Below are 144,179 nucleotides of genomic sequence, written 5' to 3'. Positions count from 1 at the left end.
GCTAGACATAACATGTTATTATTGATTCAAAGGTAATAATTCATTAGATCACAACTGTAACAACAAAACTTCCAAAAATTAAACATAAAATAATTAAGCCTAATACTCACGGAGGGGAATGTATTTTCGAATCTTTATCTTTTAGCAAATGCAGAGCTTCTGCAGCAAAAAGCCTAAAGCAAAACCAACTCCATCAGATAAGGGGGCTGGCAACTGTAGCCCCCCAAAGGGCTACAGAGAGCAGCTCAGGCTGAAGGGTTTCACTGCTTCATTGCTTCATTGCTCTGAGGTCACACCGGGAGCACAGTTGAGTGGCTTTTCAGTAAACTCCATAGCTCTTGGTGGACATTATAGGTGACGAAAAGAGAGTTAGTCTAAAATATAGCTGAGGTGGCAAACAGGAATCAGGACTCTTATGGAAAATAAAGAGTGCTCCATTTCTGCTACCTGATACAGCAGGCAGATCTTAATAATTCCCACTTTCTGATGTTAACGCCTTTGTGAAATCTCTTCCTCTTGAGTGTAAGACCCATGACTTGCTCCTAACCTATTATATATAGCAAAGGTGATGGGCTGTCACTCCCATGATCATGTTGTATGATTCCATCTTAGCAAACAGAGAGATTCTCTTGCTGGCCTCAAAGAAGCAAGCAGCCACGTTGGAAACCAGCTATGAAGAAAGTCACGTGGCTGATAACTGCAGGTGGTCTCTAGAACCCAAGAGGGCCTCCAGGCAAGAGCCACTGAGAAGCAGGGGTCTTCAGTCATTCAGCCACACGACATGAATTCTACCAACAACTTGAATGAGTTTGGAGCAGATTCTTCCCAGTCAAGCCTCCAGCTGAGAGTACAGGCTGGCCAACACCCTGACTGCAGCCTCGTGAGGGCCTGAGCGGAGGGCCCAGCTAACCTGTGCACAGCTTCCTCACCCACAGTAACCGTGAGATAATACATGTGTGTTAGTTTAAGCCACTGAGTTTGTGGTAACTTGTTAGGCAGTGTAGAAAACTGATACACTGAGTCAACATGGAATCTTTCTACTTTGAATCAACCAAGTTGAGCTGACCTCCTTCCCTCATTTATTCGTAATGATCCCAACCCTCACTAAAGGGGGCCTGGTACTTAATCTCTGTGAGGTTTGCTTCAGAGAGGTCTCAAGTTTTAAGCGAACAACCACATATACTTCTTTTTTTTCTTTTTTTTTTGCCACTGAACTGTATACTTAACTTTTTTTTCTATTTTTACATTTTTCACTCAATATTTTTTCAATTTTTTATTACAGTATAATTGCTTTACAATGTTGTGTTAGTTTCTGCTGTACAGTGAAATGAATCAGCTCTCTGTATACATATATCCCCTCCCTCTTGGACCTCCCTCCCCCCAATCCCACCCATCTAGGTCATCACAGCATCCCAGGGCATCCCTGGGAGTGTGCTCAGTTCCCTGGGGTGTCCCAGCACACAGGTTAAGAACTGTGGTGTTAACACATACCTAAACCTCTTCCTTTCTCTTACATCAAGCTACTTCTAGCCTCTTCAATAGCTTCTCTGGCTTCCTTTCTAGAATTTCTCCTCCCCGATTTCTTTTCTGAGTAGCCCCAGATTGCCTCAATAAGGCATAAATATATATACAACTATGCATCCCATAGTAATACAATCATTCAGAGGCCTTTATTCTGGTGAATAACTCATTTCCTTTGTCCTCTAGGTTCTTTAAAGGACTTAACTCCTTTTGAATACTTTAAACACCAAACTGAACATAACATAATTAACAAATTAAAACGCATCTTCTCACAACACCTGTAAATGATGGGAAGCTCAAGGAATAGTCTCTGTTCCCACAAAAATAATTCTGTTTATTGTGGAAGCCAGTAATCTCTTCTGCTAGCATTTTGCTCTTAGTACCTTAAGGCTTAACTGTTCAATTGTTTTTAAAATCATATTAACAGTCTGAATCATCATAAACTGTTTTTTAAAGGGCAAGGTAACATTTTAGCCCATTATGGGAATTTCCAATGACTATGACAAAAACCAATACTTTTATTCTAATGAAAATTAGTCATTAGCTTTCAGAGAAGGAAAGACTAGAAAGCACATTCTCATTGTGAGAATCAATCGTGCACCTCAATTTCTCCAAATCTCCAGTCACCTTCTGACTGCTCACGTGACACAGAGTCAGCTAGCAGCAGGAGGGATGCTGTCATAGCCCATTACCAACACCACACACACAGTGAAACAGAGCCGGCTGCAGCCTGGCATTCCATCCCTCAAAGTGAGAATCAAATCAAATTGAATTTGCTTTATGCAGAGGTAAAATAATACAGTAGGTCTCTGGCCGCCCCCTCTCCTCCAAAATAAAAAGGTCAGGATTTCTTATCAATGACTTAAACTAAACCTCTGCTTATCTACATTCTTAGCTAATTACAAAATTAGAGATCCCACCCCTGCCACCACCAACCCTGGGGCCCGTCTTCTATGGTGACATAGCGCCATCTAGTGCTAATAACATCTTAGGGTTATTTAAAAGCACACGAATACGGGGCTCCTAAAAAGCAGTGGTAAAATAAAAATCAACAAATATTCACTGAGCAGTAACCTACTATGTAGGTATCATGTCCTGGTTTTTTCTTCACGACTCTGCAAAAGCTTTCAGAGGCTTGAGTCGCCCTAAGTTTTGTGGAAATGGTTTCTATTGTGGTAGGAGGGAAGAAAGATGCTCTGTTGGAAGTTTTGCAGAGGATTCAATCAACATTAACTGTAAGCGTGGAGGTGGCCATCAGGCTGCTCAGCTTGAGCAGATCCCTGATTACACTTGCTGCACCTCTTCCCAGAAAAATATGTGGCTACTTAGCATTTATATTGCACTTTCCATCTCCAAACCACTCTACAGAACCTCTCTGATTAATTCCCCCAGCGCCCTGGCAAAGTAGTTATTACTCTATACTATTAGCTTCTTTATGAAAGCTTTTGATGGCCATTTCCACTGTGTGTTAGTGAACTGCATTTGCCAAAGAGAATTTCTCCAAAGACTCATGTCCAGAATCAAAGAACAATTACCTTCTGAAACCTTAATGTTTCCCCTTTTTTTTTCAGGGGAAAAAAAAAACTTATAATTAAGGAGTGAACATATTGTCCCTTTCCCATTCAAGATAAGACTGTCAGAATAAAGGAAAGCATTATATCATCAATGTGAGACTTCTCCCTAATCTCCCATCACTGCTACCACGCCAGAGACCTCTCCTCTAAAACAATAACATCGTTGTGTCCTAAAATAAAGAAAACCCAGGAGACAACAGGAGGACTTTATAAATTTATAAATTTTTAAACTTTATAAATACTAATATAAATTAGTATTCTGTGATAAATTAAAAACCTGACCTTTTTTATCTAAATTCTAAGCATCTGTCACTCTTAATCACATTTCATAAACCGGCTATTCCTTACAACATTTCAATTAGTGGTATAATTTAGTGCAAAAAAAATGGTTAAGAAGTTGTCTTTTAATTAGTAAGTCCACTACCCAGAAGTTCAGGACCTGCAGGCCAAACTTGCCTTGGTTAATGTTCCCTAGCTGGTGACAGGGCCCTACAATTGGGATGGTGACCTTCGGGATTATAAGCTCAGTGCCAACTCTGACCTCTGACCTGGGCCCCAGAGTGGGTTGGAATGGCAGTGACCCCACAGTTCCGCCCACTGCTCGGCACCCAGTCTGCTTCGTATCCATAGGCAGTTGGAGACGCCCCTGTCTCTGACCTGCTCTGACACTCACCCGACCGCGCTGCTGCAATGAACTCAACCCGACCCCTGGTGCATTCATCGAGACCAGGTGCAGCTCCAGCAGCGCAAGGTCATAAAGGTGAGCATCACCTGCACACTCAGCCCTTATAGACTCCCTGGGGACAGAGGCCAACAGGTGGGTGACTCAGACAATCCTGGGCTGCCGCCAAGATGACGTGGACCCTGCAGCACTGACCATGGGCCAGGCCCGTGGGGCCTCCTCCCAGCTCCGTGGAGGGAGGGCTGCTGCCAGAGGTGCCCGTGTCCATATGCAGAGCCCGAGGAGGTCAGAGCTTGTCCACCTGGCACAGAGGAGGTAGAGGGATAGGAGGAGGAAGGGGAGAGGATACAGGAGGAGGAGGAGGAGGAAGTCAAGATGGTTGGCAGTAGAAGCAGAGGAGAGAGGGCTCCAGGAGGAGAGATGGACAGAGGAGGGTGGAGGGAGGAGGAGGAGGTCAAGAGGGAAGAGGAGGAGGAGAGGCAGGGGAAGAGGAGAGGCAGGAAGAGGAGAAAAGATGAAGGGAGTTGGAGGAGTGGGAGAGGCCAGAGCTGGGAGTAAGATGAGGAGCACATGATGGAGGAAGATGGGGAGATGGAGGAGGATGACCAGGGGATGGAGCAGGCGGGGCAGGTGGATGGAAGGAAGAGGTGGAGGGAGGTGGAGGAGGAGATGGAGGAGGGGGAAGGTTGCGGACCAGGGCATCCAGGCCAGCCCAGAGCAGCCGTATCGGCATCAGGTTGAGGGTCCATGGAAAGGCTGTATCCAAGTGAGCCTCTGGCTTGGCAATCAGACCCAGAGAACCTCTCAGAAGCTGGGTGAGGCCTGCCATGGGGAAATGGCTTCAAACTACCAAGGCTTCGGGTTGGCATAGGAAGCCTCCTGGCACTGCTAACAAGCAGGGGGAGGGGAGGTGGGAGGGCCGGTCAGGGTTTGGGGACCAGCTGGTCCTGAGGGTCCGGTGTCAGGGCCCGGCGCCTGCCAGGCTACACCTGCCTCTGGTCACCTTCCCCTGCCTGGTGACAGGACCCTCCCCTTGGGCACCTGACCTTCGGGGTTACGGGCTCAGTGCTGACCCTGACCTCTGACCCAGGCCCCGTTGTGGCTTGGAATGGCAGCGACCCCACAGTTCCCTCCACTGCTGGGCACCCACTCTGCCTCATATCTGTAAGTGTTTGGAGGCCCTCGTGGGCTCTGACCTGCTTTGACGTTCGCCTGCCCTGTTCCATCCCTCCTGCCCCATCCCTGGGTGCATTTCCGTCGAAGAGGCTCAGCTCCACCAGCGAGAGGTCGTATAGGTGAGCATCACCTCGTCTCTTTTGGCCACGTTTGGGACAGAGGCCACCAGGTGTTGACTCCATCCTTCCTGGGACACGGGAGAGGTGACACTGAGCTCCCAGTACTGAAGGAGAGCCAGGCCCGTGCAGCCCCCTCCTGGCTCCGTGGCGGAGAGGGCTGCTGCCAGAGGTGCCCGTGTCCATGTGAGGAGCCCAAGGTCAGAGCTTAGCTACCTGGCGCAGGGGAGCTGGAGGGAAGAGAAAGGATGCAGGAGGGGGAGGAGGGGATGGATGGAAGATGCAGGGAATAGATGGCTCCAGGAGGAAAGTGGACGCAGGAGGATGGAGGGAGGAGAAGGAGGTGAGACAGGGAAAGGACGAGGAGCAGGAAAGGTAAATGGCAGAGGAGGAGGTGGAGGACAGCATGAAGGAGGAGTGGGGGGAGAAGGAAGCGTGGTTGAGGTGGAAGGAGGAGTAGGTCTGGGAGCAGGGCAAACGTGGAGAATGGAGGAGTAGGAGGGTGGAGGCGAGGGGCTGGCCGAGGACAGTGTAGCAGCCGAGGGAGGAGGAGGTAGGATGGAGCAGTGATGGAAGATGACAGTAGAGGGGAGGACGCAGGGGATGAGGTGTGTGGATGGAGGAGGGAGAGCAGCAGAACAGAGGAGAGTGGGGGGAGGACGTCAGAGCGTCGGCAACACCAGAGCCCAGTGCTCACTCCAAGCCCTGTGCTTGTGTCCTGGATCCTAGAGGTGTCCTGTCCATCCGGCCCCAGATCAGAGAGGCTGGCCACATGCAGACATTTGGCCTGTGGGCTGAGGTGGGGACACAGGGCCTCACTCTGTGCAGCGCTTTGTCCCCAGTGCTCTCGATGAGTCACCAGCTCCACGCACACCACCTGTGTTCCCTATGGATTGGGCCTTCTGTGCCTGTCCAGGAACAAGTGCGTCCCTCTGTGTCAACGGGGGAAATGAGGCCCTTCCCCCTTTGCCTTGTTCAGAACTGTGGACCGAGAGATGGTCTCAGCAGCACAGAGGCTGCCTGACGTCAAATATGTCATCCTTTTCCCAAACCAACACATTCCTGATCAGCTGGTGTGTTGTCTGAGCTGATTCACCAGCCAGAATCAGCTGCGAGTTAAGTCGAATGGAGTAGGTATGAGCATCTTGTCCTAGAGGCCCCTGGTCCCCAATCCCTGCTCTGCCTCCCGAGTGGGGCCATTCTGGGTGGGTGCTTGGTCCTGGGAAGAGCCTAGTGGGCATGAGCCCGGCGCCACCCTTGGCCGGGAGCACCCCTGGCAGTATTTTAATCTATGTGCAGTTTCTCAGCGGCCACCTTCAGGGTCTCCTAGGGCTGAGACGGTGGAGAATCTGGCTTAGACAGCTCTTTTTCTTAAACTCACGCATCATCAAATTTAGCTGTTAAAGTATACCATTCAGTGGTTTTTAGAGTATTTACAGCATCGTGCAACCATCACCACTGTGTCCACATCTCACCACCTCGTAATAAAGTCTCTTATTCATCAGCAGATACCCACCGCCCCTTCCCCAGCCCTGGGGATCAATGATCCAGTTTCTGTCTTGGATCTGGCAATGCTGGACATTTCAGATCAATGGAATCATACAATATGCGGTCTCTTGTGTCCTGTTTCTTTCCCTGAGCATCATTTCCATCCGTGTCGTAGCCCAGATCATTATTTCCTGCCCGCGGTACAGGAGGGTTCCAAATCTCTCCGCATCCTCGTGTTATTGGTAATAGCCATTCCATGGGTGAGAAAGTGGTGTGTCCTGTGTTCTTGATCTGCATCTCCCTGATGGCTGGTGAGGTTGGGCAGCTTCTCCTACACCTGTTGGCCTTATTCTCTAAAGCTGGGTAGACTTTGGAGAAAGGCCTATTCATGTCCTCTGCCCATTTTCTAATTGGGCTGCTTCTTTTTATTGTTGAGTTAGGAGTTTTTATATATTCTGTATAGTAGGCCCCTTATCAGATAGGTGATTCACAAATATTTTTATTGTATGGGCTATCTTTTCATTTTCTTGATGGTGTCATTTGAAGCACAGAAGTTTTTCACTTTGATAGAGTCCAGTTTATCAATTTTTTTCTGTTGCTTGTACTTTTTTTTTTTTTGGCCACGCCACAGGACATTTGGGATCTTAGTTTCCCCACCAGGGGATTGAACCAGTGCCCCCCTGCCGTGGAAGTGCAGAGTCCTAACCACCAGAGCGCCAGGGAAGTCTCCTTTTGCTCAGACTTCTGATGCCTGAGCAAAATGTAATTTCCGGAAGCTGCAGGAGCCCTTCCCCAACCAGCAGCTGCCCTCTCCTTCCCTCAACGCCCGAGGCCAGGAGCACGCCCCGATGCGCTGCGGCTCAGCACTTCACTTGGGCCTCCTGGTCCCCTTCTTGTTCCTCGTCATCTCGTTGTGACAGGATTTCCCAGGCGGCTGGGAGAGGGGAGTCTGGAAGTGGAAGTCTTAGGAAGTGTGGGTGCAAACCATGACCAGCCAACTGGGATGCCACCTGCCTAGGTGGCACAGTTTTCTCCCCCTCTGATCAGACAGACCAGAGAGCTGCCAAAAGGGAGCCAACTTCAACTTGCTGGTTCCCTGAAGCTCTTTAGTGCACTGGGATATATGGACTTTTTTGTCTTGTAGCATTGGACATGGAGAAGCAGGAGATGCTGCTGGCCTTGGAACGAGCTGAAATAACATCAAAATACGAGCAGGTGAGGCCCCGGCAGAGATCATAGACACTGAGAGCAGGTGCAGCCCAGGAAAGTGAGGCCCGGCGGGGATCAGAGCCAGGTAGAACAGGTAAGGCCCAAGTGGGTATCGTCACCAGTCAGAGCAGGTACATCCCCCAAGCAGGACTCACAGCAGCCCAGCTGAGGATCGTGGCCCCCAGGAGCAGGTATATCCCAGGAGGAATCAGAGTCAAGGACGAGCAGGGGAGGTCCAGGCCGGGATCACAGTCATCAGGAGCAGGTGAGGCCCAGGTGGGGAATGACAGGCAGCACAGCCAGCAGCAGCAGGTATGTCCCTGGTGAGATCGTAGCCAAGCAGGAGCAGGTGAGGCCCAGGTGGGTCCCATCGCCAGGTATGTGTAGGTACAGCCCAGTGGGAAGCATAGGCAGCAGGAGCAGTTATGTTCCTGGCGGGGATCACAGCCAAGGCTGAGCAGGCAGAGCCTGGGAGGATGTCCTCACCAGGAGGAGCAGGTATGCCCAGGTCGGGGTCACAGCAAGCGGGACCATGTGGCCCAGGCAGGATCCTAGCCAGGTGCCAGCAGGGGAGGCCCAGGCAGCTCCCACTCAGGCAGGCGGGTCTGGTGCTGAGCCCCTGGGACACAGGGCAGGGGAGCCATCCCGCCCCTCCTTTCCCCACATCTCTGGCCCTGGTTGCGCCCTCATCATGGGCCCCTCTGGGTTTCAGGGACTCCAGGCAAGGGCTCCAGTGGATCCAGGGGAAGACGCTGACCTCTCACTGTACAAAGTCACCGACAGCCTAGGTTAGTCATCGGCATGCCCGTCCTTCCCACCTCGGGGCGGGTTTCCATTTGCAGAAAGACCTCTCTGGAGGTGGAACCCATCACTCCAGCTCAGAGCCTCCACCCCTGGTGGCCACAGCGGGTCAGGGTCTGCACGGGGCTGGAGCTGAGAGGACTCGGGGAGGTGGCAGGGGCAGGGCTGGGCGCCGGTCCAGGCCTGGGCCTCAGCCGTGAGGCCTCCACGCCCAGCCCTATCCTCTGCCTCCCGGGGTCAGAGGGAGGCCTCAGCCTGGTCAGCAGGCTCCGCAGAGCGTGGCCACAGCGTGAGGGGCGCCGGGGCCACAGGTCTCTGAGGATCCGGTGGGCCCAGCCAAGCGGCCACGTGGGGACGGTCCCGGAGGGTAGTGCGTGGTGTGGCCTCAGGCGTTGTAGGGATGGGCGGGGGCAGAGGGCAGGCAGGACCCGGCCTCAGAAGCTCACGGGAAGGTGACAGAGGCAGGAGAGTTTGCAGCAGAACACGACCTGACCCCTCAGCCTGGGAGGACACTCGGGGGAGAAGGCCAGGCCCGGCCACAGTGTGGGGAGAGAGGAGGAGACGCGCTGTACCTGGATGGAGCTGGCCCAGGGCGGGCTGAGGGTGCTGGGCTCCTGGAGGGCGGCGTCCTCTCTGCAGGAGGGCGGCCTCGAACAGGGCGAGGCCCTGGGCAGCAACTCACCGGAGACACCTGAGCCAGGGCCTCCACTCTCCGGCAGGGCAGGGCCTGGGAGGACACGGAGAAGAGTGGGCGACCAGCATCGGTAGGAGGAGGGGCACCTCCTGGGGGCTGCTGTGGGCACGCAGCCCACCCCTGAGAGCTGGCACCCTCCTGGGGTCAGCCCCCCCCCTCCGGAGTCTCCTGGGCTGAGACCTGGGGGTTGATGTGGGCAGGGGGGGGGGCCTTCCAGGCACCTGGCCCAGTGCAGGTCCTCACACTCTGCTTCTCTTGCCTTCCAGTCAGGAGGCGCTTCCTAGCCTCAGCACCCAGGGCCTCAGCGTCGGCGGCCTCAGCACCCACTCAGCGAGGGTAAGAGCCCATCCGTGCTGTACTGGCAGGAGGAGGTCATGGGCGCAGCTGCGGTTCCACACCCATCAGGGCCACCCTAGGAAGATGGCAGCAGGGCCAACACCACCATTTCCCATTTCCCAGCAGAAAAAGTCCAGGATGTTGGGCAAGCCGACAAGTGGGTGAAGATGGTGTGGAACTGGAGTAAATACCAGGGCAGTGAGAGGTAGAAGGCTGAGCATCCTGACCCTGAAAGGCGCTGGCCTGGGTGCCCCACAAGGCCTGGGGAGAATCCGATGCCAGGGCCGCAGCCAGCCCAGCCCAGGACCCGCAGGAAGGGAGCAGCTGGGGCCACGGTCCGCTCTTAGTTTGGAGAGACCAGGCCCAGGTCTAGGCAGACCCAGCTCCTCCCAAGCATCTTCCAGATGCTTCTCGCTGCGTCTCCTCCTCGGAGCCCTCCCCACCTGCCTCAGGGCTGGCTTCTCTCCCGTAGATGCAGTGGCGAGTCTACAAAGGAATCCCCCCACAGGTTCGAGGTCAGGTATGGTCTCTCCTGTTGGATGTGGAGAAGGTGAAAGCGAAGACAAAGGGAAATACCACGTACAGCCTGTCCACCTGCTCGGGGGCAGCAATGACAGGCCAGGCCATCAGAAGCTTGGGGGGAGGGCTGCACCTCGGGGGCCCCTTGCCCATCCCCAGTGCTTTCCTGGCACCTCCCAGGTTCACAGCCCCCAGGTCCGCCAGGCAGGAAGGCCCTGCACAACCCCCTTGCTGCCCATCCCGTCTGGCCCAGTGCAGACACTGGATCCAGAGATGGATAGATGCCACCTGGAATCAAAATAAGCCCTCCCAGACAGCTGAGGGGGAGAGGGGCAGAGTCACAGAGCAAGGGATAGAAACCAGGGGGGAAAGAGCAAGGAGACACCCACAGAAACCATGAAAGGAGAAGGCAAAACCAAACCAGATGAAGGACAGGACCTAGTTGAGTAGAAAGACTGAATCAGGACAAGAAACAGGTCTTTTCCCATCGCCCCAGAGAGGTCCCTGAACCCGGCCTGTTCCCCCCGCTCAGCCCCGCCTCTCCACCGAGGGTACCCCCAGGTCACACGGCCCAGGGAGGCTGCTCTGTGTGCCCAGACCGAGTAGGAGCAGCGGGGGAAATGCAGCAGGAGTGGGTGTGACGCTGCTGGTCACGCTTCTACAAGCAGCCCGAAGACACCAACCTAAGAGGCTAAGAATGTGAACACCCACTGATAATTGTGGGACCACACCCAGCATCACGCTCAGTCCCAAAGCTCTTAAAGGGACCCCGAAAACCAGGCAGATACATACAGAGATCAAGATAATATGCAGAGGTCAATAATGTCCCTCTATATGAACAAAAAAAGCTCTGAAACTGGAAACATGCTTGTCTGTTAGGCCTACGGGGAGCCCCAAGGATAATTTTCGCCTTCTTAACCAGGGGTCTGAGAGGGGGGTATCAGGGCCGTGGAGCTCTGCACTCCTCCTGGGCTGTTTCAGCGTCAGGGTGATGGGAGCCCGAGCCCCCCGTTCCCCGGGGCCCTGAGTCTGGCAGGTGCCAGATTCACGCTTGGGAACCGAGGAGCGGGTAACTATGAGAGGCGAAGGCAGGGAGCCCTCGCCCCGCCTCGCCTGTTCCCGCCTGTTCGCCGTGCCACTCCGGCGGGTGCCAGGGAACAGAGGCCCAGCCGCCCTCCCCGCCCCCCCCCGCACCCCCGCACCCCCGCACCTGGGAGCAGCTTGGGGGGCAAGCTCAGAGCCGGTGGACCCTGTCATCCTGGAAGGCCCCATGCTGGGGGCGGAGGAGGGGTCCAGCTGGCCTGGACGGTGCCTTCTTAACTGGCAGGGGTCTGGGCCTTGCACGTGGGCGTCACTCGTGACCCGCCCTGGCTTCAGAAACAAGCAAAATGAGCCTTCTACAGAAACAGCTCACGTTCCGCCGACCGCCCAGCGCCCGCTCTCTCACGGTACTTGTGGCTGTCGGTACGGGTTCTGCCTGACGCTGGCCCCGCCCACAGGGAATGAAGGCGCAGGCCCGGCTGTACGCCAAGGCTATAAGACAGACAGAGCCGGATGTGACACGCGCTTTCTGAAATCACATCATGTTCTGGGAGCGCTATGCCATCAAGTGGGTTCCCAGGGCCCCCCGGGGCGAGGGCAAGGCCGTGGACCTGGGGTGGCGGGATGCCCGACCCCTGGCCTGGCTGAGCCTTGAGGGGGCGCTAGTGGGCACGTGAGGAGCAATGGCAGAGGTGTGGGCACAGGGCAGGGGGCGGGAGGCTGAGGGGAGAGTGAGAGCTGGCCGGACAGGCTCAACGGGCCCTAGAGGGCCCCGTGGGAGAGAAGGGGCGCCAGGCAGCAGAGAGGCTGGACCGGAGCCCAGATGGACTGAATGCGAGTGGGAGGGGTCAAAATGACGCCCCATCTTGATGTTTTTAGTTATATATTTCTGCTCTTTTAGACCATTTCCATGATTTATAAAAATAAAGTGTGACGAACCCCCAAATTCCATCACCCAGTTCCAACACTAAGGACCCTGTCCTGTCCCATCTCCTGCGTTCACCACACACTTGACCAGCACAAATGTTTGGCAGGGAACCCAAGACGTCTGGCCTCACCCCGTCCCTAGGCTCTCAGTATGCATTTTAAAAACAGGGATTCTTGGGACTTCCCTGGTGGTCCAGTGGTTAGGACTCAGCACTGTCCCTGCCGAGGGCCCGGGGTTCAATCCCTGGTCGGGGAACTAAGATCCCGCAAGCCATGTGGTGTGGCAAAAAAACCCAAAAAACAGGGATTCTTTTCTTACACATGATCTGGGCCCCGTTGCTACACCTGAAGCATTTACTGTAATCCCCTAATACACAGCCAGGGAGTGGCTCTCCCAATCCCTCACTGCTTTCTGAACAACCTGTTCCAACCCAGGTAACTGGGTGTGGGGTGAAAAGCCTGACTGCCGAGGAGACCGTGTGGGCGGGCAGGAGAACAGGTTCTGCCAACAGATTCGGGGCACCCATGATTGGCCAGCAGGTCAAGCTCACTCTGGACCAAGAGATGCTCATCAGAGCCCCGACCCCAGAGAGAAGAGGGGTCTGGCCACGGCGGTGCTGAGATCAGCAAGGCCGACGTGGGCTGTGCTGCCCAAGTGGTCGCCCCGGACCCTTCACTCTCCTCTCACAATGAGGTGTCTCTACTAAGGGGGCTCCATGGGCCCCGAAGTGGGGTGGCCCCATGTCTGCCTTGGCCAGGAGAGTATGTCTGTGTCTCTGCTGACCTCCAAGGCCAGTCCCAGGGCAAGTCAGACGCCACTGGCCCTCGGCACATCCATCACCCCACGGCCACCAGTCTGCAGGCCTCACGGAGAGAGCAGCCCAGGGTGTGAGGGATGAGCCTGGTGGGCCCCGACGTGCCCGCCACCCCTGCCCATCTACAGACCTGGGGACAAAATCTGGGAGGTTTCGTGTAATGGGCCAGATGGTAAATATTTTACACTTTAGGCCCAGCCACTGTTGTCCAAGAACGCAGCCTACTGGATACACAAACGAGTGGATGTGGCCGTGTCCCAACTTGTGACTCTATCTTAAACCTCTGGCTTGCTTGAAGGCTGGGGGGACTTGCTTGTGGCATTAGAAAACCAGACGGTCAGGACGGGGGAAGGTCATGGACACTGGGGAAGAGGCCAGCCAGGTGAGAGAGAGGACACCTATGAGAGAAAGAACTGACAAGTACAACTGAATCTAAATGTAAAACTTTCATTCTGCAAAAGACACTGTTAAGAGAATGAAAAAGAACACTACAGAGTGGGAGAAAAGATTTGCCAATTGTATATCTACTAAAGGACTCACGTGGAATCAGACGCAAAGCGCTGGCGAGGACGTGGAGCATCAGGAACTCTCGTCCGGCACTGGTGGGGATGCATATGGTGCAGCCACTGTGGGAGACAGCTTGGCGGTTTCTTACAAAACTGCACATACTCGCACCGTGTGCTCAGCAGTCATGCTCCTTCGTATTTACCCAAAGGAGTTGAAAATTTGCATCCACATAAAACCTGCATGCAACCTTCACTGCTTTGTTCATGATCGTTAAAAACTGGAAGCAACCAAGATGATCTTCAGCGAGGGAATGGATAAACCGCGGAATTCCATGAAATGGACTACGATTCAGGGACACAAAGGAACAAGCTATTGCTTCACTCAAGAGCATGGATGAGTCTTAGACGCATTTTGCTAAGTGAAAGAATCCAGACCCATGTATGATTCCATTCATAGGACGTTCTGGAAAAGGCACAGCCCCAGGAGGATAAGGACCAGCAGCTGCCGGGGCTGATGGGCTGGGAGCTTGAGCTGGAGCGCAGATGCGGCGGCCCCTCCTGTGGGTGAAAACCCACGGGGCTGTACGTCCCAGAGATTGAACTGTAATGTGTGCGAACTGCAAAAAAAAAGAAAATAACTCGTCGAACTGTATACCTGGGATATTTGCATTTCGTTGCATGTAGACTTTACTCCTGAAAAATGTTTAACACTGAGGTGCCCTGAAGACTTCACTGCTTTTTTGGCTTATTTCTTAAACACACCTGTTTTGTCGTGAGGGTTTGTCAGACAACATGAAACTAAGATCCTCAGCATGAAACAAGCACCCCTGTGTCCCCTTCCCCAGGCAGCAAGCCCTGTTCCACGTGCTGGCGGCCTACTCCATGTACGACACTGTGAGTGTACCCATGCTCAGGCCCTGCCCCTTCCAGGGGATCTTCACGCTGGTCAGTAGGCAGGCGCACAGGGTCACAGAGATGATGCAGGGGGCTCCCCAGTCTCAGACTGAGACGGAAAGCCTGGGGTGCAGACCTCTGCTTTTCAGGACAGAAACGGCCCCTGACTCCTGGGTTGCGCGAGCCCTGCTCTTGGCAGGGCTGCCAGGTGCTGGCCTCAGAAGAAAGTTTTTGTAACAAGTTAGCTCGAGGCCTAATAAGCATCGCTGTGGTCATGAAACTTGAGTTTTGATCCTGAAGATGCCATATTATTAATCGGAAACTTAGCAGGGATGAACGTTCCCAGTAACCCAGACGCCTGTGGGCCCCCACGGAGGTAGCTCCCACCCCACCTGCTCTTTCCAGCACATTCCCTCCAGGAACACCAGCTGAGAGGACCCCATGGGCTGCCCACAGTGGGGTCTTGGGCCAGTCTCCTGGCCTTGTGCCCTCCGAGGCCCGCACGGGCCACAGTCAGGCCCCCTGCCTGCTCTCACGGCAGGACCTCCAGACCATGCTGGTCCCCATCGCCCTGCGTGCCTCGTCTGAGAAAAGGGACCTGAGGACGGCACCCAGAGCCTCAAGCACGGAGCTCTCCCAGCCCGGAGGGCATCTCAGGTGGCCCCCTCCAGGGCGGTGTGAGCTCGGCCGGGCGGGAGCCCGTCTAGGAGATGAGGTGGGAGTGTGGTGAGGGGGCAGAGGAGGCCTCCATGCGCGTCTGGCTCTTGCAGGAGGTGGGCACTGCCAGGGCATGAAGCAGGTTGTGGCTGTCCTGCTGATGTTCCTGAGCGAGGAGGACACCTTCTGGGCGCTGGTCCAGCTGATGACTGACAAGAAGCACGCCGCACATGGTAGGTGCCTGATGTGGACCGCTGGGCGTGCCTCAGGGCCAGGGGTCTCCCCGCAGAGTTCCCCTGGCAGCAGGACCGGCGGAGACCCCAGCCCAGTCCATCTCCCCATCAGCGAAGGGCCCTGGCTCCCCACACTGCCCTCTGGGTCCTGGAGCCACGGCCCTCAGTCCCGGCTACCTCTAGACAACTCTCCCTTCCCTGCTGGTCCTTCTGCCTCATGCCTGCCACCCCCCAGCGCTCTCCGAGCCCATGGCCAGGCAAAGCCCCGCAGCACCCCCTCCTGTGCCCCCAGCCTGGCTGCCAAGCCCAGGAGACGGCCAGGCACAGCCCAGTCACCCACCCCGTGGGCCGCACGCCCTGCCCCTTACTACCGTGACCCCCATCCCACACTGTGGCCGCTCTGGGGAGGGTGAGTGCCAGGACCGGATGGCCGCCCGGCCCTCAGCCCAGGGCGCCAGCTGAGCTGGGCCTCCGGGAGCGGGGCCTTTGCCCCGGCCGCCCCGGCCTCACAGGCTGTCCTGCCGGGAAGGGCATGTCCAGCCAGGGCTCGGGAGGGCCCCGCACGCTGGGGTCACTGCCGGGGACACCTGCAGTACTCGACCCACCCTGGGCACGGCTCTGACTTGTGGGCGTCCGGGGGCTCCTCAGGCTTCTTCATCCCGGGGTTCCCAAAACTGCTGAGATTCCAGGCCCATCACGAGCACGTTCTAGGCAGCGCCCTCCCCCAGCGGAAGCGACACCTGGTGAGTGGAAGTGTCGTCCCCCACCACAGAGGCGCTGTCCCACGGCCACTTCGGGGGCCTGGCCCCCCTGAAGGCTTCATTCTCCTTCTCCTGGGGGGCCAGGGGCGAGCTCGGGCCGAGCAGGCCCATGGGCAGCACGTCCCCCCGGCCCCTGGGGGCAGCTGCACAGGGCCCTGAAACAGGGAGGATGCCAGCCGAGCAGGAGTATCTTCGTCCAGGAGCCACAACCCCACCGGGATGAGCCCACCCAGAGGAGGAGCCGTAGGGCTTTGTCTGATGCAGCCTGGGAGGTTTGTAGGGACCAGAGGCAGATGCGGGGTGGGGGGGTTCTTAGCCTGTGCTGGGACCCCCACTGCGCCCTGCTCAAGCTGCCCCTCCTGTGCCTACTGTCCCCACGGACCCCCTTTTTGCTCACCCTGAAGCTCTGGGACGCCTACATCCTAGAGGGCGAGCGTGTGCTCACGGCCATGGCGTACACGGTCCTCAAGGTGCACAAAAGTAGGTGGGCCTGAGCGTGGAGCACGCAGGCTGCGGCGGAGGGAGGCCCAGCCGGCACGCAAGCTGGGCAGCGTGCCCTCTGGAGAGCGCCCTTTGCTATGGCCCTGCCCATGGCTCTCCCAGGCACAGCTGGACCCCCAGGTGTGGCACACAGCGGAACACAGCCGCAGCCCATGGGAGGCGCCCCAGGGTGCGGGGGGCTGAGCCTTCCCAGTGGGGCCCCCGCTGTCCTGACAGCATCTGCAGCCCTAGAACGCTTCCTGAAGCTGCCCCTGGAAGGCCTGCAGGAGTTCCTGCAGGACACGCTGTCCCGGGCCTGGGCCCTGGAGGATGACACAGTGCCCAGGCAGCTGCAGGCCTCAGTGGCTGAGCTATACAGGACACGGTGTGACCTGCTCCCCCGCAGGTGGGCTCAGCTGCGGTCTCCTCCCGAGTCACCCCCTGGGGCGGTGAGCAGTGGGGTGAGCCCCGGGCCTTCCTCCTCACCCCCATCCATCTGCTCTTCTGCTCTAACACTCGGCCGGCCAGGCCAGGGCTGGGCATCAGGCAGCCACCACACCAGAGGCAGCCATCTGACCTCGGGCAGATGCCAGAGGTCAACGGCCTGGACGGCTGCTCTCAGTGTTGGGCTGGGGCGGCCACGCAGGGCCCCACGGGCCCACCCTGCGCAGGCTGAACGGCCTGGTGGAGAAGCTGACCCAGTCTGTTCATTTCCAGCGAAACCTGAGGAGTTCCCCACGAGGCCCCTGGGCCTCTCCCTACCCCTCCCCGCATCACGATGCTCCCCGGAGAGGACGGACTGGCCCTCCCTGGCCCACCTGCCCAGCACAAGTAGCCCGGACCCTCACCCGGCCCGGCCGTCCAGAAGGCCAAGGAGAAGCAGCAGCATGAGGGGACCATGGGCACAAGCCTCCCTCTGGGGGCCTCGGAGCCTCCACGTCTGGCCTGCCCGCCCGCAGCCCAGGACAGCCCTCAGGATCGGCTGCGGCCACGGCGATGGAATTCCCTCCCAAACCTCCCAATGAACCATGAGGCCACAGGCAAGTGGCCCCCGGACATCAGCTTTGAGCCGGAAGGCTGGGTCCCTTCCCCTGCAGCACCTGGCTGGGCCACCCCCAGGGCCGCCCAACAGGCCTGGCCCTGCAACCCCACTGAGGCCCCTGCCACCGGCTCTGCCCAGCCTGTTGAAGACAGCGCCGCCGGGCCCAGGACGCTCCTCCTGCCCTGTGGCACCTGCAGCCAGCGCCCCTTCCAGGGCAGTGACCAGCACGGCCACGACGGAGTCAGGGCAGCGCCCCAAGAGCTGCCCCAAGGCCCCGCACGTCCCCACGACCCCCTGACCTCTACATCCACAGGGAAGCTGGACGCTCAGGGGCCTCCAGAAGACAAGGTGACTGTGAGCACAGTGACCCCGAGGCCCCGGGAAGCCAGCGACGCGCCCTGGTGCTTCATGCTGGCCTTCCTGGAGGACGGTGCGCCCCTCGCACAGCACAAGTCCCTGACCCGGAAGGGCCTGGCCTGGCCTGAATTTGGGCCCCGGGAGGGCGGGGCGCCGTGAGCCTCCCCCAAGCCAGGATGATGACTAAAGGGGCTGCCCTGGCCAGTCCAGAATTCTGGCCCAAGGCAAGGCGAGCCTTCTCGGAGCTGTATATGGCCAGCTGGGGCCTGGACGTGCCCCACAAGGCCACTGCGGTGACCTGAGGTGGCTCTGGGAGCAACAGGCCGCCTCCACCGAGGGGGTGGCAGGGGCAGGTGGGCCGACCGCACCCCCGTACACATAAGGAGGCAGGGCTGGCCAGATGCCGGAGCCCACGCAGCCACCTGGGCCCCGCGAGGCAGAGCAGAGGGCGCTGCTGGGCAGGCTGGACCCAACAGGCTGCATCCCTTCCTCTGCCAAAGTCAGTTACTGCCTTTCAGGGTCCCCAAAGCTCAGGAAATACAACCCCATCCGGAGGCCAAATGAGCTCCTCGCCTCCCAGCCATTCCTTACGAAGGCCTCCCTCCCAGGGGAAGGGACAGCCTTTGGTCTCAATTTCCCCCCTTTCTGGTTAAAGGTTAATAAAGTTTCATGTGTTAAGTGCTAGACTGGCGGGTTCTTGCAGCACACAGAGGTCTCCGCAGGACGCCCCCGGGGCCCCCAGAGGCAGAGGGGCCGCCGGCTGGACGAAGCTGAGGTTCCCGCATGCCTCCTGGGGGGCCACACACACCGCAGCCTCCCAGCCTCAGCCAAACACAGGGGTCAAGACCATCAGATAATTTACTGCGATTCAGCCTATGCCCAGCGGGCCAGGATGGGGCTGGAGGAGAGTGACAGCTGGGGGCCAGTGGCGTCAGTTCACGACAGTCTGTGCAAAGCGTCCCGGAAAGCCCGTGGTCACTGTGTCCACCAACCTGGGCTGGCTGGGCTCCAGTGGCCCTTCCTTCCTTCCCTGCCTCCTTCCCCCGAGTCCGCCTCCTCCCGCTTCACATCCCACATCCGGCACCTCCACGTCCCGCCTCGGTCAGGAGAGCAGGCACCTGCAGCTCAGGCAGCCCAGGCTACCCTCATCTGGCAGGCTCAGCTTGCATGCCTTGTGTTGCTGGATCTTGCACACCAGCATGTAGAAGGCATCCGCCACGCCCTAGAGACAGGGAGCCAGCTCGGGGGGACCACTGCCCCGGCCTCGAGCAGAACCCCAGTCCCTTCCCCACCCCGCCCTGCAAATGGGGATCTGGGCCCTGCTCGTCTCGGGCCCCAGGGCCACTCCGTTGGGAGACCTGTCCTCAGCAGCTCCCCCACGGCCCACTGACACCTGCGAGGTGCTCTGGGGGCACAGAGGCTGCAGCTCCAGGGTCACTGCTCCAGCCTGGCTCAGGGCAGCTCTCTCCTGGGACCTCCCCCTCCCCCAGGAGCTGTGTCGGCCCAGACCCAGGCCCTGGCCTCCCTCGCTGCTCTGCCATCTGGGAAGACTTACAGCACGAGGGGCTGCTAGGTCACGGAGGTCCCAGAGAGTCCCAGATAGTCCCGGAGCTGGAGCCAGAGCGTCTGCCCTGCATCGAGGGAGAGGGGGCAGTGAGCTCTCTGCTCACTCAGCACGGCCAGACCAGGCAGGGCACCCCCGCTGAGCCCCCTGGGCCAGCCTGCCCTCTGGGCCCAGATATCCAGGTATAGGGGTGGCAGGCAGAATGGTGGCCCAGCCGCTCACCTGTGGCACCTCCAGCCCAGAGGTGGGAGGGGGGTACTGCCTGCAGCTGCACTTATGACTGTGTGAGAGAAGCAGGGAGCCGGCCCCCCAGAGACAGGGCTGACAGCTGAGAGCATCTCCCAAGCACTCACCTGAATTAGAAGCAGCTGGGTAGGCAAAAAGGCTGAACTGGAGGTTCCGCAGGCTGAGGTTACTAGCACCCCCATGAGAAAAGGGGGTGCCACAGTGGCAGGCACAGGCCAGTGGCAGCCGACAACCGGGTCCAGGGCCCCCCGCCACCGGGCATGCTGGTGCACTTGACAAGTATTCACTGAGCACCTATTGCATGCCAGATGCTGCTGCAGGCACAGGGTGACAGGCAGACAGAAAGAACCCCTGCCCTGGCAGGCTCGGGCTATGCTTCAAGGAAAAAATCCACATAAAGGGAAAATAAAGAGAAACCCACGGGGCCCCAATACCAGAAGAACTTTGGAGAACATAAGGCAGGTGAGGAGGTGGGCAGGTGGGGGACCAAGGCTCCAGGAAGCAGAAGCTGATCATGGGAAAAGACCCAAAGGATGTGTGGGAACAAGGGGACAGGCGAGAAAGGAAAAGGGCCTGGGTGGGGTCAAGGACCCTAGCAGGGGTGTCCCCAATTTGTGATGCTTAAAGAAGGGGTTCCATTGCGGGGACAGTGGGCAGTGACTTCCTAAACCCCAGTGTCACCTAGTGTGTGTGATGGCCCCCAGGGGGCCCGAGCTCTTCGGAGGGGTCCTTGGAGGGTGGGAGACGCCGCCTAGCGCCATGGTCACGGGCGGGTCTCCGCTCCGGGGCACACAGCCTACTTGTGGGGCCCCGGAAGACAGGGCCCGGGACACGGAGCCGGAGGGGCTGACCTGGGCGAGGTAGAGCGGACCAGCCGCTGCCCACAGCCCCCGCCGCCGCGCCCCGCCTGCCGCTCCTGAGGACAAACTAGAGGCCAACTCCTGGACTGGCCTGGAAAGCTGAAGGGATTAAAGCTAATTAAGAATAAATCTTAACAACTGGAAAATGTTCCTTTACAACCAAGTGCCTTTTGGCTCTGAGAGACAAGCACAAGCACGCCCAGGCTCCAGGCTCTGTGGTCCTCCGTTTACTGAGCACTTCCAGCGGCGGCCCTGCGGGGCTGCAGCTGAGGTTGGGGAGCTGTGGTCCCTTCCAGGGCCGGCAGGCAGGGTGTGGATTCGGATCCGCGGTCCTCCCCACTCAGCCCCACTGCGCACCGCGAGGGCCTACTAGGTACCAGGTGCTTTCTGGTGCTTTCTGATTTTGCTAACAGCCCCGAGCAGATTGTGCTCCTATTTACAGAGAAAGAATCTGAGGTGTGGAGAAGGCACTTCACCTATTTCAGGTCAGTCCCAGAGCTACTGAGTGTGAAAGCTGAGATTCAAATGCTTCTTTATCATCAACTGTAGTCACCATGCTGTACATTACATTCCCCTAACTGCTTTTATAACAGGAAGTTTGTACCTTTTGGCCCACTTCACCCATTTTTACCCAACCTCCAACGCCTGGCCCCTGGCCACTAATCTGTTCTCTATACCTATGAGCTAGACTTTTTTCCTTTATTTTTTAAGATTCCACATATAAGTGAGATTGTATGCTATTTGTCTTTCTCTGACTTATTTCCTTAGCATAATACCCCCAAGGTCCACCCATGTTGTCGCAAATGGCAAGATTTCCTATTTTTTAAATGGCTGAATTATATTCCATTATATATATGTGTATATATATATATATGTATGTATATATATATATGTATGTGTGTATATATATATATGTACGTGTGTGTATGTATATATGGCACATCTTCTTTATCCATTCTTCTATCGATGAGCACTTAGTTTGCTTCCATATCTTGGCTCTTGTAAATAATGCTGCAATGAACATAGGGGTACATGTATCTTTTCAAATTAGTGTTTTCCTTTTCTTCATGTAAATACCCAGAAGTGAACTGGTAGTAGTAATCCACCCAGTAGTTTTAACTAGACCTTTTTGCAAAATTTTCAGTCTTTCAGACTTTGCTCCCTCACTTCCAACTTCCCTGAGATGGCCACTGTCTAGATAAAAGGGACTTACTATGCCCTCCTGGCAGCAGCAAGGAGGGGTCCCCAGACCACCATGGCATCCTCTGAATCCAGTGATCCTTGCTGCTGAGTGGCTGGATTGCCTGACCCCAAAGGCGCAACTGTAACCATCACAGACCAGTTCAAACTGGCCCTATCATATCAATAACAGAACGTCAAAGTTATCTTGCAGGGGCACTGAGTCTGAACTGTGAGTCATGTAACTGGAACATGTGCAGAAGAGGATATTTTGACCTGAAATAACACCCGGCACCGAAGTTTTTCCCCACCGTGGAATCAAAGGACTGGGACACGGCCAAAACTTGAAAGCCAGAACTTCTTCACAAGAAGGGTCCATTGTTCAGAAAGACCTGGTGTTAAAGCCCTTTTTCAGACCTTACCATAAATGGTCTTGTTTAAAGTCGTTCCGATCAAAATCTGTCCTGCCAGTGCTTCCTCATACCTACCCATCCTTCCCTAACTCGTAAAAGTCTGACCAAACCCCAGATCAGGGAGATGGATTTGCTCCTGCCTCCTGTCTCCTTGCTGGTGGACCTCACCATAAAGCTCTTTCTCTTCTCAAAAGCCAGTGCCATGGTATTGGCTTCTATGTGCATCAGGCAGCAAGTCCTTGCTTCCTAACACAACTGGCCATGTCTGGCTGTTTGGAGGTGATGTGAGAACACCCATCTCTAGGCCTGTGGTCCCAACTGTTTGTCCCCAGTCTAGATGGCCCCACAGATGGTAACCTCGATGTTCTTACTCCGGGCCTCCACCAGGTCCCATCACAGATGGCACCTCCATATCTCCTCCTTGGGGCAAAAAGGAATTCCTGCATCACTTGCTCATGACTCCAAGTCCATAGGAAACCAGAAGGGCTACTACAGGCCTGTTCATTTCCACCACTGCTGCTGGGACACCATCTGCACGTTCCATGTTAGTAGTGGCCAGCTGCAAGGTTGCTTTTAAACGTTGCAGTGTCCCATAGCATAACTGAGAAGGTTTATTAGTAGAACTAGTATCTTGGGCTCCCACATATCTGTCTGGATAGTTCTGTAATCCTTGATGTCTGACCTCCTTGGTTTCCCTTCTCCCCTAAGCCTTATAGAGGGAACAGAGGGACCTCAGACTTTCTTCCTCTTTATCAATACTTCTAGTCCTTTTTCACAACAAACATAAATGTTCAGAATATTTGTTCAGTACACTGGAGTAAACTGGAGGAGACTTGGGGACATCTATATGTGGTCTGCTGAAAAAAAATCATTACATTGTAATTATGATAAATAAAAAGATAAGAATCAAGAAAGTTATTAAATTTTGAATTTGTATAAAATACACAAATATTTTCCAGTCTTTTAAGAGAAACCTGAACGTGACTCTAAATGCATAAATTTTATGTCAGCTTGTATCCCTAAAATAGGCACAAGTAATTTCTGAGCAAGTTTTTCATGATGAGCTCTTCAAATTCAGAAAGTTGACATTGATGAGAAAGTTTAGTCTCACAAAGGTGTGATAAATTTAAAACCATTTTTTGCATCAAATATTTTGCAACCACTCAAAATTTGGGGATTGTATAAAAGTTCAAAAACTTACAATAGTAGAAATAATGACATTTAAAGAATCTACTAGCTGTTTCTTTCCTTTCATGGATAAATGTAATACTGAAATCTTGGGTGATTATGGAAAAGCACCTCAAGAGCAATCAAACTTTTTCCCACGTCAAGTATTTAAACTAATGGTAAAGTTAATTTGCAGAAGGCACATGCATTGTTAGAGCAGTCACTCCACCTACAGCTTGGGCACCATAAAAGGGTGCATCTGCTGTACCTGGGCAAAAATATGTCATATATGGAAAAGCAGCCATAACTGGGTCTACCAGGAGCCTGCACCAGGCCTCCCAACCTCTGAACTCTGACCACAGGCCCTCAGGTGATACCCATGCTCCCCAGCACCTAGAAGATGAGGTCCCCCACACCCCTCCAATCCCCTGCAGCATCAGAGGCCATGTGTCCACAATGGGCAGCAACACATCTGCTCGATCTACTGGCTGATGAAGTCCACGCTCAAGTGCAGGGCATCTCCTAAGCCAAGCATAGGGAGAGTGCCTGATTCCATTTTGCTCAAGCCACAGACAAAATTGTTCATGTCTAGAAGCCACGAGCCAGGAGCCACAGCTACTAGCCAAGGGAAATGGCTACCTCAGATCATGCCAAGCTTTCCTGAAAACTAAGAGTCAGGAGATACCTCTAACCCCCTGGCAGTACACAGGTTGGGAAGCCCAGTTCTGCCTTATTCTTTTTTCTTAATTAATTAATTTATTTATTTTTGGCTGTGTTGGGTCTTCGTTTCTGTGCGAGGGCTTTCTCTAGTTGCGGCGAGTGGGGGCCACTCTTCATCGCGGTGCGCGGGCCTCTCACTATCGCGGCCTCTCTTGTTGCGGAGCACAGGCTCCAGACGCGCAGGCTCAGTAGTTGTGGCTCACGGGCCAAGTTACTCCGTGGCATGTGGGATCTTCCCAGACCAGGGCTCGAACCCATGTCCCCTGCATTAGCAGGCAGATTCTCAACCACTGTGCCACCAGGGAAGCCCTCTGCCTTATTCTTGATTCCTACTTGGACATCAAGGCTCCAGGCCTAGATAACAAAAGGGACAGGGGAACCCTTTAAACACTTTAGCAGAATCCTATCATCTGAAGCCTCTGCGTTCTTTTCTCAGCCTGATAAAGGAATTCAGAAATCAGTCCTACTTTTAAGAAAAAACTTGGCTTCCAAGCTTATTGTCTTGCTGCTAAATCCTATTTTGAATTTCATAGGCTAAATATTAACACTTGCCTTTCATCTGCATTTCAACTTTAAGAATTCTAGTGTCTTTGCTCCCAGGGAAGTTGTATGCTTTGGCTGACGATGGAGAAAATCAAGTACATAGAAATAAAAAAGAGAAAAGCTCATTACTATTTTTCGGTACACTGACCCTAATACAAGGACATTCGATGCCTCCTAATAAGTAGCCTCAACCTAACTCTCCAGCTTCACCTCTCCCTATTCTGCTCCACGCAGGAATGTCGCAATCTAGACAACACAGAATTTCTTGAACAGATACCATGCATTCCCCTTTGCTCATGCTATTCATTCTGCTTGGAAAGTCTTCCCTTCCTGTCTCCAGCATTTAAAAAATCTATCCTTTTCCTTCAAGATCCATCTTTTGCTGAGTCTCTCACCACATTTGCTCATTGATAAACTTGATGCATCTTTCTCCTCTGAACCCCTACAGCATTCTGCAATCTTTTCTGCACCTCTCCTACTTTACCTTGTGCCAGAGTGAGTTGTACAGGTTTCTGCCCCTCATGCCAACCTATGAGCTCCCTGAGAATAGTGATGATGTCCTGTTACTTTTGTGTCTACTCAGCACTCACAGACTCAGGTTTGAAATGATTAGGGTAGCAGTATTGAATAGAAGTAGGTTTAGCTACGTATAAAGAAAAAATAATAGTAGCTTAAACACAATGGGTGTATTCTCTCACCTAAGAGCTTCCAGGTATAGGACTGTTTGTCTGGGGTTAGGCAATCTAGGGCTGGGATCAGGCTCCTCTTAGTTTCCTGCTCTGCCATCCTCAGAATGTGACTTACATGCTCAAGGACACCTTGTGGTCCCTTCAGGTGTCATACATGAATTATAGGCAGCCAAAGGGAGAAAACAGAAAAAAGAACACAAAGGGCACACTGATGTCTCAAAAAATAAAATCTTTTTAAAAATAAGGAAAACAAGCCTCCCCACCACTACGACACACACACACACACACACACACACACACACACAATACCTGAAAGAAAGAGAAGTCACAATTTGTACCCAGTTTTTCAGGGGGTGAAGAGACACAGAGGGACTGCCACAGGCAACCCAGGGGAACAAAGTGTTCAAATCCTTTGGTACTTCTACGTCAGGATAGGAAACACATAGAAGACCATTTGCAGCACAGTTTTCCACACACAGAGGAGGCTCCCTCGGCTGCCTGAGCAGTCAGAAGGGAGGCAAGAGAGTCAGAGACTAGTGACCATCCCCAATAAGTGCCTCTGCCCTCTCTCAGCTGAAAGAACCCACCATAATTTGAGGGATGTGACAATAGATAAAATCTGAACCTTGCTTCCTAAATGAAGTCCTAGAAATTACCAACATGCTGAAGTGGTGGAGCAGAAATAGTGACCAGACAGAGAGCACTTCAGACAACCCCACTGAGTTCTCATGGCCCAGTGTGGCTTGGAAGAGCATCAAAAATTCTCCTTCTACCAGACTCTAGGGAGGTTCAGTGTAGCAGAGAAAGCCCAAGGACCTGAAGAAGCTTGGAACTGAGTCAGATTGAGGGAACACAGAATAGAATGAAAAGAAATGAGAACAGTTTAAGGGACCTATGGAACAACATCAAGCATACCAACATTCACATTATAGGGATCCCAGAAGGAGGAGAGAGACAAAAAGTTTTGAAAATGTATTTGATGAAAGTATGGCTAAAAAATTCCCAAACCTGAAGAAGCAAACAGATATCCAGGTATAGAAAGCACAGAGGGTCTCAAACAAGATGAACCCAGAAAGACCCACGTCAAGATATATTATAATTAAAATGGCAAAATATAAAGATAAGAAGAGATTTCTAAAAGCAGCAAGAGTTTAAAAAAAAGGACTCATATACAAGGGAACCCCCATAAGGCTATCAGCTGATTTTTCTACAAAAACTTTGCAGGGCAGAAAGGAGTAGCATGATATGTTTACAGTGCTGAAAGGGAAAAGCCTGAAACCTAAGACACTCTACCCAGCAAGATTATCATTTAGAATTAAAGGAGAGATACAGAATTGCTCAAGCAAGCAAAATCTAAAAGAGTTCCTCAAAACTAAACTGACCCTAAAAGAAATGTTGAAAGGCCTTCTCTAAGTGGAAAAGAAAAGGCTGTAACAAGAAGTAAGAACCTATAGGAAAGGAAAAATCCTACTAGTAAAGGCAAATATATAGTAAAGGCTGTGGATCAACCACTTAAATCAGTGAGTATGAAGATTAAAAGACAAAAAAGTATAAAATCAACTGTAACTACAATAAATAGTAAAAGGATAAATATGAAGATGTAAAATATGATATCAAAAACACAAAATGTCAGGGAGGGGAATAAATCATGTAGATCTTTTAGAATATGTTTGAACTTAAGTGACTATCAGTTTTTTAAAAAGTAGACATAATTATAGGTCAATATATATGAACCCCAAGGTAACCACTAATCAAAAACCTACAACAGATATACAAAAACTAGAGAGAAAGTAACACAAGCACATCACTAAAGAAAATTATCAAACCACAAGGGAAGAAACTAAAAGATGAAGGAAAGAACAGAGAAGAACTACAAAAACAACCAGAAAACAAGTAGTAAAATGGCAATAAGTACATACCTAGCAATAATTACTTTAAATGCCAATGGACTAAATGTTCCAATCAAAAGATATGGGGTGATTGACTGGATTTAAAAAAAAAAAAGACCCATCTATATGCTGCTTACAAGAGACTAACTTCAAAGCTAAGGACACAAAAAGACTGAAAGTGAGGAGGTAGAAAAAGATATTTCATGCAAATGGAAATGACAAGAAAGCATGTAGTGACACTCATATCAGGCAAAGTAGACTTTAAAACAAAGTCTATAACAAACAATAGAGAAGGACATTTTATAATGATAAAGGGATCAATACAACAAGAGGATATAACATACATTAACATATATACAGCCAATATAGGAGCACCTAAATATATAAAGCAAGTATTTACAGACATAAAGGGAGAAATTGACAATAACATAATAATAGTAGGAGATTTTAACACCCTACTTACATCATTGGACCAATCACCCGGTAGAAAATCAATAAGGAAACAGTGGTCTTAAATGATATAATAGACCAGTTGGACTTAATTGATATTTACAGGACATTCCATCCAACAGAATACACATTCTTTTCAAGTGCACGTGGAATGTTCTCCAGGATAGACCACATGCTAGGCCACAAAACAAGTCTCAACAAATTTAAGAGAATAGAAATTATAGGGGGCTTCCCTGGTGGCTCAGTGGTTAAGAATCCACCTGCCAATGCAGGGGACATGGGTTTGAGTCCTGGTCCAGGAAGATCCCACATGCCATGGAGCAACTAAGCCCATGCACCACAACTACTGAAGCCCACACATCTAGAGCCCGGGCTCCGCAACAAGAGAAGCCACCACAGTGAGAAGCGTGTGCACTGCAACAAAGAGTAGCCCCTGCTCGCTGCAACTAGAGAAAGCCCACATGTAGCAACAAAGACCCAATGCAGCCAAAATTAATTAATTAATTAATTAATTAATTAATAATAAATAAATTTATCTTAAAAAAAGAAATTATATCGAGCATTTTTTCCGACCATATCAGTATGAAACCAGAAATCAATTACAGGAAGAAAAATGGGAAAAACACAACACAAACACGTGGAGAGTAAACAACATGCTACCAAAAGACCCGTGGGTCAAAAATAAATCAAAGACGAAATCAGAAAATACTTTGAAACAGATAAAAATGGAAACACAACTTTCCAAAACCTATGCAGTGCAGCAAAACCAGATTTAAGAGGGAACTTCATAGCGATATAGGCCTACCTGTACACTAGTACACTAGTACACAGCTGGAGGCAATGTAAATTGGTGCAGCTACTATGGCAAATAGTATGGTGGTTCCTCAAAAAACTAAAAATAGAAATACCACATGATCCAGCAGCTCCACTACTGGGCATATATCTGAAGAAAACAAAAAACACTAATTCAAAAAGATACATGCACCCCAATGTTCATAGCAACATTATTTACAACAGCCAAGATATGGAAGTAACCTAAGTGTCCATTAACAGATGAATGGATAAAGAAGAAGTGGTTTTTACACACACACACACACACACACACACACACACACACACAGTGGAATATTACTTAGCCATAAAAAATGAAATTCTGCCATTTGCAAACATGGATGGGCTTACAGGATATTTTGCTTTGCAAAATAAATCAGAGAAAGACAAATACTCTATGTTTTCACTTATAGGAGGAATCTAAAAAATAAATGAATGAAAATAATAAAATAGAAAGAGATTCACAGATATAGAAAATAAACTAGTGGTTACCAGTGGGGATAGGGTAGAAGGAAGGGACAAGATTAGGATAGGGAATTAAGAGATACAAACAACTATGTATGAAATAAGCAACAAGGATATATTGTGTAGCACAGGAAAATATAGTCATTCTGTAATAATTTTAAATGGAATATAATCTATAAAAATATTATATCACTATATTGTATACCTAAAACATATATTATAATAAATTAGTTATACTTCAATCAATCAATCAATCAATAAAAAATGATTTGCAAAAATATTTTAAAATGCTACTCTTCTCACTAAACTGTTTGCTTTGGAAATTTTAGCTATTTTTCATAAATATGTGTTGTTTATATTTAAATGCAATGGGTTTGTTGTTGTTTTAAAAAAATTTCTAACATGGTAAATATCAATTGATATAACCAACATAAACAAAAGCTCTTTGGAAGTTTCAATAATGTTTAAGGTCATGTAGAGAGTTTTTGAAACCAAAGAGTTTGAGAATCAGTGCACTGGAGAATTGAACCTGAAAGACTCCAGATTTGGGGACATCTTGAACAGCAGAAGGCAAAGATAAGGCATGAAACAAGGAAAGGATTAAGAGTCTACGTACTGATCTATAAAACCTTTCTAACCCTTACTCCCATTGAGCACCCAGGAATCTAGGAACAAGGATTACACCACCTCACCCCAGGCAAAAGATAGGAGAATTCTATTCTGGAGAAACTAACCGACTAAGGGGAAAGTCTAGTAAATGACTCCATACTCCCAGGATCATCCTACAGTGAAGTCACCGAACCACAGGCCCTGGCCATGCACACAGCCAAACCATCTTGTTAATGTCTCATTTAAAGATGAATGGACAGCCCAGGATCACCAACCATTTGGGGGAAGCTTCTAATGTGAAAGATAAGACCAAAACAAGCAAACAAGACAAGAGAAAGGCAATGAAGCAAAAGAAAACTTCAAAAGAAAATTATCATTGCCATCCTAAGTAATTGACATTACTTCAGGAAACAAGGAAGGAATACTTAAAGTAACAGAAGACTTGGAAATTAAAAACAAGATAGCCAAAATTTAAAATATCAGTGGAGGTTTGGAAAACCTAGTTGAGGAAATGTCCTAGAAAACAGAGCAAAATATAAAAAGATGGGAACTAGGAGAGAAAAGGCAATTAAAGGACTGGTGAAACCAAGTCCAGTCCATTAACTAGTATTAACTTTTGATTTTAAAGCTTTTCTTTTTTCTCTTCCTTTTCTTCTTACCCCTCTGACTTCTATCTCACGCTTGCGCAGTAATAATTAACCAGTACTGGATGCCTTAAGAATGTAAGCTGTGATAACATCACTGACGCACAAATCTAAGTTGTTTTCCAGGGCAAGATGACCTTTGCAGATTATGTTAACTCAGACCACCAGGTCACGGACCACAGACCAGAGACACATAAACAGCAGACATCCTGCCTCCTTGTAACTATGATTAAGAAATGTCACAAGATGATTAACCACAAGCTCCCGTTTCTTTCCCCTTTAAAAATCCCTAGCTTGAAGACCAAGCTGGAGTGGATCCGAGACTGTCTCCCATTTCTTTGCTTGGTGCCCTGCAATAAAATCCTTACTTTGTTGCAAATTCTGTCAGTTGGGCTTTCTGCGCTGCAGGCACATGAACCCTTTGCTTGGTTTCACTGGTTTAGAATGTGCAGCATCTGACTTAAAGTAGTTTCACTAAAAAAGGAGAAGAAAACTAAAACACAAGAGAGGAATTATTAAAGAAATAATTCAAAAAATTTCCCAGAGCTAAATGACATGAATTTCCATATAGAATGGGCTCACACAAGTATAAGCCTCCAGAGAGGAAAAATGTCATATTCAAAGCATGGAGAATCAAATCTTCGTCATAACTTCACAGGAACACTGGAAGCTCGATGACAAATGACACTTCAAAATATTAAGGAGACTATTATTCAGCCATAAAAAAGAAGGAAATCCTGCCATTTTCAAGAACATGGATGGACTTTGAGGACATTATGCTAAGGGAAATAAGTCAGACAGAGAAAGGCAAATCTCACTTATATGTGGAATCTTTAAAATCAAACAAAAACAAACAAAACTCATGTCCAAAAACCAGCTTTTAAATACCGTTTGATGAAGACCAGCAAGACTGAAATACAAGTATTCTACTTATAAGAATAAATTACAATGAATCAGAACCCCTAATCATTAACAGTTAGCTTTGAGATGGAATCATACATTCAGGAACATCAGCACATATCTATATACATGTATTCTTCACACTAGCCTAAGCCGATCAGGGATTAGCATCTCACCCGATAACTGCAATGAAGCACCAGGAGAGGTTTGCTGATACTTCTAAGACAGAGGCAGTTGCAGCTGTGAGGACATAAATCTTCAGCTACTCCTCTCTGCCCCCAAAGGACTGAGTTTGTCTGAGAATGGAGCCCAAGTGGAAGGGACAAAGCTGGCGGATATAAAGAAATTCTGTCTCATTTTCATTATTTAATCCCCTAAATTAAGCCACTGAGCATTCCACTAGGACCTCTCAGTCAATCATCTATTTACCAGTTTGGAGGAGGCCAGTTGGACTTTCTGTCCCAAATGAAAAATTCCTAAATGATACAAATATAAAAGATATTTGAGGCAGAGGAGGTTTTGCTTTAGCTAATGATGGTCTGCCAAGCTGTAACTCCAGCCCAGCTCCCCACAATGGGGACATTTGAACCTGAATTACAAAGCTGCCCTGTGGCTATGATTCATGTGTAGCAACAAGCTAGCATTCATTAACTGCATCCCTCATTTTAGCATCTGTTCTCCTACTACAGCAGCATTAGATAATGTATTTGTTTCCTAGAGCTGTCATAACAAATCACCAAAAACTTAGTGTCTTAAAACAATGGAAATTTATCCTCTCATAGTTCTGGAGGCCAGAAATCCAAAATCAAAACGTTGGCAGGCCACACTCCATCCAGAGGCTCTAGGGGAACTTCCTTTCCTTGCCTCCCCCAGCTTCTGGTGACCACTGGCATTCCTGGGATTGTGGGCACATCATTGCAATCTCTGCCTCCATGGTCACATGGCCTTCTCCCCTTCTCTCTATCTAATCTCTCTCTGCCTACCTCTCATAAGGTCACTTGTCGTTGAATTTAGGGACCACCCAGATAATCCAAGATGATCTCCTCACTCAAGATCCTTAATTTAATTTCACTTGAAAAGACCCTTTTTTCCAAATAAGGTAACATAGGACATGGACATATGTTTTGGGGAGCCATCACTGAGCACACTACAGGTCACTAATGTCTTTAAAACCTGTCACAGATCATGAAGCATCTTCTTGAGGAAATACTCTTTGACATGGTCGTTCCCAGACTCTGCTTACACACTAGAATCACATGGGAAACTCCTAATGCCCTGCTGACACCCCATGCCAACTAAATGGCAATATTGGAGAATGAGAACCAGGCATCAGTAGTTTTTAAAGATGCCCCAGGTCATTCCAGTGGGCAACAAAATTTGGGAACCATTACTTTCATAGCAGTTCTTTGTTTCTATATATTTTCAGTAATCTTCAAGTTCAAAACTCTCCAGTTTACTTTTTCTGTTTGTTTATTAAAACTCTTAAACTTTTCCCTTGTGGTATCTGTTATTAAAATGAAGTCATTTTATAAAAATAAGACAAAAGTATATCTTACCGGATATATGGTTATATTTTCCCGTTGATTGTGCTCTGAGATCTTAGGACCTGTTCTCACCCCAGAGATCCACAAATTTGCCAGTCTTTGCCTCAGTATACATATCTCTGCCAAAGGCAAAAGCAAATTGCTTTGGATGTAATTCCTTTGAGTAGATCCTTGTACCCACTGGAATTACATATCATTTTCAAAGAATTGCTCTAAAATGAATGATTAAACATTTAGAGCTTTTAGGTCTATGAAGTATTAACCTCAGAAAAGAAATGAAGAGATCGAGTTTTGAAGGAATCTTGATATGGGTATGGAAAAGAGATGTTCATATTTTTTATATTTTAAAGAAATGGTTTGTAATATTTTCAAATGAGATCCATGATCTTAGAATCTTAGGGCATGGCATTGGTCCTGAGACATAGTGCTTTTAGGAAGATGCTAAGTTTATCTTTACAAAGAGAAGTTCAACTTGAGCTACACATGTAGTTAAACTAGCTCTTAGATATTGAAACCATGAGCCATCTTTCCATTTTTCTTATTAACTTTTTATCAAATTTGCCTACATTCCAGTGAAATATATTAGGTAAAAATATTTCCCAGTATATATCTCTCCTCACACTAAATCTTAAAGATCTCCACAAGGATACAGCCAAAAGTTATTACATAATCCAAAAGCCCAGAACAGATGAGAACATAGCTTATACTTACTAAAAGAAGGAGTTTATACATATTTTATATCCATTTCATATTACTGCAAGTGATTTTTTTCCCATAATATAAGTTTGACCCCTGGAATAAGCTATTTATCAACATGGCTAATTTTAATATGTATTTACTAGATTAATAAGACTCTTTTTACTTTATACACTAATATTTGCTGAAGACTTTAGTAAATCCCAGATACTATACTCTCTTTCTTCCAAGATCTTTTAGCCAGAAGACACAGGAGGATGCAGATTAAAATCTTCCAAGATCTTATAGCCTGAAGACTCAGGAGGACACAGATCAAAATCATCAAGAGCAAATATTTATCAAATGCCTACTTTATGAAATGTGTTTTTCTAAGAATGAGATACCAAGAGGTTTGATGCCATTTCTGGGCTGGAGAGATTTGCTTGGCCTTAGTTGAAGACTAGGACTTGGACAAGGAGAGCTGCTAAGCAAGATAATCAGTTGGAGGAAAGGACCACTGATACGAAAGTACTTGTTGTGGTAGCAGATATCTGGTCATTGTTTACCCAGCATTCTTTTTTCCTTTTCAGGTAATTGCACCCCAACTTTCTTTTGGAGCTCTATTCTTCTTTCATTCTCAGTCAGCCACAGTTTACAGATCCTGACAGAAGACACAAAACTCCTGGCTCAGAGTCAAAACACTTGGTTACTCACAGCAATAGCAGTTGCCAGAGTATTTGCATTTTCTTGTGTCAGTTACCTGAGCCCTGGTTCCCAGAAGGCAATGCAAAGAGAGTGAAGGGACACCCGTACACACAGAGGGGTATGTTGTAAGAACCCAAGCTTTTACAAGGATGGTAAGCATGCCTCCCATTTGTTCCAGAGGGAGACACCGTCTCTATCTTCCAAGGCTGTTTGCTATATAAATGTGAACAAAGAAGAACAAAGAGTGTTGCTCACCACCTGGTTTTGCTAGGGTTAAGTCGTAACCCACTGCTGATCCACAGTGCACTCTAACAGGAAACTGAGACAATAACAGGATGAGGCCCTCTGCTTTGGACAAGCAGTCCCCTTAGATAGTTAGATGTATATCTCAGGCAGAATTTTAATGACCCCAGATTCTTGCATCTTCCCATACACAGAAAAGCACTAAAATCATTCACTTGAGATATCTGTTCTTTGTGATTACCAGTAATCTTTTGCCAAAATGTATGCTTGACTGTATGTATTCCCTAGCCAAAAATCAGATATAAACTGGTTTCTCCCCTATCTTTTCAGAGCAGTTTCCTCAGAGCTGAGTGATTGTCTGTTGGGCTATAGTCTTCAGCAAGACCCTGAATAAAACTTAGACTCACAACTCTTAAACTGTGTGTTTTCCTTTAGGTTGACACAAACATCATTGAAAACAAAACAAAGTCACTCAGTGCCTCTGCTCACAAGACATGCAGAAACGCACAAAACACAAGGAGAATTGTCTGCCAATGGGTACAGTTTTTGTTTTTCAGTTCATTCTTCCCAGGAAGTATACTGAGTATGCAACCACTCAATTAAAAACTGCTGGTCATCTGGAGTTTGTTCCTTAATTCCCCATCGAAAAGTAAGGACGAGAATATCCACATTGGATGCTGTACTTAAACATGCCTCAGAAATGCATAGAAGCCTTGCTGAGAAATTTTGTCCAAGACAACAATCCCCAAACTTTAACTCTTGGGAGAGGGCTTTGGATGTCACAGTGATAGACAGTACACAGCAATTTTAAGAAATCATCTGTTTTTTACTCGAGTATAAAGAACAGTGTCTTGCTGCATTTTGGTAAATAATCTAGTTCATTTGCCAGGTCACTTTCAAACTATCTCATTTTAAAGATTAGTATGCAACATGAAAGTAAAAATAGCATTTTCCTGATTCCTTTTTTTCTGAAAAACTAACAAAGATAAACATTTGTGTCTGAGAGTGGTGGTTTTATTACAAATAAAAGGAATTTCTGCACAGTGTGGGCAAAAACTGAAGGACCCCATCCCCTTTAAGAAATTATGCCAGGGGGCTTCCCTGGTGGCACAGTGGTTGAGAATCTGCCTGCTAATGCAGGGGACACGGGTTCGAGCCCTGGTCTGGGAGGATCCCACATACCGCGGAGCAACTAGGCCCGTGAGCCACAACTACTGAGCCTGTGCGTCTGGAGCCTGTGCTCCGCAACAAGAGAGGCCACAACAGTGAGAGGCCCGCCCACCGTGATGAAGAGTGGCCCCCGCTCGCCGCAGCTAGAGAAAGCCCTCGCACAGAAACGAAGACCCAACACAACCAAAAATAATTTAATTAATTAATTAATTTTAAAAAAAAAAGAAATTATGCCAGTGAATTTTTTCAAAGATTTAGAAAAGTTCATGAGTAAGAAATGCAAAATAAGTTATAGGGAACACTTAAATATTAAAGGAAATAATACCTAACCATGAAATGACCTCTAATGTGACATTAAAAATATACATACTTAATAAAATAGATAACTAGTGAGAACAGACTGTATACACAGGGTGCTCTACTCAGTGCTCTGTGGTGACCTAAATGGGAAGGAAATCCAAGGAAGAGGGGATACATGTATATGTATAGCTGATTCACTTTGCTGTACAGCAGAAACTAACACAACATTGTAAATCAACTATACTCTAATAAAAATAAATAAATAAATAAAATATACATACTAAGCTAATTCATAACTGGTTTATTGTCTTATGATCTTATTCTGATTTCTGAAAATGGCATTTAATGTGATGAAACACAATGGAATTCTTGTTAATGAACTATCCATATCATAGTCTTTTTCTGCTCTTTTCTAACCAGGTGAAATAATGATTCACCATTTCAACTAAAGAATCTGTAGATTTAGAATAAAGCTGCTGCCAAATATATAGACTCAGGACACTCAAAATGCATCCCTAACAAGACCCCTTTGATTTATTTACTCTCGTTTGTTTTCACACAAGGCAATAGATAGTCCACATTTTTAATGAAAGTGAATGTTTATGAGCACTTATTAAATATTACACATATTAACCCATGTGTCTGAAAGCCACTCTCTGAAGACATTTGATTCTTCCCATCTTCAAATGAGGCCACTGATGCAACTTGGCCAAGCTCCAGTGCAGGGAATGGTGGAGCCTGGATTCGAGCCCAGAGCCTGTGCTCTCACCTCTACACCCACTGGCCTTAGGAACAGTAGCTAGTTTTCCCTATTTAGTGGATAGGAGTCAGAATCAACCCCCAAGGTATATAGCATTTCCTCAATACATTTCTAGAATTTAAAAATATCACAAGGGTTTTCTCATCTTAATTTGTTGTGGCTGTCATTTGTCATACTATGTAGCTTGTTTTAAGAGTTTTATTGATTTATTAGAGCTGTAAATTTCTCACCCTTTGCTCAGATGGGCAGAGGAAATGTACATTTTTAAAGTCTTGCCTATAACTCTTCTCATAAGTGCTCACAAGCACCCACCAGCTAGTAGCAGGAGGAAGACATTTACATTTCAGTCCAATCTAGTAATCTGTCTGTCTGAGAACATACTTTGAAGTAACTCATTGATCCCTCCTGGGATCATACAGGAGATACAGCCAGACTTCCACTGGGAACTCCCAGGCTGGGACCAAGGCCAGGCTTTCAGAAATTCTCCCTTCTACCACCCCTGCCCTCAGATGGGGTGCATGCTCATGGCAGTGGACAAAGGGATCTAATGATCTGAGTGGTAACTTCTTGCTTCTCTGACCTCTACGTCAACCACCCTAGTCAGACTGGTCACTTATCCCTCTGACAGCATTTACAGCACAAATCCGTGCCTGGTGTAATTTGTGGTTTGGTCTCTTTGGCTTGTTCTGGGTCTAGCGTTACTCATTGGCTTACTTGGCTTACTTGGAAGTACGTGTGTCTCTTGTATGATTCCAGCCACCGGCTCTGCCTTGCAGCCTTCAGCTACATGGTAACTTCCCCCCACACTCCCCCACTCCAACCTAGAGCAAATTCCTCATCTAAACCCTTAGCAGGGACTTCCCTGGCTGTCCAGTGGTTAGGACCCTGCGCTTCCACTGCAGGGGGTGCGTGGATTCGATCCCTGGTCGGGGTACTAAGATCCTGCATGCCGTGCAGTGTGGCCAAAAAATAAAAAATAATCTTTTTAATTAAAAAAAATTTTTTAATTAAAAAAATCCTTAGCCAAATGTTGTGTCATTCCTAAAGAATATTAGAAGCTTCTGGACTTGTCTAGGCCATGAACCAAAGGTGAGTGGGAAAACTAAGCTTAGCCCCCCTTTTATGCCTAAAACCACTGTCAACAAGTTTAATTTGATGCGGTTTCTCCCACAAATTAGTGTGTAACTTACAAAAATAACCCCCTACCCCCAACACCAAAATGCCAATCAAGGACACAGCTCCCTGACCTTGGCATTCCTTTCAGATTATTTAACACATTTTAGCCCAGAGAGGAGCGGTTGGGATGTCTCTCACCCCCTACCTACTCTGCCTCTCTCTTCCCTCTTTATCCCACAATCCCTCATGACAAGAGGATTTCATTTCATGCTTAGGGCAGTATGTCTCATGGAATAACTGTCATAGATAGATGGGAATTTACTCTTGTTTACCTTTATCGAAGAAACTCTGATACTCTGATCCAAGTTCTCCCTGTTTGGTTCTTGATGTGCTAAGTTTGAGAAACTTGCCTCTTCCTCATAAAGTTTGTCATGCAAGCCTATTGCCTTAATGCAAAATACTGTTTGATATGGCAGAAATTGAATGTTAATTCTTTCTTTCTCTTTATATGCCTACTGTAATAATCCTATAACTTCATCCCCACCCTCAGCCATATGAATCCCTCAGGCTGTAGAAGAAAAAATACATGGAAGGAGACAAAAAATAAAAACACACATATTTTTAAGAATATTATCCTAGTTGCACTCATATTTAACATCTATAAGTATGTGCATATTTTCATGATTCTTGTATGGAAATAGTGCTTCTACTTTTTTTTCTTTAAAATGTTTTCCTATTCAACCTTGGAGACGTCCTTTTATCACATATGCCACTTATGAGCTATTAAATTGATCTTTCTCTTGATTAATAATAGATATATATAAATCTTTACTACTGAGATAAAATTACAAGAAATAATTACATTAATGCCAGAAAGTGCTCTTCATCTTATTTTCATCATTTAGCAACAGTTTGCTTTAGGTATCATTTCATTTCCGAGGCATTTTTACAATGGTTACTGTCTATATTTTACAGTGTATTCAGTTGGTGTGGATATTCATGGATGAGAAATTATCTCTACAGTTTCTCCCAGTATCAGCAAAAACAATAGCAAGCCAGAAGCAAATGCCTAAGATCTTAACTCTTCTGAAGACAGAAAAATGAATACAAGGCACCAAAGAGAAGCAGCATGATCAACAGTCACTAACCATCAGGGAAATGCAAATCAAAACTACAAGGAGATATCACCTCATGCTGTCAGAATGGCTGGTGCCAAAAAGACAACAAACAACAAATGTTGGCAAGGATGTGGAGAAAAGGGAGCCATAGTACACTGCTGTTGGGAATGCAATTCGTGCAACCACTATGGAAAACAGTATGGAGATTCCTCAAAAAATTTAAAATAGAACTATCTTATGATCCAGCAATTCCACTTCTGGGTATTTATCCAAAGAAAATGAAAACACTAATTCAAAAAGATACACACCCCTCTATATTCATTGTAGCATTATTCACAAAAGCCAAGGTATGGAAGAAACCTAAGTGCCCATCAATAGATGAATGGATAAAGAAGATGTGCTCCTGTAACTATAGGTAGAAAATGTACAAAAATCCTTAAGTTTATGTAAGTTCCCTGTCACATGTTAGCCCATAGCCCAAAGAAAATCTCTGTAGGGAAGTATTGATAGACGTAGCCTTCCCCCTTCCACTTTCCTGCTGGGCTTTTACTCAGAATTAGCACTTTCCTATGTTTCAGCTTCACTCTTCTAACCACACAGAGAAGTCGCCATAATTGTTCCCTTCCATCACTGCTGCCTCATTCTCTCAGCAAAGTGTGGGGGAGTAAAATAAACAGAGTTCTCAGGACTTCCCTGGTGGTGCAGTGGTTAAGAATCTGCCTGCCAATGCAGGGGACACGGGTTTGATCCCTGGTCCGGGAAGATCCCACATGCCGTGGAGCAACTAAGCCTGTGTGCCACAACTACTGGGCCTGCGCTCTAGAGTCCGCGAGCCACAACTACTGAGCCCTCGTGCCACAACTACTGAAGCCCGCGTGCCTAGAGCCCGTGCTCCGCAACAAGAGAAGCCACCGCAGTGAGAAGCCTGCGCACCACAACGAAGAGTAGCCCCACTCGCCGCAACTAGAGAAAGCCTGCGCGCAGCAACAAAGACCCAATGCAGCCAAAAATAAACAAATTAAAAAAAAATAAGGCCACATCTCGATATAATTTAACAAGTGTTTTAAGAAAAAAAAATACTTAAGTAAACGGAGCTCTCACTTCCTAACAAAGCCTGGAGGCAGGCCCACGTCAGGGACTGTTGGGCACTTGAACCTAAGCTACCTCCTGAAACACTGAAAACTAAGTCAAGAAGATCAGTTAGGAAAGTCAAACCAAGCAACACTTTCAAAAGCTGATTGGCAACACACTAATCTGAGAAAGATTTTGTCATCAGAAAAAAATTTTTAACTAGCATTAATTTACAGGTTCTGTGCTTCAGACTACCAGGCTGTGCCCAGTTTTTCTACTCAAACACTTGAGAATATCCTCCTTTCTCTCACGCTGGGACACTCTTCAAGGATGGAAAGGTTAACCCAAATAAGAATACACAATGCTCCAACCCCAAATTGTAGATGTGTAGTTTTTCACAGTAAAAACACTAAGCTCCCAAACAGACGTTTGTGCTCTCACATTCATAGCAGCATTATTCACAATAGCCAAAAGTTGGAAGCAAACCAAGCATCCACTGATGGATGGATGAACAAATTATGGTATGTATGTATGTGTATATATATATAAAATGAAATATTATTCAACCTTAAAAATGAAGGAAATTGTGACACATGCTACAACATGAATGCACCTTAAAGACATGAAATAGGCCATCCACAAAAAGGCAAATATTGGTATGATTCCACTTCTATGAAGTATCCAGAATAGTCAAATTCATAGAGACAGAAAGCAGAATGGTGGTTGCCAGGGACTGAGGAAAAGAAAGAATGGGGAGTCATTATTTAATGGGTACAGAGTTTCAATTTGGGATGAGGAAAAGTTCTGGAGATGCATAGTGGTGATAGTTGCACAGTACTATGAATGTACCTAGTGCCACTGAACTGTACACTGAAAAATTGTTAAAATGGAAAATTTCATGTGGGATATACATTTTACCACAACATAAACACACATGCGCGCATGCGTGCGTGCGTACGCCCATGCGTGCCTACACCCGTGCGTGCACAAACACACACACACACACACAAAGCTGAGTCCTTGCTCTGAATACAAAAAGTTCCTCAGCCATACTCCTATACTTGCTCTGTACTACTTAGGAACTGATTTTCTTTTTAGAAAAGTTGAGGCATACTTTCAGCAGTTGCAAACCCCCTTCTTCTGTCGCGAGGTCATGCTTTATGACCATGCGCGTTGGCAGCCTGATCCTCATCCTGGATTGGAGGAGGCAGAGGAGGACCCCAGGACCTCAGCTTGTCCAGCTAAAGCATCTCATTCCACTTGTGCTACCTCCCTGTCTTCCCCAGATGACGGATTCCATTCTTGGTGCCAGCTGAACTTGGTGAACTCCTTGCCCCCTCAGAAAACATCCTGACTGTGAGATGGTATCACGTGGACATGTGTTAAAGATTCTGAACAAGTTGAAACTTTACAGTGTGAAGCAGGGAGGGAGGAGAGCCAAGATCTCCAATGCTCATCCCAGCTCCTGACTGAGGAAGGGAAGTAAAGGGTCCTGATCATGAAGTTAGAGACTCCTCTAGGTCTCCCTTCAACACCTGTCCTTGCACCAGACCACATGAATGCCTTCAGGCTTGGACTCTGACCTGTCCTGGAAGTATTATATCACCTCTGGGCTCAAATGCCTTTCCACATGAGTTGGAGTAAGGGTTAAAAACTGAGGCAGTAAGTCCTCTTACCTGCAGCCTTGAGAAAGGGCTTTCTATCTGGAATTGGAACAGAAATACATGTTGAGGTCCAGTCATCCAGAAAGCCCCACATACCTGATCTTCATTCTGGCCCCTCTGTCAACATATCATCTGAATGAAGGACTCAGAGTTAAGTTTCAGAGATGCACTTCTCCAATGTCATAAAATATTATTGCATGCATCCTTATATCTGGTTATTCTTTCTTAAGGGTTTTATAAGCAGCTTGTAAATTTCAAAAGAAGTTATGGGATGCAAACTTCTTAGCTGAATCAATGTAACAAATGGACTTCTTGACAAGGGTAGGTCAGTCCTGGTGTCTTTGTAGAGTTTGTATGTTTCAAATATGTCTTCATTGTTCGAGTGCTCACAGTGACAAGGTCTCAGACCTGAGACCTGTTGCAGGAGATTCAAGGAAAGAGGTAAAAACAACACAATCTGAACTGGAATAGAAAAGCATCTGAGATTGATTCAGCTCAGTCTTGAATTAAACCTCTGAATTAAAGCTCTGAATTTCCTCTAAGCATTTGGCAGCAATTTCACCCACAAATGGCTTGCCGTATCACTTAATTTCCTATTGGAACTTCGGGGGAAATAATGATGCTACCAAAAAGTGAAATAATACATGTGCAAGCACCTAACTCAGTGCCTAGTAACATGTCAGTGCTTCGTTGAATTTGAAAAACAATAATAACTTCTTTTATTAAACCAGTTGTAAAACATTTTTCTATACTTTATAGCAGTGTTGAATGGGGATGATCATTTGTCTGTTGGTTGCTTCATCTGCTTCAAAGTGTTCAGCCTGTAAGAGTGGATCAGTCTCAAATAGATATGACTCCTGGATGTGGGAGGGAAGGCATGCACAGGGCTCCTTCACCCGACCAGCAGAAAGTAAACTTAGAGGATTCGATTCAACTCCCTTTCCTCAACTCCAAAAATGGTAATGCTTCAGAAATGGGACAAGTCTAAGTCTGGGCAACAGGATGAAAAAAATGATATGAATCCACTCTCCCTCCTCCCCAGTCCAATCCAAAATAGAATTTAAAATGCTAAAAAGTACAGTAGACCCCATGGAATCACAACCAACTTGTATTACTGACTTAGGGAGAGAGCTTCAGCCTCCTTTCACATCATTTGCACTCTGAGTGCCATCCCAAGTGAAAGAAAATTGACAGAGCAAGGCACCTTTATTGATAAAGGCTTGCTTTTTCAAAAGATTAAACCTTAAATGACAGAGCTTGGTTTATGAGTGCTAAATGGAAAAAGATTCCCAAACAGATGTTGAATTCCTCCCTATTCACAACTTGCTCAGCTTTATGACATGCTTCATGTGTTCCCTGAACTGCTTGAAAGTTTTTATTTTTAATTTAGTCTTTTTCCTTTGAAACAGGCTTCATTTACTGTGTGCTTTTGGCATTATTTATTTTTCTAAATTTTATTTTCTAAAACACTGTGGTCCTAGATTCTACTCTACCCTGGAGCCCATTTTTATGTTTTAAAACTGATTAGGTGGTTTATTTCATTTGTTTGCTTCTGTTTCTTGATTTTATGTTTAGTAGAAATAAAGCATCATGTTAGGGTATGCCTGATGAGATAAGCTGGTGTCCTCTTATTATTCACATTCTTACTTCAGAAGCCTCTAGAACTACTCTAGAGAATGTGCAAGCAGAGAAGAGAGAAACTGCAATGAAGTCATCACTTGTGCAGGATCTGCTGAGGAGACAGAGATGTCTGAATGTGTTTAGAACTTCTCTCCTGATCACCAGAAGCACACTTATTTTCTAGGGTAAGACATCTTTTTTTATCCCATAACTGTGTTCTCACCTTCTTAGAACCATTTTAAGAAGAGACTGGAGCCTCGATGAACGGCTCTGAGTTTGTGTTGGAGCATACCTTCAACACTCGAGAAGTTACAACTCTGCCTTAGCCTTCACTTTCTGCTTGCCCATGGCCTCAAAGGCAGCCAGAGGGGAGAAAATGAGGCCCTCTCAGGCCTTTCCTGGATATGCTCTCAGTCCCACACATGCACATGGCATTCTAGATTACCAGAAATAAATTAGAGTTTTTCAAAACCCCCTATACATATTTCCTTTCCCAGATTTTCCTCTAAAGTTTCTGGCCAGGCTTGTTTGCCCCAACTGGCGCTGGAGCTTCAGGCAGCTGAGATGTTAAAGAATTGCTGCTTATTGTTCTCGACAAATGCCTTGGGGACAGAGCATTTCCCAACAGATCAAGTTCCTGAGTCAGGTCAAGTCATAACAATGCCAGTCATCTCACTAATTGTATTTTGTTTGAAATATACATAAGTATGCTATTTATGTTAAAATGTAACTAGTAATTTTTCAATGAAGTAATACAATTATTTTTTAATCTTTTTTTCAGTTTTAATATCAATTGCATTAAATATTGATAGACATAATCCACAAAACAGTATCTCTTTAGAGTCCTCAATGATTTTTAAGAATGCAAAGGAGTTCTGAGATCAAAAAGTTTTAGAACAAACAGTTTAGCTAAAAATAAAATTCTAAGTCTAAAGGACTTTTCCTTTAACATTTTGAAGACACTACTTCATTATGTTCTTGCATTCCATGTCATTGAAGAGAAGTTCAGCATTAAATTTACTCTTATCCTTGTACTGTTATGACTTATCTGTTCTTTCTTTCTAGAAGCTTTTAGAATTTTCTCTGGTTCTTATTTGTTCTTAAAGTTTATGATAGTATGTCTAGGTATAGGTATCTTCTTATCTATCCTATTTTATACTGAGTGAATTCTTTCCACTTTCTCTCATTCTGGAAAATTCTCAGTCATTATTTCTTAAAATATTTACTTCTCTGCTTATTTTTTTCTCTCCTTTGGGGCCTCCTATTTTTATACAGACGTTAACACAGTTCCTTCTATTATTGATATCTCTTGTCTTTCTGTTTATATTTCTTACCCTTTTATCTTTTCCTAACCAGTGTGAGCTCCTCAAAGTAATCATATTGAGTTTTAATTCATTCTTTGTTATTTATGAGTTCCCATTTTATTCAGTTATTTTATTTGTTTATTGTGAAACATAGCAAACATAAAAGAATGTGCATAAAACATAAACACCTAGCTTAACAAATTATTATAGAGTGAATACTCATCCAATCACCATCAAGGCTGACTCATGTGCAGTTACACAGAGACACACACTAAGGTCCCCATGGTTGATCTAATGTCACTGTCTTGAGATTTTTAATAATCTTTAAAACAAGGGACTCCACTTTGCATTTTTTTCATTTTGCAATGGCTCTGCAAATTATGTAGCCCATCCTGATCACCATCCATGTCAAGAAACAAAAAAATTGCCACACTTCAGAAGCCCCCAACCTGTCCCTTCCCAATTACAATCCCTTCCCTCCCCACAAAGATAATATCTATCCTGACTGTTATGGTAACCACTTCATTGCTTTTCTTATAGTTTAATCACCTACATATGATCCTGAATACTGTAGTTTAGTTTTTCCTGCCTTATGAATGTCTCACGTTGTTGTTCATCAATAAGATGGAGTATACAGAAGCTACTAAAATTTAATTATGAAAGTCACAGGGAATGGAAATAGGGAATTCCTTGTTCCTGACAAGATGGCTAATTATCATAGGCTCTTACTTCCTCCTCCAACTCAACTCTGAAGATAACACATAGAAAAGAGCTGTGAATGAAGCCAAGGCATTAATGTAAAAAGAAGGGGGGAAAAGGCTACAATGTCCCAGGTGGCATGCTGCAATAGTGCAACTAGTAGATAGGGTTCCTGCACAAACACTGAAAAAATGATCACACAAGGTATATGTCTGATAAATGTTCAAGGAAAAATACCTGGTGCAATAAAAGCACATAGTGGGGATCTGAGCAAGCCTGAAATATCTGAGAAGGCTCCAGGAGTAACTTTTGCTCTGAAATCTGAAGATGTGGACTGAGGTGAGCCCTGCTGTGGGAAGGAGCACATCTCAGATGAAGGATTTTAAGACAGTGTGCAGCAAGTGAAGAGGAGGTGTCAGAAAAACCTGGACAGGCAAGCAGGGGCCAGATCAAACAGACTTTTATGCCAACAGCAAAGATTTGAAATAGGTCAGTGATGTAATCCAACTTGGTTTTAAAGGGCCACTTGAGTTGCAGAAAGTGGATTGGAATGGAAAAATGGAAATGAAGAGACCAATTAGATGGCTACTGAAGTACTCCAGGTAAAATGTGAGGATGGCTTGTCCAGGGCAGTGACAATGAAGATGGAGAGAAACAGATGGATTTGAAAGATATTAAGAAGTAAAATGGTCAGTTGTGGCTGTAGAAGGTGAGGCAGAGGGATGTATCCAGATTAAGAATAACCCCTAGCTCCTGGCACATGCATCTGAATGAACTGGGGTGCCATTTGCTGAGTTAGGAAATCAAACATGAGGAACACCTGGAGGGGGGTGTGGAGTAGGGGAAGGGAGCATCCAACTAGCGAAATTGGTAGTTTTAGACATGGTGATTTGTTTCCTTGGAGACATCCAGTGAAAATAGTGAGTAGGAGGCAGTGTGGACCTTAAGTCTTTCACATGGCCTCTGATCACACGTGGAAGTTTATCATAGAAAAAAAAAAACAGAAAGAAAAAGGCACCAAAACAATATTCTTTTCATGTACCTATCTTACTCCTTTCTCCATTTTCCAAGGAAATTAATGAAGCCAGAGGTATGATTCTTACTAGGACAGCCTCAGTCTCAAGCCATGACTCTATCTGAAGGACACTACAACCTATAATCTCTGATAAACAAAGATTCCTGATCCCTGGACATTAAGTAATAATAATAATTATAATAAAATATTTAATGCAAAACAACTTGAGGAAGCTCTTTAAAAAGCATTGTATACATTCTGAACTCTTATTATTGGGTGCCTACAATTGTATTGAACATTAGGTAACTTATTGAGAATGATTATGAGACTATACACAGAGATCTTCCTTACTAAAGGAGAGGGATTATGTAGAAGAATACGACTTTGTACAGCAACAATTTTTCAAAGACAATATAAGCATCACTTTTCCTTAAAAGGCTGCAGATGTATTCTGTATGAATTTAATACTTAAGCACTAATCATTAACAACAATTCAGGAGTTCCCATAATATCACTATTCTAATAAAGCAAGATAACTTCCATAGTATCAGTGATCAGTGTTTAAATGAAGAAGACTTATTTTATCATCAAAAGTGGTGGGAGGTAATCAATCTAATATGGCAGTATGTTAGCCAAGGTCAAATCACCCTTCAAACTTTTCTTTTGTTCTAATTGCATGTCCCTTATAGACGCATGTGTTTCTGACTTGCTGCTTCTGATTCTCCTTTCATGATACATTAAATTCCCTTAGTACCAATTATTAATTTATTAATTATCACCAAGTAAAAATTTGTTAAAAATGCCCAGAGGATATGTACTGTAGGTTCACAGCTGTAGATCCAGCAGAGCTTATGAATTCATTGTCAGTGAATTAGGAGACTTCCATATGCTCAGAGGCCATTATTTGAACCAAAAATAAAATTTCTAATTATTCCCATCCATAAAATGTCCAGCAGAATGCTATGCTATGCTAATTTTAAGAATATAGAGTAATGTAACAGGTGTCATGGGTGGGCTACCACCTAGGAGGGACAAAATCCTTCAGTGAAGGAAGCTTTCTTTTTGGCATTATCATATTTCATTACTTATGAGCTCTTACCACTGAATTAGCAACAATAGTATACTACTAGGATGCCCTCTCTGTCCCAGACTCTGAACCAGGTGTTTTCTGTGAAGTACTGTTTAATCCTTACAACAAGCTTATGAGGTATATCTTATCTGCATTTTACAAAGACAAAACCTGAACACATTGGGAAACTTGCCCCAAGTCACACAGATAAGTAAAGACAGAGCCATAAATTAATACCTTGCCTTTGGACTACAGAATCTCTATAGGAAACAATGGTAAGGAACAACTGGTAACCTGTGTATATTAGAAATCCTAGAAATAGAAAAAGAAAACACCCAATAACAAAGATTTTCAATATGATTTTCACCTCCAGTCAACTCTTGATCATCTCAGGATACAGAAAACAGAAATTACCTAAACGATAGAAATCATAGGAAAATCTTCAAATTTGCTTCACCAGTTCCTTTTCTTACTTAGTGTAAAAAAGTGTTTGGGTTGCAGAGAACTAATGCCACAAAGATCTAACATTAATTATAGGCAAACAATAATCAAACAGAATTAAACTATGCGTGTTAGAAAATGATTTCAGAAATTTTTCATTTTTCCTCTTTCTCCATGTCCAAACCAGGAATCAGACATTTCCTCAAGATATAATAGAACTGACTAGTACCACATTTTCACCATTAATTTATTTCTTGATCATTTTATTGTCAAATCTACTTGCTTTAGAATATCTCTGCCACAACCTCCATTTTCCCTTTTTGGAATTTTTGGTTTTTTATTTTTATTTTTTTTGCCTTTCCATAGAAACCTAGGCTTAATATAAAACTTAATATAAAACTCATTAACTCTCTATTGCATAAACATTGTTTCTGTAAGGTAATCTCTTAGGATCCTGGTCATTCTGAAAATTATCCTAGTCTGGGAGCAAATCTTAAACAATAAAGACTGTGTAGGTACATGGTCCCTTTTAACATCATCTCCCTTGTTTTTGGGAATAGAAACGTGCTGCAGTCAAGGTCCTCCCTATTTCTCCTTGATCCACCCATAGGATTAATCCTTACTGCATCAAGTTAAAGGTTACTAGTGGGGCTCTTTTTAATCCACTAATTTATATTTTGAAATCTGCCCCTTTCCCAATATCAGAGGATATAGGAGTCAGCTCTGAGCATCCCTTTTCAATTTAGTTCAAATGATGTTATATCTGGAAGATATTCTTCCATCTGTGATGTGGAATTTAGCTGTTTCCTAGTTTCCTCTATATTTTTTCCTCTATATTTGATTCTTTTTGTTCATTTCTGTGGCTTCAGGGAGAGGAATAAGGCAAACCTACTTTTATTTTACCATCCTTCCAGAAACTTATTTAATTTGAATATTTAAATACCTTATCAAATATTCATCAAAATATTGATTAAATAATGCATATTTAAATGGATAGAGGTATAGTCTATGGAATTTTTTTTTAAAAAAACAAAAATGCAAACATCTAAAGCCTCTTCTGATATTCATTGTTGAGAGTACTTACCCAAGCTTTGTTCAAAATGTGAACCTTTGACACAGGCATGAGAAATCACATCACTCACTCCCTTACTAACCACTGGCTTAATAGGAGTCTTGGTCTTCTCTACATTACACTAGGACCCTATAAGAACACAGAGATAACAGGGGGGTAACTACTTAACCTGTACATACTATAGATACATATCGACTAACTGGCATGGTGATTAGGTAGGTAACTTTGTTTGAACTATGAGCAGGAACCATAAATGATGGTTTGCACATGATTCAGGAAGAAATAACTTAAAGAGCAGCAGCAATACTTTTTAAGAGTATGAATTGCATGGTTAGGCACTACTTATTAACAGTGCCTGGACCACAATATGAACTTGCCCCAAGACCACTCGGCCTGGGTCACCAGACTACCCCATAACTCTTGTCACAATGGACAACTTATTCCTTTATATGTTGCACAAAAGTGCCTTTCCCCACAAAAGTCTCTACCTGAACATTTCCGATTCTGCCTGCCACTTTTACCCATTGCAATGTCCAATGTAAATGCCTTCTCTTCCATGAAGCCTTTATCATTGTTTTCTCCAGTCAAAATTAACCTTTCCCTACTTTGCATTTCTATTTTTCCATCTGCCCTTTACCCTCATTCATTAATTATTATTCAGCATCTACTATATGCCAAGCACTAGTCTAAGGATTATGGATACAGTACTTTAAAGGGCACAATTATTGCTCTATGAGCTCATATTCAAGTGGATGATACAAAGTAACAAACAAAAATAATTGAATTTCAAGTACAGTTTGGTGCTATAAAGAAAAATTAAACTAGGTAAAGAGTTAGATGAATAGAATGACCGTATGGAAAGGGTTGGGGAAGACCCCTCTGACTAAGTGACATTTGAGCAGAGACCCACGTAGTGAGGGAGTGATCATGGTAAAATGAGGGAAGAGCCTCCCAAGCAAAGAGAACAGATGCAAAGGCCCCACGGCAGGAATTAAATGCTTAGCATACTTAAGGAACAGCAGGAAGGCTAGCCTGGCCTAGAATGTTGGGGAGGGGGACAGTGGAAGGAGACGAAGTTTAGAAAGATAGAGGCCAGGTCAAGTACAGCCTTGTAGGCGGTAATAAGTACTTTAGTAACAAAGACTGCATCTCCAACTGCACCAGACATCTCATCATCCTTTTCTTTGGTGAACTCTCACCCTCCCCCATAGGGTTCTGTCAAATCTCCGTCACAACACCTTGCCAGTTCCCCTGCTGCAAAGTACATGACCCAGGTCAGGTCCAGCACTATCCCCTCTCTTCCAGTCCCCAGAGAGTAGATGGTCATGTGACTCAAGCAAGGTCAAAAGTTTTAACAATTGCATTGCTACCTTGTGCCAGGGGCTATCTGCATTCCTTTTACCACCAGTGATGAGAGTCCTCATTGTCAACCAAATGGTGCATAATCCAGATCCAACATCTTCTGCCAGCATCTACATTTTTGGATCACTCCTGGCACCAAATGTCACAGGTTGGACCTGGACCCAACTCTGAGAAGAATTATGGCATGTAGGAGTGTCCTTGTGATAAATACCTGAAAAGGGGAAGCAAAGAAGCAGAGTTGGGCAGAGGGAGAAGATGAGCCACAGTGCAATCTCAGTGGAGGTCTCAGCCCTCTCTACAGAAAGTCTTGAAGCTGGAATGACCCTTCAGAATTGTCTCAAGTTGGGACAAGAGGCCTAAACATTTATACCCCAAACATCAATCAGTCACTGGGGATGGGCCACTCTGGAAAGCAGGCATGGCTTGGGCAAGGCAGTTCTCTTCAACTGAGGCAGTACCCACAAGGGGCTGACATCTGAGGGCTTTCTGCCAGCAGCCCACCCAGAAAGGGGACCTGTTTCCTTCCTAAACAGGTATCTGGGTAACATACCAGGGTGCCTACATAGAAACTATGACTAGCAGTAAATAATGGATTTTTATGATAGTGTTTTAAAACACACATACCAATACATACACAATAAAAAATGTCAATGTTCAACTATTATGTTAATGCCTAAAAAGTTTCAGCTATAAAGCCCTCAATTCAGCCTAGAGGGTTGTGATGAGGATAATACATAATGAGAAACTGAAGTGCCTCATGTTGTCAGGGAGGGGAAAATTTCCCCTTACCCCTCTTGGTTCTTTCGGCTGGTCTAATAATTAAGCTGACACAAGGCAGATTAACAGGAGGAAAAAAAAAAAAAATTTAATTTTATATTTAGGGTGGTCCCATAGATATAGGATCCATAAAAGTGACAAAAGCAGGCAGCTTTTACACCTTTTAGACAAAGAAACAGTAAATTCGTGAAGAAATGACAAGACAAAGGGGTTTGGGCTTTGAGTAGTAAATTAGTAAAGAAGTAACAAGGTTTGTTTATACAGTCTTCTTGGCCCTGAATTCCCTGTCTCTAGTGATAAGGATGTCTCTCTCCCTCTTGGTACAGTGACGGTATCTTTCACATGGGAGATTTATTTCCTGCTTTCAGGGGGACAAATGGAGATCAAAGTATCCTTCTTGCACCAGCTGTGTCTTAAATAACTTTAATTCAAAATGATTAATATGCCAAAGGGCACATTTTGAGGCAGCATGGCCTAAGCCTCATCAATGCCATACCTGGCACTCAGTAAATGTTTTCAAACTAAATCTAATAAAACTCGACCATTAATGCTCCAATTTGAAAATTCACATATAAATCCATCATCACAAACAGATGTTAATAAGGAATCTCATACTACAGAAATTCAATAAAGTTTCATTGAACAGGTCAGGGTTTTGACTGAAAACAGATGGAAAGATTGAAGAGATTTTTATGAAGTGCCTATTTACAAAGGAGTCAAGGTTAAGGAAAAACAAGGGGGAATGAAGTACCCAGTGACTGGCAAGAGCAGGAGGCTACTACCACCCCTAGACCAGATGGAGCAAAGGAAGGAACAAGAAGTCGCTGGAAACCAGAAAGTCCCAGCTGTAGGAGAGAGCTATCTGACAGGAGCTGTGGCTTTTAGCAGAGGATCAATGACACAGAGAACCTGCCCAGTGACCTAGCAGACAGATGTAGGGAAATAAATTCTCAGCTCTCTATCTCCTCACCTTCCCATTTCTCACTGTTGCCTTCCATTGGCCAAGCCCAACAAGAAGTCAGAGGACATAAAAGCCAGTATCCTGGGCACAAAGGAGAGTGATCTGTAGAGTCAAGGACTATCCATCATAGCAACCTTCACAATTGCTTACTAAAATTTAAGACACAACATTGAGTTTTAGATATAGTTAGGTATGTTTATCAGTGTAAATGAAAAGATTATTCTTTTAAAGGACACTTTACTGACACAATATTATTAGCTTCATTGGAAAGAGGTATGAACAGTGAGCACTTTAGTTCCTGTCTTGGCTAGAGTGTGGCTGAGGATATTACCAAAGTCAGAAAGGACTGGAGGAAAAAGAGAACAAGGAAGTAGAGGGGAAAATAGCACATCTTTTGGAGATATAGGCACTTCAAGAATTTAGGTGGGAAAAGGGGAATTCCCTGGCAGTCCAGTGGTTAGGACTTGGTGCTTTCACTGCCCTGAGCCCGGGTTCCATCCCTGGTTGGGGAATTATTTAGATCTTGCAAGCTACACAGTCTTGGCCAAAAAAAAAAAAAAAAAAAGAATTTTGGAGAAAGAAATATGGAAGGGTTATACTCTAGAGAGGTGGGTCCTGAGCACACGCCATGGCTCTTCTTCATGCCTTTGTTTAGTGGTCCGTACACAAGGGCTGCTGCAGAGAATCTGTATAGCCACTTTGCCCAAGTGGTCTCCCCATTTGACTTGGGTTTTCTCTCTCTTCATGTCTGAGGACTCCAAACACCAGTATTTATAATATGTTCTTTATGTGTCATCAATACTCCGTATCCACACATTTATAGTGTTACCTTTGGCTGTGGAGAGAACATAAAGCACATAACTGTAAGGTACGTGAAGGGGGTAGGGAAGGTTAGTTACAAGGAAGGCTCTGGGCAAGCTCCCTCCTTAAACAAAGCCTCTCAGCGTTACTAGGACCCCTTCTGCCTCAGGGGAGAAGGACCGGCTTTTAAGTCATGATTGTAACTGAAATATAGAAATGTCTCAGAGCCAAAGAATCCAAGTCCACAACCAGTATCACCCTAGTCCCTCAGCAGCCAGAGGCATATCCTTAAAGTATGTTATGACTGAAGAAGAGCCCCAGCTCCAAGTGTTCCTCCCCATCAGGGCATCCTTTTGACTTTTCCAAAGTCCTGTTTTCAGTCAAAGCTCTCCCTTAACCTTTGGGCATTAGGTTCTTCATCTGTTAAAAAAAAAAAATCATGCACTTTGTGATTTCTTAAATTCCTTCCAACCCTAAAATGTTCTTGAGAACGTGCCATTTAAATCACTGCACTTTTTCATTCACGTCTGTAAAGTTCACGATTGAAGTTTGAAAGCACCATGCAACACCACCATCTAGTGGAAAAAAGGAAATAATACTAGGGATAATTAATACAAACAAAATGAAATTTCACAAGGAGAAAGTAATTATGTAGAACATTCCAGGTAGTATTTCTTTTTTTTTGTTTTAATTAATTTATTTATTTTTGGCTGCATTGGGTCTTCGTTGCTGTGCACGGGCTTTAGTTGCAGAGAGCGGGGGCTACTCTTAATTGCGGTTGGGCGGGCTTCTCATTGCGGTGGCTTCTCTTGTTGCGGAGCACAGGCTCTAGAGCGCAGGCTCAGTAGTTGTGGCGCACGGGCTTAGTTGCTCCGCGGCATGTGGGATCTTCCCGGACCAAGGGCTCTAACCGGTGGCCCCTGCATTGGCAGGCGGATTCTTAACCACTGTGCTACCAGGGAAGCTCCTGTATTTCTTAACTTTTTATACATTGTGGGCCTCTTGGAGGTTCCCCCCAAAATGAAAAAGTCATATATACCTAAATTCTGCATACAATTTCAGGGAACATATGGCCCTGTCCGGGCCTCTCCAATCATGCATGGGCCACAGTTTAAGAACCTCCACTGTTTACATTATTTCAATCATTGGGAAAATAAAAAATGATACTATAATCATCAGGAATCAGTAGATGCTATAACAGATCTATGTCTCCCTTAAAAAAAAAATCTAACCATAATTCAAACCTCTTTGTTCTTGGGAGGGATACATCATTGTATTAGGGTGGTTGGGAGGCAGGGTCCCACCTTCCATGGCAGAAGAGGCCAGATTCTTCTGCTTCCTACTCTTTGACAGGAAGGTTACCCACTTGGCCCATCATTTGCTCCCACCAATTTTGATTCTTGAGAGGGTGGGGGAAAGATACAGGGGAGACTGGAAAAGTCATTGAAGAAAGAAGTGGGAATCTAGCATTGTCAGTGTCCAGTGGCAGCAAAGCCAGTGGTAAGATCCTGGACTGACCTTTCCTTGGCTCAAACTCCATCTACCCACTCCCCTGCCCATTTCCATATCTTTAATCCCATCAGTTCTCTAAACTGTTTTGACATCCTTCCAATAAATTCCTTTACAGCTTAAGTCAGAATATGTGGCTTACAATTAAGTTACACCAAACTTTTTGATTGATACACACACCAGATTCTTAGGGGTGACCCAAAAGTTAACCTTCATTCAATACAACATATTTTATCATTTACTTACCAGCACTTCTACTTAAAACAAAAGACAAAACTAAAATTTCCAGAAGCCACATCTCTAAAGATGATCAAGTATTGACAGTGCATTACAGCAGTATAGGTCAGTCTTGTATGCACACTTCTCTTAACTGATGACCCTATGTTTTGCTGTTTATACAAGAAGCCATTTCTTATTTTGTTATTTTCCCGTATGTTTCACACCAGAATTTGTTTAGTACAATCTCAAATACACTTTGGAACAAGATAAAGGATTCTATATATTTATATATTCACATAAGTGTTTCTGATGGTTAACTAGGATGAATTAAGAGTAGATGAAACATATTCTGAGAAAAATTAATTGTAACTATGGAATCGTTTTTTAAGAAACTGCCACATGAAAGGGAAAGAACCACCAACAGGTTTGTGTGTGTTTTTCAAATCCAAACAGAATAGGCCTAATTTTTAAAAAGATTATTTTCCTGATATAAAAATAAAATTTTTGGTTCACTAAACTTATTGTGATAATCACTTCAAGATGTATGTAAGTCAAATCATTATGCTGTACACCTTAAACTTATACAGTGCTATATGTCGATTACATCTCAATAAAACTGGAACAATAAATAAATAAAATTTAAAAAATTTATGCAGGTATAGCTAAGACCATTTCCATACCCAAATCATTCTGTTTAAGGAACGATATCCTCCACTTGTAGCTAAGTATACCTTGAAATACACAGTAGAATTGTTCATACCCTCTCATCTAGTAATACTACTCCTGGGTATCTGTCCTAATGAAATTATTTAAAATAAGAAAATATTTGCAATAATACTATTCACAATAGGGAAAAATAAATGAAATAATTTTATTCTAAAAAATGAAATGTATTGAATATTATATAGCCATTACTATGAATGAATCAGAAGTCTGCAATACCATGGGGGAAAATCATCATATATTTTTAAGTGAAATAAATAAAATATTATACTGTACTATAAAAGAGACTAGGTAAAATTCATATTCAATAATGACTTTTTTTCATTGCTATTTTCTTTATTGATCTTAGTAATTTCTTAGCAAATATTTATTAAATGCATACTAAACACTGGGCAAGAAACTCAGCATATAAAATTGAAAGATTCCCCACCTCCAAGGAATGTCTGTGGACAGAGAAGAAGAAGGCAGACATGAAAATAATGAATCATAAAGCAATTAAAGTATCTGATAATTACTATAATTAAAATATGCAAAACAGTGAGGAAAAATTATGTCAATACCTAGGACTGGAATGTGGTAAGTGTATGTTTAACTTTTTAAGAAAATGCCTAACTATTTTCTAAAGTGGTTGTTATCATTTTACATTGGACGGAGAAATCCAATTTCTCCCTGTCCTTGCCAACATTTGCATGGCCAGTCTTTATCAGTTTAGCCATTCTACTAGATACATAATCGTATCTCCTTGCGGTTTTAACTTCCTAATGACTAATGGTATTGTGCATTTTTTCATGTGCTTATTTGCGTTCTCTGTATCTTCTTTGGTGAACTACCTGTTGAAACTGCCCAATTTCTAAATTGGGTTGTTTTTTCTATTATAGAGTTTGGAGAATTTAAGTGTTCTGGATACCAGTCCTTTATTAAATGTATGTCTTCCAAATGTTTTCTCGTGGTCTACAGCTTGTGTTTTCATTCTCTTAATAGTGTCTTTTAAAGAAGAGAAGTTTTAAATTTTGAGGAAGCCAGATTTATCCTTTTGTTCTTTTAGAGATAGTGGATCTAAAAATTCTGGAAAACCAAGAAAGATTTTCTCCTGTTTTCTTCTACAAGTTCTATAGTTTTAGCTCTTATATTTTAAACTTATGATCCATTAGGAGTTAATTTTTATATGTTATGTGAAGTATGGATCTAAGCTCATTATTTGTATATGGACACCCAATTGTTCCATCACATTTATTGAAAGGGGTATACTTTCTCCACCATATTGCCTTTGTGCCCTTGTTTTTATTTATTTATTTATTTTAACATCTTTATTGGAGTATAATTGCTTCACAATGGTGTGTTAGTTTCTGCTTTATAAGAAAGTGATTCAACTATACATATACATACATCTCCATATCTCTTCCATCTTGCATTTCCCTCCCACCCGCCCTATCCCACCTCTCTAGGTGGTCACAAAGCACCAAGCTGATCTCCCTGTGCTATGCAGCTGCTTCCCACTATATATCTATTTTACATTTGGTAGTATATATAAGTCCATGCCACTCTCTCACTTCGTCCCAGCTTACCTTTCCCCCTCCCGGTGTCCTCAAGTCCATTCTCTACGTCTGCGTATTTATTCCTGTCCTGCCCCTGGGTTCTTCAGAACTTTTTTTTTTTTTTTACATTCCATATATATGTGTCAGCATATAGTATTTGTTTTTCTCTTTCTGACTTACTTCACTCTGTATGACAGACTCTAGGTCCATCCACCTCAATATAAATAACTCAATTTCATTTCTTTTTATGGCTCAGTAATATTTCATGGTGTATATGTGCCACATCTTCTTTATCCATTCATCTGTCGATGGACACTTAGGTTGTTTCCATGTCCTGGCTATTGTAAATAGAGCTGCAATGAACATTGTGGTACATGACTCTTCTTGAATTATGGTTTTCTCAGGGTAGATGCCTGGTAGTGGGATTGCTGGGTCATATGGTAGTTATATATTTAGTTTTTAAGGAACCTCCATACTGTTCTCCATAGTGGCTGTATCAATTTACATTCCCACCGACAGTGCAAGAGAGTTCCCTTTTCTCCACACCCTCTCCAGCATTTATTGTTTCTAGATTTTTTGATGATGGCCATTCTGACTGGTGTGAGGTGATATCTCATTGTAGTTTTGATTTGCATTTCTCTAATGATTAGTGATGTTGAGCATTCTTTCATGTGTTTGTTGGCAATCTGTATATCTTCTTTGGAGAAATGTCTGTTTAGATCTTCTGCCCATTTTTGGACTCGGTTGTTTGGTTTTTTGATATTGAGCTGCATGAGGTGCTTGTAAATTTTGGAGATTAATCCTTTGTCAGTTGCTTCATTTGCAAATATTTTCTCCCATTCTGAAGGTTCTCTTTTTGTCTTGTTTATGGTTTCCTTTGTTGTGCAAAAGCTTTTAAGTTTCATTAAGTCCCATTTGTTTATTTTTGTTTTTATTTCCATTTCTCTAGGAGGTGGGTCAAAAAGAGTCTTGCTGTGATTTATGTCAGAGAATGTTCTGCCTATGTTTTCCTGTAAGAGTTTTATAGTGTCTGGATTTACATTTAGGTTTTTAATCCATTTTGAGTTTATTTTTGTGTATGGTGTTAGGGAATGTTCTAATTTCATTCTTTGACATGCAGCTGTCCAGTTTTCCCAGCACCACTTATTGAAGAGGCTGTCTTTTCTCCATTGTATATTCTTGCCTCCTTTATCAAAAATAAGGTGACCATATGTGCGTGGGTTTAATTCTGGGCTTTCCATCCTGTTCCATTGATCTATATTTGTTTTTGTGCCAGTACCATACTGTCTTGATTACTGCAGCTTTGTAGTATAGTCTGAAATCAGGGAGCCAGATTCCTCCAGCTCCGTTTTTCTTTCTCAGGACTGCTTTGGCTATTCGGGGTCTTTTGTGTTTCCTTACAAATTGTGAAATTTTTTGTTCTCGTTCTGTGAAAAATGCCATTGGTAGTGTGATAGGGATTGCATTGAATCTGTAGATTGCTTTGGGTAGTAGAGTCATTTTCACAGTGTTGATTCTTCCAGTCCAAGGACATGGTATATCGTCATCTGTTTGTATCATCTTTAATTTCTTTCATCAGTGTTTTATAGTTTTCTGCATACAGGTCTTTTGTCTCCCTAGGTAGGTTTATTCCTAGGTGTTTTATTCTTTTTGTTGCAGTGGTAAATGGGAGTGTTTCCTTCATTTCTCTTTCAGATTTTTCATCATTAGTGTATAGGAATGCAAGAGATTTCTGTGCATTAATTTTATATTCTGCTCCTATACCAAATTCTTGGTTAGCTCTAGTAATTTTCTGGTAGCATCTTTAGGATTCTCTACGTATAGTATCATGTCAGCTGCAAACAGTGACAGCTTTACTTCTTCTTTTCTGATTTGGATTCCTTTTACTTCTTTTTCTTTTCTGATTGCTGTGGCTAAGACTTCCAAAACTATGTTGAATAATAGTGGTGAGAGTGGACAACCTTGTCTTGTTCCTGATCTTAGAGGAAACAGTTTCAGTTTTTCACCCTTGAGAACGATGTTGGCTATGGGTTTGTCATATATGGCCTTTATTATATTGATGTAAGTTCCCTGTATGCCTACTTTCTGGAGGGTTTTTATCATAATTGGGTGTTGAATTTTGTTGAAAGCTTTTTCTGCATCTATTGAGATGATCATATGGTTTTTCTCCTTTAATTTGTTAATATGGTGTATCACAATGATTGATTTGCATATATTGAAGAATCCTTGCATTCCTGGAATAAACCCCACTTGATCATGGCGTGTGATCCTTTTAATGTGCTGTTGGATTCCGTTTGCTAGTATTTTGTTGAGGATTTTGCATCTATGTTCATCAGTGATATCGGCCTGTAGTTATCTTTCTTTGTGACATCTTTGTCTGGTTTTTGTATCAGGGTGATGGTGGCCTCATAGAATGAGTTTGGGAGTGTTCCTCCCTCTGTTATATTTTGGAAGAGTTTGAGAAGGATAGGTCTTAGCCCTTCTCTAAATGTTTGATAGAATTCACCTGTGAAGCCACCTGATCCTGGGCTTTTGTTTGTTGGAAGATTTTTAATCACAGTCTCAATTTCAGTGCTTGTGATTGGTCTGTTTATATTTTCTATTTCTTCCTGGTTCAGTCTCAGAACGTTGTGCTTTTCTAAGCATTTGTCTGTTTCTTCCAGGTTGTCCATTTTATTGGCATAGAGTTGCTTGTAGTAATCTCTCATGATCCTTTGTATTTCTGCAGGGTCAGTTGTTACTTCTCCTTTTTCATTTCTAATTCTATTGATTTGAGTCTTCTCCCTTTTATTCTTGATGAGTCTGGCTAATGGTTTATCAATTTTGTTTATCTTCTCAAAGAACCATCTTTTAGTTTTACTGATCTTTGCGATTGTTTCCGTCACTTCTTCTTCATTTATTTCTGTTCTGATCTTTATGGTTTCTTTCCTTCTGCTAACTTTGGGGATTTTTGTTCGTCTTTCTCTAATTGCTTTAGGTGTAAGGTTATGTTGTTTATTTGAGATGTTTCTTGTTCCTTGAGGTAGGATTGTATTGCTATAAACTTCCCTCTTAGAACTGCATTTGCTACATCCCATAGGTTTTGGGGCATCGTGTTTTTATTGTCATTTGTTTCTAGGTATTTTTTGATTTCCTCTTTGATTTCTTCAGTGATCTCTTGGTTATTAAGTAGTGTATTGTTTAGCTTCCATGTGTTTGTATTTTTTACAGATTTTTTCCTGTAATTGATATCTAGTCTCATAGCATTATGGTCAGAAAAGATACTTGATATGATTTTAATTTTCTTAAATTTACCAAGGCTTGATTTGTGACCCAAGATGTGATCTATCCTGGAGAATGTTCCATGAGCACTTGAGAAGAAAGTGTATTCTGTTGTTTTTGGGTGGAATGTCCTATACATTACAATTAAGTCCATCTTGTTTAATGTATCATTTAAAGCTTGTGTTTCCTTATTTATTTTCATTTTGGATGATCTGTCCATTGGGAAAAGTGGGGTGTTAAAGTTCCCTACTATGATGGTGTTACTGTTGATTTCCCCTTTTATGGCTGTTAGCATTTGCCTTATGTATTGAGGTGCTCCTATGTTGGCTGCATAAATATTTACAATGGTTGTATCTTCTTCTTAGATTGACCCCTTGATCATTATGTAGTGTCCTTCTTTGTCTCTTGTGATAGTCTTTATTTTAAAGTCTATTTTGTTTGATATGAGAATTGCTACTCCAGTTTTCTTTTGATTTCCATTTGCATGGAATATCTTTTTCCATCCCCTCACTTTCAGTCTGTATGTGTCCCTAGGTCTGAAGTGGGTCTCGTGTAGACAGCAAATATATGGGTCTTGTTTTTGTATCCATTCAGCCAGTCTCTGTCTTTTGGTTGGACCATTTAATCCATTTACATTTAAGATAATTATTGATATGTATATTCCTATTACCATTTTCTTAATTGTTTTGGGTTTGTTATTGTAGGTCTTTTGCTTCTCTTGTGTTTCCTGCCTAGAGAAGTTCCTTTAGCATTTGTTGTAAAGCTGGTTTGTGGGTGGTGAATTCTCTTAGCTTTTGCTTGTCTGTAAAGGTTTTAATTTCTCCATCAAATCTGAATGAGATCCTTGCTGGGTAGAGTAATCTTGGTTGTACATTTTTCCCTTTCATCACTTTAAATATGTCCTGCCACTCCCTTCTGGCTTGCAGAGTTTCTGCTGAAAGATCAGCTGTTAACCTTATGGGGTTCCCTTGTATGTTATTTGTTGTTTTTCCCTTGCTGCTTTTTAATATTTTTTCTTTGTGTTTAATTTTTGATAGTTTGATTAATATGTATCTTGGCGTGTTTCTCCTTGGATTTATCCTGTATGGGACTCTCTGTGCTTCCTGGACTTGATTGATCATTTCCTTTCCCATATTAGGGAAGTTTCCAACTATAATCTCATCAAATGTTTTCTCAGTCCCTTTCTTTTTCTCTTCTTTTCTGGGACCCCTATTATTCGAATGTTGGTGCGTTTAATGTTGTCCCAGAGGTCTCTGAGACTGTCCTCAATTCTTTTCATTCTTTTTTCTTTATTCTGCTCTGCAGTAGTTATTTCCATCTTATCTTCTAGGTCACTTATCCATTCTTCTGCCTCAGTTATTCTGCTATTAATTCCTTCTAGAGAATTTTTAATTTCATTTATTGTGTTGTTCATCATTGTTTGTTTGTTCTTTAGTTCTTCTAGGTCCTTGTTAAATGTTTCTTGTATTTTCTCCATTCTATTTCCAAGATTTTGTATCTTCTTTATTATCATTACTCTGAATTCTTTTTCCGGTGTACTGCCTATTTCTTCTTCATTTGTTTGGTCTGGTGGGTTTTTACCTTGCTCCTTCATCTGCTGTGTGCTTCTCTGTCTTGTCATATTGCTTAACTTACTGTGTTTGGGGTCTCCTTTTTGCAGGCTGCAAGTTCATAGTTCCTGTTGTTTTTGGTGTCTGCCCCCAGTGGCTTAGGTTGATTCAGTGGGTTGCATAGGCTTCCTGGTGGAGAGGACTAGTGTCTGGGTTCTGGTGGATGAGGCTGGATCTGTCTTTCTGGTGGGCAGGACCACGTCCAGTGGTGTGTTTTGGGGTGTCTGTGACCTTATTATTTTAGGCAGCCTCTCTGTTAATGGGTGGGGTTGTGTTCTTGTCTTGCTAGTTGTTTGGCATAGGGTGTCCAGCACTGTAGCTTGCTGGTCATTGAGTGGAGCTGGGTTTTAGCATTGAGATGGAGATCTCTGAGAGAGCTTTCACCATTTGGTATTACATGGAGCCGGGAGGTCTTTGGTGGACCAATGTCCTGAACTCAGCTCTCCCACCTCAGAGGCACAGGCCTGACACCCAGCTGAAGCACCAAGACCCTGTCAGTCCCACGGCTTCATTTCTATAGATTAGGGCTTTCCAGCTGGTAGAATTATAGATGTCCCTCAAGATATTCAGTCTTCTTATCCTTTGGGAAGGCCAAGCAAGTAGCTTGATCCTGGGCTCCTCAAATTTGGGCTGGCTTAAAGGCAGGCAGGCTGGAGATGTTGTGCCGCAATGCGTCTCCTCTGGATAGTGGTTCTCCAAGTGTGATCCCCAGACCAGCAGTCTCACTCCCCTGCGCATTTCTGTGCCCTTGTTTTTTTAAAAAAATCAGTTATCCCTAGATGTTGGGTTTACTTCTAGACTCTCTATTATGTTCCATTGATCTACCTGTCTATCCATATGCCAATATCAAGCTGTTTTATGTACTATAGTCTTTTATGAATCTTGAAATCAGGTACTGTGCGTCCTCTAAAGTTGTTCCTTTTCAGAGTTGTTTTGGCTACTCTAGATCCTTTGCAATCCACATGAATTTTGTCAATATCTACAAAAAAGGCTTATGGGATTTTGACTGAGATTTTGTTAAATTAAGAGTCTGAAGAGATCTGACATCTTAACAATACTGAGTCTTCCAACCCATGAACAAGTTTAAGTCGCAATTTGTTTTTTTAAGTCTTCTTTCTCTCAGCAATATTTTGTACTTTTCAGAGTATAAGTTTTTCCACATCTCTTGTCAGTTGTTCCTAGGTATTTGATATTTTTAATGTTACTATAAACGGTATTTCTTTTAATATAGAATTGTATAGAAATACACTTTTTAAAAACTGACCCTGTATCCTGCAACCTCGTTAAACACACTAATTAGTTCTAGTAGCTTTTGGTAGTAGACAGCTAATAATTTTGCCTTCCCCAGAATGCTTATGCTGGTAATATTACTTTGATATCCCTTTAGAGAATCATTTCTCTTCTATTCTTGGTCCATGTGTTTGGGGTGAGTATTTGATACAGATTTGGCCAATTAGCATAGTGATTGGTAAAGAGATAAGCACATGACCAATTGATCCAATGAGAGTCAATCCTGGAGCTTATGAGGAAACTAGTGAGACAACGTTGCTTTTTCTAGCTGGTTTAAAGTAGGACATTACTCATTTCTAATTTAAGTCCATTGTGGTTAGAGAACATACTTTGTATGACCGGAAACATTTTTAAATTTATTGAGATTTCTCAAAAATAGAATTATCATATGATCCAGCAATCCCACTTCTGGATATATTCAAGAGAACTGAAATCAAGATCTCAAAGAGACATGTGCACTCTGTGTTTACTGTAGTATTATTCACAATAGCCAAGATACAGAAACAACCTAAATGTCTATCAACAGATGAATGGATAAAGAAAATGTGGTACATACCTACAATGAAATATTATCTAGCCTTGAAAAGGAAGGAAACCCTGCCAAACACAACACCATGAATGAACCTGGAGAACATTATGCTAAGTAAAATAAACCAGTTACAGGAGGACAAATACTGCATCATTCACTTTATGAGGTATTTAAAGTAGTCAAAATCATAGAGACAGAGAATACAATAATGGTTGCCAGGGACTAGGGGGAGTGGGAAATGGAGATGAATAAGTTCTAGATATCTGCTGTACAACACTGTGCCTATAGTTAACATTATTGTATTGTACACTTAAAAATTTGGTGAGGGTAGACCTCATGTTAAATGCTCTTACCACAAGAAAAAATAAATTAATAAATAAATGTATTGAGATTTGTGTCGTGGTCTATCATGATATTCTGTGTGCACTTGAAAAGAGTGTATATTCTGCTGCTGTTGGGTGGTAAGTTCTATAAATGTTAATTAGGTCAATTTGGTTGATAGTGTTCTTCAAGTCTACTTGCTGAATTTTTGCTTACTTTTTCTATCAACTATTGAGAGAGAGGTATTGAAATCTGACAATATTGTGAACTTATCTTTTCATTTCTATCAACTTTCACTTAAGTACTTTGAAGCTCCTTTAATTAGGTGCCTAAATATTTAGGATGTCAATTGATCCTTTTATTATTACTAACTGCCTGTCTTCATCCCTGCCTTTATAGTCATTGCTCTGAATTCTACTGCCATTCTAGTTTTTTGTTCGTTTGTTTGTTTACTAATAGTAGCATGGTATAACTTCTCCCATTTTTTAAAACTTTTAACCAATTTGTTTTCATATTTAAAGTACATTTCTTGTAGACATCATGTAATTGAGTCTTGATTTTTTTTATCCAGTCTGACAAGCTCTCCCTTTTAACTGGGATTTTTAGATATTAATATGATTATTGCTTTTGTTAGGTTTGAGTCTGTGATCTCATTATTTGTTTTCTATTTATTTTGTTTGTTTCCATTTGTTATTTCCATTTGTTCTTTCTTTTTTCCTCTTTTCTGCCTTCTTTTGAATTTTTACAAGTCTGGCTAGTGAGAACAGATACTACTACTGGCCCTTTATAAGCACCAGTCACTATTCCCTTTAATCCTTTCAGATGGTTCTTTTCCTGACCTCAGGCAGTTTCTGTGCATGCATGACCTGATCGGCACTCTGATGAGTATTCCAGGGAGACCGACAGATCTCTGGGGTTTGCCTGCTATGCAGATCTACCCTCTCTGCTCTTCTGTTCTATGAACTCTAGCTGCTTTGGTTTCCCCACTCTAACCTCTGTCTCTTCAACTCAGAAACCTTCAAGTTCTGCTTCAGTTCCCCTCCCTATGCCACAGCCTGGAAACCCTCTGAGGCAGTAAGCTTGGGCAATTGTAGGACTCACCTTGTTTGTTTCCTATGTCTCAGGGATTACTGTCCTTCACCTGATGTCCAGTGTCTTGAAAACTGCAGCTTCATGTATTTTGTCTTTTTTTTTTAATGTTGTTTCAGGAAAGAAAGTAAATACAGTCCATGTTACTCCCCATCTTGGTTAGAAGCGCAAGTCCTCACTACCCAATTTTTAAAAATTACTCTAAAACACCCATAATCGAGACTTCAGTATTGGTGAAGGACAGATATATAAATCAATGGGACATAAGAGAGAGTCCAGAAATAGAGCCAAAGAAATAGGCAAACTGATTTTTGTCAAAGGTGCAAAGACAATTCAATAAAGGTAAAGTCTTCAACAATGGTGTTGAAACCACTGGACATTCATATGCATTAAAAATAAACCTCAACCTAAATATCACAACTTGTACAAATATTAACCCAAAATGGATCATGAATCTAAATATAAGACATATAACTCCAGAACTTTTAGAAGGAAACATAGGAGAAAATCTTCATGACTAAGGATTAGGCAAAAGACTTCTTAGATATGACACCTAAATCATGATTCATAAAAGAAAAAAAACTGATGTTTTTTTAAAAAAATTTAAAAATACAAAAAGTACTGTTAAGAGAATTAAAAGCTACAGAGAGAGAAAAAAAAATTTTTAATCACATATCTGACAAAGAACTTGTATTCCAAAAACATAATGAAATCCCCAAACTCAACAGTAAGAAAACAAATGATTTAATTTTTAAATGGTCAAAACACTTGGACAGGCACTTCACCAAAGATGGAGGGTGACTGCTAGAGGCTGAATGTTTGTGTGCCCCCAAAATTCTTATGTCGAAATTCTAATGCCCAATGTGATGATATTAGGAATCTTTCTGGGACCTTTGGCAGGTGATTAGGTGATGAGGGCTGAGCCCTTATGAATGAGATTAGTGCCTTTATAATCCCCTTCTACCATGTGAAGACACAGCAAGAAGTCAGCAATCTGCAAGCAGGAAGAGGGCTTGCACCCAAACTCAACCATGTTGGCACCTTGATCTTGGCCTTCCAGCCTCCAGAACTATGAGAAATACATTTTGGTTGTTTACAAGCCAAACAGTTTGTAGTATTTTGTTATAGCAGCCTAAAGAGACTAAGAGAGCACATGAAAAGATGGTCAACATTAATAGCCATTAGAGACATACAACTTAAAACGATGATAAGATACTATCACACACCTAATAGAATGATGAAAATAAAATATACTAGGAACAGTAAGTACTGTCAAGTATGTGGAGCAACCAGGTACTCTAAGACATCGCTGGTAGGAATGCAAAATGGTACAGCCACTCTGGAAAACAGTTTGGCAGTTTCTTATAAAATAAAACATACACTTACCATATGATCCAGCAATCCCAGTCCTAGGTATTTACTCAAGAAATGGAAACATATTTCCACACAAAATACTGTACACAAATGTTTAGCTGTTTTACTTATAATCACACACACACACACACACAAAATGGAAAACAATCTAAATATCCTTTGACAAGCAAATGGTTAAAAACAAAATGTGGCACATTCTTTACAATGGAATACTACTCACGATAAAAAAGAAATGAACTTTGATATACACAACTTGGATCACTCTTAAAGGCATTATGATGAGTGAAAGAAACCAGACCCAAAAGGTTACATACTGTATGATTGATTTAAATGATATTCTCAAAAGGAGAAAACTAGAAATGTCAGAGAACAGACCAATGGCTGGCAGGTGTTAAGGGTACATAACTACAAAGGGATAGCATGACGGAGTTTTGGAGGTGAGGGAACTGTATCTTGATTGTGGTGGAAGTTACATAAATCTGTACATGTGTTAAAATTCATAGAGCTATACATCTAAGAAAAATTTGATTTTACTGTTCGTTAATTCTACAAATAAATTTTTTAAAAAACTTACAGTAAACCTAACACTAAATGATGACACAACTAGTTGGCCAAACAGATATTCTGAGAAGAGTAGGCAGAGTGAACAGCTAAAACTAGTCTCTGATGCTAGAAGGTGCCTGGTATATTCAGGGAATAGTGAGGAGGTCAATGTGGCTAAAGTGGAGTGAGCAGAGGAGGAGAGTAGAGTAGAGAAGTTCAGAGATGTAATGGGGGACCAGATCATAAAAGGTGCTTATACCATTATAAGGACTTTGGCTTTGAGCGAAATGGGGAGCCGCTGAAGGGTTTTGAGCAACAGAGAAATATGAACTGATTTAATGTTTTTAAAGGACTACTGACTTCTGTGTTGAAAACAGATTGGTGGCAAGAGGAACAGGAGAAAAGGGAAGACATCTTAGGAATGACGGTGGCTCAGTCCAGAGTAGTTGTGACACATGTGGTGAGAAACAGCTGGAGTCTAGATATATTTTGAAGGTGAAGCCAAGAAAATTTTCTGATGGATTAGTTTGAGAGAAATAAAGGAATCATGGATGCCTCCAAGTTTTCTGGCCTGAACAACCAAAAGAATGAAACTGGCATCAATTGAAGATAGGACAGCTTTAAGTGGAATAGATTGTGGGGAAAGAACTGTAGTTCAATTTTGAATATACAGAATTTGACATTTTATTACACAGCCAAGTAGAAGTTCATTTTTGGCTAGAAAGACCATGATGCATCCAGTGGCCTTGGTCATACTGACTGCACTGTGTGGTCCTCTGGGTAGAGAGGAATCATGGAGAATTCAGGAGCACAGTGAGGATCTGTGCTACGGGAAGCTCACTCGAACTGAGAGGTGTGGTCACTTGTGAATTACGTGTCCAGTTTTTCACCCTGGTGTTGATTCAGGGGTGAAGTTCATTTGACTTATTCCTCAACACTTTCTCTATCTCAGGATATAAGATTTTAAATGGTGAAGAATGAGTCTCTGAGGACAAATTCTTAAATGAACATGTCTTTTCTTGAAGTACTCATTTGAGATTATTCTTTCCTTATTGTCTATCTTTGCTGTAATGGGTAGAGTGAAGCTGGGTTGTTCAGTGGATGCAATAATGAAGTACCATAATGCAGTGTCCTGAGAACAGAAGGTGGATGGCTACATATTCTATTAATAAGCAAAGGATTTTATATTAAAAACACATCTTGGGATTTTCCCCATTCCCCTATCGTAATAAGGCAATTTTTTTCAAGGGGGAGGTATTGATATGAGGTCATCACCTTCTATTGCAATTTAGTATTCTTCAAAGTGTATGAAATTCATTAATATCTCAAGGGGTATTGTTGATCGTTGTTACCTTAGTCCTATTATATAGTGTCAGAAATAACAAAATTTAAATGATTTAACAGAATGTCATTTAATAAGTATGTTTAAAGTTCATCTCTTCCAAAAAACAGCATTTTAATTACATTCAAATTGTGTTTATCTTAAATATCAACAAACTCATCATTTACATACAGGGATATATATTAGAAAACAGATGAAAATTAAAACAAGTTCTATTTTTTAGAAGTTCTTACTTCCAAATTAGGACACTGTGAACTGCTAAATATGTACCTAAACAAAATGTATCCATTATCAGAAAACCACAACTTGCTCTAATAGGAAAAGAACTGTAATATGCATGTAGTGGAACATAATTCACATAGGCTCAATTTACAGGTATGTTTCAAAGTATAAAACAAACAAAAATCCAGTACCTACGTATACAGGCAAAAGTCACAGCCGACATTTTAAACTAATGCACCAACATATAATGCTTTCCCAGAGAAAGTAGAAGAGTTCCCAAGATTTTATGTTGACCCATGATTTTTCACTTCTTTGTTCTCAAATATAGAAGCAGAGGACTTAGAGTTTTCTTTTTGTCTTTAAATCAGATTCATGTTGGTTTTTTGTTACATGGCAATGACCCAACTGCATCATGAGAAGTGCTATCAAACCTGGTCTATTTAGAACTCAGTAACCAAGACATTTCTTTGATTTCTCCCTGAACCTCCATTTCCCTTCAGAAAGTGTCTAAGGAAACTTCATAGACAATTGTGGTAAAGAGAGCAAACCAAATAATTCTGAGATGGCAAAGAAATATATGACAGTTGGCACTAACATGGGTTTACAAAAAGGTACTCTCCATTTATTAAACCACAAATGCAAAAAAAGAGAAATCTTACCTGGAAACATAAGTAGAATAAAAAGTACTAGAAAACAAATAGAAGGCATTTAGAATTGTGGTGTTTGGAGGCTTCAGTTTGGAAGACATAGAGAAACCAAGCTACCACTAACTGTTAAGAGCATTTCTTTTCAACTTGTATAACCTGCTTAAATTTTTAACTTGTCTAAATCAAGTTTCTCTAGCCAAAACAAAGAGATCATAATCACTGTTTTTATATCAGAGATGTGTGACGATTGTAATGTAGGAGAAAGGAAGGTTTAGGACACATCAGGTTAAAAGAGGTAGCACCAGGAATAAAACTAAGCACTTAATCTGATCTGATCAAAGTCAGGGAAGAATTCTGCCTTTCTTCAGTTTTTACTGCATTTCATAGTTGCAGAAAAAGAACATTCTTTCTTTTTTTTTTTTCTTTAATGTGCCTCAGGTTAAAAATGGCACAATGAATAGTCTTTAATCAGCACACCCTATTTTTAAAAGGGACATTTTTAGATTTTGGTCATTTGCTTTCCTTGCTTGTTTTTTAATGATAAATCTTTAGAGTTGACTCTTCTAAAATGTTGCTCAGATGGACAGATATAGTCAGACCTTTCTTAAAAGTAAACAATTTACTCTGCATTAAAAAAAATCACCAATAAGAGTTCTAAGTCAGTGTTTCAAACAAATGAAATGTTTAACTTCAAATTAAGTATGTTTAACTGCTATTGTGTTAAATAATGAAACTACTCTATTTCATTCAATTATAAACATATTAATAAACATATAATCGTTCCCTATGATCACTATAAAAATTAAATTATCCTTTTCTCTTTTATATGAAGATGGTGGTTCTAAAGCAACACTTTCAACCAGAAAAGCCCATTCAGAATAACACACAACCCCATCTCAGTTTTTGGAAGTCAGTGCATTCAGTGGTTATAAGTAGGCATGATGTTCTTCTGAAGCTAAGAAGTCTGGAAGGGTTAAAAAAAAAAAAAAAAAAAGAAGAAGAGGAAGAAAAAGAAGAAAAAAAGAAAAGATAAATAATCTGAAAGATATCCTTAACGATCACAAATACTGCCAGTACTCAAAGTCAAGTATGGTATTACCTGAATGTCAATCAGTTGTGGTTTTTTCTCCCAATGAAAGGCGTTCCCATAACTGGAGCAACTGTTCACCAACCTGAGGTTCTAGTTCCTAGATAAACCAAAAGTCAGAATAAACATAAAAAGGACTAGACTTAATTTTTTATCATCAAAACCTATACTGATAAAAATGTAAGAAAATCAACTCAAATTCCATGTTTCTACAAGAACATGCTAAAATCCTATGTTCTGCATTGCTCTAATTCTTTTCGTTAAGATTCAGAGTTGACTTCCAGATTTCCAAGATTGTAGTTAACCTGCAAATATTGCAACTATCTGTGACAAAATGGTGAGAAATTTCCAGGGAGTTCTTCTGCAATTTTTTCTATCTGGAAATAATGAATTTTGTTTTCATGGAGATTTAGCAAAAGCACTCAGCTTAAACTTCCAAAGGTTTATGGTGAAACTTAGCATATTAGATGTTTGGGGTATTTTTCTCAAGAAACTATCTTGGATGACTCTAAGGAATGTGATTTATTTCAAAATCATTATTATAGAATAAAAATGAAAATATTTTTATATAATTGAAAAGAACATTTATAGTCCCCTTGTGACATCATGTGCACTTAAAAAGAACCTTAACACTTTTCATATGGTGATTTGAACTGAGTCACACTTGTTCAAATAAAGTATTAGTTGTGACCTTAGGCAAGACTAGATAGATTCTCTGAATCTATTTTCTCCTATAAAATATTTGGCTAATAACTCATTTTAGGCCTAAGAATTGAACTACCTCATATAAAGAAGCTAGCACAGCAGTCAATATATCAATATATGTTAATTCTCATCACCTTAACTAGTTTAAAATACATATCAGCAGCATCATGAAGGCAAAGCAAAGCATAATAGAAATAAAACAAGCCACAAAAATATAAAAAGGTTATTATTTATGTTATATCATTAGTTAAAGCCATAAAGAACTTAGATACTGTTGTTATCCTTAGACTTTAGTGAAATTACTTCAGAATTACACTAGGTTTTGATCATATCTTTAGTTAAACAGGAACCTCCAAGAATTGACTTATGAAAGATTTTATATATGCAATGACAGGGAGAAGTCAAATTTACAAAATGTTAAAAAAAACAATGAGCTCTGTCAGGCACATTTGAAAGTAGGCTTTTAACTAGCTCTTTTACAAATCTGAACCATTATCTCCCCATGTGCACATAGAATATACAATTTGTATTCTTGCATTTGCTCCTCAAACAAACCACTGAATAACAGCCAAACGAAACAAAAAGAAGAGTGGAAGAAAAATATTAAATGCCATTGTATACCTGCCCATCTCTGCTTATCTGGACTTTCTTGTTGTCATTCCAAGGATTGAGTAAATGGTGTGCAAACTGAAAGGGAAGACTTTCTTTTCGTATCCACTCCACCTTAAACACTCCTCCTAGTCCAGCTGAACCCCAGTCCTGACTCTTCTCCCTTCCTATCTCAGAAGACATTCTAGAAAATCCCTGTGGGTAAAATGAGGGGAAACAGTGAAGGTGAGGATAACATTAAGACTCGGAATTCAATTTATCTGAGAAACTCTGAGTTGTTTTTTTTTTTTATTTTAAGGTAAAAATGTAATATAAAAATAATAGATATATAACAAAAATCCAGAAAGCCACTCATTGTTTTTTATAAAAAGATGAATTAGCAAATTTTAGAGGAAAGACCAATTCCAGCCTTCTAATATAATTTCAAATACAGATATTTTCTAAATAATATATCATAGTTCTAAACCCACATTTATTCCATTATAAATGGATACAATCTAACTTCTAGGTTTTTAGTTCCAAAAATGATAATAATATCAAATAATAAATTCATTATTTTATAAATTCAGATATACGTCAAGTAAAGATGGGTTAAGAAACACACTCAGTTTCCTGACAGTCAAAACTAACCTCTTTGGCCTATTTAAAATAAACATTTTATCAAAAAGTCACGCTTCTCATTACTTTTAATCCACCTGAGAAATAGTAAATCTAAAGTTGTCTCAGAAGGAAAAATTGTTTATCTGGAAAGGCTCTGGTAAAACAAGGCAAAAGCAAAGGGATCCCTATACATCATTCCTTTGAAGAGGTGCAATATATTCCTCATCCTCCCTCAAGCACAATGCATTCTTGCATTCCAATGCAATAAAAAGCCAGCTTCTTTATAACCTCCATGATTTAAATGATCTAATCTGCAGACAGAACAATGCCCTTTTACTGCTTCAGGATGGCTCACCTGGAAATGTCCAGATCCTTGAACAGAAAATACCAAGTAAACCATGCTGCTTTCCCAAAAGGCTCGGTTTAGCTTCTGCTCATTACTAGGGGTTGTAGACCAGATACCCTTCTGTTGAGAAATTTCAAGGTTTCTCAGATTGCTACTCTTCATTATGAAGTATCGAATAGGCATGTTTGGTCTTGGTGAAGGAGATTTTGAGCCCTAAAAAAGAAAGTATAAATAAATTCTTGAAAGGTAATTTGACCTTTCAAAATCAATAAACTCCATTAAACATCTTCATAAATATATAAACCAAAATATTTTACCAAATAGTCAACAAATGCAAATAGCTCTATCATGCCTGAAAACCTACACAAGGCTCAATCAAAATGAGGTTAAAGAGCCGAAACCAAGTACTCATTTTCAGAGTATTCAAAATCCCTTATCAGGAAAGGATCCTGGTTTGCCAACTTTGATTTACAGTCCAAATGTACTTTCAGAAAATATTTTAATAAACTTGCAAAGTCTGAAAACAAAACAAAAATTGCTCCAGCTTACTGCCTGGATACAGTTTCCAGGCGACAATGCAGGAAGTGAAACACAAACAGAATCCAATGGTCTCACTGAATTGCAGACATAGACCTTAGAGTTTAGAGGCCAAGGTAACTAGATTTTCCATGGCAGTGTACTATATAGAAGGGAGCTTCATAGGAAGAGAACTCCTGGGGAACTGCAGAAGGGGTTCCCACAAGTTTTTGGCTAAGTAGTGACCTGCACTTAGGTAAGAAAAAATGACCTGAGGCCAGGACAGATCCAAAGGAAAATAGTTCTTAGAGCTCACACATGGTTGGGAATATTTCATCTTATTCCAGACAGAAGAGAAAGAACTTGTAATACATAGTGCATTAGCCCACAGAAGGATCATACCTTAGTACTGGAACTAAATTAGTACCAGAATAAAAACTGCCCTGGATCCACCCTAACACTGCTTAAAAGCAAATCCCGAAAGGATTACACTGATTGCAACTAACTTAACTGTGTATCAGAAAAATGTCTAACACTATTTAAAGAAATACAACAAAAATCTAGCAGCCAAACAAAATTTTAAGGAATGCAAACAACAGGAGAATATGACACACAACCAGAAAAAAATTAATCAGCAGGAACAGAGTGAGATCTGACAGATGATGAAATTAGGAGATAAGAATTTAAAGCAGTTATCCTAAATCTATGTGCTATGTTCAAGAAGGTGGAGGAAACATAAATGTGATGAGTGGGGAAATAGAAGGTATTTTTTTAAAGACCCAAAGGAAGTTCTGGAGATGAAAATATAATATTTGAAGTAAAAATACACTAAAAAGAATGCACATAAGATTAGACACTACAAATTAAAAAATCAGTGAATTTAAAGATGTAGCAATGGAAATGATCTCAAATGAAGCAAAGAGACAAAAACAACTGAAAAAAATGAAGAGAATATCAGTGACCCGTGGAACAATATCAAGTAGTCTTACGTTTGTATATCTAGAGTTCCAGAGAAGAAGGGGGAGAGGTGAGATATAAAAAATATATGAAAAATAATGGTGTTAAATTTCCCAAAATTGATGGAAACTATAAATATACAGATTAAAGAAGAAATATAAAGAGAACCAGACCGAATCATATCAAAATCAAATTGCTGAAAACCAGTGAGAAAAAGAAAATCTTAAAAGCAGCTAGGGAAAAAAAGACAAATTATGTATGGAGAAAGAAAGATAAGAATGATAGTAGACATCCCATGAGAAACTATGTAAACAAAAGCTAGAAGAATTCATTTCCTGCAGATCTGTACTTAAGGAAATGTTAAAAGAAGGTTTTCAGCCAGAAGAATATGATCCAAGACAGAAATTCGTGTCAGCACAAAAGAATAAAAAGCACAGGAAACTGTAAATATTGAGTAAATATAAAGGACATTTTCCTGACTTTTGATAAAAAGATAATTGACTATGTAAGTAAAAAACAATACATTGTGGCATTTATAACATATGTTGAAAAAAAATGTATGAAACCAATAACATAAGGATTGAAGGGTAAAATAAAAGTACACTGTTGCAAGGTTCTCAAACTGTAACTGAAAGGGCATAATACTGATTCAAGATACATTAGGGTAAGGTAAAAATGACTAACTAGTGAATTCTATCAAACATTTAAGGAAGAAATAATACCAAATCTATACATCTCTTCCAAAAAATTGAAGTGGAAGGAACACTTCCCAACTAATCTTTAAGAGGACAGCATTACTCTGAAACCAAAACCATCCAAAGATAACACAAGAAAAGATAACCAGAGAATAATATCACGCATAAACAAAGATCCCTCATTTAACAAAATTTTTGATTGAACAAAAACAAATCTAGCAATATTTTAAAAGGATAATACATTATGACCAAGAGAGGTATAAACATTAGAAAATCAATCAATGAAATCCATTATATTAACAGACCAAAAAAAAAAAAGAATTGTGTTATCATTTCAATAGATGTAAAAAAAAAAGAGCACTGAGTATAATTCAATGCTTATTCCTAACAAACCTTCTTAGCAAACTAGATCCAAAAGAAAACATCCCACTAAATGGTGAAAGACTTAAGGCTTACCTTCTAAGGTCAAGACAAAGAGGAGGGCTCTCAACATCTTTATTAAATATTTTATTGGAGGTTCTAGCCATAGATATAAGGCAAGAAAAGAAATAAACGGCGTTCACTTTGGAAAGGAAAAAAGTAAAACTACCTTTATTAACAGCATGATTGTCCATGTAGAAAATCCTGAGAAATCTACATAAAAAGCTAATAGAATTAATAAGTGAAGTAAGGTCATAGGATATAGGATAAATATACAAAAATCAAATGTATTTCTATATGCTACCAATGAACTGAAACTTAAAATTTTAAAAAAACAACAGCATCAAAAAGATAAAATATTTAGGAGTAACTGTAACAAAAAAACTGTAATATATGAACTCTGAAATTTACAAAACACTGTTGAGAGAAATTAAAGAATATCTAAATAAATGCAGATATACTTATGGATTGGAAGACTAAAAATTGCGAATTGTAGATTTTCAAGTTGACCTATAGATTTAATGCAATTCCACTCAAAATACCAAAAAAATTTTCTGTAGAAATTGACAAGCTTCTTCTAAGTTTATACAAAAGCACAAAGATTGTAGAAGAGCCAAAACAATTTTGCAAAAGAAGAACAAAGTCAGAGAAAAATCATTAACTGATTTCAAGACTTACTATGAAGCTATTACATAATCAAGTCACTGTAGCACTGGCAAAGGAGAAGTATGCAGATCAATGAAATAGAATAGAGTCCAATAAGTAGAAAACATATTTATGGTCAATTGATTCTTGACAAAGGTGCCAAGGTAATTCAATGAAACAAAGATCTTTTCAACAGATGGTTCTGGAACAACTGTATAGGCAAACACCAAAAAATTATCGTTCACCCACCCATATAATAAACAAAAATTAACTTGAAATTAATTAATTCAAGGTATATGAAATAGATCATATACCTATCAATACATGTAAAAGTTCCAACTGTAAAATCTCTAGAAGAAAGCACAGGAGAAAATCTTGGGTTAGGCAAGGACTTCTTAGGACACCAAAAATATGAACCCTAATACAAAAAACAGATGAAACCAAAATAGAAAAAAATAGATTAAATGGATTTCCATCAATATTTGTTCTTTAAAAGACAACTGAATCACTTTGCTGTACACCTGAAACTGATACAATATTGTAAATCAACTATACTCCAACATATAATAAAAATTAAATTAAAAATATAAAAAATAAAATAAAGTAAATAAGCAACAAGGATACATTGTACAGCACAGGGAAATACAGCCATTATTTTGTAACAACTTTAAGTGGAGTATGATCTATAAAAATATTGAATCACTATGTTGTACACCTAAAACTAATATACTATTGTAAATCAAGCATACCTCAATAAAAAATAAAAAAACACTCATAAATAAATAAATAAAGTGATGGGTTACATGAGAAAAAAAAAAAAAGACACCATTAAGAAAATGTAAATGCAAGCACAGACTATTAGAAAAAATGTTCAAAACATAAAATTAAGACTTGTATCCAGAATACTAAGAAACTCTTACAAGTAAATAAAAAAAGACAACCAATAAACAATGTAAAGAGGTTAACAAAATATGAACAGATATTTCACCAAAGAAGATTCAGAAATGGCAAAAAAGCACATGAAATTATGCTCAACATCCTTAGTCATTGGGGAAATGCAAATTAAAACTACAGTGGAGTATCACTATATACCCACGAGAATGGCTAAAATTAAGAGACTAGTAATGTTAAGTATTGTTAAGAATACTGAACAAATGGAATTCTCATAGATTATTGAAGGGAATAGAAAATAGTACAGATATTTCGGGAAACAGTTGAGTAGTTTCTTGTAAAGTTACACTTACCATACAACCCAACAAACCTACTCCTGGGTATGTACCCAAGATTAGAAAACATATCTATACATAAAGATTTGTACCTGAATATTATTCATAATAGTCAAAAAGTAGAAATGATCCAAATGTCCATCAATGGTAAACGGATAAACATACTGTGGTATATCCATACAATGGAATACTACTCAGCAATAAAAAGTAATAAACTAATAATACACTCAATAATATAGATGAATTTCAAAAGTGAAATGGCCGGTAATAAAGATCTATATACATTCCATTACAGGAAGTTCCAAAAAAAAAAACTCTCAGAACAAAGAGCAGTTTAGTGGTTGCCAGAATCTAGGGGGTGATGGGCATGTTCTCTACATGACTATAGTACAGTTATATGATTGTATACATTTGTCAAAATTCACTCAATTGTACAGTTTAAATTGGTGAATTTTATTGTGTAAATTATGCCTTAATAAAGGCACTTTAAAATTAAAAACAAAAAACAAAAAAATCTTAAAACCTAAGAATGCAAATCTTTAAAAACATTTCTTTTCCTCTTATTTAACAAGAGTATTTCAGCAGACATTTTCACCAGAACCACATCATATAGCTAACAAACACTAATCAAATACTCAGGTACTAACAATGCAGGAAAGTAAAAGTAAACATATTCTAAACATTTGAAATCATTCGTATTACAAATTTTTTAAAAGATACATAGTTTTCAATTCTTTATCAACATTTCCTATCTTCCTAACCCCATCCAGTCTTGTATTTTTTAATATAACCACTGAATTGGAGAGATTAAGAATTGAAAGAAACTACTGTTCTTAATTCTGAAGGTATAAACCAAAATTAATTTAAGAAAATCTTCTTGTCATTTGTTTTTAACAAAAAAAGGTTCTAAAGATACAGAAAGGAAATCATGAACTGCCTAGCTACATGCCATCAGTGAATGACCTATTAGGTTTAAAACACCCCAAGATGATAATAACCCAAAATACTTGGCAAGCAGGAAAAAACTAAAAAATTTACTCAGTTTGTCAGCTTCTATTTATATCTAGAACAGAGGCCATGATTAATAACTTAAAAACAGAATTATTTTATAATTTTGTTTAAATATGTAACATCAGATTTGCTACAAATCCTTGATACTCTACCTTTCCTGAGGATGGAGGAGAAGGACTAGCACAAGGACTTGGATAACTATTGCTGTCTGTAGATTTCACAGAAGACTGATCTGACCTGTCATCAGTGCTTCGTTTAGGATGTAAAATTCCTCTATCTTTGTACTTCTGAGGTGGGTGCAGTGCTGGAGATGGAGATTCCATCAATACTCTTGAGTGAAAATGAGGAAGCAAAGATCAGTTATACATAAGTTCATAATACAAAGCAGAGTCCATTTCAAACCAAAGTTCCAATGACACTTTGATTTATGGAATAGTATTTAAAAAGGCAATTTCATTCTTCAATTACATTTAGATGAAGGAGTTGTACTATTACGATATACTTACAAAAACAACATTTAAAACAATACAAAAATACATTTAAAACAACCTACAAAAATCTTTAACTTAATATTAAATACCCAAGTATTATTCCCTTACAAAACTCCTAATCTCTTTTAATGTCAGTCTAGGAGAAGTCCTTAACAATTACAATGTCTTATATTGACATTTAATGTCTTTTAACATTATAAAATTAATTAAATATATCTGTGCTAATGGCCTTTACTAGAATATCACCGACTCCACTTCCGTTCCACTTTCATATATTATCGTAAAGCCAAATACAATAGATTTCAAAAGCATACTAAAAATTACAGTATGGTAAAGTGGAAATAAGACTGGACTAGAGTCAGAAGATTTTTAGGACAGTACTAAATTTACAACTAACGAGGCAGGTGATCCTGGGCAAGTCTTAATTTATCTGAGCTTTAATTTCCTTAACTGTTAGATAAAGGGATTAAACTAGATAAATGCTAAGATTCTTCTGTTTTAAAATTCTATCAATAAATGCAGCAAAAACGGCAGTCAGGAATTTTATAATTTTTTAAAAAGTATACATCTTAGTGGAACAACCAGACATTAAAAAAAAAAGACATTAAGTGCTTCCTAAAGTAGTGCAATATAAAGTTCATAGCACTACCTATAAAATATTCTTGCCAAAACACTGGATCTAATCAAGCCCTGAGAGCTAACCACCAGTTTCCATGAAATACATAGGGTATAGCAATAAAAAGAGACAAATACAGAATGTGGTACATCTAATACCACTGACCTCGTTCCCTAAAAAAAGTCAACAGAGGAACTAACTGCTCTAGATCACAAGAGATTCAAGAAACAAGACACGCTAATACAATGCATGAGTCCTCCCTAGATGTTGTTTCAAATAAATCTATAGTTTGAGAATTGGGGAAATGATTATTTTATTGGGACTGATAATTGGATTTTGATTATGTAGGAAAAATGCCTCTATTTTTAAGAGATGCATATTTAAATATGGAAGGGTAAAATGACATGATGTGTGAGACTGATTTTTTAAATATGTAAACAGAAAAAGGAAGCAAGAAAAAAATAATTGGGGTAGATAAAGCAAATAGGTGAAAATCTTGGTAAACTACTGAATCTGAAATATGGAATTCACCATGACATATTTACTTTGCTATGTTTAGCAATATTTATAATAAATAAACAAAACAAAAAAGGCCAAGTCATCAATAGTACATAAACTTCCACTGAGTCTTGCAATTATAATTATTCTGCCTTCAAAACAAGTTAAAATAGCTTATCCCCACAATTTGCTTCTTTCAGTTAAGTATCTTAGATCCAACACTATTTCGTTCACAAATAAATAAAATAGCTAAAGCCTAAAAATATTAACAAAAATATATAATGAATAAACATCTGAATAATTAATAACAACTTGATAAATGTAAAAAACCAACTTTTCAGGGTTTTTTTCCTCTTGTGAATTGACGTTCAATGAATTATCAAGTTACACCTCTAAAATTCCATCATTCTTTCCCTGGTACTTTATTTACCTGAAAATTAGGTAACAGAACTTAACTGAGTATAATACCTTATTAAAATAAAAATGATGTTTTCAATAGAACTAAATGTCTACTTTTGTGGTTTTCAATTTGATCTTTGACTCTGTGCTCTATTCTAAGCTTTTCTCTCATACTTGGCTTCCCTCCCAAGATTTCATGCACGTAGAAACAAAGCATTCGTGTAAACCCTTCCAACCTAAATTTTTATTTAAGAGGAACAAAGAGTTCTGATAACTCATTTATATCTCATTTTTCTTATAGAAAAGATATGTTTATCCTCTGTAAATGAGCAAGTCATTATTTAGAAAATGACAATAAAAAAATTGGTTTAATTTTAAGTTGTGATGAGGGCAACTTCTATTTTTAAATAGCTTCTTAAACTTTTAAAAAATAGTTTCAATAAAATGCTTTTATTAAAAGAAATTATCTAATCTATATCTTGCCACGTTAGCGTGAAAACTCTAACTATAAATCCCTTTTCTCCAAGAAGTAATCCTAGAAAGATTATGACTTCTCCATTCAAAAATAAATCTTCCTAAGAGTCCTCATTCTATTCCTCACCAAGCTACATCAATTCCAGGCCTTATCTATTAATGCTACCACAAGTCTAAAAGGAGATGAAATTCTGTATCTCATTGTTCAACAGACAAGAGAATGAAGAATGCAAGGCTACAACTTGTAAGGAAAGGAAAATGGTAGACACTGGTATCACAGGTGGAAAAATGAATTTATAAGATAATCAGTTTCTAAAGCATAACTAATATTACACTTTATAATTCTGATTTTCTTCTTCTGTATTTCCAAATTTTATTAAATGAGTATGTATTACTTTTATAAAGAAAAAAACGAAGGTTTTTTTCCCTAAAAATGTATGTGTGTAGTATGTGTGTATGTGTATAGACACATATGTGTGCAAAAAGTCTCTGTGAATATAACAGGTTTTTTACAGATTAGTCTATAAATAACTCTACCACATAATTTCTATGCAAATGTATTCACACATTCTAAACAATCATTGTTCAAGTAAACATTTAGAACAATCTTTTTAAAAAGTGAGGCGTGTCTAAGTAGAAAATGTGTTTTTTACTATTTTCCTTTCACTTGGCAGTGCCTACATCAGAGAAAAAGGTTCAGGGACGCATATTATGAGAAGGTTTTCTAAGCAACTGGTTGAATTATTCCTAAAATGCAATATATGAAGAACTTGGAAACCACCATGTATTATTCCTTTTTAACTGAAGTATTAACTGATAACATGCCTTTATGCTTCATTCAGATAAGTAAAATCTGATCAAAAGAAGGCAGGTACTATATACTCCATCTGATCCTTGAAAAACAATAAGCACTACATATCTTTTATGTTTCCATTGTTCCTATTTTCAGGTTTTTAACAATGAAATCATATTCTTACCACAGGGACTATCTACCATACTGCCAAAACTAGCATTCCAAGCAAGAATTTTGTCTCTGTTATCAATTCTAACCTGGTTTAAAAAAAAAAAATTTAACTGATATAAAGAAATTTAAATTTGATTCTAACAAATATTTTTACAACCAGAAACATTTCTGAGTCATGACCAACAATTCATTATAACCACTATTATGCCACCAAGTACATTTTTGGATAAATAATATAAGAGCTCTCATTATTATTACTAATCATATAATAAACAAAAAATCACATCTAATTGCCAAATGCTAGAAAGGATAAAAGAATTTAGCTAAACTAAAAAATTTTGCCAAGACAGTAAATTTATTTACTTTTTTAATATATGTATGCCTCCCCTCAATAAAATGTAAACTCTCTGAAGAAAGAGATTTTGTCTGTCTTACACATTGCCATATCCCTCACACTAAGAACAACAGGCATTCAATGTGTCCCTGTATGAACGAATGAATAAAGTATTTTTCTGTAGGAATACTAGTCAGTGTTATTAATATCTAGGTAAGGCTTGTGGGGAGGCTGTTCTTCTAAATGGCCACAGCCAACCCTTCTCATTGTGAGGTATCTAGGAAAGATATGGCTTGACATAGATCAACTAAAATACATAATAAAAAATGTTGCTATCTTTTTCTCAGACCCTAAATTTGTAAATTCTGGAAATTAAACGTTTTAAGCTTTTCCTGACAAAAAATTTCCCTGTTAAATAACTCAAGACCCCAGGAGTTTGAAATCCTTAATATTATCTAACACTTGAAAGAATTATCTTTTGAAAGTAAGAAACTCTTCCCATTTTATTGCGACCTTTTTGTGTATCTTAGATTATAAGAAAGTAATTTTTAAATATTATAAAAGCATGTGATTCTATGATAAATAACTATTTTCCTAGAGAAAATATCTCGTTTTGATAAAATGTTATAAATTTACCTTTCTGCAGTAGTAGACTCAGCAGAAAATTCAGTATCTGCTGAAATTTTCCTACTATTATTTGACCTCCAAGATGATGCCAAAGGAAGTTCTTCTGAAGACATAGGCCTTGGCCTTTGGCCAATCCCAGATGGTTGTTGTAAACCTGCAGACTGTTCTTCAGTGCTTAAAACAGCTATAATTGCTCTTATGGTAGCTTCATCAACTTGAGACCAAGGTTTGGATGGAGCTCTCATTCGGCGTAAAAATAAGCTATGCCACTTCTGTCTAAGCTGCAGCAATAAACTGGCTGCCTATAATAAAATGGTTTCTTCAGTTCAAATAGGTACAAGCAAAATATCTATCACACTTGCAGGACAACGATTTGTTTATTAGTTAAGGTCTGAAACTGTTTCCAAAGAACACGTTTCACATTTCATATCATTTACTATCAATTTCAGCCTTTTTGTTGCATGAAAGAAATAAAATTTCTTATTTACCATTTTGAGGCACTAGAGACCCAAAATCAAATGAAACAGCCCAATGAGAGAGAAAGTAAACAATGTGTGGTAGAGTGTGATTAATACTGGAAAAGTAACAGCAGGGTAAATAAAGAAAAATACATTTAGTTCCATTCATACTTTATTTTACTGCCAAATGATGATGTCCATAAGGCAGCTGAATTCATAGGTCCAGAGAAAAGCCTAAGCTAGAGATAACAGATAAGATGTACCTGGAAGTTATCAATGCATAAATGGTTACTAAATCTACACACAGAGGTAAGGTCCTTAGAGATTGTGCAGAGACAGAAGAACAGAGTAAAGAACAGACTACTAGAGAACATCTAACATTTAAGGCACAAACACATACAGAAGAGTTAGTGAAAGAACCTAAGAAGGAATGACCTCTCTAGATAGAAGAAGAATCAGGAAAGAGTAATGTCATAGAAACTAGTGTCAAAGAAGTTGGGACAGGGGTGAGGAAGAAAAATGGGAAAGGGCAGAATCAATAAAAAGAAGGGTATGGACAATAGCTAAATATGAGAGAAAGGTCAAATTTATCAAGGACAGCAGGCTGGCTTTGACAACCTGGAGGAGACAATATTGACCTTGGCAAGCACAGTTTCAGTGAAGTGAAAGATCGATGGGAATGGAAATGAGACTGCAGTAGGTTGAAGTGATAAATGAATGTATGGCAAAAAAGTAAACCTAGCCAGTATCGACTTTTAACAGTTGATACTGTCCCAAAAAAGGATATAGAATGATCTTTAAAAGTAAAGATGGAATTAAGGGAAGGCTTTATCAAGAAAAATTTTAATTTGAAAAAAAACATTCATCTTTCCTACTCCAGAGAAACATGAAAAGAGAAAACAGGATGAACTCACATCTTTCCCTTATAAACAGAGTTTATAAAATAAAAGGATTTCTTGTGTACCCAATACTCAATATTTTCTTATATACACAAAAATATTCAAATATTACCATGCTCAAATACTTAGCCACACCTAGATTTTTCAAATCCTCTACAGAGAATAAACCCCAATATGGCAGAGAATGTATGAAAACTGAAAAACAAGCTGTATTCTCTCATACTAAGGGCTCAATTTTAAAGATATAATTTTCATCACACTGTGTATCACTTCATACAATTGAATAAAAGAAATCTATCACATTACTAAAAAGCAACTTACCTCTGGCTCTAGTTTGAAATTGAGCCACTCATCAAGTTTTAAAGCTGCCAAATTAGCAGTAGTTCTGTCTTCCATTTCACTATCACTACTGTCATTAGGAATACCATCTGCTGTTCACACATATTGAAAGGAAAAAATTTCACTTTTACTATCTTATATCACAGACAAAAAAGTAAGTCAATATAGATACTCTACATTTACACAAATCCTCCTGATATACTAACAATTTGTGTGGGGAGTTCTCCAAACACAACAGGTCACAAATTAAAACTCAGTATCTGGCCATTGTTTATTTCTCTACTCAAATTCTAAATATCAGAATTTTTCAAATTTTGTCAAGAACCCTCTTCTTTTTAATATCATTTACAAGCCGATGATTTCCAAATTTTTATTGCTAGTCCAAACTTTTTCCCTGAGCTCCAGATATGGATAATAAATCCACTGACTCCAAAAGAAAAAATCTTACTTAGGATTCCGTAGCCATCTCAAATTTAACATGTCTAAGAGGACCCCTGACTTCTCCCCTACACAACCTGCTCCTCCCAGCTTTCTGAATCTCAAATAAGTGGCACCAATTATTCAACAAGCTGCCACAGCCAAAAACCCAAAAGTTAATGATTCCTCCCTTTCACTCACCACCCACATTCAATCCAGCCGTTACTAGTACATCCAAAATAATTTTAAATCTACTTCTTTTCATATCAGATGCCACCACTGTAGTTCTGAGCCATCATTATCTATCATAAGACCACTGCAAAAGCCTCCTACTTGCCTCTTCTCTTCCGTTCTTGCTCCTTCAAGCAATCCATTCTCACAGCCAAAATGATTTTTTTGAACATAAATCACACCATGTTACTCCCTTCTTAAAACCCTTGCATTTCCCTTACAAGTCCATGCCTTTCTTTCAACCTTAGATCATCCCACTTTCACCTTGATCACTGTGGTCCCAATCATACAACCTTTCTGTCTGTTCCTATATCATTTCCTAGTGCAGAATCTTGGTCCTCGCCATCTTCTTCTACCTAGAGCATATTTCTGCATCTTCACATGGCTGATTTCTTCTCATACTTCAGAGCTCAGCTTAAATCTCATCTCCTCAGAGCAACTTGTCTAAGGTCCCTTTCTAAAGTAGGTCACTCTTAAGGAGACCCTCTTCATTATCTTCAAAGTACCATACATGTTATTTACTTTTTTGCTATATGTCAACACCCACTACCATGTAAACTCCTGAAGACAGAAATACTTTGTATATCTTGTTTTCTGTTATATCCTCAATTCCTAGCACAATAACTGACATGTAATAGTTGCCCAATAAATATCTGCTGAATCACCAAATAGCAAAAAATTGGAAACAATCAAGATGTCCGACTATAAAGGAACATTTCAAATGCATTATGTCACTATAATGTGATAGAATATTTTCCAGCCATTAATATGAAATATTAAAAATGTTTTTTATATTTTGTGAAATGAAAATAGCAGAATATAAACAGTATGGGTAAAATAACCTAAAATATGTAAACATACAGAAAAAATTGTATAATATTAAAAAGGGTTTGCATAAGGGTAGTGAGATTTTTTTTTATGGGTATCATTTCCTTTAAACAATTACTTCTTTTTTTCTTTTTAACATCTTTATTGGAGTATAATTGCTTTACATTGTTGTGTTAGTTTCTGCTGTATAACAAAGTGAATCAGCTATATGTATACATATATCCCCATATCCCCTCCATCTTGCGTCTCCCTCCCACCCTTCCTATCCACCCCTCTAGGTGGTCACAAAGCAAGGAGCTGATTTCCCTGTGCTACGCGGCTGCTTCCCACTAGCTATCTATTTTATATTTGGTAGTTAATCAATTACCTGTTTTTTATGTTAAACTATCATTTAAATTCAAGTGGAAGAAAAAAACAGACTATCAACAAGATTAATCAAAAATGCACAAATGAATATCAAGTTACCTTAGAAATCAATTTCAAGAACAGTGGTACACTTCAGTAATTTTTAATTAGTCTTAATACATCAAAAGGGAGCTACTACCACATAAATTTTTATAATTTCAAAATTTGTTTGGTTTAATAAGAAGAAAAAATTTTATTTCAAATAGATTTGTATTTCCTTCAATAATATATTTACCTCGAGGGCTTCCCTGGTGGCGCAGTGGTTAAGAATCTGCCTGCCAATGCAGGGGACACGGGTTCGAGCCCTGGTCCGGGAAGATCCCACATGCCGCGGAGCAACTAAGCCCGTGCGCCACAACTACTGAGCCTGCGCTCTAGAGCCCGCGAGCCACAACTACTGAAGCCCGTGTGCCACAACTACTGAAGCCTGCGCGCCTAGAGCCCGTGCTCCGCAACAAGAGAAGCCACCGCAATGAGAAGCCTGCGCCCCACAACAAAGAGTAGCCCCCGCTCACTGCAACTAGAGAAAGCCCGTGTGCAGCAGCAAAGACCCAATGCAACCAAAAAAATTAAATAAATGAATAAATTAAAATAATAATAATAATAATATATTTACCTCGAAAAGATGAAGGTTCCTGAAGAGCATTACTTGCCAACCTAGCTGGTCCACAAAATATCAATACAGTGACAGGTGTCACTGCTGAACAACATCTAATATTAGCTATTCTATGAGCTCTGGTCATTTCATCATAAATAAGCCAATCTGTGGGCAGTGCCTGAATTGCTGCAGCTTGACCATTAGCTGGAGGAATCTATTAGGAAAATAAATTTTAAAAATGTTTAGTAAATTTATCACTTAATTTACTGGTAATACTTTTAAAATGTATGAAGTCCCTCAGCAAAATAGATGTTGTATATTAGTACCCAAACAAAAATTAAAGCAAGTCATTGCTCATGTAGTTTGTACAAAAGTCCTCATTACTTAACACATTACCTCTTCCAACTTTAAGACTCAACCAAAATATTGTTCCAGTGTTGAATTATACATACATAACTAATTAATTTCTTAAAGCAGGTTGGCATTGGGAGCATTTTTTTATTGATCTTCAACTATCTAAATTAGATTAGTTACACCTCAAGGCCTAAGAGCATTCAAAAAGTTTTACCTTTTTATATTGAGGTTGACTGAGAACTGAAGTGGGATGAAATCGTACTTTTTTCTCCTTTGGCCCTGTCAATACTACATTCTCTCTGTCCACATGGACTAAATGAGGATACATGCCTGCAACCAATGCAGCTTTAACGACAGCCCAGTTCTCAGAATTTGTGTTAACATCTCGAATGTCACCACCACCTCGTGCTCTCACAAAACCTAGAAAGAGGAAAGAAACCACACCAACTTTTTCTATTACACAAAATATACTTTTAAATTTGGGTTTTTAACAAAAAATTGTATAATCCATACAAGTTTAATGATTCAAATGCCACAATAATTCATAAAGTCTCCTCTGAAAAGTTTAAAATATAGAGTCAATGTTCTAAGAAAGTTTAAGTTTGCTTAGGCTAAAGTAAACAGAAGATTCATTGAGGAGTTAGGGACTTCAAAAACAAATACGTATTCTTGCAATAAAGTTCTTCATAAGCTGCTATCAGAAACATACTAAAATCATAGCTGAAAACCTAAACTATTCTGCTGAATGGTATTAATAACATCTTGGTTGTGACAGAAACTAATCCTGGAAGTGAAGTCAAGTAAATATAAAGTATTCTTGCTTGAATTTCAAAAGTCCTTCATATTTCCCCATATTTGAGACAACTCTAAATCTTCTGGTTCATTCCTTATATTACTTGGGCACTTCAGCTATTCCATAAATCCAGGCTCAGGTACTTTTCTTCTGTTTCCTCAATGTACTATGCCACTCAAAAAGAAATTCAAAGGAGCAATTCTAAAATGAAATAGCAAAACTGGCATTCTCTTTAAAACAAAAAATCAAGTGCCTTCAAGTGATTACTAGTTGTTTTATGTTCCAAAAATATAAAGGCCAGCTTTCATATCAATCTACTTAAATTTTTGTAATTTCTCTTTCATAGAGCTAAATATTTATTAATAGTGATAAAATATAACAAGTACAATCTCTAAATTGATTTTTGCCAACAAATATATTATAAATTGCTCATTGCCAACAGTATCAAAAAGCATTCATATATTTCTCAACTATAGCTTCTACAATATCATTTTTTTAATCAACAAACAAAAGCTGAGGTCATGCAGAAGTCTACAAAGCAGTTCATGAACATAAGATATACAACATGATAATGTCATAAAAATAATATAAGATGGCATTAGTTAACACTAGAAATACTATAAGGTCTAGGCAACTCTCAGTAGTTTAAATAGGTTCTTTGGAGGAAAACTTTACCTGATGCTCTAAGTTGACCAAGCAACTGAGTTCTCATGCCTATGATTATTTCCATAGTAGCTTGTGAAAGAAAATTCTTTTCACAAAAGGCTCGCTCCCACCCATCACTTCGAGCTTTCTGCCATGCCTATAAAAATATAATTACATAACAAGATACATTTCTTAGGAAGCAAAGTAATCACTGAAAATCACTACAATAACCACTCAAGGTCAATTCTCCTTTTTCTAATTATTTTATAAAATCTAAGACTATGAAAAACAAACAAAAACAAACTCATAGATACAGAGAACAGATTAATGGTTGCAAGAGGCAGGGGCTTAGAGGAGTGAGGAGGGTGGATGAAATAAGTGAAGGGGATCAAAAGGTACAAACTTTGAGCTATAAAATAAATAAGTCCTGGGGATGTAATATATAGTATGGTGACTATGGTTTAAAACACTGTACTGTATACTGGAAAGTTGCTAAGAGAGTAATTTTTTTTCGTTTTTCAACATCAACATTTATTTTTTTAATTAATTTTTATTGGAGTACAGTTGATTTACAATGTTGTGTTAGTTACTGTTGCAGAGCAAAATGAATCACTTATACATATACACATATCCACTTTTTTAGATTCTTTTCCCCTATAGGTCATTACAGAGTACTGAGTAGAGTTCCCTGTGCTATACAGTAGGTTCTTATTAGTTATCTATTTTATATATAGTAGTGTGTATATGTCAATCCCAATCTCCCAATTTATCCCTCCCCTCCCTCTTTCCCCCTTGGTAACCATGAGTTTGTTTTCTACATCTGTGACTCTATTTCTGTTTTGTAAAAAGTTCATTTGAGAGAAATATTTTTTTTTTTTGGCTCCACCGAGCAGCACGTAGGATCTTAGTTCTCCAATGAGGGATTGCACCTGCACCCCCTGCATTGGAAGCGTGAAGTCTTAACCACTGGATCGCCAGGGAAGTCCCTGAGAGTAATTTGTTTAATAAATATTTTTATTGAGACATAATTGACATATAACATTAGTTTCAGGTGCGTAACATAATGATTCAATATTCATTTGTATTGTGAAATCATCACAACTCTAGTTAACAGACTAGAGAGTAGACCTTAAAAGTTCTCATCACAAGAAAAATTTTTTTAACTATGTGTGGTGATGGATGTTGACTTATTGTGGTGATCATTTCACAATATATATAAATACTGTCATTAGGTTGTACACCTAAAACTAATAGAATGTTATATGTCAATAACATCTAATTTTTTAGAATAATTTTAAAATAAAATCTAAGACTTTATGACCAAATAGAATTTATCATTTTTAATTTATACTCAAATGCTATGAAAGCAACTGAGTTTATAAAATCCCAATGAAAACAAAGTATCAGGTAACGTAAATACCTAGCTATGTAAAAATATTTACCTTTACAAATGTGCCTGCTAAGTTTCCTCCACTGAAGTATGGGAGATTTTCAATTAAGCCGTCATAATACCATTTATATCTAAGAAACCTGCCACTCCAGGCCTCTAAAAATAATCTTTATATCACCCTCCTAATCTGTCTGAGAATGGAAAGTGGGATTCCTAGAAATCACCTATATGTAGTATAATGGAGCTCTCTTTGAAAATGAGTTCTCTTGCTTTGGAATATAACTGAAAGACAAAAGCATTAATTTACCTTCTCTGTTTTTGAAGGAGCTGGGGAAAAAACAAAGAATAGATAGGAATTCTACTCCAAATCTCCCCCCAGTTATAATCACTCAACTGATCTACTATAATATATGGTATCTAATAGACCAAATTAATAGCAATGCATCAACCACTATTCAATAATGCCCACAAAAGACCTTACAATTATTTTTTTAACTGTATATATTGGAAAAATCCTGTATGCCTGGAAAAGAGTACTTTCTGCAAAAACACAATTTTTTAATATATAGATACAGCCTACATTCAAGAGAATTGAAGGATAAATAACATGTCTACCTTTTCAAGAAATAACATATTCTTCCCCCACATAGCTGAATTTCTAAATTATACATCATTTCCTTTACTCAGGCTCACACTATCCTTATCTTTTCTTTCCCATTTATCACTTTCCTCAATTTTTCACTATTATTATCTTAAAATTTTTAAGTGATTTTTAGATTTTGCTTTATAAAATTAAATTCTTAACATAGTGTCTTGAGCACACAAGAAAGGAATGTACTCTAAAAAATCAATAAATGGATATTAAATTCAAGATAATTTTCTTCTAAGTTTTGTTCTATATACTTTGAATAATATACAATGTTTCTTAACTAAAATTTTAGAGCATTCCTAAACAAGATATGATTAAAGATAAGGAATTTGGGTTTATAAAAAAGAAATATACATATAAGTATAAATAAAAATAAAAATATACATATACATAGTTCTACAAGGAGAAAACTGAGAAAATGAAAGAAAAAAGTAGAGAAAAACATGATAATTTTAACATATTAACAGTTTAGGAAGGTATTTTTCTGAGCAATTAATAAAATGTGACTTTATAATGAAACAAAATTAACAGAATCATATCTATTTTTTAATTTGTTACACTTACCCTAGAAATGTGTTTAACCAGCAACACTTCAAAAATAAAATGACAATAATAGTACCTGGAATGCTCTGAGAAGTGCCATGTGGTCACTGAAAGTCCCTGCAGTGAAACGTTTCCTACAAAGCATAGCTGCACGTTTTTGAGAGGCCTGCGTTGGCAGGACAAAAGGATCTCGGTAGGCTAGTGTGCAGGCAATTGTAAGGATGGGGTCCAGACACTTTAACACCACAGCACACAGGACCATTTTACCAAGATGTGGTTCTACTGGCAAGTCAGCCAAATGATATCCAAGTTCAGTGAGATCTTCCCATGCATCCATTGCATCTATTGTCTAAATAAAAGGATATAAAATAGAACTTGACATGACCAAAAACTGTTTAATGAAACCACATACTTAAAAATCCATAAGTAAGATACAAGAACATAAATTTTCTTTTGCTACTGTACCTCATAAAAAATATATTTTGCTTCAAATATATTACGTAAAAATGAACTATACCTACTGTGTTACTATAATTACCACAAGAGTATTATTCAAAATACATAATATGAAGATAATTTTTTTAGGTACAAAATTAGTTAAGACATCTTCTCAATTGGTTTAAATTTCAGGTAAAATGAAACTATTAAGACACCAACCTTAAGCATGTGCACAGCATTTCTTACAATTAAAGCTGGTGGAGGTTCAGGAGCTTTCATAAGGAAATCAGCAATAGGACAATTAACTGGGGCTAAGAGCTTGGTATGTAAACAAAGTTCCTGTAAATAAGAACAGCAAATAATTTTGAAATACTGACACTTATAATTGATATTTACTTTTTAAAAAATCCTGGGAACTATAGTTTCCCAACACAGACTAGTAGAGTCTCTGATTAAAATGAACGGCAGAGGGAACAATGTCTTTCTATGAAAGATGGGCTCATACTTTAGTGTGAGAATTTTAATAACCATGCTCCATCAACTGCGGGCAATGTCTCCTCACACAGTTCTTATATATAACAATAACAGTCACTGTCCAAAAATCTTTTTTTTCCCTTTATATTACATTCTAGAATCTTTTATCCATTCAACAAATATTTAAGTGCTTGCTAGATGCCAGGCACCACGTATCAAGTTGGAGAAAAAGAAACGGATAGGCAGACACTGCCCCCATGGATTTTCACTGTGTGTGACAAACAGAATAATTATATAATTAACTACTTAATTACAACTAGGATAAGTGCTATGAAGGATACAGGGAACTAAAGACGTAAACACAAGTTCAAGAAAGAGTAGGAGGAGGCAGCCATGGGAAGTCAAAGACAATTTCTCTGAGGAAATGACACTTAAATTAAGATGTACAGATTAATTAGGAGTTAAACAGAAAAGGAATAAGGGGGCGGTTTCAATGGAGAGGGGATAGCACATACGAAGGCCCTAAGATAGAAGGGAACAAAATGTGCTTCAGAAATTGAAACTACTGGTATGAGCAGAGAGAAGAGGAAAGGCAAGAATTAAAAAATTAAAACTGGAGACACAAGCAGGAGAGACAGTTTAGGCTTTTGTTAAGAACTTTGCATTTTATCCTAAGAAGAATAGAAAATGGCACACAGGCATGGAGAAGTGGGAAGTCATCCAGGTACCTGGATGCCAAAAATATGACCCAGTGTCTCTTTAAGGTTTGGAAGCCAGCATCTAGCTCAGCACACCAGAGAATCAAATTAATGCACTTCTGATAGTGTTCCCTAGAAAGTACATAGTGTTTGGCTGTTCCATGAAGTCAGAAAACCAAAAGGAAAACCATTCATACAGGCCAGGAAATTTCAGTGAACTCAATTCCAAAACTACCAAGGTAAGCTCAGCATCTTAAACTGAGATTTTGGTATTATCTTTTGTACTTTAAATGATTTGTTTTCTACTTCTCATTGAGAATTTAAAAGGTGAACACTCATGTGGTTGACAGACTCCTAGAATGTTATATTAAAAAAACAATATATCTATAAACCATACTAAAATTCAAATGCACTCAAGTAATTCTTTTAAATTTTGGAGGCTTTTGAGTTAAATTTTCTTATACAGAAAAAAATATGTTATATATAACCACGCTCCATAATATATATTTTATAATTTTATTTTATAAATTGATTTTTTAAAAGCCCAATCAGTATAAGTTGAAATGGTCCCTCCTCTCCTCCCTCACCCACAAAGAATAGCCTTTTAGATAGAGTTAAGTAAATTTCCACCTGTAATGGCATTCTCAAAAGTTCTGGAGTCTGAAATTCCAACATATTCTGGAATCGAAGTCTACTGAACAGCCGGAAACAAATTCCAGGTCTGCATCGCCCTGCCCTTAAAATTAAAACACAAAATTTAGGTTCAAACAAGGAATAAAGACTATAATAAGGAAACTGTAAAAGCAATATGATTTAGGAGACAGAACAATGAACCAGTATCAGGACATCTGAGTCTGAACCTCTACTCTGATACTGATCCCCTAACCTTTGAAAAGGTACTTCACATTTGTGGGACTCAATTATTTCATTTATAAAGTGAGATTCATGAATGACAAGTGATACTACCTGACAAGTAATACTTCTAAGACAATGGTAAAAATTTACATACTATATATATATATATATATATATATATATATATATATATATATATATACACACACACAAAAATAAAAGTGAGTAAAAAATAAGGCATGAATAAATATATGGTAATTTAAGTTTAATCAATTTTACAGAGCTGATACTAAGCACTGTGTTTAGGCCCACTAAACACAGAGTTGTGGAAGTTATGCATTACACAACTCTAAGGGAGTGTCATTTACCCCACAGTCATAGAGACTTGCATAATTTTCTGGAAAGCACTAGAAATACATCTTGAGGAAAAGCACTTTTAATTTCATCCAAAGTCCCTGTATCAGCTAATAGCAAGGCTGAATATGCCAAGTGACAGAGACACAGAAATATCCCTACGTATCCTCACAAAGCTCATAATCCAAAGAGACAAACCTAACTATAACACAGTGTGATACAAGTTAGAAAATCTGACATTGTTGGACCATTCCTTCCTTCAACAAATATTTCCCTCACTACATACCCATTAGCTTTCCCACCTATCCAGCCTCCTCTGAAAGATTTCTATCCTTCCCAGTCCTTAAATGTTGATGTTCCTCTGAGGTCAGACCTTAGCCCTCTGCTCTCCTTATTCTGCTCTCTCTCAAGTGATATTAATAATCCTAACTTCAAATTCCATCCATCTAGGTCTTCTTATCCTAATTCTAGACCTGTATTTCAGAAGGCTCTTAGCTCCACTTGGATTTTCCACAGTCAACTCAAACAACACAACCAAAAATTAATTCTCCCCACATAACCACGCTTCACATTTTCCCCAATAATAGCACCACCATCCACAAAATTTTCGTAGAAACCTGTAAGACATCCTTCATTCCACTCTATTACTTACCCCCCACCCCCTGGACATACAATCACCAATATTACTCTCCTGAATATCTCTTGAATTAGTTACTCACAGGCACACCTCAGAGATATTTCAGGTTCGGTTCCAGACCATGGCAATAAAGCAAACATTGCAATAAAGTGAATCACAAGAATGTTTTGGTTTCCTAGTACACAGAAAAGTTATGTTTACACTATACTGGAGTACATTAAGCGTGCAATAGAATTATGTCTAAATAAACAATGTGAATACCTTAATTTAAAAAATACTTTATTATTAAAAAACGCTAGCCATCATTTGAGACTTCAAAGTCACAGCCTCTTTGCTGGTGGAGAGTCATGCCTCAGTGTTGATGGCTGCTGACTGACCAGCTGAAGGCTGCAGGCTGTGGCAATTTGTTAAAATAAGACAATAATGAAGTTTACCACATCAACGGCCTCTTCCTTTCATAAACTATTTCCCTGAAGCATGCCATGCTGTTGGATGGATAGCATTTTACCCACAGAACTTCTTTCAAAATCAGAGTCAATTCTCTCAAACCCTGCTGCTGCTTTATCAACTAAGTTTTTTTTTTTTAAGCTGATTTAGATTTTATTTACATAAAATACTTGTAAGCTCATAACATTAATTATATACTTGATTCTTTTTTTTTTTAACATCTTTATTGAAGTATAATTGCCTTACAATGGTGTGTTAGCTTCTGCTTTATAACAAAGTGAATCAGTTATACATATACAATATGTTCCCATTTCTCTTCCCTCTTGCATCTCCCTCCCTCCCACCCTCCCCATCCCACCCCTCTAGGTGGTCACAAAGCACCGAGCTGATCTCCCTGTGCTATGCGGCTGCTTCCCACTAGCTATCTATTTTACATTTGGTAGTGTATATATGTCCATGACACTCTCTTACCCTGTCACATCTCACCCCACCCCCTCCCCATATCCTCAAGTCCATTCTCTAGTAGGTCTGTGTCTTTATTCCCATCTTGCCACTAGGTTCTTCATGGCCTTTTTTTTTTTTCCTTAGATTCCGTATATATGTGTTAGCATACTGTATTTGTTTTTCTCTTTCTGACTTACTTCACTCTGTATGACAGACTCTAACTCCATCCACCTCATTACAAATACCTCCATTTCATTTCTTTTTATGGCTGAGTAATATTCCATTGTATATATGTGCCACATCTTCTTTATCCATTCATCTGTCGATGGACATTTAGGTTGCTTCCATGTCCTGGCTATTGTAAATAGAGCTGCAATGAACATTTTGGTACATGACTCTTTTTGACCTATGGTTTTCTCAGGGTATATGCCCAGTAGTGGGATTGCTGGGTCGTATGGTAGTTCTATTTGTAGTTTTTTAAGGAACCTCCATACTGTTCTCCATAGTGGCTGTATCAATTTACATTCCCACCAACAGTGCAAGAGTGTTCCCTTTCCTCCACACCCTCTCCAGCATTTATTGTTTCTAGATTTTTTGATGATGGCCATTCTGACCGGTGTGAGATGATATCTCATTGTAGTTTTGATTTGCATTTCTCTAATGATTAATGATGTTGAGCATTCAACTAAGTTTATGTAATATAATCCTTTGTTGTCATTTCAACAATCTTTACAGCATCTTGACCAGGAGTAGATTCTATCTGAAGAAACCACTTTCTTTGCTCATCCATAAAAAGCAACTCCTCATCTGTTAAAGTTTCATCATGTGATTGCAGCAATTTAGTCACATCTTCAGGCTCTGCTTCTAATTCTAGTTCTCCTGCTATTTCCACCACATCTGCAGTTACTTCCTCCCTCAAAGTTATCCATGAGGGTTGGAGTCAACTTCTTCCAAACTCCTGTTAATGTTGATATTTTGACGTCTCCCCATGAATCACAAATGTTCCTAATGGCATCTAGAGTGGTGAATCCTTTCTAGAAGGTTTTCAATTTACTTTGCCCAGATCCATCAGAGGAATCACTATTTATGGCAATTATAACCTTACAAAATGTATTTCTTAACGAATAAGACTTGAAAGCTGAAGTTAGTCTTTGATCTATGGGCTGAAGAATGAATGTTGTGTTAGCAGGCAAGAAAACAATATTAATCTCGTTGCGCATCTCCATTAGAGTTCTTGGGTGACCAGATGCATTGTCAATGAGCAGTAGTATTTTGAAAGGAGTCACTTTTTCTGAGCAGCAGGCCTCAACAGTGGGCTTAAAATAGTCAGTAAACCATGTGGTAAACAAATGTGCTGTCATCCAGGCTTTGTTGTTCCATTTATAAAGCATAGGCAGAGTAAATTTAACATAATTCTTAAGGACCTTAGGACTTTTAAAATGGTCAATGAGCACTGGCTTCAACTTCAAGTCACCACTTGCATTAGCCCCTAACAAGAGAGTCAGCCTGCCCTAGGTGGCATTTTCTTCCAAGAAATGGCTGTTTTCCAAGGAAAATCTGTTTAGTGTAGCCACCCTCATTACCTTAGCTAAATCTTCTGGATAACTTGCTGCAGCTTCTACATCAGCACTTGCTACTTCACCTCCACTTTTATGTTATGGAGTTGGCTTCTGTCCTTAAACCCCATGGAACAACCTCTGCTAGCTTCAAACTTTTCTTCTGCAGCTTCCTCACCTCTCTTAGCCTTCACAGAATTGAAGAAAGTTAGAACCTTGCTCTGGATTAGGCTTTGGCTTGAGGGAATGTTGTGATCTTCTTTCCAGACCACTAAAACTTTCTCCACATCAGCAATAAGGCTGTTTCGATTTCTTATCATTCATGTGTTCAATGGAGTAGCACTTTTTATTTCATTCAAGAACTTTTCCTCCACATTCACAACCTGGTTAACTGGTGCTAAGAGGACTAGCTTTCAGCCTGTCCTACTTTTTGACATCCCCTCCTCACTAAGCTTATTCACTTCTAGCTTTTGATTTAAAGTGAGAGAAGTGCGACTCTTCCTTTTACTTGAACACTTAGGTGCCGTTGTAGGGTTATTAATTGGCCTAATTTCAGTACTGTGTCTCAGGAAATAGGGAAGCCCAAGAAGAAGGAGAGAGATAGGGAATGGCTGATTGGTGGAGCAGTCAGAACACACACAATATTTATGGATTAAGTTTGCCTTCTTATACGAGCACAGTTCGTGGTACCCCAAAACAATTACAATAATAACATCAAAGACCACTGATCAGAGATCACCATAACAAATATAATAATAATGAAAAAGTTTGAAATATTTCAAGAATTACCAAAATGTGACACAGAGACAAGAAATGAGCCATGCTGTTGGAAAAATAGTGCTGATAGACTTGTTGAACACGGGGTGCACAAGATTGCCATAAACCTTCAATTTGTAAAAAATTCAGTATCTGAGAAGTGCAGTAAGGGGAGGTATGCCTATATTTCTCTTTATTTCAACCATCACTATAATAATTCAGGCTACTCTCATCTCTCCCTTATTGTAAATGACAGGATTAATGAAAAGAGTCTCCTACTGGGGTCCTCCTACCATCATTTTTGTCTCTACCTATTCATTCCTCAAAAAGGTGAAAGAATACTATAACCATGTTATTAAGAAGAAAAAGAAGAGAGAGAAAATACAAAATGGTCCTAAAGGACCAGTCTGCAACTTACCTCTTTCCACTCACTTTTCATTATTCTCCTCTAAACTAAACTCCATCCAAACAACTTTCTTTGTCACTCTTGCCTTTAGGCCTCTGTGAATGTTTTCCCTCTGCCAGAAATGCCTTCCCAAATTACCTATTTAATCATATTTGTCTCAGATTCTATCTTAACTCCTCTAGAAGCATTATCCAGTTACAGTGCAGATCACATAGTATTAAAATTGCTTAATTTATTGGATTCCAAGATGGACTGCAACATTTCCCCATCTCAAACTTTACCCATCAGACCATAGTTTATTCATCATTGCATCCCTAACACTTGCACAGTGAAGGCTGCCAAAAAACATCTGTTGAAAAAGATGACAAAGAAAATTTCTATAATTTCTGATTTTTATCCCTGATAATATACTATTAACATGGTGTAAGTCCAGCTCAATGTGCCAAGCCACACTTGTCATAAGAAGACAACTGACACAATAACAACAACAAATAACAACAACAAAGAGCATTCTATGAAGTTAAAAAGTACAGAAATCAATGTATCCACCGTCTTCAGTAGGCAGCACTCTTAAAGTCAGTATCTGATGTTTTCTTGTTAGTTAAAATGCAAGAAAAATCAGCCAAATAATTACTGAAAAATATGACTCTTTTTAATCTTGCCTTTTTAAAAATGAAAAAGTAATGCAAGTATGTGCTAAAGTAAATAACCGAAATACAAAAAATACAAAAAATATAAAATAAAAATTAAGTCTCCTTCCTCCAAGAGCCCCACAAATCCTCCTTCTCAGAGTCAACAATCATTGTTTTGTAATGGTTATCTCAGCCTTGACAACATATGTGTGTCTAAATATACATGCAAACATACACATGCACAGATATTTTTTAGAACAAGAAAATACTAGATACATGTTTTATACCTTACTTTTTTCAATTAATATGAGTTTCTGAAAACTCATTCCATATAAAACACATACATCTATATATTTCCCTTTAACAGTTACTTAGTATGACATTGTGTGGCAATAATATAATTTGCTTAATCACTTCACTACTTATGGATACTACAGTGTTCCTAGACTTTTCACTACTACAAATAATACTGCAAAAAACATTCATAAACATACATCTTGGCACACATGTGCAAGTATACTCAGGATAAATTATGAGAAGTGGAATCCACTGCTAAAGGGGAGATCTGCATAAACAGTTTCAAGTCATCCTCTGAAGAAGTCACATCAATATACACTCCCATCAGCAAACTGTGAAAGCCTATTGGCCCATGCTTTTGTCAACTCTTGTTATGTGTGTTGTTAAAAATTTTCATTGATGCCATTCTGATAAGTAAAAAATAGTACCTCATTAATTTGCATTTCTTTAGGTATATATGAGATATATGTGGTATATGTGAGGTTAATGTAGTGGTCTTTATTTAATTGATTTTCATGGAGCTTTTTTTGTATTGTACAGAAATTAGTCCTACATCTTACACTGCTTTTATTTTTGTTCTTTAAGTTTCTTATGTCTTCTGAGTGTAGATCATACTAGACAAAAATTTTTATTTTTAACATAACCTAAATTCGACTTTTAAAATAAGTATTAAAATGGTCTGCTTTGCAAAAATAATATAAAAATTAAGACTAACATGAAAGTTTTAACATTTTATAGAAAGTAGAATATACATTAAATATGTAATACATATGAAAATGTTTCCATTTTATAGGCAATTGAATCAATGTCCATTAAATATACATTACCTGCCTTTTCGCTGTATGGCACTAGCTTTGGAAATCCACACCATTTTTAACATTGTAACAAAATTCAGTGCATCAAAGGATTTCTGTAATATTTAAATCACCTTCATGTTAATACATAAAAGGTACTTAAGAAGAAATAGCAGAAAACATTATGAATATATTTTAGCACATCAAGTTTAATTCAAAGTCCCTTTTGATTAATTAGAACAGGGTACTGATTTAAAAAAAAAAAATCCAGATTTCTGGTCACAAACATTCTAAGGAAAAAGAATGAAAACTAAACTTAGAAGAGCTGTAAAACTTCCTCATTCTGTGCCTTGCTAAGCTATCTGTTTTTCTCTGCTACACTTGGATAATGGCAGTCAGTTCTCATAAGGCATCAAGATTGGAGAGAACTGATCTATTCCTTGAGGTCATTTTCTATCAGATTTACATCACTGTGGGTAATAGGAGTGACCAGGGAAAGACGTTTTCTGAAATACTTTCCAGGAAGCTGATTGGAAGAATAACAATAATCACTAAAGTAATTCTATTCCCAACTGAATAATTTTTAACCCCTTCCATTTTACCTCCTGCTGAACTACTAATGCAGTTAGCCTAACCAGAATGTTACAAAAGAGAAAGTAAAAAAGAACCATTACTATCCCCATACTTTCACTTCTAAAGTGGAAACTTACGTAGAGAAATATTTTAAAAGAATTCATTGCTAGAATATATACATCAATCATTCAGTGACTTTACACTTTCCTTTTCATAAAATAACTACATAGAGCAAATACAAATGTGTTCTCATAATTGTTTAATTATGGGATTTTTAGAAAATATGCTGCTTATTTTGTTTTTAATAAAATGTTATATTTAACAATTTTGTATATAAAATAACTTTTGGCACTACCATCACAGTTTACTTGATAAATAACACCTAAAGGTAATTAATATTTTCACATTAAAAATTATCATCTATATCCACTAGAACAGACATAATTTGCTTTCCCAACATAGATAGCATTGCTCTCCTTGAAAAATCAACTACCTCTATCACTTTCAATTATTTCAGTGAAAGGATCGACCAAAATTAAGGGTGCTGAGAATTGCTGGGCATTCCAACACTAAAAGGAAATAAATGCTGCCTTTTATTTATATCAGGAGTTGGCAGTAAATATTTTAGCCTTTGCAGAGGGGGTCTGTTGCAACTACTCAAATCTGCCACTGGAGTGTGAAATCAGCCACAGACAATGGGTAAAAAGTAGACATGGCAGTATTCCAACAAAATTTATTTTTACGAAAGCAGGTGATGGACCCAATTTTACTGCTAGCCATCATTTGCTGAAGGCTGGTTTTATGTTTGTTTTTTTTCTATCAGCATGGTTCTCCTGAACTAAGTATCTTTTGAATACCTACTATATGTGGAGCACTGGAGATATAACAATGAACAAGAGGGACACGGTCCATGCCCATGAGTAGAAAGAAAACATACAAAATATGTAATCAAATTCCCACATTGACAAAATTTTCACTGTAACTAGCCAAATCCTTTATTTTATTCCTAATATTTAGTGAGCAGAGGCTAAATTTTTTGTATAATTTGCTAAAATAACAAGACAGATCCTACAAACTGAATTGTTTAAGGTAGAATATTTACTTTAGTGAAACCAACATTTACTATGTTAAATTCATCCTAGAACCAGAAATTTTCCCATTAAAATGAATTCTGCTTATAAAAGCATTTATTGTTATGGAACTTAACCTTCGTCATTTAGGTAAAAATACAACTTATCCATACATACCTCTTTCACTTTACCAGAATCAATAACAAAGACAACGTCATTGACTGTGATGCTGGTTTCAGCAATATTGGTGGAAAGGATCTGCAATAGGATATTATGTTATCGTTAATATGAAAGCAAAACCAATGACTAATAAAATGGAAAAAAGAAGATTTTATGAAGCTTACTATTTTTCGAACACCTGCAGGTGGGTTTTTTAATACCTTCTTTTGATCGGACGTTTGCATATTTGAATGAAGCATAAAGACTTGGTATCTGTTGACAATTAAGAGAAAATATATTGTGGTACCTAACTGTTATTTAATGCAATAAATATAAAGCTTTAGCTTTTACCTATGAGTATTGTCAGCGAACCGCCTGTCATCAAACAGGATGCGATCCCTCAGACCAACAATTTCATCATATCCAGGCAGGAAAATCAATATTGCACCTTGAAGAAGAATGACTTTTTTTTAAACATTAAATCTCTTTGTAAAACCAGATCAATCAAAACAACTAACTATAATGAACTACATCATGTGTTTTCAAGTACTGATAAACTCTAATACTTATAAGATGACACAAGAGATTATTTGTGCATTATTATCAATAAAATTGTATAAAAATTTGTACACACACAAAATACTAAATTTAAGTCAAAGAATATATTTTTGCTTCATTTCCTTTAGACAATACTTATTTACCAGAATCACAACTATGGCAGATATTGTATAGAAGATGCATGATCAAATCCAAGTCTACTTTTTCATCATCAAAACTATGATGATAAGCTTTCAGGAGCTCTCTGTCTTCTGCACTGAGATCACTCCCATTTGTTTGAACCAAAGAACTTTCATCTAAATTTCCAAATTCCAATGAAGCACTAGAAAAGAAAAAAACAGACCAAGTCAAATTTCATTAAAAAGAGTAACCCTTAAAGGCCAATGTTTCCCATTATGTCCATGTTCAAATTTTCAATATACTCTAAAGAGGGTAAGTGACAATTAATACTCTAACTATAATGTAATTCATATTTTGGTTTCAAGTATATTATTCAAAGTAAAATTTGGCAATAAGTGTTTTTAAAAAAACTCTATCTGAAGACATTTCTCCAAAGGAAATATACAAATAGCCAATAAGCACATGAAAATACGTTCAACATCATTAGTCATGAGAGAAATGAAATTCAAACCACGAGATACCACTTCACACCCACTAGGATGACTATAATAAAAAAGACAGATAATAATAAGTGTGAGAAAGGATGTGAAGAAATTGGAACCCTAATACACTGCTAGTGGGAACGTAAAATGGTGCAACCACTTTGGAAAACAATGTGGCAGTTCCTCGAAACTGTTAAACATAGTGTTACCATATGGCCCAGCAGTTAGACTCCTAGGTATACAGACAAGAAGAAATGAAAATATATGTCCACATAAAAACCTGTATACAAATGTTTATACCAGTACTATTCATAACATCCCAAAAGTGTAAACAACCTAAATGTTCATCAATTGATGAATGGATAGACAAACTGTGGTCTATCCATAGAATGGAATATTACTCAGTCGTTAAAAAGATGCTACAACATGTACAAACCTTGAAAACATTATGCTAAGTGAAAGAACCAATCACAGAAGATCACATATTATATGATTCCATTTATATGAAATGTCCAGAACAGATAAATCTATAGCAATGGGAAGTAGATGAGTGGTTGCCTAGGGCTGCTAAAGTTGGGGGAAATTAGAAGTGACCACTAATGAGCACAGATTTCTTTTTGGGGTGATGAAAATATTCTCAAAATTGGCTGTGGTGATGACTGCATAACTCTTTGAACATACATACTAAAAAACACTGGATTATACACTTAAGTAGGTGAATTATATGGTATGTGAATTTTATCTCAATAAAACTTAAAAAAACACAAACTTTTGGTCATCATTTACATTTTCTTAATAGGTTGTTTCTAATTGTTCATTATTATGAACAATATTCTGGAGAATAGTTCATATATTAAAAAAAAACACTCTACATGTATCAGCTTAAAATGACTACTAATTCAGTTATCCTATACTAAAAGCAGGTTGATTATGCTATTTCCCGAAAGCCAAAATCAGTAGAAATTACTGAAATAACTCCCTTGCTTCTTCATCCTGTATGTGAAAATATAAAACTGCCATCACTAGTAATTATCAATATGATTTCTAGAAAGTTCAGTTCAGCCCAATCTTTCTTAAAGAGCTTAGCAGAAAAATAACATAAGATTGCTTTCAGGGACTTCCCTGGTGGCGCAGTGGTTAAGAATCTGCCTGCCAATGCAGGGGACACGGGTTCAAGCCCTGATCTGGGAAGATCCCACATGCCACAGAGCAACTAAGCCCGTGCACCACAACTACTGAGCCTGCACTCTAGAGCCCGTGAGCCACAACTACTGAGCACACGAGCCACAACTACTGAAGCCCACGCTCCGCAACAAAGATAAGCCACGGCGATGAGAAGCCCGTGCACTGCAACAAAGAGTAGCCCCCGCTCGCCACAACTAGAGAAAGCCCATGTGCAGCAACAAAGACCCAACGCAGCCAAAAATAAAAAATAAATAATTTTTTTTAAAAAAAGACTGCTTTCAACAGGAAAAATATGAAACTTCTGCAACGTTATAATTGTAGTATTTAAAATTTTTAAATCCAATTTAAAACATTCCAAGTTTTTTGTTTTCTTATTTTTACCAGGTAAATTAAGGAGGTATTATGTTCTTTGTTTAATGCTATAAACTTTAGATATCAAGTATCAATAATCCAGCAAACATAATAAATTTAATTTAAATATTTGAAATTTATAGTTGATAACATCATGATCTGTGGAATAAAAAGAAAGCTGACTTAGCCAGGATAATTAAAATATTATCCAGATAACTGTTTTACATGGTAATCTGTAGTACCTATTCAGCTACACCTAACACCGTAACAATATCTGGAACATTCGAAGTGTTAGCATTAAAAGGATTGCAAGTTCTGGTGCTATTAATGAAATGATAATAAAACCCACCACACCATAATTAGCATTTGGATCTGCCAAGACTTTGAGACTCTACATTATCATTTAATGAAATTAAAATGATAAAACTAATTTCATATTTCAAATGTTTACTTCATCTAATATCCGAGACTTCATCTATAGATTTAAATACAAAAACCCAAGTCAAATAAAACATTTTATATGTTCTTGAATAATAGATGTTTTAATATATTTTAACTTCATACTCTATTATTTTTTTGACAGTCTTATAGGTTGAAAATAGATAAAAGCTATCAATGTACTATAAAATATATTTTCTTTAAATTTCTTCTAAATATCTTTTTTCTTTAAATGTCTAATCTAAAATCTATATAAATATCAAAATTTATCTAAAATAATTATCTAAAAGAAGAATTATAATAGTTTCATAGGATTTTGAAAGTATTGCCCTTTTTTTTTTTTTTAAATCAAAGTAATACATGTACATAGTGTTAATAAACAAGGGTTTTATAGAAGTTATAACAAAAACCCCTCTCCACTCCTAGTCACACTGCCTAGGACCTTTTTTCAATTCTTTTAGCCATTTCTTTTGGTATTTACTGACGTATTTCTAAGCAACATGCATCATCTGCTATTTATTGATTTAACAATTTAGTAATTATCTGTGAATCTCCAATTAATGAAAAATGAGGTCACCACCCCCATCCCCATATAGTTTCCACACACACAAACCCATACAATTTTGTTTTCTGTGTACTTAGCACTAATTCTTCCCAAAGTGTCCAACAAATTCATGAAATCTTTTTAATACGATCAAAACCATCAGGTAATCCTTTTTACCCCAGAGGGCCCTTCCTCCTGGAGCTCTCTGTCTTCTGTTTCTATGAGACTAGGCTTACTGGGCAGCTGCCATAGTAACAGCCCTGTGCACCAACATACTAAGCATTTCTTTCACTTATCTCCTGTGCTGGATCTACTGTGTTCTTCTCTGTTTTACTTCACTCCTCATTTTTGTAGAACACATTCTCTAACAGCTTCCTCATAAAAAAATACATAGGAAATAAATTTTCCTATCCTTTTTCTACTATTTTCTATTTTTTTGTCTTTTTTCCTACTTTGTCAGCAATTTTTTTCAACTTTATCTTGCAACCCTTCTGAATTACTTTTCTGCTATCATATTTTCATTTTCAAGGGCTCTTTCTTTTTTATTCATTCTTTCAAAAATAATCACTGAACATCTATATCCAGACACTGTCCCTGAACAAAGGAAACAAGGAGCTTACTAAATTCCACTGGAGAGAAGAGACAGACAATAAACCAATAAATACAGTAAATAAGTAAATTATATAGTTTATTAGAGGATGGTAGGTCCTATGGACAAAAGAAAAAGTAGAACAGGTTAAAGAGGATCAACTGTGGGGGGAGGCAGATTGCAATAGATAGGTAAATTTGGGTAGCCCTCATGAAGATGAAATTTGAACAAAGATTTGTGTTCTGTTCCTTTTTTTTTTTTTTTAAGCACACTGTTTTCTGGTTCATGAATGTTATTTTCGATTACTATTTTTGAAGTTTTCTTCTGGTCACTGATGCTCAGTTTTATTCAACTTCTTGGGGTTTTTTGTTGTTACTGTTTATTTGATGTTTGAGTGCTTTTTCCACTCAAATGCCTGGTGATCAATCCTTGGCAGTTTGTTTATTTTTAAAGAGTGCTGCTAAAGCACAAAAACCTCCATGTGTACAAGTGGGGAAAATTGAGTTATCTGGTTTAAAGATGGTCATTTCATTGAAGGAATATCAAACCTCTTAAAGTTCTAAATCTTTTCTCTAGGCTTGGTCTGTTTTTCCAGGAAGGAATTCTCAAGTTTTCTGCCAAAGAACATAAGCTTCAAACAGGAAAAGGCGATAGGGACAGCAGGGGAAGGGATTGGATGGTATCTCAACTTTTAGTCTTTAAGTAGACTTTCACTTAAACCCCTTTTCTGTTTGATACCTTACTCCCACTCTCCCACTGTACCTGGTCACCCCAAGTCCAAACTCTAAATGGTTTAATTTTTCAATAAACTTCCCACATCCTGCTACAGTGGGAAAGAGATATCACCTGAGGGCAGGGGAGAAGGGAATCTGAAATTCCAAATATTCCTCATACAGAATTTCAACTAACTCTGTTATTTTTTTAGCCCTTTCTTTCTTTGTTTCATTCAGAAGTAGTTGAATGAGCCTCTAAGAAGTTCAAAGCTAAAATGAGGTTGTTTCTCATTGGCACTTCCCTCTTTAGGCACTCAGGCTTCAGCTTTCTTAGCTTTGCTAAGTCAAACATCAGTAATCCATTAGCCATATATCATCCAAAAATTTACTAACATCTTTCATCAGTTGCCATATCCTCTTCCATTCTCTCTGACTTTGTTAGTTTACACATTTTATATTCCTTCCTTACCATTTTAGTGAGGTTCTGGGGAAATGCAGAGAGACAAATACCATGTTTAACTGGAAATTCCCCTTCTTCTTTTTTAAGATAAAATAAAAAATAAGATAAATATTATAATACAGTGGATCTTACTAGCAACCTACAAAATAACTGAAAGCTGTTATTAGAAAAACTCCTTAGAACTATAAAAAAAAATCTGGATAAGAGACTATAAATAGCCTTCATTTGTCACATTCTATGATTTATATGGCTAAGTTTCTTAAAAAGGAGTCAGGATTAATTAAAAATAGTATAAAGTGTTACCTGTAAGATTCTAGAAGATCCACAATTTCTGTCTGCCCAAAGTGTTTAGCCCAATCTAAAGCCATCCTGCCAAAATTCAAAGATATCGAATTAAGAAAGAGAAATAATATTCTCAAAATTATAAAACTAGTTACTCAAATTTATTCATTCACCCATTAAAGTAGAGATGTATGAGCAATTATTACAAATAGCTTTTAATATAAAGACATATAAGAAATCAAAAAAGATATGTGTAGTTATACAAAGATATACAAAGAATGAATGCAATTTAAAATTACCAGCCATTTGATGCTTTAATATGAACATTGGCTCCCATACTAATTAACTGTTCTACTTGACTTGAAAAACCTCGTCCTGCAGCAACCATCAACGCTGTTGCACTGGTTTCACTATGTCTGTAATCCACTAAAAGAAGGAAAAGATACATAAATGTTAAATTTCCAAATTACTTTGGAAAATCATTTTAATTTTCTTGAATGTTAGGAGAATTAACCTGGGACTTGCTCCTTTACCTAAGTATATAACAGCATTGTATAACCTTTAACTCAGTTGATCCAAGAAGATCCGATACTGATGTGTCCTTAGTATAAGGAGGATGAAATAGGTACTATCAGTTGGAAGGCAGGAGAAGGAAAGATAGTTGTTAATTAAAACAGAAAAGGAAAGCTACTAACTTTGTAGAATCCTTAAGTAATCTTCCTAAATCTAGATATTGCCTTGACCAAATGACAAGATATAATTAAAGAAGAATTAAAAATTTAATTTTCATCAGTATCTGGTAATGAATGCTTAAAAGGGCAAATGAAAAGTTCAAAATGATTTTTTGATGTCCTTTCGTTTTGCTTTTATTACCCCATCATGCCAGGTTCTTACTATCTTAGATGCTTAATGAGAATAACACTGGCAGGAAGTTTACTTCCCATAAAACCCCTCCATGAGAAAAAAATTAAACTTTTATTGAATTTAAATTCCTTCTTAGAATATATTTCAAGCAATGCAACATACTATAATTACTGAGAACTAATTTTCATAAATTACAAAATTACAAAATTTCAGAAAGAAATCACCACTGGAAAAAAACCTCTGTAGTAAAATTTAAATAATTACAAAAGGAAAATTTTAATTTTCCATATATACCCAATTATCTTCATTATTTAACAACCCTCTAAAACATGGTATCTGTTATTAATATAAGCCAACGGTTCTCAAGGTGGGGAGAGGGACCTATGGAGAGAATTACTTCAGGCTTTTTATTTCTGAAAACACAGATAGCTATGCCTTACTCCTAGATTAAGATTCAGTAGGTCTGGGATGGCCAGGAACATGCATTATTACAGAGATCTGCAAAGATTATGATTTGTACTCACTATATGCGAATTACTGTTTCAACAGAATATTCAATTAGGGGTATGGATAAGTGTGGGAGTTTGAAAACATCCAAAAATTCTTTAATACTCTTCCCCTCAAGGGGTGGAGCCTAATTCCCTTCTCCTTGAGTGTGAGTTGGACTAAGTGACTATTCTAACAAATAGAATAAAGTGGAAAAGATGGTGCGCAACTTTGGAGACTAGGTCATGAAAGGTACCTATAGCTTCCCGCTTGCTTTTTCTTCTTCTCTTCTGAATCACACACTCTGGGAGAAGCCAGCTGCCACATTCTGGGAAGAATAAGGCAATGCTATGGAGAGGTCCAGATGGCAAAGAACTGAGGCCTTCAGCCAATAGCCAGAGACAAACTGAGGCCTCTAGCCAACAGCCATGTGAGTGAGCCTTCTTGGAAGTACATCCTCCAGCCCCAGTAAACCTTAAGATGACTGAACCCCTGCCAACAGCTTAACTACTACTCCATGAGTGACTAGGAACCAGAACCACTCAGTTAAGCCACTCCCAGATTCCTGACTCTCAGAAACTATGTGAAATAATAGATGTTTTAGGTTGCTAAGTTTGGGAATCATTTGTTATGCAGCAATAGATGATTAGCATCCAGCGTTCCATAGAATGCCTAGTCTTACTAAACCAGCTAATTACTACCTGGTTATACAAGATCACAGAGGGAAATTGATATGATTAAAAAAAAAATCTACCAAGCCCAAGGCTTCCTGGATCACACGAAGTATTTTCAACTCTGGTGCCAATTAAGAGTTGAGATTTTAGAAGAGAAATAAAAACATGGGAAGTAAATTACTGCTCATAGAGATACCATAACATTTTAGTTTACTACATGCACATGGCCTAAGACATTAGCATACTGGGCTCTGGAAAATGTCTAATAAAACTATAAAGGAGAGGGACCTGGGTCCACAGGATGACCATTATCAAAGTAATAGTCTAGTACTCTCTAAAGAAATATCTAGGAAGAGGGTCAAAGAGAATACAAAAATACTTTAAAATGTTTCATAAATATTTTAAAGCAACATGTCTCAGAGTTCAAATTTCCTAACTTATGGATAGAAACCTAAATGAAGTAGGCATTGGGCCATATGAGTATCTGTGGGGACTGCGTTCCAAGCATAGAAAACAACAAAAACAAAGGCCCAAAGATGGGAATGGGCCAGCATATATGAAGAGCAAGAAGACAAGAGTGGGTAAAGCACAGTGAACAAGGAAAAGAGTAGTAGAAAATGAGATAAAAAAGACTGTCAGAGACTAAATCAGGGAAAGAACTTTGATTTTTATTCAAAGTGTAATTGAAAGCCATGGGACAGCTGAGAGAAGAGAAGTGGCATGATCCAATTTCCTTTTCAAAAGGATCAATCTGATTGTTCTCTGGAGAACAGACTAGTAACATAAGAATAGAAGCAGTTAATAGGCCACTGTAATAGTCCAGGAAAGAAATGTTGGCTTTGACTAGGATGGCAGCAGTAGAGGAAGTAAAACATGTGAGATTCGGGACTTATTTAGAAGGTAAAACTAACAAGATTTGCTAATGGATTATATGTGGGGTATGAGAGCAAAGTCAAAGATGATTTTATATTTTGTTGCCTTAGCAACTAGGTGAATGGTAGTACCCTAGAGTTAGATTCAGTGTGCCTGGGATGGCCAGGCATATGCATTTTTAAAGAGGTCTACAACTGATAATGATCACTAAGGGAACACTAAGGAAAAAGCAGGTTGAGAGGGAGGTAGAAAAACAGAGAATCAAGTTGTTTGGGGAATATCTAGTTTTATTCCCCTAACGGACTTCCAACCGGAGATGTCAAGTGGTGAGGTGTATTGAAGTGAGGGGGGAGTTCAGGATTGGAGACGTAAAATTAGGAGTCATTTTAAATAAATATTTAAAGCTTCGACTAGATGAGATCCATCTAAGGAGTAAGTGTAAATAGAAGGTCTGAGGATTGAGGCCTGGGACATTCCATATTCAGAGGTCAAGAAAAAGAAAAAAATCCTGCCAAGGAAACCAAGACATACCAGCCAGGGAGATGAGAAGAAAATAAATCAAGTATGGAATATCAGAAGTTAACTGAAGAACATGTTTCAAGAAAGGAGTGATCAAGTATAGTAATAATAATGTTGAGAAGTTCAAGTGAGGGGATAAACTACTTGACATCTAAATCCCTTCCAGTACTGACCTTTTATTATCATCATTCTACCTTTTGCCTAAAAGCCTTCAGGGTCCTAAAACTCACCCCTGATTGCCAATAACCAACTAACGAAATCAGAATAAATCATTAGCGAAAATATGTCATGTGACATAACGCAGGTACATGTGAATCAGAACTTGAACCTATATAACTAAAGGTATACTAAAATTTTCCATTTACTGAATGAATAATCTAGAGCAAAAGTTATTAACATTTTCCCCCTGTTTTGAAATAACAAATCTCTTTGAAAATCCAAGATATTCCAGGGGTAAGGGTGATGCATAGGGGGGAGTATATTTATGTCACAAATTTTATACACATAAAAATACTTTTGCATATAACTGTCATATATTCACAGACCCCATGAAACTATTCTGGAGACATTAGGTTAAGAGTCCCTGATTTAATACAATACTTATTTATTCTACTATGCTAATAAGAAGATCCTGATTTGTACATTTGAAATAAGTACTCCAAAAGAACAAAATATTGGTTGTGAACAAAAAGTGAATTTTGAATTTTATGAATTAAGCTATACTTCTATCATAATAAATAACTTCAAGGGTAATAAAAGGAAACTTAAATAAATTATACTTACCACTAACATTTTCAGTTAAAATAAGGTGAAAGACCTGAGCAAACGCATCAACATCTTTATGCAGCCATATGTCAGAAAGACAAGCATCCATTTCCTTTATTAACCATGGTTCAAGGCAATTCACATCTTTTTCTGTCTTTAAAAAGAAGCAAAGATTATAAATTACTTAACAGCTTAACCTTTGCTTGCAGAGAACATGAGATGGCCATAACCGCCACAAGAACTACTAACCATTCGGTATTACAGCAAAGGCTTTGACATAAAAGTTTCTCATCTCATCACAAACATAATCACTCACAACACTGTATCTTGTTTTCACATTCATCTTTTATCTGAGAATGAGCCTGTCAACAAAGGAGTATGATACAGTCACAATATTAACTGTGCTTCTGAAGGAATGTTGCTAAATGTACCCATATATCAGTGGTCTTATGTCCCAACTGCACAACAGAGGAAACATCACCTGGAGCTTTTCAACACCGAAGCCACATCCCACCCCAGAGCAAGTACTTCAAAATCTCTGGGATGGAGGCCAGATTCCATAGGACTTTAAAAGTTCCTGGGCTTCCCTGGTGGCGCAGTGGTTGAGAATCTGCCTGCTAATGCAGGGGACACGGGTTCGAGCCCTGGTCTGGGAAGATCCCACATGCCGCGGAGCAGCTGGGCCCGTGAGCCACAATTACTGAGCCTGCGCATCTGGAGCCTGTGCTCCCAACAAGAGAGGCCGCGATAGTGAGAGGCCCGCGCATCGCGATGAAGAGTGGCCCCCACTTGCCGCAGCTAGAGAAAGCCCTCGCACAGAAACGAAGACCCAGCACAGCCATAAATAAATAAATAAATAATTAAAAGTTCCTTAGGGGATGTTAATGTGCAGCCACTCTGGAGTTAGAGTCTGTCATACAGAGTGAAGTAAGTCAGAAAGAGAAAAACAAATACAGTATGCTAACACATATATACGGAACCTAAGGGAAAAAAAAAAAAAAAAAAAGGCCATGAAGAACCTAGTGGCAAGACGGGAATAAAGACACAGACCTACTAGAGAATGGACTTGAGGATATGGGGAGGGGGTGGGGTGAGATGTGACAGGGTGAGAGAGTGTCATGGACATATATACACTACCAAATGTAAAATAGGTAGCTAGTGGGAAGCAGCCGCATAGCACAGGGAGATCAGCTCGGTGCTTTGTGACCACCTAGAGGGGTGGGATGGGGAGGGTGGGAGGGAGGGAGATGCAAGAGGGAAGAGATATGGGAACATATCGTATATGTATAACTGATTCACTTTGTTATAAAGCAGAAGCTAACACACCATTGTAAGGCAATTATACTTCAATAAAGATGTTTAAAAAAAAAAAAAAAAAAAGAATCACTAATTAAGGGACTTCCCTGGTGGCACAGTGGTTAAGAATCAGCCTGCCAACGCAGGGGACACGGGTTCAAGCCCTGGTCTGGGAAGATCCTACATGCCGCGGAGCAACTAAGCCCATGCGCCACAACTACTGAGCCTGCGCTCTGGAGCCCGCGAGGCACAACAACTGAGCCCACATGCCACAACTACTGAAGCCCGCATGCCTAGAGCCTGTGCTCCACAACAAAGAGAAGCCACCACGATGAGAAGCCCGCGCACCACAAAACAAAGAGTAGCCCCCACTCGCCGCAACTAGAGAAAGCCCACACGCAGCAATGAAGACCCAACGCAGCCAAAAATAAACAAATAATTAAAAGAAAAAAATCACGAATTTAAATGGTCAAAATGCTGTTCACTGAACCAAATGGATGTTCCCTGCACTAAATAACAATTTTTAAACAGTCTTTAAAAGTACACATTCTTTAAAACTATAGTTCATTTGGATGCATCAGAACTTTAAACACTGGGAGAAAACTGCAAGCATATCTGCATTATGTAGCTTCTCATGCTCAAAAGAGTTTAATTCTTTTTCTAAAAAGTGCATAGTCCCAGCCATCTCACTAATCATCAATGCTTTTTTAAGAATTCTAAACCAGAATCAAAGACCAGAAGGGACCTAGGAAATCCACTGGTTCCAGTTTTCAAACAGACTCCAAGGAATCCAAAGTAGCAGAAGCCCCACTTAGGGGTGGGGATGGAGAGTGATGGATGAGCAGGCAGGATTTCTACAAAATATTTCATTTGTAAAAGATATTGTGGCAAAATAGAAGGGAGAAAAGCAGAAGAGAAAAAGAAACTGAGGTCTATAGTGGGTAACTGATTTTACAGAGTCACATGGCTTTGTGGTAGAAACATCAGTCTTGATTACTTGCCCTAATACCAACAGGCTTTTCTCAGTTTTTTCCTAACTTAGCTTAGCTTGCATTGCTTAGCTCATAGGTTCTTAAACTTTTGAGATGATAAAATATCTAGCAATAATAATGTATGTATATATACATAATATCTACAACTATTTTCTTCACAAAATTTATAGAAAATATTGAAATAATTTTAACTCAGAATGAAACAATAAAAGATGTTGCATTATTTGAAAAAATAAGTGTATAGAAAATTATTCTGAAAAATGTGTTGTAGTCTAAGATAAACTAAAGGAATTATGCCTTAATAATGTAATAAAAAATATAATCTCATAAAATGTTCTTTAAATTACACAATTTTCACTCAAAATAGCAGTGTGAAACCACTGAGGTCTTACCAACTGACTGAAGACGGCATCACCACCATCATCCAATAAATCATATTCTTCAGTCACATTTGGGACAGCTCTCTGTCTCTGAGATTCAGACTTGAAAGTATTCTCTTGAGCTGAGTACCATTCTGTAAGTGTGGTTTGTTGTCTTTCCTCTAAATTAATTACCAAAGAAAATAAGTAGATAAATTCTTTGCTTTTTGAAATATATTTCTTTGTTTAAAAAAATTAAGTGAAACTGAAAATACCTAAAAGTTGGCCTTATTTTAAAGTTACTTTTTAAAAATATATTAATTAGGAACATTCAATACAATGTGTTACGCTGAACCAAAAGGAGACATGAAACTGCTTTATAAAACCTCATCTATTCATCTACTAGTAGGAAGTTTACTTCTAAATAAGGACATAATTTAATGAACAGTATTTTAGCCATATAACAAATACTGTTTAAATCAATGACTAATATTCATATAGCACTTTGTAGAAAATCATTTATTGAATTTCTACCACCATGCTAGCTGTTTGAGACACAAGTTATATTCAATTTCCATCTTCAAAAGTTTTGAGAGCCAGAAGTTTTATAATTTACATATTAGTGATTCAGCACTGCACTGTGACACAGGCATTGCTAATTGCTTTTTTCAAGTGAAGAATCCAAAGAAGTTAAGATTATTTGTCCAAGGTTATACTAATTAAACAAAGGAATCAAAGCTTGAAGCCAAGTCTTCCATCATGAATAATGTAGTTAAAAGTAAGCAAAAGGAACTTAACCTTAATTCATAAGCTGAGATATAGTATAAATCATAAGAGATGTATTAATAGGCAAGTCATGTTAAATTCAAAGTACTGATGCAATTCATAACAATATCAAGATGTGAAAAACTCAACAATTATACCAAAGGTGAGCCTGTTATTACTCATATGCTACTCTTTTCACTCCCTCACCCACTCCCCACTCCCACTCTGTAACACATGCTGGGGACAGCCAGCTCCAATCTTCTGCCTCCTTAAAATAGTGGTTGAATATTTGGATACAGACACACTCAGCCTCCTCATCTCTGGCATCCCCTTTCAATTCCTCTCTATAGATTATAACTTCTGGACATAAACCAGAATGTAGAACATCCATATGGGACAGTATTCTAATATAATATTCTACAACTATACACAGAGAGAAACACTTTCAAGTGTCCTTGTATCTGCATAGTATAAGACTGGAGTACTCCAAAAAGTCAATATCAATAGTAATTTTCTTTTATATTTGTTTGATAAAAAGCATACCTCGTTGTTTTTCCTTTTTGTATTTTAACATTTCTTTGTTTGTGTATCCAGTAGTTCTTAAAATGTCTTCCAGAAACATTTCTTTTACTTCAAATGGTCTTCCCTGTACTAAATAGGAATTTTTTTAAACAGTCAATTTGCATCTTAGAGATAATTCACATAAAAACATGAGATTCTCAAATTAATAAATCTAAGTATTAATCCAAGGCAATTCCATAGGTCAAGTGATCCTCATATTGTCCTTTAAATATAACTCTGATCTATATTTTAGACAACTGTTCATTTGCATGTTTTTTTCTAGTGTTTACTATTTACTTGATTGTTTGGCATCATGCTAGGCACTAGGAATATAAATGGTAAGCAGAAACAGAGTTCCTCCTGCTCTCTTGAAGCTTGAAGCTTGCAATCTAGCAGGGGAATCTGACACTAATCCAATAATCCAAAACATCAATGTAAAAATAAAGTTGTAAAAAGTCCTATGAGAGAGAAGTACAAGATACCATGACAGTACATAATAGGGGAATTTGAAGGAATCAAGAAAAGCATCCTCACTGAGAAAAATGAGAACCAAGAGAAGGGGGTGAACAAAATGACTAAGCTACGCAGAGAGGAAAGAGTATACTATGAAGAAAAAAACAGTACATACAAAGCCCCTGTGGTGGGAAAGAGTATGATGTTCTCAAGGAACTAAAAGGCCAAGGGCAAGCTAGTTGGAACATGATGTGAAGAGGGGTGTGAAGAAGGGATTGTAGTTCAAGATGAGGCAGAAGAAATAGATAAGCCTTATTAAGGGTTTAGGTCTTTATTCTGAAGTAAAGGTTGTTCAAAGTTTCAAGCTCATAAGAGTATTTAACATCATCAAAATTCCACTTCAGAAATCTGGCTGAAAATTCCATGTTGGCTGCAACATGGGGAACGGATTTAAAAGAAAGCAGAGTGGATGAAACAGACCAAGCAGGAGCAATTACAACAGTTCAGGCTGAAGAGGACAATAACCTGAAAATGGAAGGAGACAGACAGACTCTAGATAGATGGGAAGTAAAATCCACAGAACTCAGCATTAGATTAGATATGGAAGAATGATAAGGAAGTGTCAACCACAGTTCTTGAAAGCCTGGCTTACAAAACTCAATGGATAATGTTGTCATTTTCTGAGGCTGACAAGGAAAGCTAAAAGAAAAACAGGTTGGCTTGTGGGAACTGGGGTTTGGTTTTAGACATGTCAAATGTTAGGTGCCAAAATGACCTTCAATTAGCAGATGCATAAATTTTATGTGCCTTACCACCCAGTAATATTATGAGCAAAAAGACTTACAGGTTTGTGACTTAGGTGATTAGGTCAATGGTATGATTAACCAAAACAGGCAACACAAGAGAATCAGATTTTTTAGAAAGGATTAAGTATTCAGTTTGGGCGTATTAGAGGTGAACTGCTTATAAGCAACCAAGTCCAAAGCTCTGGAGAACAGTGTGAACTGGGAAATAAAGATTCAGGAGTCATCAGTGCAAGAGAAAGTAGAAGCCAAGGGCAAGAATGAGATCTTCCACGAAAACTAACTGTGCACCCCCAGTACCTAGTAGAGAACAGCATAGAGCAGGAAAGAGAGAAAAAGCAAAGAAATCAAAGGAGGAAGGGAAGGGAAAGGGGATGGGGAAGGGCGGGGAAGGGCAGGGAAGGGAAGGGAGGGGAAGGAGGAAAGGGAAGGAGAGGGAAGGGAGGAAGAGAAAAAAAAATGGATCATGAGAAAAATCCTCAAAAATATCAATATTTAAGCACCATGCAAAAGAAGAGAAGCCCACAGAGGAGACCAAGAAAGTACAGGCTGTAATACAGAATGAGACTTAGGAGGTAGTTCTGGCAAATAAATTATGGGATACGAGCATTTCACAAAAAAGGGTAACGATTATGAGAAATATATGGAAAATATAAGTAAGATTTTTATGTAAAATTAAATCAGTTTCAAAACAATACTGGTAAGAATGCACAAATGAATAGCCCCATAAACTGCAGAAATGTGAATCATTTCAGCCTTTTGAAAAAGTAAAATGGCAAAACCATCTTACTGTTAAAATTAAAAATAGATACATTCTTTTACTCAACACTTTCAGGAATCTATCCTTAGAAATAAGAGCACCAATATATAAGAATATATGTAGAAGGATGCTCATAACAACGATGTTTATAGTAGGGGAAAGGGAGAATCCAGGACCAATCTAATGTCCAAATATTAAGAAATAGTTAAATAAATCATGGTACATTTATATTAGGAAATATAAAAGCAGCTTTTCAATATAATGAACTACATCTAGAGCTACTAAACTGGAGAACTGTTCATGATATACTGTCATATGAATAAAGTAAATTGCAAAACATTGTATATAGCATGTGCCCATTTATGTAAAAACCATTTTCTATAAACCCAATATATATGTATATATTTACATATGTTGTATGAGCATGGACAAGGTGAGACAGGATATACACTAGGCTTCAACATCAAGTAATCTCAGGGAAGAAAAGATATGAAATGAAAAGAAGACAGGTGATTGTGAACTTTTTCCCTGAATGTTTGTACTATTTCACTGAGGTAAACACATACAACATTTTCAATTTTTGAGGAGGAAATTAATAATTTTTTTAAAGATTGGTGGAAAAACCAGATTTGATTAAAGGATAAGGACAAAAGTTAAGTGGCAACATATTTATAAGTACATGGGAAGTAAACATGGGTGTATAGACTACTCTTTGAAAGAGTCTAGCAATAAAGGCAAAGCTATAGGACAGAATTTAAAGGGGAATACAAAATAAAGCATATCTCCTTTTAAGACTAGAGAACTGGCTCACTACACAATACCAAAGAGTTGTAGATGGAAAAGGAGAGGATGAAGATATATAGAGATGACTGATTAAGCATATCTCAGAGAAAACATAAACGGATGCTCTATACATCAGAACATTCCCCAATTTCTATTATAATAAATAAAATCAAGCCAAAAATGTATTCTTTCATAAAAATCCTAGAAGAAATCTGACAGTTTAACTTACTGTATGTCACTGGACAACTCCCGAAATATCTCATAAAAAGATTTACATCTAAGGCAGCACTAGAAAGAATTAGTTTCAAAGTTGGGTGCTTCTGCAACAAATCTCTTAACTTTGTAAGTAAAAAATCACTAAATCGATCCCTTTCATGTACTTCATCCTGCAGTAAACAAAAACAAAATCATGGAACAGTTAAAACATAAAAATAACTAAAGTCTTTAAAATTATGGAACTACTGGGTTTCACACTAATTCAAGTTAAATATGGACACAGCCAATTAGTGAAAATTTTGTATTATGGACAATTTAGAAATAATCAGACATTAACGACCTACTATGGGTAACAAAACACTGCCCTTTTTCCCACAAAAACTACAACAAATGCTGAATTAGTGGAGTCTAATTTAATGTAATTTTAATAAATACAAAATCAATTTTAATATGCTTCTGTTAGCATCAGAACCAGGTGCGTCCTGTGGTTTGAATGCACAGAACTAATAAGTTTCCAAAAGCTGCTCTATCACAACCTTATAAAACTTAATCTAAATTTTCTGACACAAACTGGATAAAAGCTTAGAATTCTTTAATAAGGTGGTAATTCATCTACTTATTTCATCAGCAGCTAGTTAATTTAGCAGCTTAACCATGAAGTTAAATGACTTTAAAGTATGCCTCTAAGATTTGGAAGAGAAATCAGATGACTAAGCACAGAGAAAAAAGAAAACTTTCACCATTCTGGAGAACTCTTAAAATACATGTGCCATTTTCATATATAAAACGCACTTTTTAAAAAACTATCTACTTATTTTATTCTCACTCATAAAACCTGATGGTAAGAATATCTTTATTTAATATAAAATATTTATTTCTAACAATTATGGACAATAAAAAGTAACTTGAGGGACTTCCATGGTGGTCCAGTGCTAAAGAATCCACCTTACAATGCAAGGGACACGGGTTCGATCCCTGGTCAGGGAACTAAGATCCCACATGCTGCAGGGCAACTAAGCCCACACGCCACAACTACTGAGCTCCTGTGCCTCAACTAGAGCCCACATGCTCTGGAACCCGCATGCCACAACTACAGAGTCCACATGCCCTGGAGCCTGCACGCCACAACTAGAGAAGAGAAAACCTGCAGGCCACAACTAGAGAGAAGCCTGCTCCACAACGAAAGATCCTGCATGTCTCAATGAAGATCCTGTGTACTGCAACTAAGACCCTAAGACCCGACACAGCCAAAAATAAATAAAATAAATAAATAAATAATAAATAAATCTTTAAAAATAAAAAATAAAAGTTAAAAAAAAAGTAACTTGGTTAGAATAGCCTGTTTTAAAAAAATTGGTTCTCATTTATATCCTATTCTAAAAATTTAATTAGATATTTAAATTTAAATATTCTTACCACAATAACATGTGTCACAGTTGACAATGAACTATCTCCTGCCATCAGAGTACGAAGCAGTACCCCATTGGTGCAAAATGTCAGAAGTGTCTTTGGAGAAACCCTTTTTAAAGAATCAAAATAAATTTCACAATTACAAATCTTTTATGTAATTAAAACAAGGTCATATATTAAATGCTAGTGTCCTTTGTACTTTAATAAGTGTTACTAATATAACAGTGTACTAGTATATATGTTTTATTAGCAAAGTTATGTGAAATATGTATTTTATGCCTGATAATCTCACAAATTTATTATTACTAACAGCCTTTTATTAATTTAGTAATTATTTTGTTAAAGAACTTAAATAGATATTTTTTAAAGATCTTAAACATTTTTTACTTGGGGGAAAAAAGTATATCATAAATGAGATTAGCTTTTTGAATCACTATATCCAAATAACTGTGAGCAAAGAAATGGTACTACTTCTCAAGAAGGTACTACTAGCACTACTACTACTAATAATAATAATCAATTCATTCACTAACATTTACTGAGTGCTTACTGTAAACTTCACATCAAACCTGTGCTCTAGATGCTTTCATTAGCCGCATTTTATAGATGAGGAAACTAAGACTCAAAGAGGTGAAATAACTTGCACTTTATCATGAAACTATGAAACAGGATTTCTATCTATGGCCCAAACTCTTTTTCAAGCTATTTATTTATTCAAAACCTCACTAAGTTTAGACATGAGCTCAATGTCCTATTATAAACTTACTTGGAGCAAAATGATCATCTAACTTTTCAACTAACACATGCTCTATATTTAGTGAAATATAAATATTTAGTCTTTTCTAAGAATGATAAAAAGCTACAGGTGGATTGTCTTTACCTGCTTTCTAAACGGATCTGGTACCCAATTGTCTGACCAATCCTTTCTCTTCTCTCTGCAGCAACTCTTTCAGCCACAGCAATAGCTGCTAATCGCCTTGGTTGAGTACAAAATATACGGCAGGGGATACCATTTTTAAAGCAATCATCTAAAAGGAACTGAGGAATCTGAAACAAATTTTAAAGTACTATAAGATAACATAATTGTATATCCAGAAAATCCATGTCAATCAACTGAAAAACCATCAGAACTAAAAAAAGTTATGTAACATGTCCAAACATAAAATAATCATAAAACCAACAACTTTCATGTAACTGTTAATAATCAGCTAAAAAACATAATTTAAAAAGATCTTGTTCACAATAGAAACTAAAACTAAAACACTTAAAAACAAAATCATAAAGAAATAGTTAAGGTTTACATGAAAAAGATTATAAAACACTACTGAAAAACAATTATAAAACACTACTGAAAAACATAAAAGATGGGAATATACTAGAAAAATATGACATATTCCTGGATAGGAATAATCAGTATTACAAAAATGTCAATTCTCCCCAAGTTATCCTATAAAGTCAATAAAACAACAATCAAAATTCCATTGGACTTTTTTAAATAGTGAAAAATATAAAGAAACCAGAAATAGCCTAATACCAGGATTGCAGACACTTTTCTATAATTAAATTTAAACAGGTCAGAAAAATTTTAAATAAAAAGTAAAAGTCTTTCCCACCCATACCACTACCAATAGTCCTCTCCATGAAAGTAACTACTGTTAAGTTTCTTATAAACTCGTTTGGGGAAAAAAAAAGTTTATACAACTTAAATTATTTGTGTATATAAACAGGTTTTTATTCACACAAAGTCATTATTATACTTAATGTTTGTAATTTGCAGATGTCACTTAATAACATATCAGATCTACCTAATCCATTTTAATAGCTGCACATTCCATCTTATGGATGTGCTATAATTTAACAAATATGACTATACATTAAGTAATTTCCAGTTTGTTTAGGCTTGTTATTTTTGATGCTGTTGCTTACTATTATAAAGAATGCTGCAGTGAACATCTATCTTCACATACTTATGCAAAGACAAATATATGTGGAGTCAAAGAGCATATAAATTTAAATTTTCATAGAAAAATTATCAATCTGCCCTTCAAAACAATTTATACTTTTACCAACAGAGCAGAAGACGCTGTTTTCCCAACACCTATGCAAATGCTGGATTTCATCAATTTTTAAATTTCAGCCAATTTAATAGTTGAAAAATATAATTATTGTTTTGATTTCATTTCTTTAACTATGAGTGAAAAGGACATCTTTTCATGCATGTCTTACCCTCCAGGATTTTTTAAACTTGACCAGTTCATCCGGAAGCATAAATGCAAACAAACTGCTAAGAAATATCTAAAAAGAGAAGCTAATAAAGAGGAATATTATGCTACATACTGTAAAACTACAAAATGCAAGAAGTGAGAACTTGGTGTAGGAACAGATAATTAAAAATACATAACAAAAATTCCAGAAATATACCCAGGTACTATAGAAATTTAGTATTTGATCAAAAGTAGTATCTCAATACATGCACCCCAATGTTCACAGCAGCAGTATTTACAACAGCCAAGACATGTAAGCAACCTAAGTGTCCATCCACAGATGAATGGATAAAGATGTGGTGGGTATATATATATATATATATATATATATATATATATATATATATATATATACATACACACACACACACATACACATATATATATACACACACACATACATACACACACACACATATGTACACAATGGAATATTACTCAGCCATAAAAAAAAGACTGAAATGTTGTCATTTGCAGCAATATGGATGGACCTAGAGAATATCATACTAAGTAAGTCAGACAGAGAAAGACAAATATTATATGATATCACTTATATGTGGAATCTAAAAAATAATACAAATGGGTCTATTTACAAAACAGAAACAGACTCAAAGACATAGAAAACAAGCATAAGGTTACCAAAGGGAAAAGGGAAGGAGGGATAAGTTAGGAGTATGGGATCCATAGATACACACTACATAAAATAGATAAGCAACAAGGATGTACTATATAACACAGGGAACAATATTCGATATCTTGTAATAACCTATTATGAAAAATAATCTGAAAATAATTATATATATATATATATATATATAACTGAATCACTTTGCTGTACACCTGAAACTAACACAATATTGTAAATCAACTACACTTCAATTTTTAAAAAGTAGTATCTTAAAATCGGGGGAAGGGATTATTAAATGAAAATTGTATTGGAACACTAGATACTAACATAAGGAAAAAAGTTAGATTCCTACCTGATATGACACAATAAATAAACTCCAGATGGATTTTTAAAACTACAAATATAAAAGTATTAGAATAAAATATTTGTAGGAAAATGTTTTTTAATCTTGGGGTAGAAAATGATTTTCTGAGCATGGCATGAAGCCCTAAAAAAAGACTGACAGATTTGACTATTTATAAAAACGTAAAACTACTAATCAAGATACCATAAGCAAAGCTAAAAAAGCAACCAAAAAATTGGGAGAGATTGTTTTTAAGATATCTAACACATAACAGCCATGCATCCATAATGTACAAAGCACTATTAAAAATAAATCCAAAATGATTAAACCTAAAGAAAAATAAGATATAAATAAGTACCTCACAGAATATAAATAGATAATAAGCAAACGAAAAGATACTCAACTAAGAATCAGAGAAATGCAAATTAAAACATTATTTTTTGCTTATCAGATTGATAAAGGTAAAAAAAAAATTATATCCATTGTTGCCTAAGTTTTAGAGAAATGGGAACTTTCAGTACATTCAGTACTATTTTAATACGATAACTCTTTTTTGAATTAACAGACAGCAACTAGTTAATCTAGCTACTAAAATTTTAAATGCAATATTTTTGATCCAGCATTTCCACTTCTAGGAATTTATCCTATTAAAACATTCCCACAAATTAGAAAAGAAATATTAGGATGCAATATAATAAAGTAAGTACAGAGTAAGAATCCTGCTCTGCCACTTCCTAGTTATGTGAATTTGGGTAGATTAACATCTGTAAGTTTTAGTTTTTATCCCTCATCTGTAAAAAGAGATAATAACAAGCCTACATATCTTGGGTTAATAAGAGGTTTAATTAAGATAACTGTTGTAAAACTTCAGCACGCAGTAAACAGTCATTTATTTTATCACTGTTATTACAAAAATGCTCAGGAATGCTACTCAATTGTTTAAAAAATGAGGTCTATCGCTAGGTACTGACACAGAAAAATATCCAATATCTATTAAGTGAAAAAAGCAAGATGCAAAGCGTATACATATTATCCCATGTTTGTTTTAAAAATAATCTATATCAATACTGTAAAGAGAATAAAAACAAAACAAACAATCCCCCAAAAAAAACCAGAAACACATACTCCAAGTTTCTGACAATAAACCAGGGAAAGAGGAGGGTGGCAAGAGAACTAGAAATCTTTCACTTTCCATAATATTTTCTATAATGTTTGAATTTTATATAATGAACATGAATAATGAATATGAACATTCAAAAGGCAAATAATTTCCTAATGCTACCAAAGGAAAGATGAAAATGGCTAACGATATTAACTTCAAACTATGTCATATTTGTATTTCATAGGACAGGAACATTAGTAATTTTACTTGAACTCCTTGAACAAGATACAATTATTTCTTAGGTTTAAACCCATTTAGATTAATAGTTTCTTTTGAAAAGCAAAGAGAATAATATTTAATTCCTAACTAAATTCTCCAGATCTTTTCATACCTAGTAAAATGATACACATAATTGTGAAAATAGACATCCATAATTCCAGTATGCAAATATCCTTAGGAAGAACACTCAAATAATTTAAATAAAACCATATTTGTTATATTTTATCAAAACTTTCATAATCTCTATTTGATATAATTAAAATGGCTACAATTAACATCTACTGGCAAAACTTTCTAATACTAAAACAATTATAACAGTCTAAGACATCTGAACAGATTCTTTGGCATGACTCCATGGAATTTCACTTAAGCATAACCATGTTGAAGAAAAATCTTATACATTGTCTTCATATAAAAATTTCATCACGTCTGTAATTAGTTTTATAGGCTCAAGTTTTAGGTATAAAGAGTTATACTTCTGTGAAAATGATTAAGTCCCACAAGTAAATAACCGGTAAATTTTATAGTCAACCTCTCCTACCACCTTGCCTTATTTATTTGAATAACTTTATGAAACCAACCAATATAAGCATAGGAAATCTTAAGCAATTGTCAAAAGCAAATTTATTTGTCCATAAAAGAAAAGAAGAAAATGTAAAATTATACTCACTATTCTATCTGCACCTCAATCAAAAGCAAAGTAATTTTACTGTTTCAACATGCTAACATGTTAAAGAACATAAACAAGAAAAGGTCATATCATCGTACCATGCTTACTTCCAACCTTGTCAGCCTATGAGTGAAACTTCATAACAATGAAGTACTATGATTCTAAACATCCAAGTCAAACATGTCATATTAATCTCACTTTATGTTAACTTTGTATTAACACTTCTTGTTGTTATCAATATTACTTTTAATTTAGCTGCTACGTAAAAACACTATGCTAGGCACTTCACAGACATTATCTCTAAACCCCACCTTGAATGGTAGCAATTGTTAGTACCATTTTATAAATGAGGACTCTGGCTTCAAGAGATACAAATCTAGCCTAAAATTTCACATTCAATAAATGTGAGAGCTGGAATCTGAACTGAAGGTCAAAGTCCATTTTCCTTTCATGATACCAAATCACAACCTCACCTCTGTTTAAATAAAGCCCTTATGTACTAATTTAAAAATAAATATTTTAAAATATTACCTTTCTACAAATTCTCAAAATGTACTTCCAGTAATAATTTATTTCTGAAATAACCACTAAAATAAACAAAAGTTCCTTTTTCGTTTTTTGTTAAAATACATGTAGTGTAAATTTGATATAAAACTACCACGAGATAAAATAATTTTTTCTTCTATAAACAACAAAGAAGAAACAAACCTGTGTAGTCTTTCCAGACCCAGTTTCTCCTACAATCAAAACTACTTTATTTTCCTTAATTATTTTAACAATTTCTTCTTGTTTCTCAAACACTGGCAGAGACTGCCTGAAAGAATCAAATTCAGATTCTCCTCTTTTCACTGGAATCTGAGGTATGCCATTGTTGAGTCGCCCACTTGTCTTGCTCATTTCCCGGTTTTCTTTGAAAATAAATAAGAGAACAAAAAAATTTATGATCAACAATAAAAAGAGTTAAAAAACAAAAATAAGTAATTTCTAATGTAATTCCTCTCAAGTGTTTCTTCCCTACTCAGTCTAAAGTTAAAAAGCAATGCCTCAGCTGTTGTACTGCCACACAATATTCTTAGAGAATATGTTACACATTTTTATATCAATTAGAAGGCAAATTTCCCAAAAGTATTTCTGGTGCACAATGTTTAAAAATGAACAAAAGTCAATCATTCAAAAATCATTAAAAATAAAACCCAATTCTGATATCCTAAAATAATTTTCAGGCTTGTTTCTATCAATTATAACACAGAAAATTATAATTTTAGAGTAGGAAACAATGTATATTATACTTATAAATTCTGTTACATACAATATGAAAACACATATGAAAAATAAAAAACCCTCTATGCTTAAAGTTAGCATGTAAGATTATGTGATCAAACAGAATAATATGTGTAAATATAAGGTCCTAATGCTTAACAAATCTCCTAATTGTGCATTTTAGCCAACATCTACATTTAAGCAGATAGGAATACAAAAGTCATGATGTGTTTATACTCTTCACATAACTCAAAATATTTTTATGTGCATGTATTTTTAAAACTCCTTGATAGCTAGCACCATGCATTTCCACATTCTGCAAACGTACTCCACCAGTAGAAATTATGCAGATTCTTTCACTGGAGATAATAAAAGAAATAACTTTCTCATTAGAAAAGTTATTTTTCCAAATAGTAAAATTACTTCATTTTATAACCTAAATATATTTATTTATCTACCTTTGAGCAAGTTAATGTACTGAAGACTCTGTCCTGTCTCTTCCCAGAAGCTAAAGTCCCAATTCAAAATCCCACTCATTAGTGTGTCACGGCAGCATAACATAGGAAAGTTCAGATTTTGGAGTCACATCCCAGCTTTGTGGTTTACTGGCTGGTTGAGTGGCCTTGAACAAATTTAACTTCTCTGAGCCCCAGTTTCTTCACCTGTGAAATAGGGGAAATTCTTACCTTGCAAGGGTTGCTATGAGGCTCTATGTAGAGTTTAGTATACTGTCTAGCACACAATAAGTGCTCAATAAATGTTTAGCTATTACTGTAACACTTTACAAAAAACGCTGTCTAACTTAATGACATGCCTTAACACTGCATTTCATTCCAAAATCTTCACAACTCTTAATCATTTCTAACCAACTATTCAAATTGAGAAATCATATTTCATGTTAGTTTTTAAAAATAAATTTTAAGTGGAAAAAGAACAGTCAAGAAATAATAGGATAAACAAGGAAGCTCCCCAGAAAATACATACCAGCTTCAACTGCAAACACATTTCCTCTTTCTGTTTTAGGCAGAAGTTCAGTACGCTCTTTATTGGTGACAGGAAATCTTTGAATTAGGCTCCTAACAGCATGTTTTGTATTATGAGTCAAATTACAGGTCATCATTGCATGAGTTGTTTCTGATCCATCTTTCTTCTTCACAGTTAGGTATCTACTTGCTCCCTTTCTGAATATTAATAAAAATCATTTATTTACTATATATAGTCAATTTGTTCACATATGATATATGGCTACTTAGAAAACATGTCTCAAGCAAAACACTGAAAAAGATCAAAATGCTTTGGGATAAGATGCTGGAAATCCCAGAAAATTCAGTAAAGAGGAATTTAGTACTAAAGTGGCCACAAGACCATTTTCAATTAAATTTTCAAAATGCTGCAAATCCAATTTTAAATCAGCACAAAAAAAGGCTTACTTACCCCTAAGTGTTAAAGTTTGTCTTAGCAGGCTTCATGGTGGATGAAACATCACCAGTTAATACATGCTGGGAAACATATAGAGGGAGAAACTCAATTTGAACAACAGAATCTAAAATTGATAATGAAAACATTATGGTGGTCCAATTATAACAGTGGTCCAGACTAATATATCCCACTGAATGTTTCTCCAGTATGCCGGTAATGTCACACTCCCATGAAAACCTGTTAAGAAAGCCAAGTTTAGTGGCTGGACCAAAAAAACACAAATCAGCATTACTGATAAGTATTTTCAGATGTATACTGGGGAAAAAAAAAAAAAAAGAAGTTTTTCAAAGCTTCTGACTCTAGCCTTCAATTATAAGGTAATGATGATTTATAACTGTTCTCAAGTTACCTGACGTAGGTATATTTACTTCTTTAAATGGTCCTAATTATGTCTTTGATGACTTCTGTAGCTTCAGGAGTACTAAGTACAATGTTATACACACAGGAAGTCCTCAAATGTATTTTGAATGATTTAATAATACATGTCTATAATCTAGTACAATGTAGTACTGTAAAGAGCCTGGGTTATGAAAGCACACAGACTTGGATTTGAATCCTATCTCTACCACCTACTAGCTGTGGGACCACAAGCAAATTATTTAATAGCTCTGAGCCTAAGATGATGATGATGATAATAATAATAATAATAATAATAATAATAATAATAATAATAATACCTGCCTCAAAGGACTCTTCATATGATTAAATAAGATAATGCATGTAAAGGGCAGTATCTGCTACAAAGTACACACTAAATAAATGAAAGCTATTATTATAATTATAGCCAGGAAAAAATAACATTTCTTGTACCAAAAAAAGTTACACAAAACATTTCATAAAATGTTTTGCCATTTGTTAATGCCACTATCATATTACAGAAATGAGCAACAAAGCCACAAATACAATGAAAATTATATATATAATTTTACTAATTCTAAATTAAATTTTAGAATTTTCCTAATTCCTAAATCTAATTTAAATACTTTCAACAATATCTTCACTATAGAGTGACATGAAACTGAAGATTAACCTATACAGCTTTAGCTATCTAAGTCTTCTAAGTGAGGCTTTCAATTTACCAAGATTTTTAATTTCTGGAAACTCCTCAATGAATTATACCCTTTCTATGCCATCATCTACTCCTGAACAAGTGCTTAGTGATGCTTAAATGATGGCATAAAGATGAACTTATTAAAATTTAACTGATGTAGAAATTTTAGTCATTTTCATGGTAAATCAGAATTATTGGATTCTAGAGATGTTCTCTGTAGTAGGTTCTTTTCCCATGGACCTTTCTGAAACTTCAGTACAGTCATGATAGACTCAATCATTCATTCCCCTTCTGTTCCATGTACTTCATAAAATTTTAACTATAGAAGGCCAGAAGTGTGCTGAAATGAGCGCTAGAGAAACAGGAGGCTTGTGTTCAGCTAGTAATAATCTTTCAATTAACTAGCTATGTGATCAAAAATAAATCATTTTCCTTCTCTGACACAGAATTTTAAAACCTCTAATATTTCTATCAGCTCCAAGATGCTTTAATTTTCTCAAAAATCATCTCAGGAAAGTTTTGCTATATTTCACCTTTAATTTTCTTTTATTCATTCATTCAATCATTCATCATATATTGAGTACCTACTGTATGCCAGGCACTATGCTAGAAGCTGTGATTACAAAGTTGAGGAAAATATACTCTTTCCTCAATAAGCTCACAACAAAAATAACGGGTCAGATTGAGACTTTCCTAACATAGGTTGCCTAATAATAATTCAGCATTAATCCATAACAATAACTCATACTAAGCAAGTGTGAGTACTTAGTCATTACCATTTACAATTTACTAAATTCAGTTTGAACCCAGATGGTGAGACAGAAAGAGAATATCAACTTGATAGCTTTTACGTTTTGGTAAAAAAATTCTACTATTAGTGCTATTAGGCTATTAGTGCTCATTCCTACCCCATTCAGCACCACAGTGACACTGATATATAATTTAAAAATTAGTGAAATTTTGGCAAAATATTCACTTCATTATTGTGTGGATGAAAACATTCAATATAGTAGAGTTGTCCCACTATGTAAACTAACACACTGAAATCTCCTCATCATGCTTTCATTCCAAGGTAACCAAAACTATAATTTGATGAACATCTAGTCGTTCCCTTTACACAGCAAAATTGACTAGAAACTACCTGCACAACATGGAAAAGATGCTAGATAAATGAATTCCACAAGAATTTTTAAAAATAATAACATGCAAGCCCTATATGCCATATTTAAGTATAAAAGTAAATGGACTAAAAATACAGATAAGAACATCATAACTTCTAACTTTCAAAGGGAAAAGTAATCATGCATGTTATAATGAAGTTATGACATTTCAATAGCCTCTCCTTTTTAAAGAAAAATGATGATATAACTAATCAAATTTGATGCAATTTTAATATTAATAAATGTTTCATTTACACAGCATGTTACTGAATAATTTACCTCAAATACAACCATACACCTTGCTATTCCCCACTTTACAAACCTGAGAACAGTTTAAAAATCTGCTAAAGAACCAAAATCTGAAATCACTGCTTAAAAAGCTCACAGCCGCCAAGGAGCTAATGCCTCTAAAAAGATAATACACATTTGTTTGATGTCTAGTATATACTTAATTTCATTTCCCTTTAATTTATACTTACACTAAGCAGACAGATACAAAGATCTAACTCCAAACCATTTTATCCTCAATACTGTAATACAAAATTACAAATTTATTAAAGTTTGAATCATACAAATTTGTGCTTTTTCACGATTACCTAGAAAATAATAAACCAAACGAGTTAATTTTGTCACTAAACACAATTATTTTCATGTGATGCTGTTTGTGGTAAATTTTTTTCTTTTTGTGACTTAATGGACAATAAGCAACTTAGAGATGAGCCTTATCCAATATCTCTGTCTTAACTCCTCGCAGTTCCTAAAACACTGCTATGAACTCACTGTGAAAAACAAAAATTAATTAGCTAAACATTAACTATGTTTGATTGCTGGCTCTGCCACCTGCTAGCTGTGTGATCTTGGGAAAACTATTTAATTCTCTAAGCTCGGATTGCCTCATCTGTTATACAGGCACCAGGTATTGAAAAAACAGAACCTACCATACAAGACTGTTGTGAGGATCAAATAATCTACTTAAAGCACCTAGCACAATGCCTGTTGCACAAGAGCACTTAATAAATGTTAGCTGCTGTTACTATTATTACTGCGCACTGTAGGGGTTTATTTAATGGATATCCAAAACTTCACTAACAGGGTTCATCACTTTTAACCCATTTTTCCTGTTTTAGCTAGGGGAAGAGAGGTGGAGTGCAGTATGCAATCTCCCATGGCAGGAGGTAAGGGAGGCAGTAACTCAGATCTGAAAGGGGGTCTTGTTGTAGGGTATAGCCTCCTGGTCAGGGTGAGTAGAATACCTGAATACCTATTAAGCAGCACCTTCAGCAATCACAGGATAAAAAACCTGTACTTGGAAAACCTGCTTTCATACACTTTATATTTTCTCTTTCCACAAGTTTTTAACAAAGTTCATCTTGTAAATTTCTTTTTGTCTAACTTGGACTACGAAGAATAGGAAAGAATTTTGTTTTATTCATGAACAAATTAAAGACTCAAAAAAGTGTGCTCTTAGAACCAAAACACAGTGACATAGGTTGAGGAAAAACAGAACAAATTACAGGGAGGTGAAATTTTGGGTATGGGAAAACTTGACTGGAATGTCTAAGAAAACATTAGGATAGAGTGAAGAACACAAAATGGGGGTGTTACTCCAACAAGAGTATTTTTACCAAAAGATGAGCAATTATAAAGAAAATAATCAATTCAAAGTAAATTCAACTCTCTAAGAAGAGATGAAAAACAAAATCCAACACATGTGGCTTCATTTTGAAAGAAAGGAGATATAAAAAAATTAAAAAGTGATCAGAAAAAAAACAAAAATGTAAATTATCACACAGTAAGTCTGGAATCTGTTTTTAAAAACCTTGTAAGAAACTCAAAATAAACTACGGGATCACAGAATCTTAACCAACACATAGAGATGAACTCCTTCATTTTTTACATTTAAGAAAACGGGCCTTTAAAGTTAAGGGACATGACCAAAGCTAAAGAACAAAGCAGTGAGAGACTGGGATTAGAATCCAGGTTTCTTGCCCTTTCCTCCACACCTCTCAAATAGGTATTATGGAATCATAATACCAGGCACAAAAAAAAAAAAAAACCACACAACAGAAAGACTAACTTAACAATTATTAACTAACTTAACTATCCTAAATTAACAAAGTTAATTCTAGGAGGTTAAAAATAAAAGATCTTTACTCAAGAGTGAACAGAAAAACCCATACAAGTCAGGTACAAATTCTCATATAAATGAAAAGAAAGGATTTAAGAAATATATTCAAAGTGATTTAGTTCTTTATATATGTAAAAAGAAGGAAAGGCATTTGAAAATGACAAGGACCACTAGAAAAACATTGTACTAAGTTTGCTCAGAGATAAAAAGGGATTGGGAAAGAGCTAGGACATTTACTAAGAAGAGGATTTATGGAGCATTAGATATAGGGAGTAGGGATGAGATAATAGGTGGGGTTGCCTTGATTCCCTTAGCATCTCTTTCCTGTTTCCTTTCTGTCTCTTCAACGTTTCTTCATCCCCCTTTTTTTGTCCTGATAACTTGCTCTCCCTTTACCCCCCAAATTTTTTTTCCTCTCTGGACCATCCCTTAAAGGATCATGCTACTGAACAAAAGTAGAAGTAGTCTAGTCCAATGGACTGCTTTTCTAAGAGTAATTTCTAAAGGTCATTTCCAAGTTCACTGTTTAGAATTAAAAACCCATGTAACCACAGAAATGATGTAGCTGCACAACAGTGCATTTATAACAGATATTTTCTAGTGCAGGCCCATAATCTCTTATCTACTACCCTTAAATCCAAACAGCTCTGAAAAATGGCAGACTTCTGTAAGTCTGCAGCAACTTCATTAGGCAGCAAAGCCTGGTTAAATTAACATGAAGCTATTTATGATTTTTATTTACCTTAGTGTGAATAGTCATACATTTTTCAGCAAGAAATATAACATACTGCTAATATACCCTATTGCCTTTCTGAAATCTGAAAATCTGCATCTCAAAACATATTTGGCCCAGGTGTTTTTGGATAAAGGATTGTGGCCCTGCACCTTATTTTTATTTTCAAGTGCAATATTTTACCTATCCAGAGGACTATAATATGGGTGGAACCTTCCCAGGATGCCAACACTGGTTTTAGTGACGTTCAAAGTGCACATGCACCCAAGCTACATCCCTTGTCTCAGTCAGTAACTGTATCATCACTATGGTGGACATTCATATGCAAGACATTCCAACCTCAGCTACTTTCACCTTAGGACCTTCTATTTAGTTATTAATATATTCACTTAATTAAGGCTTTGTTTTCCCTCTTCTTAACCTAAAAACTGGAAACTGAAATTTCATCTTTTTTTCCCCCAATCTCAGTGGTTCTCAACCAGGAGCAATTTTGCTCCCAGGGAAGATTTTGGAAATGTCTAAAGGCATTTGTGCTTGTCACAACTGGGGGTGGAAGTGTTACTGGCATGTAGTGGGTAAAGGCTAGGTATGCTACTAAACATCCTACAATGCACAAAATAGCCCTCCACAATAAAGAATTATCCAGTCCAAAACGTCAACAGCACCAATACTAAGAACTCTATATCAATCCCATCATTCTTATTCCCAAAATGAAATAACTCCACAGAATTTTAGAGTTCTTCAATATGGATGGCTCAAGTGACTTTTCCCCACTATGGATAAGTGATCTTCAAAAAATATATATGTTTCCTCCTGTTCAGTTTTATTTAATCAGTTCTAATCATCAGATTCGTGACTTGGTATGAAAAAAACAACAAGCATGTGTTCTAAAAGCATACCATTATAGTACAGTAGCATTAAAAGAGATAAGTTCTGTAAATAATCTTACTTATTATTTTTAGTCCAACCATTCTTCAAGAAAAAAGTTTTGGTTTCCATAAAAGAAGAGAATACCTTTCTCAATGCAATCAACTTCAACTTTTAAACCATTCTCTCTACATCTTAAGATTTACCTTCTTCTCCCACTCTCCCCCAATCAGGGAAAACAAAAAAAGGGGGATAGTAAGAAAAGCAAAGAGCTGAGTTTGGTACAGACATGAATCAGATCATCTACACACAATATAATTAAGGATGTGAATCTAACTAAAGCAGTAATAACTATTTAGTCAAAAACATTTCTCTTTTTTGGTAAATAATTTTTTCAATTAAGAAAACTTATCAGCTTACCCTTTACTTTTAGAAACCAAACCAAGAGACTGACTCAATCGATGAATAAAGGCTCTTTCCGTACTGGTCAAAGAAGAAGGAAATTCCATTTCTACATGGAAAAAAAACACAAAGCATCATTTGTGGATCAGCAATTTTCCTTCAAGGTACTTCAATACACATATATATTTATAAAATATGAAAAATCATATAAACATATAATCAAATTTATTATATTTTATGTGAAAAGTAGATACAAGCATTCCTAGGAGATACTGTGGGTTTGATTCCAGACCCTTGTAATAAAGCGAATATCGTAATAAAGCAAGTCATACAAATTTTTTTGGTTTCCAGGGCCTATGTTGGTTTGTTGGTTTCCAGGGCCTATGTTATGTTTACACTACACTGTAGCCTATTAAGTGTGCAATAGCATTATGTCTTAAACAACAACGTACACACGTTAATTTAAAAATCCTTTATTGATAAAAAATGCTAACCATCATCTGACAACATGGAGTTGCCACAAACCTTCTATTTGTAAAAAAATACAGTATTTGCAAAGCACAATAAAGTGAAGTGCAATAATGAGATATGCCTGCACTAATTAACCACTGAATGTCTACCAGAATTCTGATATTAATAACATTTAAACCTAAATGTGATAAAGGACCCTGATGTTCACCAAAGATTAGTCCTCTTACTTGTGCTGAAATCTTGAGCTCCTGAAGAACATATTTTACTATCTTAACTTACTTGCTTAACTAACAAAATGTTTATTTCCTTCAAGGATGAGGTATGCTCAAGTAATATGAAGGCTCAGCATCAGATTCCATTGTCTTCGCCTTCAAAAACTGCACAGAATCCCTATTTCACTGTCTCAGACTGGATATGATGCTGTATATTTCTGGGGCTTCACCTCTGTTTAATGAAAGTTCAGAATCACTCTGTCCAGGTCCTTTTCTGGGAGGAGAGGGAAGGACTCTAAGCTTCCAGAATAAGGGGTCCTCTACTTAGAGCAGCAAATCGGAATGAGCTCTCAATATACTGTACTGATCACACAGGTCAGCTGCTGGTTCTGCATTGTGTGACCCAAGACAAGTAGCTTTGCAACCTTAAGAGGTATGGAAGACGTTTCGTCTAACTGAACGAGTTTCTTTTTTTTTTTTTAAGTGTTTAGAGGGATACTTCCGGGATGTAAACAAAGCACTACATACTGCCACTGTATTTATTCGTCTGATTTCCTTCCGCTCCTCTACTTCCGAACTCAAACTAAACGTACCTCGATTAAGGCTACCACCACCTCCTTTAAAAAAAAAAAAAAAAAAAGTAGGGGCTTAACAATACCTAAAAGTTGTGGCAAAGCTACCGAAAGGCCTCTGCCTGGGGACAGAAATGCCTCCTGCAGTTGAGCAACCTGATTTTCGTGCCTTCGGACGAGGCAAGTGCCCCGTTACCCGGCTGATCCGCAGGACGCCACGGGGCTCTTCACATCCCCGGGCAAGGCTCACAACTCTGGCCCCAGCCCCGCGCCCACCTCGCCCGGGCCCGGTGGACCGCCCCCGTCTCTCCTCCCTTCTGTGAGGCAGCCCCTTCCCACGAGGGGCCGGGCTTCCGGGAGGTGGGGCAGCCGGCGGGGTCCATGTCAGGAACCTCACCTCTCTGGTCCCCGTATCGGAAGCGCTCCAGAGCGATATTGACCGCGATCTTCACCTCCTCGTCTATACGAATGTCCTTCAGCCCCTTGGCCCGGCCGCCGCCCGCAAGGCCACACGGCGCCGGGCAGCTGCCGCCGCCCCTTCCAGGAGCCGACGGCCGCGGGGAGACGCTGCTCGGCCTGGACATGGCCCTGAGGAGATGTTCTCCTCGCGGTAGAGCGGCCAGGCCTGCTGGCTGACGGCCAACGACAAGGAAAGTGGGCCTCGGGGGCCTTTGCCGGGGCCAAACGGCTCCACAGGCTATCTGCGCTGGATCGGGCTCACCGGAAAACCCCCGGTGTCCACAACAGGCGATGAGGCGCCGGCGGCACTAGAGCCCCAGCCGGACGGAGAGCGCGGGCGTGATGACGTCACCGGGGCCGGCACCAGTGACGTCAGCGCTCAGGCTGTCTCTGGCATCCTGGGCGCTGCACCCCGATCTCCAGCTCCCTGTCGAGCTGGTTCTCCCTGTCGTCTCCTGTCCCCACGCAACCCCCACCCCCGTCCCGAGGGGCTCTCGTTCAACCACTTATTCAGTCGCTCGCTATTTGGTTAAATCATTAATTCATTCGGTAAGCATATGTGGGCTTCTACTATGTGCCCTAGATATACATTGGGGAACCAGACAGAAAGGGCTCCTGCCTTCGTGGAGTTTACATTCTAGTGGGGGTACAGTTGCCAGATTTAGTAAACAAAAATACAGGATGCCCAGTTTATTGGAATTTCAGATAAGGAACACAATTTCAGTATAGTTATTTCCCATGCAATATTTGGGAGCACACAGAGTAAAGAATTATTCGGTACCTGAATGCAAATTCAACTGAGTGGCCTTATTTTATCTGGCAACCCTATATGGGAATAACAGACAGTAAACAAAAAAATGATTAAAGGTAGTTGTAAGTGCTATGTGAGATGATGAAATAGGAAGATGCAACCCTTTAGTTTGGGATGTCAAGGAAGATTATGAGAATGTCCATTTGCTTGTATACAATTCCACTAACATAAACCTAAACCCAGCCACCCTAATTGCTTCCACTCTAGTCTTCCTATTATCCATTCTCCAGAAAGCAACTAGAGTGATCTTTTTAAAAACACAGTTGGCTTTCAGTGTCTTTGGGTTCCTTATCCACTGCTTCAACCAACCACTAAACCAAAAAAAAATTTTTTTTTAATTCCAGAAAGTTCCAAAAAGCAAAACTTGAATTTACTGTGCACTGCAACTATTTACATAGTATTTACATTGCATTAGGTATTATAAGTAATTTAGAGATTATTTTAAGTACATAAGAGGATGTGCATAGGTTATATGCAAATATTACTGCCATTTTATACAAGGGACTTGAACATCCTTGCATTTTGGTATCCTCAAGGGGTCCTGGAACCAATCCCCACAGAGAGACAACTGTACAAGCCAAGTAGGTTAACACCCCTACACAAAACACTCCAATTGCTCCCCATTGCAACTATAAAACACCCTCAGTTCCTTACCATGACCCTGAAGACCCTGCCTAATCTGGCCTCTGTCTACCTCGCACCATTCTCATCGTCACAGTGCTCAAATGCACTAATTTCTTTCTGTCCCTTGAACACACCAAGCTTATTACCATCAGGGGAACTTTCCACTTGCACAGTTTTCTCCTGCACATGACAATCTTCCTCCCAGTATTTCACATGGATGCCTCTTTCTCCTCATATAAGCCAGGATTCCATCCCTTACCTAGATAGGCTCTCCTACATCAACCCATTATCATTTACCACTGTTTGAAATTATTTTGTTTATTTCTATATTTATTATTTGCTCTTCCCACTATAACATAAGCTTTTTAGGAGCAGGAATCTTGTTTATCTTGTTTGCCACTGTTTCATCAGTAGCTAGAACTGTATGGTCATACAATAAATATTTATTGGTTTTCCATATTGTAGAATCTGGAATTAAGATTTGTCATCTCTATCCTCTGAAAACTTTCTTCATAATCCTTGGGATCCTAATCAATTTGATTGGCTACTAGAAAGAGTTCTGGATAAGCAGAAATAAGTCCTGTGTCCTGGTCCTGGCATGGTTACCAGTGAACTGTGTGAACATTTTCTACTATGTTGATCCTAATTTCCTTAGCTGTTCAGTAATAATGCCTGCCATTTATTAAGTGCCCAGGGGCACTGTCTTTAATTTTCCAATCCTCACAAAACCATATGAAGTAGTTATATTACCTCATGATACAAATGAGTAAACAGGCTGGATGAGGTTAAAAACTGGTCCAAGGCCATGCTAGTGATAATTAATGACGTAATGGAAAAAAAGCCCAGCTGATCATGAGGCCTAGCTTCATTCCAGGACAAATCATAAATAGAAGATAATACCTGGATGCACCAAACATATTGTGATAAAACTGAAAACATTTTATGTGGGGTCAGACACATATTGCTTTCAATCTCACTCGATAACCTCTTTGTTCCACACTTTATTGGCTCCATCATTTATTAGCTTTGTGACTTGACTACTTACTTTGCCTTCTGAGCTTCTGGTTTTCCATCTGTAAAATGGGTATATTTAATATTCATTTTATAGTATTGTGAATTTGACATAATATGTAAGTATTAGGCATTGATCTAATGTGTGCTTCTTCTTTCTTTCTTTCCTTTCTTTTGGAATAAATGCCAAAATATTTGTATTCCTAGTACCTAGTAAACATATGGAATATGTTCATTGAAATAAAAGAGAATATTCACTTAAGTTACATAGCAGTAAATTATAAAGTCAATCAGATTCTACATTATCTAATGTTTTTGCATACTCCTAGAAATTTCTGGTGCTTAGGGTGAACACTGCAATTCTACTTTTTACATGTGCTTCAGAAAAAAATTAAAAATAAGGAAAATATGGAATATTTACAAATGATTTCAAGTTGAACTTAGTGTCAGATAGACCTAAAGTTTTAATCTTTGTGTTTACCACTTTATAGTTATGGCCTTGTGCAAGGACTTAATCTCCCTATGCTTTAATTTAGCCATCCATAAAACGTATGTGATAAAAACACCTATATCCCAGCATTATTATGGGAATTAAGTTAGACTGTATTACCTTTATGCAGATGAAGTATTTAGTACAAATTCCTGGCTCATCCTTAGCATTCAGTACTAACTAGATGCTTTTGACTTCAAGTAACAGGAAACCCAAGATAAAAAAAGGCCCAAAATAAGGACATTTATCATCTTACATAGCAAGAAGTCTTGGGATAGGGTGGTTCCAGGAGTGATTAGTTCAACATTGTACACCAATGCCCTCAGTCATGCAGAATCTGTTCAGCTTAGCACTCTGCCTCCTAAGAGTGTTTGACACTCCCCTTTTGGCTGCAGATCCAAGTAAGCACATCATCACACAGAACCAGATAAAGGCAAGATAAGTGCCCCCATCTGATGTTTCTTTTCAAGATAAAGAAAAACTTTCCTAGAAGTCCCAGGCATAAACATCCTTATGTCTCCTAGCCAGAACATGGCTAACCCAATAACCAGCAAAGAAAAATGGGATTACCATGAAAGGTCTGGTCTTTTTTGAACCAGGTGGTCACCTAGAAGAGAATGGACAAAATTGGGGTTCTCATAGCAAGTAAAAAGGGATGGAGAATGACTACTGGGTAGGCAACCAAAGATATTATGGCAGTCAATAGTGATGTTCCTCAAATATTTATGGTTTTCTTCCTTCCCACGGATGTCCCAGAACTGTACTTCCTGGCCCTGTTGTAGTTAGGTGGGAACATAGGATTAGTTCTGGCCAATGAGGAGTGAGTTGAAGTGCTATGTTTCACTTTCATGTTGACCTCACTTTTCACTGCAGTTAGGTGCAAACAACTAACAAAACATGTCTAAGAAAGAAAAGTGAATTTATCTTATTACAAATTATTTAAAAACCCCAAAACTACAAAAGAACATTGCTGAGAAAAACTTAAAGACAAACAAATGAAAACATATACTGTGTTCAGGGACCAGAAGACTCAGTAGTGTTAAGATATCACTTTTCCTCTCATTAGTCTATGAATTCATCATAATCCCAATCAAAATCCCAGCACAATTTTTTTCTAAAGTAGTAACAAGCTGATGCTTCATATGGAAATGCACTAAAATAGCCAAAACAACTTTGAAGCAGAAAAAAAGTTTCAGGGCTAACACAACCTGATTTAAAGACTTATTATAAAGCTGCATTCAACAAGATAGTGTGGTACAGACATAAAGGTGAATAAATAGATCATTGGTACAGAATAGAGTGTCCAAAAATAGACCCACATATATTTGGACAACTGACTTTTGACAAAGGTAAAAAAGATAATTCACTGGAGAAAGGCTGGCCTTTTCAACAAGTGGTGCTGGAACTGAATGGCCAAATGCAAATAACATTTTAAAAATAATCCCAAACCTGCCCTCACCCCATACACAAAAATTAGCTCAAAATGGATTATAGGCATTACCTAAATATAAGAGGTAAAACTATAGAACTTCTCGAAGAAAACATAAGAGAAAATCTTTGTGACCTTGGGTTAGACAAAGATCTTTTTAGATATAACACCAAAAACACAAACCATTAAAGGAAAGAATTGATAAATTGGATTTCATCAAAGTTAGGAATTTTGCTCTTTGAAAGACATTGTTAAAAGAATGAAAAGATAAAACACAGACTGGGGGGAAAATATTTGCAAATCGTATATCTGATAAAAGGCATGTCCAGAATATACAAATAACTCTCAAATACCATAATAAGAAAACAAACAACCCAATTTTTTAAACTGGGCAAAGTTTGAACAGGCACTTCACCAAAGAAGATATATGGGTGGCAAATAAACACATTAAAAATGCTAAATATTATTCATCATTAGAAAAATGCAACTTAAATCCACAAAGGGATGCCACTACATACCTATCAGAATATCTAAAATTAACTGATTTTACAAAGTATTAGAGAGCTAGTTGAGGAACTGGAATTCTCATACACTAGTGATGGGAAAGAAACCACTTTGGAAACAGTATGGCAGCTTCTTTAAAAAGTAAAACACACTTTTACCATAAAATCCAGCCATTCCATTCCTAGGTATTTACCCAAGAAAAATGGAAGCATATATCTGTACATAGACAAGAACACAAATGTTCATAGTAGCTTTGTTTGTAATAGCCCAAACACAGGAAAGAATCCAAATATTCATCAGCAGGTGAATGCATAAACAAATGGTGATACATGCATACAATGCAATACTGCTCAACTATAAAAAGAATGAACTATATTGTTACACACAGTAATATGGATGAAACTCAAAATAAGTATGCCAAATGAAGGAAGTCAGACAAAAAGAGTACATCTATATAATTTCATTCATGTAACAGTCTAGAAAGTGCAAACTCATCTATAGTGACAGAAAGCAAATCAGTGGTTGCCTAGGGATCACATGGAGAGGAAGGAATTTCAAAGGGACATGAGGAAACTCTTTGGGGTGATGAATATATTCATTACCTTGATTTGGGTGATGGTTTCATTTATATATACATATATCAAAACTTTTAAAATTATACACTGTGAATATGTGCTATTGAATGTCAATTATACCTTAATAAATTTGCTTTTTAAAAAAAAACCCTACAAGACTCTGAGTCTAGTACTATTTTTTCCTACATAATATCAGAAGACATATTCCCTCCTTTATAAAAGTCATTCTTGGACCTCCAGATAAACAGAGTTGTTATGTGATCTTTTATGTTTTAAACTGAAATATAATTTCAATCCAAATTGAATGATCAAATATTCTGTATTAATTAAATATTCCCTTATACAAGGTACTAAATTGCAGGTCTGTTTAGCTCAGATAATTAATTTATCTCAAGTAAATATGTCTAATTACCCACAAGAAAATATCTCGGATATGGTTATGCTAAAAGGGGAAGAACGGCTATCTTGGAAGGCAGAATATTTTAAATCCCAGAAGATACATTAAGACTTTATAAGAAATTAGAAAGTAAGCCACAGAGAACAGCCGTCTCCTTTACTAAAGTAGAAACGACCACACAACTCCTAATATATCCATACAGAATTTGAATTAGCAACTCAGTATCAGTTAAAGAATAATTATTGTTCCACCATGTTAGTCACTTTCCTACAGTACCTCACAGGATGTCACAGAGTTAAAAATAATGATAATTTAGAAACTAAAACCCAAAAACCTAACCCAACAAACAGACTTACATACATAAACACTCAGATTTCTATTTGTCTTAGAGATTAAGGTGAACAAAATGTGCCCTGAATTGAAACCTTGAGTCTATTTATTACACTCAAGTTTTGGTGTTTTCCCACTGACTTCATTATTTACATATCAAAAATATTCCCAAATAATAATAATAATAAAATTGTTGTGCTCAGCCCTAATTAGATAATATGATTTAATTGGAAGAAATCTAGCTGCTCCTTAATTTTGACAAGTTATTGAGTCTCTCTAGTACTTCTCAAATTTTTCACTTCATGGCACACGTAGAAAATTACAATATTTGCATGGCACTGTGGCTATGGCAAAGATGCTAGTGCTCATAAATTTTCATGTTTCTCCTCTTCTTTCTAAGCACACTAGACCACATTTCTCCCATATTCTCCAATGTTTCTGTCCCTATTTTTGCCGTGAAATTATGATGCCAAATAGCTGAGTACCGGTCAATGGAATGTGGACAGAAGTGATTTATCCTACCCCTCCTGTGATTCTCCCTCTTCTCCAGTGTGCAGCCAGATTTTGGAAGAAGGAATTACAAACAAGGAAAGAGGGAAAGCCAGAATGAGGTCTGTGGTGTTGGACTGGAATTAGCAGTATCAGTATGAAATCATGGCTTTTAATATATATACACAGAGGGATAGGTAGAGAAATAAAAATAACTGTGTAAGAATGTATGTGTGAGTGTAAACACTGAGATGGCCTAGAAGCAGGCATCCCAATATTATTGTGTACATCTAGCACTCAGATCCTAGTTTCCAAATTCCATTCTCCAATAAAAAGAACCAAGGTTCCCTAAAGAAATGGTTGACTCCAGGGCTGGGACAGGACAGAAACAAGATGAACCTGAAACACTTTTATGTGTCAGAAGGTAAGGAATTGCTCAAAACAGGATACAGGCTTATCAAAAGAACACAGGAGCCAACCTCAAGGAGCTCTTCCCTAGGGGCTAATGCTGGCACAATCTGACTAATAAAATATTGATAGTATTGGAATATAACCCATAAAATAAAATAAACATCCATGAGCCCACAGTAATATTAATACATAACTGGATGTATAAGTAAAGGAGGGATAGGACAGCTCTTCCTTACAGAAGGATTCTAATTATAAATGGTGATGGGAAAACTGGACATACACAAGCAGAAGAATGAAACTGAACCCCTATCTTACACCATGCACAAACATTAACTAAAGATGGACTAAAGATTCGCACATAAGACCTGAAACCATAAAACTCCTAGAATAAAACATAGGGAGTAAGCTTTTTGACATTGGCCTTGGCAAAGATTTTTTTGGATTAGGCAACAAAAGCTCAAATAAACAAGTGGAACTACATCAATCTAAAAACCTATTCTGCAAAGGAAACTATCAACGAAATGAAAAGGCAACCTATGAAATGGGAGAAAATATTTGCAAACCACATATCCCATAAGGGGTTCATATTCAAAATATATAAGGAACTCACACAATAGCAAAATAACAAATAACCCAAGTAAAAATGGGCAAAAGACCTGAATAAGTATTTCTTCATTTGTATGAAAACATACAAATGGCCAACAGGTACACGAATGGTGGAAATGTAAACTGGTACAGCCACTGTGGAAAAGAGAATTGTTACTTCTCAAGAAATTAAAAGTAGAACTACCATATGATCCAGCAATCCTCCTTCTGGGTAGAAATCCAAAGGAAACAAAACCATTATCTGGAAGAGATATGTGTATTCCCATGTTCATTGTAACATCTTTCACGATAGGAAACAAAGTGTTTGTCAGTGGATGAAAGAATTAAGAAAATATGGCATATACACACACACACACACACACACTATAAAATATTATTCACACTTTTTTAAAAAATAAGGAAATTCTATCATTTGCATCAACATTGATGAACCTGGAGGACATGATGCTAACTGAAATAAGCCAGACAGAGAAAGACAAACACTGCATGTGGAATTATAAGCACTTATATGTGGATTTGTTTTTTTTAAGAAAGAAAAAAATGTCAAACTCATCAAAACAGAGAATAGAAAGGTGCTTGTCAGGGGCTGGGAGGTGGAAGAAATGGAGAGACTTGTGGGGAGGAAGAAGTCATGTACTAACATGCTTGTGAGTCACTAAAAAGGATCCTGAGGGAGTTCCCTGGCAGTCCAGTGGTTAGGACTCCAAGCTTCCACTGCAGGGGACACAAATTCGATCCCTGGTTGGGGAACTAAGATCCCACATGCTGCACAGCACGGCCAAAAAATTTTTTTAATTTTAATTAATTAATTTTTAAAAAGAATCCTGAGCCCTGCCCTCCTAGAAGAGAACAAAACAGAAACTCCAGATGGTCTGGGAGATCCTCTAAGAGCCTGACCTGTGCAGCTTTCCCAGGTGGATCCCCAAGGAGGCAGCCTGGGAAAGTGGTGGTGTGGGCTGTCTAGGCGGGGGGCGCTCAGTGTGGTGTAGAACAGCAGGGGATTCCTGGTGTCCAAAAGGGGCCCAGAATTGGCAGAGACATACATCAGACCTAAAGGTTTTGT

At 38.8% G+C, this 144,179-nt stretch overlaps 2 protein-coding genes across 5 annotated transcripts; one reads left to right on the top strand and one right to left on the bottom strand.

The window, feature by feature from the left end:
• The first annotated feature begins 15,655 nt into the window (after window positions 1-15,655).
• Window positions 15,656-18,462, top strand: LOC132362436 (uncharacterized). The gene is made up of 2 exons (XM_059916896.1): window positions 15,656-16,836; window positions 17,148-18,462. The coding sequence occupies exon 2, from the start codon at window positions 17,329-17,331 to the stop codon at window positions 17,986-17,988; it is 660 nt and encodes a 219-aa protein (XP_059772879.1). The 5' UTR covers window positions 15,656-16,836; window positions 17,148-17,328; the 3' UTR covers window positions 17,989-18,462.
• Window positions 18,463-51,920: 33,458 nt separating this feature from the next.
• YTHDC2 (YTH N6-methyladenosine RNA binding protein C2) lies at window positions 51,921-135,752 on the bottom strand. Of its 4 annotated transcripts, XR_009502374.1 has the most exons (31): window positions 135,378-135,752; window positions 133,744-133,834; window positions 126,890-127,086; window positions 125,354-125,553; window positions 120,240-120,406; window positions 119,366-119,468; window positions 117,963-118,119; window positions 114,917-115,024; window positions 113,642-113,790; window positions 110,980-111,115; window positions 107,080-107,206; window positions 106,802-106,867; window positions 101,760-101,938; window positions 101,410-101,506; window positions 101,244-101,331; window positions 101,077-101,157; window positions 99,290-99,372; window positions 92,709-92,814; window positions 91,126-91,245; window positions 90,545-90,817; window positions 87,917-88,043; window positions 86,663-86,868; window positions 86,113-86,308; window positions 83,598-83,707; window positions 81,929-82,221; window positions 77,669-77,846; window positions 72,056-72,259; window positions 71,113-71,295; window positions 69,799-69,886; window positions 64,584-64,666; window positions 51,921-52,519 (listed from the first exon to the last, which is right to left on the bottom strand). XR_009502374.1 is itself a non-coding variant. In XM_059916893.1 (30 exons), the coding sequence occupies exons 1-29, from the start codon at window positions 135,562-135,564 to the stop codon at window positions 69,806-69,808; spliced, it is 4,293 nt and encodes a 1,430-aa protein (XP_059772876.1). In that variant the 5' UTR covers window positions 135,565-135,752; the 3' UTR covers window positions 67,943-69,663; window positions 69,799-69,805. The 4 variants fall into 4 exon arrangements, 3 of the variants coding, with proteins under 3 accessions (XP_059772876.1, XP_059772877.1, XP_059772878.1); XM_059916893.1 differs by lacking the exons at window positions 51,921-52,519; window positions 64,584-64,666 and adding an exon at window positions 67,943-69,663; XM_059916894.1 differs by lacking the exons at window positions 51,921-52,519; window positions 64,584-64,666 and adding an exon at window positions 67,943-69,663 and having other exon boundaries at window positions 83,598-83,704.
• Between the last annotated feature and the right edge of the window lie 8,427 nt (window positions 135,753-144,179).

The sequence above is a fragment of the Balaenoptera ricei genome, chromosome 3 (genome assembly GCF_028023285.1).
Source record: "Balaenoptera ricei isolate mBalRic1 chromosome 3, mBalRic1.hap2, whole genome shotgun sequence".
Taxonomy (NCBI): Eukaryota; Metazoa; Chordata; class Mammalia; order Artiodactyla; family Balaenopteridae; genus Balaenoptera; species Balaenoptera ricei.
This window is presented reverse-complemented; position numbering and strand designations above follow the sequence as displayed.

Excerpts from the sequence above, each read along its gene's own strand:
- LOC132362436 (XM_059916896.1), top strand. The coding sequence starts at position 17,329 with ATGGGCACAAGCCTCCCTCTGGGGGCCTCGGAGCCTCCACGTCTGGCC.
- YTHDC2 (XM_059916893.1), bottom strand. The coding sequence starts at position 135,564 with ATGTCCAGGCCGAGCAGCGTCTCCCCGCGGCCGTCGGCTCCTGGAAGG. Across the intron at positions 101,939-106,801 it reads GATCTTCTAGAATCTTACAG|TGCTTCATTGGAATTTGGAA; the intron begins GTAACACTTTAT and ends TTTCTTTTCTAG. Across the intron at positions 90,818-91,125 it reads ATGCTGTGCACATGCTTAAG|ACAATAGATGCAATGGATGC; the intron begins GTTGGTGTCTTA and ends CCTTTTATTTAG.